The following is a 144,179-nucleotide window of genomic DNA, read 5'->3' on the forward strand; positions in this document are numbered from 1 at the left end:
ATGTCTTTTGAATAATCTCAGTTGAATCATCATATACTTACAGTTCGATTGAGTTGTGTGTATGGTATTACCCAGCAAGCAGCAAACAAGGTTAAAGTTTCAACAGAAACCAGAAATAGAAACTGTGAAATATAATAATCAGCCACAAGGTGACATAAATCTGTAAGTTATCATCATTAATATCTCTCTTTTCTTTGTTCAGTATATACATAACTATCTATTGTAAAATGTGCTGTAGATTAAGTCTCTTTGAAGGCTTTGAATGTCAACCACTGAGCAGCATGCATTTGTTGATTTCTGCTTAGCATTAGTGAGCTGTTGTTTCTCCTGGCTGTCATACTTGGCCCCAAACTTCCAACAAGTGTGCTTGCTTGCTCAAGGTTCCCATCAATACTGTTCCCCACAGATCTTCTACTCTCCAATGCTTGTGCATGTGCATGTACTTGAGCAGGAGGGATAGCTTGACCTTTCAACTAAGCTGGGTATGTGCAGTCCACACAGCAGCCTTGTGAAGCTGGCTGCGCATCCACTTGCAGATCCACATGATTATGGCACTAGAGTTCCTTCAACATTCACCAGATGTGAGCGGGGTGCGACCTTTTGAATGTAAGTACCCAGCCTCCCATGTTTCATCTCATCTCTCAGTAATGGTTTCATGCAGATTGGCTCACCAATATTCAACTGGTAGATCTCTTATCAGATACGTCATAGTTTGACTTAAAAGACTTGCTCTGATATCTTAGCCTTCCCAATACTTGTATCACAAAGGGCTCAAGTAGTTTACTAGCTGCTGGCAATGATGTCTTCGTACTTCTTAATATCAAGCACTGTGCTGGCTGCTATTTCATGCTTTCTGTTGGTGTTTTTCTCCAATGGAGTATAGCTTTCCACTGGTCTTTGCAGTCTTCATTTGCCTTCTTGCATTTCTTTTTCACTATTTTTACAGCGGATTCAGCTTAGCTATTAACAAGGCGATGCAATGAAATGCTTAAAGTCCCTATCAGTAGTAAACTGTTTAAATTGCATACATGAAAGAGTAGGGTGCAGCGATTTAGCTATTTTCTTACATTAGAGAAAGGAGGAAGGGCAAAGGATTTTTGTCTATTAGGGAGGTGGGAGGTACCTTTCCCCAAAGGGGGATGGGTCTTGGTGATATTACAAATACTATTTCATGACGAGGCAGAGGAGGATTTTTGAGTGGAGTGTGAAGGTAGAAGATTTGGAGGAGGGTAAGGGGATTCCTAACCCACAATTCTTATTAGGTAAAGAGTGAATAGTGCGTTTAATAACAGTTCAAACCTGCCTGAGCTACTTGCAGCCTCCCAGGTGTGAGGAGGTGGTGCAGTTGAGGATATGTTTTACAAGATTACTGAGAACCATATGGAGGGATTCAAGCTCTACAAAGAAAGGGTGTTGATCCTTGCTGGGGAAGCCCAAAGTGAAAGTAGTAGTAGGATTTATGGCTATGAGAATGCTACCCCAAAGACCTTGGGGGTTAGAGAATTAATTTTATCTTAACATCTGAAAATCTATCTGTTTTTGTGGATATTGAACCTTACTACCCTTGAAAGTGGTTAAGTTCTTGTTTCCACCTTCCTTTTTGTCAATAGTTTTGCTTAAATGTGTTATTATATCTGACTGTATCTTGATAAACTGAGGATGGTTGGCTATTATTCTTTACTATTTTTTGGATACTTTAATAAATTCAATATTTTGGAGCTACATCCTACAGTGTGGATCCTTGCTTTATGTAAGTCTCTTCTTGGACCTCCCAGATGGTTTCTAGTCCCCAGTTGGAGAACTCTGGATAGACTTTACCCCATACTAGGGCTGCAGCAGTGCTACTTACCACCTTTGCAGCCGTCAAAGATGACCCCCGTGAAACAGGGAGGGTTTACAAATTAAGACCCATTATCCATAATCACTTATTCTGGTTGATCATTCAGGACCACAGCCTTCAAAGCCTGTAAGGTCTCATCTCCTGAAGTGTGCTGTATGATCTAATGCAGTTGCTGGTCCATGATATTCAGATAATCTGTGGCATATGCCCTGTAGGCTTTCACTGACAGTTGGCGAAGCTACACAGGAGAGAGACTGAATAGGAGCTTCATCTTGGGTTCCAGGGTTCTTGGGTTCCGGGGCATGGCAGGTCTTAGGCGAGAGTCTCTGTGGCAATGATATAGGCATTCATCCAGGTACCAGGCTAGGGTCAGAGGCAGACAGCAAGAATGATCAATGTCCAGGCAAGAGTGAAAGGCAGGTGGCAAATAGAATGATCAGGCAAGAGTAGGATCCAGAAGTCAAACTGAGGGAAGGCAGGGAGATGAGGCAAGCGGGACTGAGGAGACAAGGCAGGCTTAGCTGGAGAGATGAGCCAAGGCTGGATTGGAGAGACGAGGCAGAAAACAGAAACAGGAACGCAGGAACCAAGAGCAGCAACACACACTACACATAAAGATTCAGGAGACTCATTTCTGAGGCGAAGAGAAAATGTTCAGGGATCCCTTACATAGGACAATCGATGGTGATGTCATCCAAGGGCACAGTAGCCTTTTCCTTCCCTGGGCCCTTTAAGTGCTGTGAAGTGCCTAGGGAGGAGCGCATGTGCCTAGGGAGGAGCGGCAGAGGGACCAGGCCCAGCAGTGACCTGCTGAGCACGCAAGCTCTGGCAGATCCCGCTGGCAAGGGAAGGCCCAGCTGTGTGTGGTGTCAGAAGGTGAGTGCGGTGGCATGTGGGACATCCCGCAAGCCATCAAACATAATAGTACCCCCCTCTGAAACTCCTTCCTCAAGGTCCTGGGCTTTGGCTTCTGGGGAAACTGACAATAGAACTCTTTTATTAACAAATGTGCATGGAGTTTGGTCGTTGGCTCCCAGGAGTTTACTTCTGGTTCGTACCCTTTCCATACAATAAGCTATTCCAATCTTATAGCATCATCTATGAGAGTCCAGGATTTCCTGTACTTAGTAGTGGGAGTTTTCTTATAAGGAGGTCTACGCAGGTTTGGTAGGCTGTTGAAAGGGCTGGGAAAGGACCAGTGATTTCAACAAGGAAATGTGGTCGGAAGTTTGAGTTGATAAGTCACAGATGCCATTTGATGCAAAACCATGAAAGGACCTATAAATCTGGGTGCTAAAAGAAGAGAAGGGACTCAGAAGTGCAGATTCTGTGTGCTTAACCACACCAAGCCTCCCACTCTAGAATTGCGGAGCCGATCTGCACTCTTATCCAAGTGCTTCTTAGCCTCATCTGCTGCCTTGGTGATCAAGCAGTTGGTTTGCAACCAAAGATCCTGGAGTTCTTGAGCTGTGAGGCAGACTGCCGGACAGGGCACAGAGAGAGACAATGGTAGAGGAACCCATGGGTGTTTGCTGTAAACAGCATGGAATGGAGAAAAGATAGTGGAACTTCTGACATGATTGTTGCGTGAAAACTCAGCCCAGTGTGGAAGAATGGACTAATCATCTTGTCTCTCATTGACATATAGGTGAAGGAAGGTCTTAAGGACCTGATTATTTCTCTCTATTTGGCCATGCCCTTGTAGATGTTATGTTGCATTTCCCAGGCATGGCAGGCCTGTGACCATCTCTACTCACCCCCGACACCCAGGTCCTGTACCTGGCTCTTCCTCTTTGGCATTAGTAGACAGTCGCCTATACGCTTGCACTCCTGCTACTCTCCCAGGTTCCTCCGGCAGCTCCGCAGCCTCCTCCGGTCCCAGTTGTGTTTCCCCATGTGCGTCAAGGGGAGACGCAACCATCACCTAGTTTCAGTCTGTCCGCCTTAGGCGCACATGCACGCACCTTCACTGACTTTAAAGGGGCCGTGGCGGGAAACCTTCCCGCAGCCCCAGATGATGACATCTCCAGGCCTTTCTATTTAAGGCAGACTTCGCCATTCGGTCTTTGCCTTGGCAACAGGTCTCCACGCTTCCTGTCGTGTGCTTAATTGCTGCTCGTTTGCATTCCTGTTCCTGTACCTGACCTAGTTCATCTTGTTTTCCTGTTACAGTCCTTGTGCTCTAATTCCAGCTTCTTATTTCCTGACTACCCTTTGGACGGATTCCTTGGCTTTGACCCTCGCTTGTTTCTGACCACACTTTGGACGTATTTCTTGACTTTGACCCTCGCTTGTTCCTGACCACTCTCTGGACGGATTCCCTGGCTTTGACCCTTGCTTGGACCAGACCTTGTCTCCAGCCACCTGCCCTGACTTCAGCTTGAACCTGACCTTGTCTCCAGCCGCTTGCCTTGACTTTAGCTTGAACCTGGCCTTGTCTCCAGCCACCTACCCTGACTTCAGCTTGAACCCGACCTTGTCTCTAGCTGACTACTGTGGTCTTGGCTTTTCTTAGGCTCTTGCCTACTTACAAGCCCGGACTTAACGTGTTCCTGATTCCTAGCCTGCTTTAGCCTGTCCGGGCTTCTGGAACCTGGCCCTGTCTTTAGCCCAGCTCTGTTGGACACTGCATCTCCGCTGCTTCCTGGCTCCTTGCCTTGGACACTCTCTTTGGGATCAACCATGAGGAGGCCCACCTAAGACCATCCATTGTTCCTACCATGTGACAGGTAGCCCCTGTGACATAGGCTATCGGCGCCATTTTGAATACCAGCAGCCAACAGCCTGAGTGCAGGAGATTGCTCCAGGACCCCCGCTGGACCACCAGGGACTTTTGGCAAGTCTTGGGGGGGGGGGGTCAGGAGGGTAGGGGGGGTCAGGAGGGTGGGGGGTTTATTCGTTAGATACATTGTATTTGTGGGGGTTCACCATACTTTTCGTGACCCCACGAATACAACGAATAGGGACATATACATTGCGGATTGCCAATATGTCGAAAATGAATGTACACCCCTATTAGGCAGTAGTGAGGTCCATGGTAATGCCAATTTTTTTTACAAAGACCCTTCCAATAGTAGGCAGGGGATTGGATACCTCTATCAGAGAGGAAGTGAGAGGTTAATTCATATAGTCAGAAGATGTGCTGGATGAAGAGGTGGGCTAGCTCAGCAAAAGAAGGCAAACCTGGGAGAGGGACAAAATTTGTCATCTTGGAGAATCTATCTATCACGACTCATATCATGGTGTAGCCATGTAAGAGAGGGAAGTCTGTGATAAAATCAGCTTCCAATGGCTATAACAACCCCCAAGGTCAGGCACAAATAGATTTATACTATGCACAAACAGGGAGGGATTCCACATAGTTATTCACATCCATCTTTTTGTGGGCCATCCATTGCTCCTACCATGTGATAGAGGCTGGCCAATGGCACCGATAGCCCCTGTCATAAGGTAAGGGCAAAGGGCCACCGGAGCCATTTTGTTTACTGGCAGCTGACGGTCCAAGAGCGGGAGATCGCTCCTGGGACCCCCGCTGGACTAGCAGTGACTTTAGGCAGGTTTTGGGGGGTCAAGAGGGTGAGGGATTGTATTTAATTAAATTTTATGGTTTGGGGCAGTTGTTTTTTTTGGTTCGGGACAGCCGAAAAAAAAAAATGGCCCAAACCACAAGAAATGAAATTTCCCGCAGCGGACCAATAATGAAGGCCAAACCAAAAGGTTCGGCCGAATCACATCTCTACTATCTGCTGCACCATTCAGATTACCTCCATGTATCTGTCAGTGCTGCTTGATGTGTTTTGCTTATAGATTTGGTCATATAAGCAGTCTTGTGGTTTTTTTCCTTAATGTCTATGCATCAGTACTTGGTTGTCCTCTTTCCCTCCATCCCCCACACCCCTACTTTGAATCAGAGAATAATGTTACAGTTACATCAAAAGCATCCAGGCTTATTCATTAAGGGTAGTAATCCATGCTCTGTGCAGGTTACCCCATGCTTATCAATTCTACAGACCGTAAGAATCGGGGCCCTCGTTGGTTGCTGTCAAAATCCAACTCCCCTTTCCCCCTGCCATTGAAGAGCAATGTTGAAGTTGCATCAAAAGCATAAAGGCTTATTGGTTAAGGGTAGTAACTGCTGCACCAGCAAGTTACCCCCATGCACTCTTTTCTTCGTTTCCTTTAGGTCTTGGCTATATAAAGCCCCTTGCCAAGTTCTCCTTGATATACTGACTCATAGCCTTGATTTCTGGGATTGATAACAGGTAGATCTTTCCCAAAATGGCAACCTTATCCAAAAATCTTCTCAAGAGCTCACATACCTCTAACAGATGTGGCACGAATTTTGCTAGGTTGGTCACAAACTTTATGAAGCACTGCACAGATTTTAAATCTACAGACTGTGGTATTTCATGTACAGCTCTAACCTTAATCTGGGTTTGCTTTTAGTCTCTGTGATGAGGACAGATGTGCCTATCAAAGCAGACGTATTTATTTATTTAGTTGTGCTTATAATCACCAAATTCCAAACATAGATCAATGTGAAGAATATGAAACATTCATAATAAAATACATTAATGCTTCCTTCACTTTGAATTGCAATTTCTTCACATGCAGTCTTACCATCAACTCCTTGCAACAATCCACTGGAGCCAAGAGCTTGTCATCATAGCTATGATCTGCTTCCACATCAGAGTCACTGAGGCCCCCAGAGGATGTCCTCTGCTATTGACTCGATACCTCTGTCCTGCCTACAGTTTGTGCTGTTTCTGCGCATATGCCTCTAGTGTTATTGAGATTACAAATGGTAGTTTAAGCCATCTTTATCTAAATAGTGGGTCCTGAACATTGTCATGAGACTGTTTTTCTCACCTAACTTACACTGCATGAATGCATCCCATGCAGGGGTTCTTCCCCCCATGCCTCCACCCCCCCCCCCCCCACCACCACCACCACCCAAGGCATGGCACAGGTCAAATCATTGAGACTGCCAAGAGGGAGAGGCTCCTCTTGGAGTTTGGCCCTTTTGGTGATTTCAAATGCTACAGAAGAGAGAAAATAGGAGCAACCCCTGCTTAGGGTGATAACTATTTGCTACAGAGGCCATAAAAATGTGTACTTCTGGGGCTGGATCCAGAGCCGTAGTTAGCCTATGGCCAATATGGCCAATGCCATAGGTGCCATCCACCAGGGAGCGCCACTGTGTTCCCACAATGTGGCTGAAAAGACGTTTCCCTTCTTCTTGATGTAGCTCTTGGTCCTCAAGACTAGAGCTCTGCCTCCCGAGAGAGGAATTGCTGCATCAGCTCCTGGTGTCCCCCCCTTTCCCTCAGGGCTATTCTTGAAGGTAGTGAGGGGGAGGGTGGGTGAAAGCTAAATCAGGACAGCACTGCTGCTCAGCTCAGAGGCTGCCTGCGCAAGTGCTTGTCTCTCGCCAGTGAGGAGCAGTGTGGCCTATGGGGCCACAGGAATCATCATCAGTTTCCTCTCATCCAATTGAAGCAGAAAGAGCAGTGCAATGCTCGGGCTGCAAAAAGAAGAACTGGCTCCCCCCTCCCCCTGGCAGTCAAGTGTAGGAGGATTAGTGCAGCTAGCACTGCCGTAAAAACGATGCATTGTAGGGGCTGTGAGTGACTAGTTTTCAAGACAAAACTATTAATTCTGTTTTTGACACATTCAGCACCAGCTTGTGGGTCATCTATGATTTAATTGTGTTAATACAGACTGATGTGGATTCAACAGATTTGGCCCAAAGTAGAAACAATGAAAAATTGGATGTCATCTGTATAAATTCTATATCTGTCACAGATATCCGAGAGTAATTTACAGACTGGTACCATGTAAAGGTTGAACAGCGAAGCTGAAAGGGCCAAGCATTGAGGCATTCCAGCTGAAATAGGATGCCGGCATGTATAAATAATGCAAATGCATGCAAAGAAAGTCATTACTAGTCAATTCTATGTAAATATTTTATTGCGACCGACCAAGAAAGTAGTCAGCAATGATAAAATAACACCAGCTCATTAAAAAGCATTAGATGTGTGGCAGGAGCCCTGGGACCATATCAAGGGTCCCGAGGCTCCCGAGGCTTCCCCCAGACATTTAAAGTGGCAGAAACAAAATGGCTGCAAACGGGGAGGTTCAGTGGGGGTCAGTGTTGTCCCCTGTCTCAACATAGGGCTGCTGGTTGAGGTGGCCCTGCCAACCCCAAATGTTGAAAACAGTAAAAAAAGAACCATGTAGTAATAGCCCTATGCCCTTCTTCCCCCATCCCCAAAGCACACACTAAAATGTGGCCCTGGCCCCGGTCCCTGACACCAATACTTCCCTGAAGTCCCAACATTCCATCTCACGCTGCCCCTGACATCCCAACAATCCTTCCCTACACCCCCCAGTCCCACCAACGTTCCAACAATCTATCCCCAACCCCCCAAACCCTCCAAAGTCAAAACATTCCATCCACCACCCTCCCGGCCCTCCGACATCCTAATGCACTCATGATTTTTTTAAGCCCAGCACCCTCCACAATACCCCCCTGCACCATCCTTCCTGCCCCAACTCTCTTTCAGAACCCACACCTTAAAATGGATCTCAACTGACGCCAACCTGACCTAGCCCCAGCCATGTGACTGAGGTAAAATCTGGGGATCAGGCTCAGGCCACGTAGGGTGGGGAGAAGGATTGTTGGGATGTTGGGGAGGCTGGAGTGGGTGGGAGGATAGAATGTTTTGACTTTGGGGGCCAGAGGGTGGGGACTGTATTGTTGGAACATTGAGGGGGCTGGGGTGTTGGGGATGGGATTTTTTGATGTTGGTTGCTGGGGTGGATTTATTCTTGAAAAGGGGGAAGCCTTTTGTTAGGACAGGACCTCCTCTCTTGTGTTAAATAGTAGAATGCCAGCCCTTCTAATTTTTAAATTAAACTATTAATGACTAGCCCGCTATTTGGTATGCAACTGAAGGGCTTTAGCATACATTCTGATAACCAGCATTAGTGACCCAGATCTATAGTCTGTTAGTTGCAATCAGAGCAATCATTCAACCTGGTAAAGTAATCGCTGTCCCAGTTGGGCATATGTGGCAGGTTAGTACTATTGTTCTTAAAAATACAGAGACAATGACATGGGGGGGGCACTAAATATACAAGCACAAGGAAATTTGGAATGTTAGCCTGTGAAGTAAACATGTATCCTTCCCTAAATTCTACCTCAAAAACTAAGACAAACTGTGACAAAACAGCAAAAAAAGACTCCCTTCTATCACTTGACTACTGGAACTTGAGCATGAAACTGTATCATCGACCATCACTTGGCTTCCCTACTTATTGGCTCTTACTTCCTCTGCACTAAGTGCCTGCCTTATTCCAATGCACCTGCACTATTGTACCCTTTGCTATCCTGGTTCTCCAACACATCTAGTAGACCCATATTGTTGCCATATCTTCTGCTACTCCCTAGATGACCACTAAAATGCTTCTCATACCTTAAATCATATCTTAAGTGCCCCTCTTTAACATGCCTCTCAGTCATATTCCCCCATGCTTCTTGTAAGCTGAGATACGAATGTAACAGAGATTTAACTATAAAAACTGATTGAAATCTATCTTGAGACTAGCTTGTTTTGTTTTTTTATTTTTCCTTTATTAATTTTTCATCAATTTACATCAAATGAAATTAGGAAAAGCACAATAAACTAAATAATAATAGGAATCTAACAAAGCAGGACATAATTATACAAAAGCTTTCATAATAGAGGGAACTCAAGGAAACAGACCAGCTTGGCAAAGGTGGAATATCAAATATTTATAAATAAATACAGAAATAAATAACTCAAAGGAGTCCATTGGGGGAGTGGTGGAGATCCAAGGCCATATTGGTGGACCATGGTACTACAAGCTCTGCATACAAATCAGGACACCACACTGCTCTATATTCTCAAGCACTCCTCTATTCCAAGATTAACACAACAGTTATCTTGCAGTAATATATAGAAGCACTGTATCATCCATTCTTTATCACTAAGCACATGATCTTCCAACAAAATCCAGTTTGCAGAAGAAGAGCCAACGAGAATAGTTCTTGTCAATATAACTTTCTAATGGATTAGTCTTAGCCCTGGAGGGTAATTCTTAATTAAAGCACCAATAACAGTGGTTAAATAGACAATTGACTCTCTTCCTTCCATGTCATCCATGATTCAAATCAAACAAGATACTTGGATGCATTCCATGATATACTCTGCAGTCTGCTCAGAGGTTCTGGAATCTGGTAGGAAATGTCCCTTGTGTACCATATCCTGGCAATCCCCTCTAACACAAGGGCCTACTCTGCTAACTGATAGGTACATTTCCATAGTTGTTCTGATGAAAGTAACGAGAAAGTCTTGAGGTGCTTATTCACAGAGTTTCTCTCGACAGAAGCTGATTTTAGGTTTTTGCTGTTTCATGCCCACAAGACAACTCCTAGAAACACTCTTTCTCTTCTGCCCCAGTAAAGGCAACCCTATATTCTTCTAGAACTTGCTATCTCTCAGTATTTCATTTATCTTAGTCTGTAGGAAGATCGGACCCTGACTAATAAGGTTGACTGCAGTCTGTTTAATGCACTATTATGTAGCCCCCATGCTTGGGATCTCTACTAGAGTATTTGCCCTAATGGTTGGGACCAAGCAGTGTAGGGCAGAGGAATGTACCATCTTACCACACAGCACTACAATGGTAGTTTCCTGCCTGCATAAAAGCAAGGGACCTCCACTTTGCTTTGGAATTTGAAGAAGGTACTGATTTTTATACCTTTATTCTTATTCAGTATTGGCACAACACATTTGTTGAGTAGTTTAAGAACCACACACATCAATTTGCTGACCTACACCCAGAAATTGTAATGATTGGCCAGCCACACTCACCCTGAACGCTGCTAATACAGCATCACATCACTAGGCTGCCTCCCTCTCAGCCCTCCCCTAGGCATGTCATTTCTTGAGAAATCCATGGTGGGAAACAGGCCACCAGTGCCCAGTGACAATATCACATGGCTGGGGTATTTAATCTCAGCTGCACTCCATACGTTGCTTCAGCAACAGGTCCTCCTGCCTTGCAGTGCATGTTGCTTCCTTTCTGTCGTCCTGCTTTGCCTCGTTGTCCTGTCTAGTCCTGCTGGCCTGCCTTGCCTCATTGTCCTGTCTTGTCCTGCTGTCCTGCCTTGCCTTGTTGCCCTGCTGTGCCTCTTTGCCTTGTTCCTGTCTTGCCCCTCCTTTTTGTTGCCTTGTCCTGTCTGTCCTTAGTATCGTGTCTTGCCTTGTCTTGTCTGTCTTGGCCTAATTGACTGTTCTGACCTCTGCTATGGATTCTGACTACTCTCTTGCCTGCCACCTGGGTCTGATCTTTGCTATGGACTCCAACTATTCCTCTGGAATTTTGCCTGCCCTGACCTTGAACTGGACTCAGATACTGATTTTTGCTGTCTCCCCCGACCTTGGCCCGGCCCCGTACCCTGCCTACTTGCTGCCAGACCTGACCTTTGCCTGTATTCTGACTTTGTCTGACTGCTCCTGATGGAACACTCACCTAAGCTCTGCTCTGTGGTATAGGTGAAGTGATAGCTTCAGTCCCAGTAAGGGCATGTCCGCCAACTGTTGGTGTGGGCCGAGTAAGTTCACCTAGTAGGCTGCATCAACCACACCACAGCCCAAGGACTCACATTCATGACAGTAGTGGATATCAACTGGAATTCAGAAGTGGTAGGAGGCAGGAGGATCCCATAACAAAGTTTCAACCAGAGCAGGAAAGCCATATTGGGCTGCAGCCTACACTCGAGCATGAACCCGAGGCCTTAGCCTAGGCCCTGGCTCGACATCATAGCCTCAGCAGAAACTGAGCAAAGATTGGCCTCGCAAAAAAGGTTTTGTAGGGTCAGTAAATTTCCTAAGATAGTTACCTGATCTGTTGTGGATCTGATGCCGCAGCCAGGCTGGGTCCGATGCCTAGGCCTCGGCCTAAACCAAGGCCCAAGCTCAGGCTTGAGGTCAGGCCTGGCATTATTTGAAAAAGAAAGAAGAAAGAAGACTTCTACGAGGCCTGGGCTCTGACCTCCAGGCCTGGGCCTGACCCTGAACCAAGGCCCAGGCTTGGGACCTGATCTCCAGGCCAGGCCCTGGTATCAGACCATGGGCCCATATTCTGGCCCAGGCTGAGGCCCAGAAGACAGGAACCGGTCTCCAGACAGGCCCCAGCATTAGGATTGAGCCCCAGGTTCTGGTTTAGGCTGAGGCCCCGGAGTTGCTTCCCAGCTGAGGCCAAGGCCCCGGAATCTGTCCCAGGCCCTGGCATCAGGCTTACGCCAAGGCATTGGGACCAGACCTCTAAGCCCCAGCCGTGTGTAGAGCCTAAGCCAAGGTTGCGGTGACCTACAGCGACCCAGGCCTATGCAAGGCCAAGACTTCAGCCTGGGCCTAGGGATCACCAGTGGATCTCCACTAGACCGGGTAATTAGGGGCCAGGGAGATCCTACCCCCAGCATTTTTCTGGGTGGGAGGGATCGGTGGTGGTGATGGGAGGCCTTGAGAGGCCCTGTTTCCTTTTTTTTTTTGTTTTTAGAGGGGTTTTTTAAATGTTTGATTCAATTTTTTAAACAAAAGAAACAAACTAAACATTAAATGAAATGAAATTTGCGAGGGGTAACCCACAAAAATGAAATGAAAAATGAAACAAAATTTTTACTCCTGCACACCCCTAGATTATAAAGAAATAAGAGAATCCTTTCCAGTGTATCCAAGGAAGCCTACATTCTATCCAAGTGAAAACAAGGGATCCTGTGAAAAGATTAAGGGACCAAAGTTACAGATTATTTAAATTTGATCTTGATTTATTGCTGTGAATATGGATATGAAAAGGAGCAAATAAACTTGGTGCCAAGCCATACAGAGGGAGGATAACTTTGAAACATACATGCATGCACCAATATATATGTGTATATGGATGCATGAAAATCTACTCCTGCATTTTATAACCTTTGAAATATGATATACACAGGGGTAGATTTTATAAATGTATGCGTGGGCATACTTTTGTTCGAGCACCAGGCGCGAACAAAAGTACGCTGGATTTTATAAGATACGCGCGTAGCCGCGTGTATCTTATAAAATCCGGGGTCGGCACACACAAGGGGGTGCACATTTGTGCAACTTGCGCGTGCCGAGCCCAGCACGCGCTGCCTGTTCCCTCCGAGGCCGCTCCGAAATCGGAGCGGCCTCGGAGGGAACTTTCCTTCCACCTCCTCTCACCTTCCCCTCCCTTCCCCTACCTAACCCACCCCCCTGGCCCTATCTAAAAACCCCCCTACCTTTGTTGGCAGATTTACGCCTGCGGAAAGCAGGCGTAAATCTGCGCGCGCCAGCGGGCTGCTGGTGCGCCATCACCCGACCCGGGGGCTGATCCGGAGGCCTCGACCAAGCCCCCGGGCCGGTGCCACGCCCCGGGCTCGCCCCCGAAACGCCACGTCACTCGCGGCACGCCCCCTCCGACACGCCCCTCCATGCAAGCCCCAGGACTTACGCGCGTCCCGGGGCTTGCGCGAGCCGCCAAGCCTATGCAAAATAGGCTCGGCACGCGCAGGGGGGGTTTGGGGTAGGTTTTCGGGGGGTACGCGCGTATCGTACGCGCGTACCCCTTTGAAAATCTACCCCACAATTTGTAAAATATGCATAAATGTACCCTGCAATATGTAAATAAAAAATGTGAATATGTACTGAGGTCCATATTCAAAAACCATTTAGACGGATAATGTAATAGTTATCCATCTAAATGGCTTACTCAGCTATATTTAGTAGGGATGTGCATTCGTTTTGGACAAATTAGGAAATTTCAATGAAATTGCCTAATTCTTCCTGTTTCAGGGAACCTGAAACAGGAAGAATTAGGCGCGCGTTAATTCCCCATTAGTGCACACTAACATTTAAATGTTAGTGCGAACTAACGGGGAGTTAGCACGTGCTAACCGGAAATTTCGGGTTCCCCAAAAAAAAAAAGCCTGAACCGTGGGAAAAATGAAATTTCTCACGGCGGGCCGAAACCGAAGCCCAAACCAATAGGTTTAGCTTCGGAAATCTCTAATATTTAGCCCTTACCCATCTAAATTCTAGCCGAGTAACTAATTACTGAGCTAGAATTTAGCTTGATAAGATGGGGGTGTTTCATGGATGGCTAGTAGGCATTCTGGGGAGGAGCAGAGTTAGCCAGTTAAGTTAACCGGCTACCTGATATTAAGTGACTGAAAATGGCCCTCATAGTACTTATCCAGATAAATTCCAAATTATCTGGCTAAGATATGTCTTAAAATGCCACATATATGGCTAAGTCAGATAGCCGGATAAGTGGTGCTTTTTAAACTTATCCGGCTATCTGACTTAACTGGATAAGTGGAATTTTAAGACTTTGCTACTAGCTAGCCAGATAAGTTGGACCTTGTCTGGATAAGTGCCGCTTTCAAGATTTATCCAGATAAGTAGCATGTAACCAGTATACTCGCATATTTTTCCATCCAACTTAAAAAATATACATGTGGAGAATTTACCTGCATAATTTAAACGCATTTAACCCTACCCCCACCCCCTGTAAGGAGATTTCCTTTCAGGTGCACAATAATGAAATTATCAATTAGTCTAGCAATTTGCCCAGTTCATCTGCGGGTCATGACTTTCCTGGCTTTTCAGCTTGAACCCCCCTTCCCCCCCCCCCCCCCATTTCTCCCACACCTCCTACCCAGTCCTTATTTCACTTTTAAAAATGCACAATCATCAAACTTTTTCCATTGGAAAAAAATCAATAGAACTAGAGGTCATGAAATGAAACTCCAGGGAGGACGACTCATATCCAACGTCAGGAAATATTTCTTCACCGAGAGGATGGAGAATGCCTGGAATGCCCTTCCAGAGGAGGTGGTGAAGATGAAAACAATGAAGGAATTCAAAGGGGCATGGGATAAACACTGTGGATCCCTGAAGGCTAGAGGATGGAAATAAAGAAAAGAGTGCATGGGGTAACTGGGGGTAACTTGCTGGTGTGGCCGTTGCTACCCTTAACAAATAAGCCTTGATATTGTTAAAGCAACGCCATCATTGCTCTCTGCTTCAACAGCGGTGGGAAAAGGGGAATTGGCAGCAACTAATGAGGGCCCCAACTTTTACAGTTTGGTAAACAAATAAACATGGGGGTAACTTGATGATGCAGATTTTACTACCCTTAATCACTAAGCCTGATACTTTTGATACAGCTCCAACATTGCTCTCTGTTTCCATGGCAAGGGTTAAGGGAAATTGGATTCAAACAGCATCCAAAGGCCCTGACTTTTACAGTCTGGGAAACTGATAAGCATGGGTGGATAACCTGCACAGTGCAGCAGATGCTGGCATAAGCTTGCTGGGCAGACTGGGTGGATCATTTGGTCCTTTTCTGCCATCATTTCTATGTTTCTATGTTTAAGAAGTTTATGATCATTTTACTTCAGATATAGAGCAGGTGTAAATATGGGCAAGTGTGCTACCAAATTTACATGTATAAATTGCTTATAAAATAGCAACTTGCTTGCATAAATGTTGGCCCCGCCCTGGAACACCCCTGGCCCACCCCTTTGTAACACATGCAAATATACTCACAGGACCCTTACTTACAGATATATTTTGAAGTTTATAAAACAGCATATATGCAAGTTTTATGCTATTTTCACTTGTATGTGCTGATTCTTCTTATATGTGCAACTCTTTGAACATTCACCTATACATTTTTATTTTTTGAAACACCCTACCTGTGTCTTCAGCCTGTTTATTGGCATTGGGGAATTACGAGAACGTTTGAGTTCACGCCCACAGAAAAAAAGATCCTTACACTATACTTTGGGTCTTGGAGAATCCCCACCAGGGTTCGATAAAGCAGTGCCTGGACTAAACCTGGTACTGAGTATACCTGCTGCCTTCACAGCTACACCAAGAAAAGGGGTTGCAATTATTATCCACAAAAAAAATCTTCAATAAAAAACATTTAAAGATAATATTACAGTTGTATGGCCTAGAGAAGTGCAATTGGAGTCCTGTCAGATTTCTTGGTGACAATGTTTATATACATGTTTAGCAATGTAAAAGAGGAACATCAAGAGACGTATGGATTTAAGTGGGGCAAGAAAAGTTCCCTTATTGCTTTAAATGTAAAATATCGCTGCATGCCCCTTCTGAATAGAACAGGAAAGATGGCACAGGAAGCATGTCTGTCCCAGATTGCAGAATTTAGGATCTGACAGTATCTTGAGACTCCAGAGACTTGAGTAAAGTACTTGGTCTGCTGCCACTTGCATATTGAGGAACATGTGTAAAGGTATTACAATGACAATAACATTTACTAATATAAAATCTAAAAGAGAGAAATTCTAGTCATTTTCTGCCTCTGGAAAACTCAAAGAAGGAGAAATTACTACTTACCTGATTGTTTCCTTTTGTTAATGAAGACAGGTTAAGCCATATCAGTGTGTTATGCACCTCTACCAGAAGATGGAGATGGAGATGGACCAAAGCTGATGTCACCAATATCAGCCCACCAATATTCTCTGCAAAAGCCATCTATGGACAACTAAACAATACATGATCATAACTATTAACAGACAAATATTTGAACACTCAGTTAACAGGAAAACAATGAGTTCAGACAAGGCATGTAATATCACTAATCTAGAGACTGGCTCTGACACAAGTAATCCACGGAGGTGCATCCACTCAAAAGGACAATAGCACCACCATCTGGCAGCCAAGAGCAGGAATGTGGATTAACCTGTCTTCATTAAAGAAAAGTAAATTATCAGGTAAGTAGTAATTTCTCCTTTCTTAGCATTCAGACAGGTTAATCCACACCAGTGGAATGTACCAAAGCTACTCCCGAACAGAGCGGAAGGCTGTGTCCTTCCAGGCCTGCATATCCAGGCAGTAATGCCCAAAAAAGATATGTATGGAGAACCACATCACAGCTCGGCAATCTCCGCCCATGACACTGGCTGAGCCCTAGTGGAGTGAGCCCTAACTTGACTAGGCAACGCTGCTCAGCATCCGCATACATGGCCATGATAATCAAGTGGGCCAGGCTCACACTGTTTACTCCCACTGTTGAGTATAAACAACCGGTCCATCTTCCTAAGAGGTTTAAAAACCTCCAAATACCTCATGATGTGCTATTTGACATCCAAGGTCCATAACAGGTGATATTCATCCACATCTCTCTCCCTATCACCAGGAGCCTCTGCAGATCTGCATACCACATCCTCCTGGGCTAATCTGGTGCCACAAGAAGCACCATTCCCGGGTGTCTCTTGATCCTCTGAATCCATCTGCCCAACATGGGCCATGGAGGAAAGGCATATAGAAGCTTGCCTTCTAGCCACTCCTGCACAAGGGCATTGATGCCCAAAGTCTTCAGATCTCTCCTGTGACTGAAGAAGTGAAGAACCTTCACATTGTGGATGTAACCTGCAAGTCTAGAAATGGGAGGCCCCAATAGCTCACTATGAGCTGGAATGCTTCATTTGACAAGTCCTATTCTCCTGGATCCAGAATCTGTCTGCTGAGAAAGTCGGCTCTTACATTCTTTTCCTAAAATGTGTGAGACTGAGATTTCCTGAAGATGTACTTTCGCCCATTCCATGAGTTGGGCTATTTCTGCAACACTTGCTGGCTCTTGGTTCCTCCCTGGCAATTGAAGTAAGCCATCATCATTGCATTGTCGAACATTATTCGGACTGCTCAACCCTGCAAGTGGTCAACGAATTGTAAGCATGCCAACTGAATGAAACGGGCTTCCAGCCGATTGATGCTCCAGAGATACTTCTCTATACTCCAGCACCCCTGCGCTGTCAACTTCTGATGGTGAGCCTTGCCCCCCCCCCCCAACCCTGGAGGCTCACACATCCGTCATGAGTACTAGCCAGTCCAGTATTCGTAGGGGAATGCCCCTCGTTAGATGAACTGCTTGCAACCTCCACTGCAGATGGATGCTGATCTCCACCGGAAACTGAAGCTGAACTGAGATTCCTGAGACTGTGGACTTCAACATGCAAGCAGTGTGCACTGAAGAGGATGCATAGGCACCCTTGTTCACAGAACCACCACTAGGGTGGCTGCCATCAACCCAAGACCACACCATCAGGTGTATTGTTTCTGTCAATAGTCACACGTGCACCATTTGTTTCTGAATGTGGATCTCTGGCAGGAACACCCTGCCTTGCTTTGTTTCAAAAATGAACACCAAGATACTCCAGTGTCTGGAATGGCTGCAGACTGCACTTGGCTAGTTCACCACCCAACCTAGATCCTGTAGCCAGGAGATCACCTTGGGCGAGGTCTGAATACTCGCTTTCATGCTCTTGGCCCAAATTAGCCAGTCATCTAAGTATGGGTGAACCAGAATGCCGTTTTTTCTCAACACTGCCACTACCACCACCATGACCTTGGAGAAGGTTCTGGGGATGGTGGCCAAACTGAAGGGTAGCACTTGAAACTGATAATGTCTCCCAAAACAGCGAAATGCAGAAAATTGTTGAAGCTCCAGCTGGAAGAGAATATGCAGGTATGCCTCTGACAATCCTATGCCTAAGACATAAGAAACTCCCCTGACTGGACTGCCATTATCAGCAAGCGTAAGGTTTCCATGCGGGAATGAGTTACTTGCAAAAGATGGTTGACTCCCTTGAGATGGGGATGGGGCAAAAGGAATCCTCCTTCTCGGGTACAATGAAATAAATGGAATGTCAGCCTATATTTTCTTGTACATGGGCACTGGGATCATGGTCTACAGGCTGAAGAATCTAGACAACTTACACTCCACTGCCTGTCTCTTCTGTGGAGAGCTGCAGGAGACACAATGAAAACATTCTGAGAAATGATAAGAAACTGCAGAGCATAGCCATCTCTTATCACCTCCAGAACCCTCTGGTCTTATGTGATCTTGACCCACCTCTGATAAAAAGGTGAGACAGGTGTCCCCCTGTCTGCTGTTCCTGGGGCTGGGTCGGCACTCCCTTATTGAGGGGGATGGGGGGCAGCACTGCTCGAACCTGCACCCCATCTGGGCTGCCTGGGATGAAGGACTGAGACCTACACAAGGTTGAGCCCTCTGAGAAGTTTCTCCTCTGTAGGGTTGAAAACGTTTGAAACCCCTCATCTGATCTCTCATGCCAAATGAGCACAGTGCCTATCTTTAATCCTCTGGTAACTGAGGAACCTGGTACTCACCTCACTTATTGGCCTTTTTTTTTAACTCACTCCCAAACAAGAGTGATCCTTTAAAAGGCAATTTCATAAGATTAGACTTCGAAATTGTATCGGCTGACCAATTCCTCAGCCATAGCTGATGCCTGGCCTCTATCAACGAAGCCACCCCTCTGGCAGAAGTGTGGACCAGGTCATAGCCCACAACTGCCAAAAGGGCAGCTGCCGGTTCCATCACTGCCCTGTAATTCAAACCAGACTCATCGACTTCCTGAGAGAGTAGCAAGCAAGAGCGAGCCACCAGGCAGCAGCATGAGGCTGTCTGCAAATTCATTCACCTCAAGGCTTGTTTAAGGATAGCCTTAATTCTCCTATCCTGCACCTCCTTCAATGTCGCTGCCCCTTCTATAGGGATTGGCATCCGCTTGGTGATGGCACACACCAGCGCATCCACTTTCAGAACGTGTACTGCTCTATCTCGCCACCGGATCCAAGGGGTACAGTGCTTCCAAGGCTCATTCCCTTTTAAAATTAACTTCCAGGGCACCCCATTGAAGATCAGTCAATTACTGAACAATATCCATAATGTAAAAAAAAACTAAAATGGGATTCTTCTTTGGTTGAGACATGGAATCAGCACCCTGGACCCTAGCATTTTCAGTGTCTGGGAGATCATTGTTCTATACGGTTCCAACCCTGGAGAAATTTCCCCATCCTCCAGGGAGTAAGGATTGCCTTCATCATCTGTACCATCTGGGTCCCTATCAGTGTGACCTGCAGCAGGTCTAGATGTACACTGTCACTTACCTGCAGCACCAGACATGTGAGGATCCAATCCTGAAGTCTTAGGTTTGGCTAACTGTGCCTGAAGAAAGGACTGCAGCCCTTGAAAGAATTCCACCCAAGAAAGGGTAGAAGAATCCATTTCAAAACCAGGGGGGGGGGTCAGTCCTGTGCCCACTGAATTGCCTTCCACTGCTGACAAACCAGTTAGGGGAGCCCCCAAACCAGGTGAAACCTCCACCAGGTCTCCTTCTGGTCCCATTCCCGCATCTGCTGTGAAGGGTCAGACTCAGCCAACTTCAGATGGAGATAATTCTCCTTGAGCCTCCAAGCAGCACTGCCACAAGTCATCGGGGATGCTGGCTGAGATACCCGATATGGCAACAGCACAAAGGGTAAGGTGCTTAGGCTTCTTTGCTATTGGCGTCATGAATAAATACCCACTGGCAGCACGCGGCCAAAGGCATCTGACAATTGTGCACCCAACTGCGTATCTGCACATGCAAGCCTGGACAAGGTACCCAAAAACAAGCTCTGTCCAATAAGCGCACATGACAGGTGCCCAAAATTTAGGTGCCCAATATGCAATCCAGGTAGGCCTCCACTTGAGCGCCCACCTGAGCACCCACCTGGCTTGCAAGCACGAACCGACTCAGACACTGTTTCGCGGCAGACTTGCATGTAGAAAAGTGTGCAAATGCCACCACGTCCTGCAATGTGACATCTGAGCAAAGCCTGAGAGTGGGGCCTAGCCAAAAGACTGCTCAACCCACCAAGCTGCCACAAATCCCCAAGCTCCCTCAGAGGTGGGAAAGGAAGTCAGATTGGATTGCCGAGGCTTGGAGACCAGAATGGGAAAGGAAGCCTTCACTTCTTTTATTTATTTATTTAATATTTACTTTTTACCTCAGCTCAGCCCATCCTGGCTGAGTATAGAGTCGGTCTATGGCTGCGGGGGGAGAGGGCAAAGGCCTTCACCGCTGCATTCGGCTTCCTGCAGCCACTAGCCCCTAGGCTGTTTCTCACTCTATAGCTACGTCCACGCTGGAAAACCAGCTATCGGACTGAGGCAATCTACTGAGGGAAGGATTCCGCAGATATCACCTCAGGAAAACTCGCTGAGGGTGGGACCATAAGGTATCACCACAGGAGAGCGGGGCAAATGCATTTCCTTCTTCTTTTCTCCTTTGAAAATTTTTTTAAGCAATCCCCAGTAGGGAAATGCACGTCCACCATCTGCTGGAGACAGAGAATGCTGGCGGGCTGATGTCAGTGCAGGGGTATGTATATGGTGGCATCAGCTTTGCTCCATCTCCATCTGCTGGTAGAGGTGCATAACCCACTAGTGTGGATTAACCTGTCTGAATGCTAAGAAATGCCAATAGAAACTGAGAAAACTATTTAAAAATATTTTTAAAGAATTGAAAAGGACTTAGAAAAAAAATTGAGTGAACTGGCTTGAATGTTAGGACATTTTGTGCTTTTCAAAAAGTAGTGTGCGTGAAAGAAAACAGCAAATTCATCTAAAGTGATGAGAGCTCAAGGCCAAAGTAAACATCAGGTAAGAGCTAATTTTCAAGAGCCCTGGAATGAAGATTAGGTAGTTTCACTTTATTCACACCTGACTCAAAAAAATCTTGACATAAATATCACTCAGAATATTTTAACATCAGGCTCTACCCTGTATATTTGACGGAGAGGTTATAAACACCCTTCATGGTCTTAAGCACCAGTTGAACATGTTTAAACAGCTGAAAAATAGATTTGCTCAATTTTATGAGCCCATACATTAATGTGATATAGAACAGCAGTGAATTCCACTGATGATCCAAATTGCCTACAGAACAGGACTCAACTGTTGTGCATGGCGGCCTTTTTAGAGACTTATGCAGTTCCCCCCACCCTACCTCAGTCATATATTTCTACTTTCCTCTCCCCTCCCCAGTAATGCGGCTATTCCTGTTAGATTACAGAATGCTGGCTGCATCCCTGCAACTTGTCAATCAAGGCTTTTATGCTGGAAGTGTCACTTTGTTGACAAGACAATGGGCACTTAGGTTGAATGGAGCCCCATAAAAGTGGACATGGTTGAAACCTGTCATTCCTGCATGTGCAAAGCAGGCTATCCTGTGAGTTAATGGCTAGATGAGTGCTGGCTCATCTGGTTTCCAAGCTCCTTTGAAATAGGTGCTTGGGCCTCTCATTGTCCTTTCGGATGCTAAATCTGACCTGAAAAGCCATTCTTTTCCTCCTCTGTATCGGAGACAGACAATGGTGCCCGTTTTTTTGTTGCTTGGTCCTGACAGCTCTTTAAAGTTATTGTAATACAGCTGCTCATTAGCCCCCCTTTCCTAGACCATTTTGCACAGCAGTTTTGAAAGCCTGGAACTGTATATAGAAGCTACCGTGTTGCCAAGTATTTGCTGTGTGGGAAAGGAACCCCTCATTCTGGATATGAATAATATCTCTTCTGAAAGAGCTAATCTGCTGCAATATACTTCCATTCCAGCCTAGCAAGGTGGCTCAAAATAAAAATACTGGCACTAAGGTAGCAATTTTGACTAGTTCATGTTCTTTACAATGTACACAGGCATTAGTAGCCCACATACATTGCATCCAGCTCGCAAAGTAAAGCCATTTGCATTGTTTTCCTTTGAAAAAATCAGCAGCCCCAAGATGTGCAAGCTAAAAGTCACCGCGTACTGCGTATCCACTGTTTGCGTGGGCAGCTAAGGTGATTAAAATAGCATGCGCATATTTGAAATGTGCACGTGCTCCTTTCCTCCCTGAGCCTCAACACACCCTCGGAAATACCCTTTTTATTAATCCAGCTAAAAGTATGCACTATGGAAGCCCCCCATATACGTTTAGCTGGGCAGAGGGCAATTTTCAGCCTAGTTAATTTAGCAGGTTAATTAGCTTTGAAAATTCTCCTCTCTGTGTATAATTTAACTGTTGGTGTTACCAGAAGGTTACCACAGAATCAGCTCTAGGGGTGGGCACATACTATAACTGAATATTTTTACAGATAATGCTTCGTATTCCTCAATACAAAGTAGTGACCAAGTGTTTCTTTCATTCAAGGACCTTTTTGTTTACTTACCAGCCCTAAGTAGGCTGCTGGACACCTATGACATTATTCTGTTGGATCTGCACCAAGTGGAAAGGGAATCCAAAGAGGAAAGGCATGGCCAATGGGCAAGGGAGGCTCCAAGGGACTGTGGGAGAACAGATGTGGTCCCACTTCAGTGCCAAAATGGGGACGAGGAGAAGCTGGACAGAGACAGTAGTAGACAAAACCATGGAAATGATAGTAAAAGATATAGATAGTGCAAGATCTTGAAAAAAATAGAAGATCCTGTCAGACAAACTTGACTGAGTTCTTCAATGAGGTAACAAAAGTGGTGGATGAGGAATGTGCAGAAATAGTTGCCTATCTGGACCTCAGTAAGGCTTTTGACACCGTTCCTCGTAGAAGACTTGTAAGCAAGATGGACAGTGAGAAAATCGGCCAGAAATGTGTAAAGTGAATGAGGAACTGGTTGGGTGGCAGATGGCAGAGTGATAGTAAACAAAGTCCCATGGGGAAGGTAAAGTGACCAGTGAAGTATTGCAGGGCTCGATATGGGAACCAATTCTTTTCAATAACTTCATTAATGACATTGCTGAGGAACTTATGAGAGAGTTATGGTTGTTAGCAGATGATACAAAAATCTGGAACAGAGCAGACACACAGGAGTGAAAAAAAATTGAAAAAGGGACTTAAACACTGGAAGAGAGAAGGGTTTGAAAATGAGTTTCAGTGCTATTAAGGGTAAATTCATGCATCTGGAACCTATAAATCCAATAGCCGCATATCAATTAGAAGAGGAAGAACTGGAAACTGTCAAAAAAGAAAGAACTCTAGGAGTAATCATTTCAGATGACCTGAAAGTAGCCAGTCTGAGTAGTAGAGCAACTGGGAAAGCTAACAATTTGCTTGTTAGCAGGAAAAAGGAAGTAATATTGCCTTTGTACAGGTCACTAGTGAGACCCCCCACCTTGAGTAGGGTCAGGGGCGGATTGGCCTATCGGGGGATCGGGCATCCCCCAGTGGGCTGGTCGCACTAGTCACGTGGTCTGCCGAGCACGGCCATGACAAAGCCGCGTTTGGCAGACCACGAGGCATCTCCTGGGCGGCGAATTCCCGGGCTGGTCTTCATCGGGAATCAGCCACTGAGTAGGATGTTCATTTCTGAAGGCCACAGCTTTGGAAGGACATTGAGATAGGAAACAGTTCCGAAAATCACTTCTAAAATGATACAAGGCATGCAAAACAAACCCTACAAAAAAAAAAAAAGATAACATTTTCAAAGCAGTTACACATGTAAATGTAACATACTATCGCAGCAATTTTCAAAACCTGCGTTTAGTACACTTAATGCTGGTAAACCCTATTTACAATTCAACAGCATAGGCTTACTTAGGCTCGGCGCGCGCACGGGGAGGCAGGGGTAGGTTTTCAGGTGTTGCGTGCAGGATGGAGAGCCGGCGCGAGCAAGTTACACCTGCCCAGAGGCAGGCGTAACTTCTTCAATAAAGGTTGGAGGGGTTTAGTTAGGACTGGGGGGGGCGGGTTAGATAGGGGAAGGGAGGGGAAGATGCGGGGGGGGGGGGGGGGCGGAAGGAAAGTTCCCTCCGAGGCTGCTCCGATTTCGGAGCGGCCTTGGAGGAATGGAGGCAGGCTGCTCGGCTCGGCGCGCGCAGGTTGCACAATTGTGCCCCCCCCCTGCGCGCGCCAACCTTGGATGTTATAAAATCGGGTGTAGATTTGTTTGCGCCGGGTTGAGCGAACAAATCTATGCCCGCGCGCATGTTATAAAATCTGGCCCAGTATGTATGTATGTAGTATGTAGTATGTAGTATGTATGTATGTAGTAGGCCCAGACCTACGCCTTGAACCCAGTCTGCCAGAGTTCAAAAAAAAGTTAAAAACCTGGCTCTTCAGACAAGCGTTCCAATTTACAGAATCCAACTAAGCACCTTATCCTGATTGAACCTTTAATTTATTGTTTTATACAGTTAACAATATTCAACATATATATATATGCAATATTTAACTTTTTAATTATTTTAATTTAATTTAATTTAGGTCACGAAAACATTCAATGTTTAATGTTTAATTGTTAATTGTTATTTTTATTTTTATTTTTCATTGTTATTTTTCAATGTTCAATGTTCGATGTAATCAACCCAGGTCTGACCTCCCAGACTGGGGCAATTTCTTCGTTTACTGTAAACCGGACTGATTTGTATTGTATACAGGAATTCCGGTATATAAAAATTAAAAATAAATAAATAAATAAATGTAGCAATCTTCAAAAGTCCACTTGCATTGGAAAAGTATATTTGCACATGCAAAACCCAGTTTTAAGGGTGTAAATGCTTTTGAAAATCAGACCCAAAGGTTTGAGACATTCAACATGTGCACGCCAGAGGAAAGAAGGAATGGGGAAAACATTGAAATATTTGAGAGGCTTCAATAAATTCCAAGAAGGTGAAATTTTACAATAAAAAGGGAACTTCAAAAACAAGGAGGTCAAAATAGGAAGATTGGAAAGAGGAAGGTTCAAAGAAAATATGAGAAAATACTTCTTTACTGAAAGGCTAGTAGATACCTGAAAAGACTTGCTGCCAGAAGTGGTGGAAAGCAGTACGGTGACTGAATTCAAGCAGGCTTGGGACAGATATAAAGGACAGCGGTAGGGACTGGCTCAAAGAGACCAGGAATGAATGGCCCAATGCTTTTTAGTCAGATATCAGTTTTGCTTGGTAGCATAATATCTTCTTCTAAATTGATGACAATGAGAAGAGACTATTTGCAAACCCATCTCATTTCTTTTACTGTAGGATGAATTAGACAATCCTACTGCTTGGCAGTGACTTGAAGAATTCCTTTAGTCTTTTTGGCACATACTCTGGATGCTGAAGCCTTGATTTTTTTGACATCAGTGCTGGCTACAACTATTTCCTATATTATTAATTTTTTTTTCCCTTTCTACAGTATTCCTCATGGAAAGAGACATTCTATATTTGAATTTTGTGTTGGAGTGTAGCGCAATCAACCACATCCCTAGGCAGATACCATATTACATTATAAAAGATTTTATGTGATATAAATGCATTGTTGAAAAGGGGAGAGCAGAAAATGAGTTAATGCCAGACAATTCTAGACATGTATGAGTAAAATAAAACAAGCATGTATATTTTAATAGACCTTCTCCCACTCATCACTTATTACTTTACAGAAAGCTATAAACGTTATATACTGTGCTGTATTCCAAAACTACGCACTGCAAATACTAATATGCAATCTTTACCAGTTTAAAGCATTTCTATTCAATTATTATTTTCTAGACTTTTTCTGAAATTCTCCCACAAGTCACCTGCATCCCTGGGTGCAGCCATGTTAGCAAGAACTGCAAAATATCTCATACTTTCTGGGGCCAATCATTCCATATTCAGTGTTATGTATCAGATGGCATCACATACAGTATAGCAATTCAATACTCAAATCAATGTGGTTGTAAAGCACCAAAAAGAAATATTAATTCTCCATAAGAGTGTCAGCAAGCCAGACACAGTGGTTCAAAGGTTATCACTGCAGGTCTGCTCTATCATCCACCCAGCTAAAATTTTCAAAATCTTTTTTTCTGTTTAAATGCACATAAAATACCATTGTCTATGGAAATGATAACTTCATAAACCACAAACGGCATAATGCTGCAAGACAAAATTTCTTAAACAAAGAAACATAGAAACATAGAAACGACGGCAGAAAAAGACCAAACGGCCCATCCAGTCTGCCCAGCAAGCTTCACACATTTTTTCTCTCATACTTATCTGTCTCTCTTAGCTCTTGGTTCTATTTCCCTTCCACCCCCACCATTAACGTAGAGAGCAGTGATGGAGCTGCATCCAAGTGAAATATCTAGCTTGATTAGTTAGGGGTAGTAGGGGTAGTAACCACCGCAATAAGCAAGCTACACCCATGCTTGTTTTACCCAGACTATGTTATACAGCCCTTATTGGTTGTTTTTCTTCTCCCCTGCCGTTGAAGCAGGGAGCTATGCTGGATATGCATGAAGTATCAGGTTTTTTTTTCTCCCCTGCCATTGAAGCAGAGAGCTATGCTGGATATGCGTGAAGAATCAGTTTTTCTTCTCCCATGCCGTTGAAGCAGAGAGCCATGCTGGATATGCATCGGAAGTGAAGTATCAGGCACATTTGGTTTGGGGTAGTAACCGCCGTAACAAGCCAGCTACTCCCCGCTTTGTGAGTGCAAATCCTTTTTTCTTCTCCCCTGCCGTTGAAGCTATGCTGGATATGCGTGAAGCATCAGTTTTTCTTTTCCCCTGCTGTTGAAGCAGAGAGCTATGCTGGAAATGCGTGATGTATCAGCCTTTCTCCCATGCCGTTGAAGCAGAGAGCCATGCTGGATATGCATCGAAAGTTGAAGCAGAGAGCCATGCTGGATATGCATCGAAAGTGAAGTATCAGGCACATTTGGTTTGGGGTAGTAACCGCCGTAACAAGCCAGCTACTCCCCGCTTTGTGAGTGCGAACCCTTTTTTCTTCTCCCCTGCCGTTGAAGCAGAGAGCTCTGCTGGATGTGTGAAGTATCAGTTTTTTCTTCTCCCCTGCCGTTGAAGCAGAGAACTATGCTGTATATGCATTGAAAGTGAAGTATCAGGCTTATTTGGTTTGGGGTAGTAACCGCCGTAACAAGCCAGCTACTCCCCTCTTTGTGGGTGCAAATCCTTTTTTCCACGTTTCCTCTTGCTGTTGAAGCTTAGAGCGATATTGGAGTCACAGTAAGCATGTATATGTTTATTGAATAAGGGTATTGTCTCCAGGCAGTAGCCATCATTCTGGCGAGTCACCCACTCTTCATTGGCTTCTTAGCTAGAGCAGTAGCAGCCAGAAATTCAGCGTTCAGCAGAGGTCGCATGGATACATTTCTATAATTTTACAAAGGAGAAGAATTACAGGAGCTGCAATTGTCTCCTTACCTGATCATTAAGCCACCGATAAAGGTGGTTGTGCGTGTTGTACTAATGGATTGGGCCCAATATGAAATGGAGATTATATTGTCAGTTATCTATCTCTAAATATTATCTGCCTCTTACAGGTGACCCTCTTCCGTCACTACAAGACAAGATAGAGCAAGTGGTTAATACAGACGTTGCCACTGTTTTGTTAACAACTTCAGAAAAATTTGTTCCTTAAAAATAATCATCCTAAAGTGCCCGTTTTTTATGTACTACCAAAAGTCCATAAAAGTTTTGTCAGCCCTCCAGGTCAGCTTATAGTCTCCAACCAGGACCATTTAGAACCATTGTCTCAATTAACCAAATATTTTTTAGCATGTTTGTCCCTTTACTTGGGTCTTATGTTCGTGATTCACAGGACATGATTCAACAGCTAGAGAATATACATGGTGATTTATCTGATGTCCTACTGGCCACTCAAATTAGAAACAATAGGGGCAGATTTTCAAAGGGTTACGTGCATAAGATATGCGCGTAACCCCCGAAAAGCTGCCCCTTCCACCCCTTGCACGCGCCGAGCTTATCTTGCATAGGCTCGGCGGCGTGCGTAAGTCCCGGGGCTTTCCTGGGGGGTGTGTCGCGGCCGGCGCGTCATCAGGGGCATGGCTTCAGCCTCCGGACCAGCCGCTGGACTGGAGCATGGCGCGCCGGCACCTGGCAGGCGCGCGCAAGTTACACCTGCCTCGGGCAGGTGTAACTTGTAAAATAAAGGTGGGGGGAATTAGTTAGGGCTGGGGGGTGGGTTAGATAGGGGAAGGTGGGGGGGGGACCGGAAGGAAAGTTCCGGAGCAGCCTCGGAGGGAACGGAGGATGGCTGCGTGGCTCAGCACGCGCAGGCTGCCGATTTTGCGCAGCCTTGCGCGCGCCAACCCTGTATTTCATAACATGCGCGCACATGTTATAAAATTGGGAGTAATTGTGTTCGCGCCGGGTTGCGCGCACAAATCTACTCCCGCGCGCACCTTTTAAAATCTACCCCTTAGTGTATTAACATACCACAGTCATGGGCCTTAGAGGTAACCTGTATATATTTTGAGCAATGTCCAAGACCACATTGAATCCCTTCTGCATTATTGATGGATTTATTAGAGATTGCACTGATACAAAGTGGGGCTTGCGCGTGCTGCCGAGCCTATGCACAGGGTATGGAAGGGGCAGCTTTTCGGGGGTTACACGCGTATCTTATACGCGTAACCCTTTGAAAATCTGCCCCAGTGTGTTTGCTTTAATAAAATATTTTCAATAGATTCATGGCACTGCTATGAGGCCACTATGGCCTCCAACCTTGCAAATCTTTATATGAGACAATTTGAGCAATCATAGATGCATTCTCACCCTTAAGGTTATTTATTGACCTGCAGATGATATATTGATGATGTGTTCATTCTTTGGAAAGGTACCCAATCCATGTTTGAGGATTTTGTGATCTTATCTTGAAATTTACAGCAGTGATGGATGCAAGTAGGATAAATGTTTTGGACTTGACCATTATTAAGACCACTGATAGACTGCAGTCGACACTTTTCTGCAATACTATGCTACATTATGATAGTGCATATCCCCGGTTTGTGAAGTAAAGCCTCCTCACTAGCCAATTTCTTAAACTCCAATGGATCTGTACCACAAAATCAGAATTGTATATGCAAGCATGCACCATGAAGGAGCTCTTTGATTCTAGAGGATATCCAGATGCCTGCATGCAAAAAGCTTTTTTGAAGGCCAAATACTGACAAAGGGAATGATTATTTATTACTAAGAAAGCCAAAACAGAATCTAAATTGACATATGTGATTCCTTTCATGCCACATGCTGGTTTAATTAAACAGGCAAGTCTTCTTCATTGGTTCATTGTACAATTACATCTGATTTTTCAAGACCTACCAAGGATTACCTTTACTCGCAGTAAAAAAAAGTACATGACCTGTTAATAAACTTATTTTGCTAGACAAGCTTGCAATGGGTCTATCCAATTTGTTGCATTTCCATCAACCTTGCGGATCTGGGTCTGTCTTCAGTATATTTATGCAGACAGACGTTATTACAGGTCCAGCTTCAAATTATACTGTTCAATTGCGATCTCACACCAATTGCAAAATGCAGATGTCATTTATCTCATTAAATACCACTGGGATTTATTTTATGTAGGAAAAACTAAGTGCTCAATTTTCACTCGGATCATGGAACATCAAAGCTGTATAAAAATTCAGAAACTTTCAGCTCCTCTGGTTTCCCATTTTGTAGCGTTTGGATTCTCTACAATTTTGTGCCATTGAATCTTTTGTTCTGAATGGCGAGTAGAAAAGTTTCAATTATACAATGGGAACAAAGGTAGATGCATCACTTTAAAACTGTTCTCCCTTTGGGTTTAAACATGGACCTTGATATTTTTCGTGCTTTGTGTAATTTGAACACTGATTAAACACAATCCTATTCTGCAATGATTTCTTTACTGACTTGATGCATTAGCTAGTATTTTTCCTTTTCCTTTCTTGTTGTAGATCAATGGATTCTGATTGTGAATGTCATGTTATGGATTACGTCATCAGTAACAGGCATGCTTTTAAATCATGGCATCTTCCAACAGTTGGTGAAATGGAAAGACATTATCTGACCCAGTGAAACAGACATTTGTTTGATTTTGAGCACTACAGAAATAGATAAGTTTGTCATAATTGTTATCAAATTTTTGATCCCCTGAAACAGTCCCAGGACTAAACATTGGCTGGTATCAGGATATATTTATCTTTGGACTGCGGTTTGGGCACATTCATAAACACGTATTTGTTTCTAGATGTCTGATTGCTGCTGCTCTAGATAAGAAGCTTTGTTTTAAGAAATTTTGTCTTGCTGCTTTATGCCCTCTTTGGTTTATGAAGTTATCATTTCCATAGAGAATGGTGTTTTATGTGCATATAAACAGAAAAAAGATTTTGAAAAATTATACAAATGGGTGGATGATAGAGAAGACCGACAGTGATAACCTTTGAATTACTGTGTCTTGCTTACTGATACCCTTATGGAGAATTAACCTTTCTTTTTGGTGCTTTACAACAACGTTGATTGAGTATTGAACGTCTATGCTTTTGTCTCTTTCTTTATTTCTTGTTTGTTTTTTAGATTATTTTTTGTCTCTTTAATATCTGCTATCACATGCAGTATAACAGCCAATTAGATCTTGTTCTATATGAGGTGATCTATGACACAGTTCCAAGCATGGCTATCCCCAAAGTCTTGGGTAAATTGAAAGGAAGCAGCTTAAAAAAGTTAAAAAATAGATTTAACTATAATCTGTAACATTTATACATGGCACATATTACTGCTTCAATAGCGCAAGTTTGTTGTAATAGAGGTGTTCAAATGGTCCCAAAAAACGAATTTTAACAACACATAATTTGTTACAACCGATTTCTATAACACAAAATGTTTATAAAACACCACATAGTTCAACACCATATTTATTGTGAACAATTCCTTAGTATTATATTATTAACAAGAAATCAGTCCCCTGACATGGAACCGTGTTTTGCGAAGGCTGCATCGGGAGGGACGAACCGACATGTAAACAAAGTAGATGTCTGTGGCTGATAAAAAAAAGAATTTACAATGTTAATAATAGTAATAGGTCCATAGAAACAATGTGGCAAATGAGCAGAGAGAAATACCTACCCAATCGGTTATACAAATGTCATAATAATTTTAGATGAGCATCGAAGAATCTGAAAGAAAAAGGAAGAAAAATGCTCAAAAAGGAAAATTTGTATGAATAAAATAAAGACACAAATAGGGAAGTGTTTTGAAAATAGAGATGTTTATTTCTAATTGTATTTCAATTGTTTTCATCACATTTTCAATTTTATCAGTGGTGTTGAAATCTTTGTAATTTTTGGTTTACCTCTAATTTGCCCTCATTGGAGTGACTGAAATGCGGGCATTCATCTTTCCAATTGTAAACTCCTTTTGCCTTTGCTCACCCACTTGGAATACCATTTGTTTACAATTCACCTTATTCGGGCATCTACGGACCCTTCCACTGTTCCCAATTCTTCTGCTTTTTGATCTATTTTTATCCCTGACCATTCTCTATTTGATCACAATTTCTTCCCCCTTTTTTAGCTTATGTTATCATATAGCCTACTTCATCATTCTCTTTCCGGTTGGACACTCTTTTATGAACTGTAATTAGGATATTCTGGTATTTATTTTATTCATACAATTTTTTCCTTCTAAGCATGTCTCTTCCTATTTCAGTGACATTTGAAGTACTAGCCTTGAGAGGAACTTGATTTCTCATACTTCCATTGTGAGTACTATGATTTGTTGGACTTAGTACTTCATTCAGATATTACTATTATTATTTTATTTTATTTTGCTGCATTAATACTGAACTCACAGCCATGAGCTATACATTTCCCTCTTCCACAACCATCTCCCATTGTGAATGATTTTCTCCAATAATGGTAAGTTCTGCTTGTGTGGCCTCATTATCTAAATCTACAGTTGTTTTCAATGGTGACATTTATTTATCTTTTTATATACTTTTTCAGACTCTTCGATGCTCATCTAAAATTATTATGACATTTGTATAACCGGTTGGGTAGGAGTTCTCTCTGCTCATTTGCCACATTGCTTCTAAGGTCCTATTACTATTATTAACATTGTAAATTCTTGGATTTTTTTTTTCAGCCACAGACATCTACTTTGTTTACATGTGGGTTTATCCCTCCTGATGCAGCCTACACGAAACACGGTTCTGTGTCAGGGGACCGATTTCTTGTTAATAATATAATAACTCTTCTGTTGTACTAACTAGGGAATTGTGCACAAAGGAGCCTGCCCCTTTTTCCTCCCCTTTGTGCACACCTGGAGTACACTATTTTTTTCTTATAACCTTCTTTTTCACCTACTTTTCTGGGCCATGGCTCTATATACTTTGAATCCCATCAGAGTTATTATCGGACAGGGACGCTTTGGTGATCTTTCAACCATTCAAAGACCTCAAGATCTGCTTTAATTCCCATATCATTGAAACCATCCCATGGTAATGACACTAGCTACTGCTCTCTTTATTTGCCTAGTCTACATTCACTTGCTTTCCAAAAACACTCCTTTAATGATTTTATTTCACACCAACTTGACGTTATGCATTTCTGAAATTTGTGTCTCTGATTCTGATATTACTTTACTAAAACAATGTTGTCCCCCCAGGTACTCATTTATATCATAGCCTTATATCCTTAGACGGGGTGGTGGTCTGTTAATCATCTACAAAAGTTCTCCGTCTATGACCCACCTTCAAATTTCTAACAGTGATACATATGAAATCATGCTGCTTACAGCCAGGGACTTTAATGCATGTTTAACTTATTGTCCTCCTGGTCTTCTTGCACATAGGGGCAGATTTTAAAAGATTTACGTGCGTAGGGGGGGTTACGTGCACCAAGCCTATTTTCAAAAATCCCAGCAATGTGCGTAAAGCCCCAGGACGTGTGTAAGTCCCAGGGCTTGCAAAATCGGGTGGGGGAGGGGCGGGGGCGTGGCCAAAGGCCTCCACATGGCAGCTGTGCCGGCCAAATGCCGGCACGCGCAAGTTACGCCTACCTCTGGCAGGCGTAACTTGTAAGATAAAGGTAGGGGGGGTTTCGAGCTGGGGGGAGGGACAGGTAGGGGAAGGGAGGGGAAGGTGGGGGGAAACGGTGAAAGCCAGCTGGTCTCCCCGAGGGTTCAGCGCACACAAGATGCACTAGTGTGCACCCCCTTGCATGCACCGACCCCGGATTTTATAACATGCGCACATGTGCGCCCGCCAGGTAGCACGCGCACATGTAGGCCACGCGCGTATCTTTTAAAATCCAGCCCATAATGGGGCAGATTTTCAAAGACCTACGCGCTTAAATCCAGGAGGATTTATGTGCCTAGGGGGGTTACGCGCACCCGGCCTATTTTCAAAAGGCCCGGCGGCACGCATAAAGCCCCGAGACGTGTGTAAGTCCCGGGGCTTGAAAAAAGGGGTGGGGAGTGGGCGGGGAGTGGGCAGTCCGGGGCAGTCCAGGGGCAGGGTGGGGGTGGGGTCAGTGGCTCCTGGCACAGTGGCCATTTGCCACTGTGTTAGAGATCGTGTGCTGGCAGGCGCAAAAGGTATGCGCACGCATGTTATAAAATCGGGCGTATATGTGCGCATGCGCTCCTTTTAAAATCTACCACAATATTTCACCTTTGAATTTGAATTTATTTTCACTCTATATGTAGACCTTACTAAAACCATAATCATTGGCGATTTTAATCTCCAACATGGATACCATTCCTCTTTCCACTACTGGAGAACTATTATTAAATTCAATGCAAACTGGTGGCTGGGAGCAGATTGTCTCTTCTCCCAGCTACCAGGCTAGCCACATACTTGATTTGATTTTTCTCAATCCCACTTTTTTTTTTCTTTTTCCCCTGCAAGTCCTCAGGTCTCACCAGTTCCCTGGTCAGACTACTTTTTGATCAATGTTACATTATTTTTTCACAACTCCTCCACTATTGGAAAGAAATAATATACAAATTATCACTAGACGTGGTCATATCGATTGAGATGTATTTAAAGAAAAGTTAATTTCAAACGTAATCCTACTGCTAGTGATTTGGATCATCTTATCAATTATTGGCATGATTCAGTCACACAAGTAGCCAATGACTTAGCCTGTTTAAGAACATGGTTCCCTAAGCATACTAAATTCACCCCTTGGTTTATTCCCATTCTGATGTAACATAAATGTATTCTACATAGATCTGAAAGCCAACGGTGCAAGTCCCCTTCATCAGAGAATCTTGCAATTTATAAATCATTGGTCAACAACTATTGCTCAGCTGTCATTTCCACTAAACGTCTACACTTGAATGACCAAATCATGAAATCTGGTAACAATTCTCCTGATATATTTATATTGTTTTTTACATAATCCTCTTACACTTGCTCTTCCTGCCTTGAGTTGGGTACCTCCATTAATGCAGCAGCAACCTTTGTTTCCTTCTTTGAAACCAAAATGCAATCAATTTGTAATTCTTTCCCTGTAGCTTGTCCAACCCCTACATCTGTGAATCCAGTTGTACCCTGATGGTACAACTTTGCAGCTATACATTCAGATGATTTTATTCATATTATTCAGTCTGCCAACAGTTCCACATGCCCCCTTGACTCATGTGCCACTGCTCTTTCGAAATGTTGCTGCAATGAAATAGCTTTTATTTTAGCTACCATCACTAATCTCTCTCTACTGGTGTACTCTCATTTTCTCTAAAGCATGCTTCTGTTACCCCCATACTCAAGAACAGTTCACGTGCCCCGACTAATTTGGCAGCTATCTTCCTAGCTCATCACTCCCTTTTCTCTCTAAACTAATTGATCTGCCATTTTGAAACAGCTAATTCGGATTTTTTATGAACATTCCATTTTAGATCAGAATCTGTTTGGCTTCTTTCAATTTCAAAGTACTGAATCACTCTTGCTTTCTAGTCTCAACACCATGCACTATGGTTTTGATTTCGGTACTTGTTACATTCTTTTCTTTCTAGATATTTCCTCAGCTTTGGACACCCTGGAAAACACTATTCTATTATCTCACCTCTCTGAAGTTGGTATGATAGCTTCTGTTCTTGCTTGGTTTTCTTCCTATCTCACAGATCACTCCCAACAGGTCACATTTAATGGTTCCATTTCATCTTGGGTTCCTATCAATTTGGGTGTTCGCCAGGATTATGCACTATCCGCTGCTCTTTTCAAAGTCTATCTAAATCCTTTTTGTCGTCTCCTTGGGCATTTGGTGTTTCTTTCAAACTGTATGCTGATGACATCGAGTTTTTCTTTCCACTACACTCATTTTTGCCTGCAAGTTTTAATCTGCTCTCTGCCAATTGGCTTTCTTTAAACCTTTGCAAGACGAATATTCTTATTTTGAGTCATCATCCTCTGTATTATATTCCTAATCAGTTCAGCTTTTGGGTGTCACCATTCCAATCTCTTCATCTCTCTGTGATTTGGATGTAATTCTAGATTCCGATCCCTCCAAGATTCCTCAGATTAAATCCATTGCCAAAAACTGTTTTTTCAAATTGAGAATGCTTAGGCACTTAAAACCCATTTAACAACCTGATAACTTCCGTACTGTACTTCAAGCTCTTCTTTTCCCATCTATTAATTATTGTAACTCCCTCTATGCTGGGCTTCCACAAAATTCTCTCTGTGCACTTGAAATAATTCGGAACTCTGCTGCTCGCCAGCACTCCTATTTGAAATCAAATTACACCAATTTTGCAACAACTCCACTGGCTACATATTTGTTCACATATTAAATACAAAATCACTACTTCCACACATAACTTTGCAACCTTAATTCCCCCTGGATTTGCTCTATTCTATGTATTTACACTCCTGCACGGATTCTGCGTTCCTTCAGTCAGTTTCTTCTTGATGTGTCCCCCCCCCTTCCCAAGTTGCTCGTCTGGCATCCACATGTGAACGCTCATTTTCCATTCATGGCCCTATCCTCTGAAACTCCCTCCCTGTTTCATTGCGACTGTACAGGACTCTAACTTGTTTTTAAAAAATCACTAAAAAATGCACCTTTTCCATGAAGCCTTCCAGTAGTAATGTCCTCATCTCTCCCTCCAGTCTTTAAGTGATTTGCGCGTATTTTATTTTCCCTCCAGCCATTCAGGAATGTACTACTGACTTTCCCTCCAGTTTCTACTATTTGGCTCATGGTACTTGTATTTTTGTGTGTGGGGGGGGGGGAGTCTGTTTTAATATGTTAAATGCAGATAAATGTATTGTTTGTTTAATCTACTTGTTATGATCATTTCTTTGTACCCTGCCCCAAACTTTAGAGGGGTGGGTAATAAATCCTTTAAAATTAAATAAATAAATAAATAAACAATCAACACAACTTCACACTAGTCTTCTAGGATCCAGCAATCCAGTTTTTCTGTTCTTGTGAATCTCATACTTCAGTTTCCATAGGATCTTTCTTTAACCAAAACAAAAAATGCCATATAAATGTTGTGGAGCATGCAGAACTCCACGATCACTTTGCATGCTTTGGCAGGAACGAAGGGAAGAAAACCTCCAGCATTGTCCAGGGAAAGAAAGCCATGGTGAATCAATTAGCACTCCTGAAGCACTCTGGAGAGCTGCAGATGGGTATAGGAACTGAGTTAGCAGCCAGGGAAAGAGAGGCTATGGTTTAGAGCTCTGAAAGCACACGAAGAATGCAATATCACTTATAAAAATCACTTTATCCTTGCCTCACAACACTACATACAAGGGCTTTTTACTACCTCACTGACCCAGGAGAATTCTATCTTGAGGATTATGACCAGATTTTTACTCATACAGGAATCTCTGCCTTAGTATATTGGCATTATGGAAGGACTCCATGAATTTGGCTGCCACATCTGAGATTGTTACCAGGAAGCAATGGTCACAATTCCCCTAATTATTCAGGTTTTGTTAATACTTATGGTTCCAGAAAATGGCTTCCTGGACTCTAGAAGGAGCCAAACCCATATTATTATTATAATTATTATTAGCATCATTAGTAATTCTAATTGCATTGGGAAAATAAACTATCCCATAAATCCCTTTGTATTATTCATATTTCAATCTGAATATTATTTATTTATTTATCAGTCTTTGATATTCTGCCTTTTCTCAAAGTTGGTCTCAAAGCAGATACAATAATTAAAATGAACAGAGTAATAGGCAAAACCAGGACTTCACTTCACCTCTCTCGCACCCTTTTACAATAATTCCTCACAATAAAGACAAGCACACTCAGAAAATGGGAATCAACAGGCTGCAGCTTTATTTAAACAGAATGGTCATCTGCCACAAGCCAGCAAGATAACCCATCAGCAGGCCAACCGGCCTACCCTTCATTAGGCAGCATCCCGCCACCTAACCGCTAGCCCCTGCCACCAACCAACAAGGAGCTAAGCCCAGAATAATCATCCGCCAGATGGGTATTACCTCGACCAGTTAATGCCCAAACTGGCTATTCCATCAGGCCACCATATTGCATTAATGAGGCTCAGGCAACCCAACTCAAGCACCGGAAGGAGAATCTATCCCATGCCCCCCCAAAGATGCGGCCGAAGATCCCCACAACAGTACATATTAAGAACATAAGAACATAAGAAATTGCCATGCTGGGTCAGACCAAGGGTCCATCAAGCCCACATCCTGTTTCCAACAGAGGCCAAACCAGGCCACAAGAACCTGGCAAGTACCCAAACATCAAGAAGAATCATGCTACAGATAACCGATTCACATCTACTCATTCAAGACCTCTCATGATTTTAAAGACCGCCATATCCCCCCTCAGCCGTCTCTTCTCCAAGCTGAACAGCTCTAACCTCATCAGCCTTTCCTCATAGGGGAGCTGTTCCCTTCTCTGTACCTTCTCCATTGCAACTATATCTTTTTTGAGATGCGGTGACCAGAATTATACACAGTAGTCAAGGTACGGTCTCACCATGGAGCGATACAGAGGCATTATGACATTTTCGATTTATTAACCATTCCATTTCTAATAACTCCTAACATTCTGTTAGCTTTTTTGACTGCTGCAGCACACTGAGATGACGATTTCAAAGTATTATCCACTAGAGATATGAATCGGAACCGGAATCAGTTCTGATTCCGGTTCCGATTCACATCGTGTTTTTTTTTTCATCCGGCCCAATCGTGGTTTTGTTTATCGGCTGTGCCCGAGCCGATAAACAAAAAACCCACCCGACCCTTTAAAACTAATCCCTTAGCTTCCCCCACCCTCCCGACCCCCCAAAAAAACTTTTTACAGGTACCTGGTGGTCCAGTGGGGGTCCCGGGAGCGATCTCCCGCTCTCGGGCCGTCAGCTGCCACTAATAAAAATGGCGCCGATGGCCTTTGCCCTTACCATGTTACAGGGTATCCGTGCCATTGGCTGGCCCCTGTCACATGGTAGGAGCACTGGATGGCCCTTTCAATTTTTTTCTATTTTCCTCATTTTATCAAAGTTTCCCTTTTGAAAATTTAGTGTTAGAACTGTAGATTTACTTATTGTCCCCCTTCCAGTTATTAGTTTAAATTTGATTATGTTATGATCACTATTGCCAAGTGGCCCCACCACCATTCCCTCTCTTACCAAATCCTGTGTTCCACTAAGAATTAAATCTAAAATAGCTCCCTCTCTCTTTGGTTCCTGAACCATTGCTCCATGAAGCAGTCGTTTATTACATCCAGGATCTTTATGTCGCTAGCAAGTCCTGAAATCTCCCATTATTATTGTACTGCCAAATTGGTTAGCTTCCCTGATTTCTCTTAGCATTTCATCATCTGTCTGACCATTTTGTCCAGTTGGATGTTAGTATACTCCTGTCATTATAGTCTTACCAAACACACATGGGATTTCTACCCATATAGATTCTATTAGGTATTTAGCCTCTTGTATGATCTTTATCCTGTTGGACTCTATACCCTCCCAGACATAAAGGGGCAGATTTTCAAAGACCTACGCGTGTAAATCCAGGAGAATTTATGCGTGTAGGGGGGTTACACGCACCATGCCTGTTTTCAAAAGGCCCGGTGGCACGCGTAAAGCCCCGAGACACACATATGTCCCGGGGCTTTTCTGAATGGGAGGGCAGGGGGCGGGATGGGGGTGGGACAGGGCAGGGCAGATTGTCCGGGGGTGTGGTGGGGCAGTCCATGGGTGTGGCTGGGTGGTCCGGGAGGCGTGGCTGAGGACTCCGGCACAGGGGCAAGTTATGCCTGCCTCTGCCGTAACTTCCAAAACAAAGGTATGGGGGGTTTCTTTAGGGCTGGGGGGCAGGACAGGGAGGGAAAGGTGGTGGGGGAGGGAACGGGGAAAGCCAACGGGGTTCCCCAAGGGCTCGGCGCGCGCAATTTGCACTAGTGTGCACCCCCTTTCGAGCGCCAACCCCTGATTTTATAACATGTGCGCGGCTGCACACTCATGTTATAAAATTGGGCATACATTTGTGTGCGCCGGGTTGCACGCACAAATGTATACCGGCGCGTATGTTTTAAAATCTGCACCAAAGTGCCACACCCCCACCAAGTTGATCCTCCCTTTCATTGCAATATAATTTATACCTTGATATAGCACTGTTCTATTGGTTATCCTCCTTCCACCGGGTCTCTGTGATGCAAATTATGTCAATCTCATCATTTACTGCTAATCACTCTAACTCTCCCATCTTACTTTTTAGGCTTCTGGCATTGGCACATAGACACTTCAAAGTGTGTTTTTGTTTGTATTAACAACCTGCTTTTCAGTTGATAGGGATAATTTGGAAATCTTTAGCTCAGGTGATTTTTTACATAAATGCACACGCACTGCATTTGCTTTTATTGGAACCTCTCTGTTGGGATGCCCTAACTCTCCTGTTTCTTTAGTGTCCTTTAGTGCATTCCTCCGAACCATGCACTGCTGAGTGACTGTCAGCTTTCCCCTTTGTTCTAGTTTAAAAGCTGCTCTATCTCCTTTTAAAAAGTTAGTGCCAGCAGCTTGATTTCATTCTGGTTAAGGTGGAGCCCATCCTTTCGGAAAAGTCTCCCCCTTCCCCAAATGTTTCCCCAATTCCTTACAAAACGGAATTCCTCTTCCCTACAGCATCATCTCATCCACGCATTGAAATTCTACAGCTCTCTCTTCCTCTGAGGACCTGCATGTGGAACAGAGAGCATTTCAGAGAATGCCATCCTGGAGGTTCTGGATTTCAGCTTTCTACCTAAAATCCTAAATTTGGCTTCCAGAACTTCTCTCCCACATTTTCCAGTGTCGTTGGTGCCCACACTTACCACGACAGCTGGTTCCTCTCCAGCACTGTCTATAATCCTATCTAGGTGAAGTGTGAGGTCTGCCACCTTCGCACCAGGCAGGCAAGTTACCAGGCCGTCCTCACATCCACCAGCCACCCTTCTATCTACATTTCTAATAATTGAATCACCATCTATGAGGCCGGCCTAACCCTTCCCTCCTGGGCAGTAGTCCTGGGAGACTTGTTCTCAGTGCAAGAGGACAATACATCAAATGGAGAGCATGTCCTTGCTACAAGATCACTTCCTGCTACTCCAGGGTGATGTTCTCCAACTGGGATACCTTTCTGATCCAAGGTAGCACTTGGTTGCCAGACTGGATTTGAGACTTGGCTACTATGTCTCATCCAATGTACCTCCCTGTCTGCCTCAGCTCCTCCAAGTCTGCCACTCTAGCCTCCAGAGATCAGACTCATTCCCTGAGAGCTAGGAGCTCATTGCACTGAGTTCACACATACAATCTCTCACCGGTGGGTAAAAAATCATACATGTGACACTCAATACAAAAGACTGGAAAGCCCCCCTCTTGCTGCTGGACTGCTGCCTTCATCTTAATTTTGTTGAGTTCCTAGTTAACTTTAGGATTTATTTTATTTATTTATTTAATAATTTTTCTATACCAGCGTTCAAAACAGACATCACATCAGTTTACAAAGTATCGTCAAATGCACTTAAAACGTTTGCCTTCCAAAAAGCTAAAAAATACTACGGAATACTACGGGAGTTGGAATTAGAGTACTTTAAATGTACAGGTGTATTTACTAATTATTCCAAAACCTCCTGTAGAGATTGTTAAATAATTCCCTACCAACAAATGACAAATGAACCCCTTCGGGCTGAAAAAGGCCAGCATGAACATCCCAGGACCCTCCCATCACACGCAGCCAAGATTCAATCTGTTGATTGGCCTTGGCTCTACAACATCCCCAAATGCATTTTTCCATCTCCACAGGCCTTGAAATATTGTCTGCCAGCATATCACTGACTCCAGCAACCAAATCATCAGCATGGCGAGGTCCTTCCTCACCATGCTAATAAATTGATGACCAAACAACTTCCCCCAATCATTACCCCCCCCCCCCCAATGTACCACCATAACATCTGGATGGAACCTGCAGCTCTCCAATGATGCATGTATGGTAACAGTTTGGTCTATCGCATCCGTCCCAACCAGTGGACGGTCACACCATGTGCTGCCAATCCTAGATGAGGACCGTAAGGCTGCTGACAAGCATGCTTGTGTGCCCATACAACAAAGGAGTGCCCCACAATCCACACTTGTCAACCATAGAGCCTGATATCTAAGGAAAAACAGAAAACGGTACCACTCACAAATATCCCCAGCCCCAAGCCTTATATACACCTGAAATGCATCGGACCTCTATTTCCCAATCCACAGGATCACCTCTTCTGATAACCCAGACACCGCGGCAGATGTGGCCACCCCAATTCAAAATAAATGAGTCCCGAACTTGGCCGCCTCCAAACCCACCCTGGAGAGAATAGCCCTAAAAATGGTCAGCGGCCGCAGGTCCCTAAATACCAAAAAATGACCACCCCCAATGGGATGCTGGGACAGATAATGGAGCACATTGGCAACTGAACAGGTGCAAAGCCCCTTAACCACCCTCAAAATCAGCTCAACTCCCTTTCCTGCCTGATCAGTTTTAGATCTTGTAATCACCAGCCTGACTACATCCCTTCCAACCTGTACATGATGGAAGTGCAAGCCCATGTTCTCTGCCCCCTGGCTAGCCCCAGCCATTAACTCCCCGATGCAAAATGCCCCAAAAAAGGCCAAAACAAATGCTGTACGAAATAAACTGGCTTCATAAGAGGACGAGCACACAACAGCAGCCGTATCCCACAATGCCAGCAATATGGCATGGGTGACAAGCTACCTGCCATCCTGCATCACCTCCAATCCCCTAGCCCATCCCATCAATAGTTTCTGCACCAGGTCAGGTGACCCCAACCATGAGACCTCATAAAAAATGAGAACCCAGTCAGCTGCTGTATAACACTAGCCTTGGAACTGCCCCACTTACGGGTTTCTCAATGATGTCAACATCATAAGGAGTAAATCCACCACTTTTGAAGCTCCATTTAAAGAGCCAGCCCAAGTAGAAGGGGCTAACGATGCCTGCAACAACAGCCAGGCTTCCAGGAACCAAACTTCCAAAGGACGGTTGTCCCACAGAGATCCGCAACGGGGGCGGGCGTCCAGAAAAGTGCCCACTTGAAATGAGAAAGAGAATTGGCAATATTGTTAAAGACACCTGGACATGTCACGACCAAGCAGTAACATTTAACCTCATACAGCACAATACGAATTCTCACATCAGCTCGGACACTAAAAGGTACTTTGCTGCCATCTGTTAATTACTTCAACCACCCCAAGGTTATTGCACCAAAAGACTATCCTACGATCCTGCAACCGAGATCCCCACAAATGCAACGCGACTACAATAGGGAACAATTCCAGGAAGGCTTTGTTCTGAGAGACCCCGAGTTGCACCCATTGTACTGGCCAAGAAGACGTGCACCAAGATCCTTGCAATTAAACCCTGAACCCCTTTTCCCTGGACGCATCTGAAAATAGTTCCAAATCCTGACTGGACATCAAGTCCTTTTGCCACAGACAAACCCCATTGAATTCAGATCCTTCCTCATGCCCCTGGATATTCTAATATGGTGATTAGGCCATTGCCACCGAGAGCCTCCTCAAAAACACCCTTCCCATGGTTACATCTCGACATGCACAGTTTAAACTACCCATCAGTGACTGCAGATGCTGCAAGGCTAACTTTTTGCAAACCCTAGCCCCCTAAACCATTTCCTTCAGCTTTAGGCAATCTGGCACCATGCTGATCAAGTCCAGCTCAATACTCCAAAATACCAAGGAGCTGCAAGGCCCTTCCATCTTCTTCGCAGCAATAGAAATGCAGAAGTCATCCACCACCCTCAGAAAACATTGCATGAGTTCCCCACAAGCACAAAAGCTCTTAGGGCCAATTAATTAAAAAATATTCGAGATAATGCACTATATTGGGAACCTCAGACAACTGTCCACCATCCAGTGTACAAAAGAACTAAACATTTCAAAATATGCACAAGAGATGGAACATTCCATGGGCAGGCAAGTATCAAAATAAAACTTTCCAAGAAACTGAAAACCCAATAAAGGAAAACTGTCCGGATGAATTGGCAACAGGCAGAAAGCGGACTCGATATCCACTTTTGCCATCAACGCCCCTTCCCCACATCGCACAACCATCTGTACTGCTGAATCAAAAGAGGCATAAGACACCGTGCATAGGTCCTTAGTCACAAAATCATTAACTGAACTACCTGAGGGAAAGGAGAGATTATGAATAAGTCAGAGCTTACCCAGCTCCTTTTTCGGGATACATCGCCAAAGGAGATAAAATCATTCTCTCAAAGGGCAGCTTATCAAAGTGCCAACTCAGCCTGCAACTTACTGTCAACAATATCCCACCACTGAACCACCGACATATAATTCCCGAATTTGCCCACAGAAAACCCCTCAAATGAAACCCTGGCCACCTCTACTCTGGGATAAACCTGAAGCCATGGCTCCATATCCTCCAGCAGTATATATATAGAAACATATAGAAACATAGAAACATAGAAATGACGGCAGAAGAAGACCAAACGGCCCATCCAGTCTGCCCAGCAAGCTTCACATTTTTTTCTCATACTTATCTGTTTCTCTTAGCTCTTTGGTTCTATTTCCCTTCCACCCCCACCATTAATGTAGAGAGCAGTGATGGAGCTGCAACCAAGTGAAATATCAAGCTTGATTAGTTATGGGTAGTAGGGGAAGTAACCGCCGCAATAAGCAAGCTACACCCATGCTTATTTGTTTTACCCAGACTGTGTTATTCAGCCCTTATTGGTTGTTTTTCTTCTCCCCTGCCATTGAAGCAGGGAGCTATGCTGGATATGCGTGTAGTATCAGTTTTTCTTCTCCCCTGCCGTTGAAGCAGAGAGCTATGCTGGATATGCGTGAAGTATCAGTTTTTCTTCTCCCCTGCCGTTGAAGCAGAGAGCTATGCTGGATATGCGTGAAGTATCAGTTTTTCTTCTCCCCTGCCGTTGAAGCAGGATATGCATTGAAAGTGAAGTATCAGGCTTATTTGGTTTGGGGTAGTAACTGCCGTAACAAGCCAGCTACTCCCCGCTTTGTGAGTGCGAATCCTTTTTTCTTCTCCCCTGCTGTTGAAGCAGAGAGCTATGCTGGATATGCGTGAAGTATCAGTTTTTCTTCTCCCCTGCTGTTGAAGCAGAGAGCTATGCTGGATATGCGTATAGGAGACGGAGCCCTCAGGAACCCCTCACTTTCCTGCATTCCCCAAAACTGAGTTACCCCCACTTCCCGAAGTTCCTCACCGAACATTTACTGGCCTGGTGGCCAGCTCCACAACTGGAGCACAAATGTTTAAACTTGTAGTCTGTAAAATTACAGATGGATCTGTTGAATCGCCTTCATAAGTCTAGTACTCTGGACCCAGACTTAACTGCACTGCCAGGTGCGGACCCCGCCCGAAAGGGCCGACTACCTACCCCCCACTGGCCACTCCTGCCAGCCCACTGCCCTGCCCTGCTGGCACTGCCTTATCATTTGAGTGAGCCACAGACCTACATCTTGAGTGTCCCAGGTCATAAATCTATTTTCCTCCATGTTGTCACGAAAGCACTCATCATAGTTGAGTCAGGCCCAACTCTCATAATCCTTGTGGGCAGCCAAAATAGCATCAGTATAAGCCAGCATCGGACCATACTGCAATCTATCCTGATGCCCGATCACACTAGCCATCTGCAAAAAACATCAAATCTAATTTTAAATGGTCCTAGGGATCTTCTTCTACACTCCCTGTAATTGCTCGCTATCCTTTTTCTTCCTTCCTTCCTTCCTTCCTGCAACCCCAATGACCCTCCTGGAGCTTAACTATGTGAATGTACTTATGCTTCTGTATTTTGCAACGCATAGAATGTGATATGTCCTCCCAAAGCTCTGACAAGGTCACTAAAGTAGGCGCACCCTTATCCAGAGACTTGGACCCAGCATCCTTCCCCACAGCTGCTCTTTCCGATGACGAGGAAGAAGAGGAGCTAGACGACAGCTATAATGAGGACGAGGAACTGAAGGAACTAGAATGGTACTGCCTCCGTCTTTGCTTCAACCTACATGCTTCCGCACCTCCAACCTCCCCCTTATGTGTAGCCCTGCCTGTTTCCTGGCACCACTGCCACCTGCCACAATATCAGGGGTGATTGCTCCTCCACTGTGCCCCCACAAACAGCTACCCACCCACAGCATTGTCCACATCCCAAGGGCACTGAGGCTGTTCCCACAGTGCCAGCTGCCACCAGATCAGTTGCACCTCTGTACCCTCCATCAGGTCCATCTCATGCTCTTCAGCCGCTGGACCACCAGGACCACCAGGCGCTGCTCCCCCCTGCTGCTGTCCAAATTGGCTAACCTGTGAAGCAGAAAAAGAAGCCACAGACACAGGAACAGAACAAATGTCTCCCCAGTAAAGGTAACCCCATGCCTGGACACCTTCCTGGACTGCCCCGCCCCCAGAAATCTGACCAAAAGTGGCAAATCAAAAACCCCCACCACTGGACGGGATATACCCTATGACGCCCTCTAGCCCCCAAATACCCATGCCTGTGGTGGACATCCCAAAAACCCTGCATCCCCATCGCTGTGAAAAATGCATGGGGTCCCAACCATGGGGGAACACCCCACCTCCCAGATCCTGGAATCATACTTGACGAAGGGGCCCCCTGGCAGCCCCTGAATCCAACTTGGTGTCTGACTGGTCCCTTCACCAAGGAAACGCAGATCCTCCCACGGTCCCATCCAATATCCCCTCCCCCCCCCCCCCCAGGACATCGCCGCTTCATGCCCCAGTGACTCCCCCTGGGCCCTGACCCAGGCCTCCATGGGAGATCAAAATCCCCACCATGCCCTATGCTTCCTGCACCAGCAGCACTCTGAGCCCTGCCCCGATGAGCCCCATGCTCCAAATCCCCCTCTGAAGATACTGTATCAAGCTGAGGAACTCCACTCCACGGAGTGCCCCCCCTCAAAGGGAGTGACCAGGATCCCGTCGCTTTAGAGACCCCACCTCCCCCTCCTGGGCACAGCCCCCCTCACAATCAGGCAGCCTCCCTTCTATTCAGAGCAGGCGCCACAGCCATGCACTCCGGAGACTCCCTCAACCCGGCCACACCAGCGCAGGCCGAAGTATAGTCCCTCCTGTGATTCTTACTCTGCCCTCCCCAGGAAAGCGCATACCCAGATGTCCTGGCAACATTCACACAGACCATTTGCCATGAGCTTGAAAAATATGCACCTATCTATGTTGATATCTAAAACAAAAACAAAAATGTCCCTCCTGTGTCAGATGAATATATGTGATGGTATTATACTCCTGAAAAGTTAATGAAGCCTTTCCTCAGGTAAACTAACTTTACAGGGGTATAATATAAGCACATTAATATTTTGAATGGAAATACCACAAATGTACATGATGATGGGCCTTTGCATGCTTTGATCCACACCTCACTCTTCTCATCATCATTAATGGGGATGGGAGAGAATGCAGAAAAAAAAAAGAGGAGTCCTGCAGCCTGTTATTTTCTGAGTGCCTGACTATAACATCCTTTTAGTATGCAATGCACATTTTGGTTATGGACATAATTTAACAATCTTAAAAGCCAGTGTATGAGGGTTAAAGCATGTGTATGGTTCCATAAGGCATGCACTTCTACCCAAGGGTGTGCACTGCATACATTGGGGCAGGGCAGGGCATGGGTGTTTGTTGCATACAGCACTCTGCTACAGCTCCCTGTTGGGGAGAGGGAGGGAGGGAGGTAGAAGGGTAGAAAGGCTCTTTGGTGGGCTCTGTCTGATACTCTATATATGGACCATTGTAAGGGGGCACTTTCATTCGGGGTAAGTTTTTAGGAGGTGGGTTGGGGTTGGGAGGTTGCTGCCATAGACACATTCAGAGGTATCCATTGTAAAATTGACATCAGTAAAGAATTTTTAACCTCATAAGTGATAAAAGGAGTTGATTTATTTTGTACAATGCAGCTAGCAGAGACTACAGTGTAGAAATCAACTCCTCTTTTTAAAATTTTATCACTTATAAGGTCAAAAATTCTTTAATGATGTAAATTTTACAGTGGATACCTCTGAATGTGTCTGTAACACCACCCTCTAAACCCTACCCACTTCCCAAAAACTTACCCCGAATGAAAGTGCCCCCTTACAATGGTCCATATATAGAGTATCAGACTGACCCCCCCATAAAGAGGTTCTCTCTCCCCCTCCCCCCCTTCCTACTTTTTCTGGGTACACACGCCCTTCCCAGCTATTTAGCTCCCACGTAAGTGGCCATTTTTACACACGCAAGGCTTTTAAAATCTACCTTTATATGTAGGTTTTGATTTTCAAAGCTACATGTTAAGGACCTGATTTAAAAAAAAAAAATTTACATGTTTAAAATTGGGTTTTGCACATTCAAATGCATTTTACCCAAGTAAATGGCTTTTGGAAATTGCTATATTGTTACTTTTATGCACGTAATTCCTTTGAAAATTAACCCCTTAGGTTTGGCCAGTGAAAGGTATCCACACAAAAAAGCAGGTGCACATCTCTGCGGGTGCTTTTCCCTGGGACAGTTTTCCAGGTAAAAGTACACGTGTACTTTTACTTTGAAAACCAGTACAAAATCCACAAGTAAGAAAGTACCTATGTCCCTTGTAGCTACACGGGTAATATAAAAATTGTGCCTATAAGGTTTTCCAATGCCATAAAAATAGATTTGGATGCCTCAGTGATTGATTATTCTACAAATGCAAAATAACAGGCTTCTGAGAATGCAGCCAAAATAAACCAAAAATAGCTATCAATCGATCTATCTATATCTATATATATATATGTGTGTGTGTGTGTGTGTGTGTGTGTGTGTGTGCGTACACCCGACATAATGCTCCCATTTTATTCGATATTAAAATACACATCCTGTCATTTCATGATTTTTTTTACATTGATAATGATAGAGTGCAGATGTTTTGTTCTCAGCATTTTCCTTCTTTATTTCCATGAAATCTTTATTTCCAGCATCCCAAAAATTGTACAGCAAAAGATTACCACGCCTTTCTTATCTATTACAGCAAAATATGGGCACACAATACAACGCAAGCTCACTTGCAATGCGAACCAAATTTTTGGGCCTCACCGCCCACATTATATCAGGTCTACAGTCTATCTATACACACATGCACATATTACATGAATGATTTTTTTTAAACCTTGACAGGAATTCAAATGGATTCTAATTTGGTTTCACTTGGGGGGAGGCTAATGTGACTAATGTGCAAGGAAGAGTCATTCAGACTTCTCAGCTACTGCCACATGCCCCTTAAGATCAGGTTTAACGTACAGTAGATTAACTATTATTCATCTTCCATGGGGAGCGAGAAATAAATCATCTCACTCTGCATGCAACTGTTATTGATTTCTGCCATCAAACAGAAAAGAGATTGGCAAGTTTTGATAGTTGTTACAGCTGCTGGAAGCTCTGGTAACCCTAGAAATTAAGGCAAAACAAACGTGGAAATGCCAAAGAACCAGAAGGGTATCCCGTGAAACCCATAAAAAGTTAAGCTTCCCTCCAGCCCAGACTAAATTCACAATGTGGCTTTCTACAGGATGCAGGGTAAGCTAGGCAGTGGTAGGCAGTAGCAACCAAGAAAGAAACATCTATTGTTCACCAACAATTCAGAGGCGGGAAGGCTGAATTCCCTCCAAAGCCACTTGATTTATGGCTTGTGATAATATGTGCTGGAACACCCCAACCCAGAGTGCAGTGCGGCGTGACCTGTAAAAATAAGTCTATTAACCCTAATCAATCTCCCATTATCCACTCTGGCCCACAATTTAGCTAGCAAAGAACTGGCAGGGCCTCACAACTCAGTTTGAACTAATCCCATTGTCTTTCTTAATCAGTGTGCCTGAAAGCCAAGCAGCTTCTTCACAGGAGTGAAATTATCGCTGGTGTTAAAAAAAAAAAAAAGCAAAAGGCTTTCATCTTTTAATGAGAAAATGGTGAATTGTTTTCATTCTGAATTGCAAGAGCTAATTGAGGCCCCGGGGCTCTTGTAGAGATACAGGCCCCAGTAGTTCCCAGGGACCTCTGATAGTAATTGTCCCAGCAGTAGGTAACTGGCCTGACAAAACTTCCTGTTGTAATTAATAAGGACTTTTATTCTGATTAAGTATTTTATTACAGAAGCTAATTATGAAGTTTATCACAGATTTGATTCCTGAGACTTTTCCCTTTGTTGTTTTGATTTTGAAAAGGGAGAGTTAGTTCGACCTCTGAAGGTCAAAAGTAATTAGCACTTGCATGTTCTAATGTTTACAAATGTATTCCACATAAAATGTCACTTGACTCCATAGCAGGAAAAGCAGAGTACAAAGCCTCTTTATAGAGGGAAGGCCTCTTTTCTTGATGTAATAGCCCTTGCTAACACTTATAATGTGCAAGGATCTGGTTCATTAAACAAGCAAAGGGATGCATGTGGTAATTTACTCCTCCCCTTTCCTTCTCCCCTCTCCCCTCTCTCAGAAATAGACTTCTTAAAGCAACTAATCCTAACACAGTAGATAATGGCAGAAAAGGACAGAGCGGCCCATCCAGTCTGCCCAGTCGTCTTCCTCTCCAGTTCTCTCTGGTTGTGCATTTGGAGGACAAGTTTCAAAGGGACTTGCACGTGTACATTGGCTGTCCAAAATCTGTCTGCCCTCAATGCGACTGAAAGTCCTCGAGTCCTTCCACACAATGGGTACAATTTTAGCCGCACTGAGAGAAAGAGTTCCTGAGTGCGTTCTAGTCGGTGGAAGGAAAAGCACACGCGTCGATGACATTTTCCTTTCTATGTGCATGCTATTCCAGCAGATTGTGACGTTCAGAAAAGCAGGTTACAAATGACCACAAATACTTTGTATCCTTAGCAAGTTTAAACGTGAAAGGGTGCGCAAACATTCTCTTTGAAACCTTGTGCTAAGCCCACAGGTAAAAATTGCACACAGTCTTTGTCCCAGTGCAGTCTTTCTTATGCCTGGGTTTTCATTTAGCCTAAATTTGGCTTCTTTCTTTAACCCAGCCCACAGTATAATCACTGGTCTTGTCCTCGTCAAAATGTTCTTTAGATTTTTTTAATGGAAATAAAGCATGCCCCTTATAGTCCTATAACATAACTTATATTTTAGTGCTTCCCTGACACAGGTCTGTGTTTCGAAACTAATCCTCTTTCTGCATGGGGGGAGGGGGGGGAGGATTGCTTCCATAAATATTCAAACATCTCTTCTCTGAGGACAATGTTCCTACAACAGAGGGACAGCACAGTCTTTCAAAACTTGCACTCTGACATACTTGACCAATCCAGTACTTCCACGTATCTGCTTCTCATTGGCGCTTCACCTAGTTGTTCTTATTGGTTAGCCTTGCATCCATCACTTACACATATTTAAGTCAGAGAAAACCAGCGATTATATTGCGGGCCGAGTGAAAGAAAGAAACCAAAGATAGGCTACGTGAATCTGATTAAAAGCCCGGTCTATGAAGGTCCTTTTTTTATTATTATTATTTTTTTAACATGATAAATTAGATTGTGAAAATTGGATATGGGGGTGAAAGGATAAGGAGTGTATTTTCTCATTCCATGCTGTAATAGCACTTGGCACTTGGCTATCAAATAATTGTCCTTACCTTATTGTTAGATACTCTTGTGTTTGGCTTGGCAAATCTATTTACCATCATGATCCATTACCTCATGGTAATGTCCACTACCATGGTTACTGTCACTTAATTTTGAAAAGTCCAAAGATACAGTGGAATGTGGATTAAAATAACCAAGACAGGTTTATCTCTGGATGGAATTTACATTCTAACATCAGACGCACTTTTATCTATTCCAACTTGTAAGATTATGAGGAAAACTAGGCTACCAGCTAGGGCTTTTTCTGTAGCAGCTCCAATATTGTGGAATCAATTACCACTTGAGATTAAATCAGAGTTGAATTACCTGAGCTTTCCTAAGAAAATAAACACCTACAGTACCTGAATGTAATCCACTTTGAAGTGACTGAAAGGCAGAATTTAAAGCAAATAAAATAAAATTGTGGTTATTCCCTGAAACAGCTAACCCTCACCGTTGATTATGACTAATGGGATCTTGTTTTTCAGTTAATTTCTGTTCTTAGTTTGTTATGTTGGTCTGAATTGTAGCGATATTATTTTGAATATTGTTCTTATATGTTTAATTGGGGGGGGGGGGAGTTAGTACTGTTCACTGCCCTTTTGTCGGCTTTTAGCTGGGAAAGTGGTCTAGAAATCTCTAAAATAAATAGAAAACTTTCCATGGATATTTGGGTCACTGAGTGACACCAGAGGAAGAAAATCAAGCTAAAATATGTGTCCTATGTACAGTCTATTCACCAGGCCCAGATAGCCTTTATTCTTCCATAGCTAGGGTTTTCCCAAGTTTGGGAACTTGTTGACTTGTTACTAGATTGAAATTTCCTGAGACAGTAATGGCAGAATGGCCTTCAAGATGCTGACCTGCAATCACAGATCACATGATAAAAAAAGAAGCCAGGAAACCGCTGACTGAGGGGAACGTTTTCCAAGCCATTCATGCACATAAAACCCAGCTTTACGGAATATCAGTAAATTGCTGTTCTAACACTGACCTGAGCTCTGTGTGTGTGTAAACGAACACATGTAACTTGGTTTCACATGTACTTTTACGTGCCCTGAGGGGGAGGGGGGGGTGGAGTTAGGGCAGGATTGGAGCCTAGGCACATACTTATTTTAAAAAGTATGAGGGTAAGCGTGCACGTGTAAGTTGTGCACTCCAAAGAGAAGCTGTGTCTGCATGTGAGTGAATGTATGCGTGTACTTACCCAATTACACGTGTTAAGTCTGCTTTTAAAATAATTCTCAGTAAGGTAGAGTGTTACAATGTGCACACAGACTTTGCTGCTGTGCAGGCTGCTCCAATATTAGCCTCCCCGTGACCAAGTCTTCTCCAACAGTTCTATCATATGCCAGGGCCTCAATATTCAAAATGATTCATTTATGTAAATTAGCTGAGTAAGATTTATCCAAATAATTTTCATAGGAAAGTCAGCAGCAGGGCTATGATGCCGAATATCTGTGTAGAAATCGCTACTTGGCCGGATAAGTTATATCTTTCATCAAATCCAACTCTGGATGGAATCAGGAATTTTTTTTTTCTTTTAATCGAACCCAGCTCTTGAATGTTAAGTTGAAAATACAGATAGCACTAACAGCCATGCCGTATTTTATGCAACATTAAAAAACTGATGCTATATCAGGCTAAGTTAGATCTGCTCTATGGCAGGTCTGACTTATCCACTTAACCAGATAAATCCAAATATCGATTAATTTAACCAGATAAGTAGCCCTGCCCTGATCTGCCCATTGCCTGTCCCCATAATATCCGGCTAACTACTTAAGCCACATAAATACTTATCTGGCTAAGTGGCAACTGCTGAGTATAGCTGGATATTCAGCGGCTACCAATTAACTGGATAAGTTACTACATATCTGGCTAAGTAACGCTAAATTTTGGCCCCCTCCCCATTTGTAAAGTGACTTCCACAGATGTCTGCAATGAGCATTTACTGGCACATTGGATGCTCTACCTGGGAGACATGAAAGGGCAATAACTGACGGTGAGTAGTTGTACCTAATCCAGATGGAACTCTTTTTTTCTTACATTTATTTGCTCTGGGGTTCTTTGTATTGGGGAGGGAGCAGGTGGTATGACATAGATTTATGCAAGATTAAGAAAAGTTACGTGGAATGGTTTTTCTTGTACTAAACAATCAGATTACTCAGAATCAAGCTGAACAATCCATCTTAGAGCACAAAATATAAAAGCGGGATAGATGATACTATTATGCACAGCCCTGCTGATCATGCCCTTGGTTATGATACTATTCTCTCCGTTAGAGGTCTGTGCTGATGTTTGCTGCTGTTGTGTATGCTGGTGAACTGCTTGTGTCAATAAAAAGATATTGAAAAAACCGTGGGTGTGATTCCAGCAGAGACTGAGAATTGGAAAATAACTTAGGAGATTATGAAAATAAAATAAAACAATTGGTTTAAGGACCTGATGCGATAGGAAGCTAAATGCTAATAAGATGAGAGGCTTGGGGAGCTGGAAGGCGATAAGACCAGATGCAATTTTAAACGGCAAAGCCAAGGAAACGGAACCTGGGGGAGGAGAGCGTCCATAAGATTCCTTTAAGAGCAGATGCATTTTGAAATAGGAGCTGTTCAGGAGGAGGCAGCTGTGGGCTGCAATAAGATTGATTTAAGACCAGATGCAATTTAAGGAACAGAAAAGAATAAGGAGATGGACGCATTGGGCGAAATCAGATCAATTTTAGATCTCAATGCAATTGAAGCTGATGAGGCAGAGATGTGAAAGCTATGTGTGTGTGGCATGGGAAGGAAGACAGAAACTACAGAACAGAATACATTGCCACTTAAGCTGACATTCTTGGAGGTTCAATAGACATTTGTATGTTCTGTTTCTAAATGACAAAAAAAAACAAAAAACAAAACAAAACATTTCCACATTCCTGAAAATTGCTTTGTGGGGACAGCTCTATGGCTTATTGGAAGTGCTGGTGTGAGGTGCAGTGGAGGGGCATGGCAGTGCTGGTGTGAGGTGCAGTGGAGGGGCATGGCAGTGCTGGTGTGAGGTGCAGTGGAGGGGCATGGCAGTGCTGGTGTGAGGTGCAGTGCAGGTGAGTGGCTCTATCGCTCAGTGCAGTGTTGGGATGAGATGCAGTACAGGTAAGCGATAGTGCATGTAAGAGGCGCTATGCAGGTGAGCAGCACTATGGTTAAGTGGCAGTGTTGATGTGAGGTAGGGACTGCAGGGCAAAAATTGTCATTTTGTTTCAGGATGTGTTTTTTTTGAGACATGTGGTTCCTTTAATATTTATTTCAGTTCAGTTTGTTTGCTGAACCACAAAACAATTAGGTTTTTTTTTAGAAAGTGCCCCTCTACCCTGCTCCAACACAGCCCTCTGTCCGCCACCTCTCCAGGTGGCTTCCCACTGCCTTATCCTCTTTGCGGGATCTCCAAGGATGAAAGGGGTAGGAATGATCCCCAGTTGGTCTCGAGGATGGCCAGCACAAAGATATTTTACAGCCATAAAGCAACTTGATACTGGCCAGCCCTGAGACTGGCACCAATTTGAAACTGGAACCAGTGGGGCAGGAGCGACTGGAGATTGTGTCTTCCCCTTTCAACCTCAGAAAGCCGATAGAAGGGATATGTGGGTGACAAGGGAGGCATTTTTGGGGGGTTTTTTACATTTCTTGGTAAATAGTGTGTGCTATTTTCTTTTTAACAAAACAAAAAATTCCTAAATTTTGGGGGGTTTTCAGAGTCATCAGTTATTCATCTTGTTTGAAACTAAGCAAACCAAAAAAAAAAGGGCCTTTTTAGTTCAGATTCCCCATTCATTTCAAATGAATGAATATTCCTAGTGTGAGGTGCAGTGCAAGTGAGCAGCTTAGCAGCGGTGTTGTTGTGAGGTGTAGTGCTGTAGAATTGGTTGGTATGAGGTGCAGTGGAGATTAGCAGGATTTTAAAATACTGCTTGTTGGAAAAGGCACATTTTCTGGAAGCATTACGGAAGTAAGGTTACTTGGATGTTGAAGAGACAGGGAAAATCCTGACAGCTGGAAAATCCTGACAGCTGGAATGATCCTTGCCATATGGCAAGGCATTATTGACTGACATTCTAAGGTTCAATTAGCTTTTTATTAATAATTTTGACCAGCCAATGACATTTTTCTTCAGATACCACTACAGAGTGACTCCAGGATCTAGTATTTCATTGCAGGTGAATTGGATAGTTCTGGCTTCTGTCATATGACTCAGGAATAGATTAAAAAGATATTTTGCTACTTGAACAAAACAGAACCTAAAGCAAAATTCCAAGATCATGCTACCAGCTTTTTGCAGAAACCTGATGAAACTCAGCTAGATCTCCTTTGCACCTATACTCTGGGCATTCAGATGTCATATATGATATAGTTTGAACTTGGCCACACATACAAAGTGAGGATTCTTTAATCTTCCAGTAACACGTTATAGGCACGTCTTCCTTGTCCTCCTATGTGGATTTCATTAAGCACTAGGGATGTGAATCGTTTTAGGACGATTAAAATTATCGTCCGATAATTTTAATATCGTCTTAAACCGTTATGGAACACAATACAATACAGATTCTAACGATTTATCGTTATAAATCGTTAGAATCGTGAGCCGGCACACTAAAACCTCCTAAAACCCACCCCCGACCCTTTAAATTAAATCCCCCACCCTCCCGAACCCCCCCCAAATAACTTAAATAACCTGCGGGTCCAGCGGCGGTCCGGAACGGCAGCGGTCCGGAACGGGCTCCTGCTCTGAATCTTGTCGTCTTCAGCCGGCGCCATTTTCCAAAATGGCGCCGAAAAATGGCGGCGGCCATAGACGAAAAAGATTGGACGGCAGGAGGTCCTTCCGGACCCCCGCTGGACTTTTGGCAAGTCTCGTGGGGGTCAGGAGGCCCCCCACAAGCTGGCCAAAAGTTCCTGGAGGTCCAGCGGGGGTCAGGGAGCGATTTCCCGCCGCGAATCGTTTTCGTACGGAAAATGGCGCCGGCAGGAGATCGACTGCAGGAGGTCGTTCAGCGAGGGTTCCGGCGCCTCACTGAACGACCTCCTGCAGTCGATCTCCTGCCGGCGCCATTTTCCGTACGGAAACGATTCGCGGCGGGAAATCGCTCCCTGACCCCCGCTGGACCTCCAGGAACTTTTGGCCAGCTTGTGGGGGGCCTCCTGACCCCCACGAGACTTGCCAAAAGTCCAGCGGGGGTCCGGAAGGACCTCCTGCCGTCCAATCTTTTTCGTCTATGGCCGCCGCCATTTTTCGGCGCCATTTTGGAAAATGGCGCCGGCTGAAGACGACAAGATTCAGAGCAGGAGCCCGTTCCGGACCGCTGCCGTTCCGGACCGCCGCTGGACCCGCAGGTTATTTAAGTTATTTGGGGGGGGTTCGGGAGGGTGGGGGATTTAATTTAAAGGGTCGGGGGTGGGTTTTAGGGGGTTTTAATGTGCCGGTTTTTCGATTTTTCGATTTTTAACGATTTTTCACGATTTTTCACGATATTTTACCCCCCCCAAACGGCAACAATACGATTCCCTCCCCCTCCCAGCCGAAATCGATCGTTAAGACGATCGAGGACACGATTCACATCCCTATTAAGCACTGCTCATTCCATCCTGGATGAGTTGAGACTAGCAGATTGAATTGTTTGATCTGTAATGAGATATTTGTTTGGTATAGCAACTCCATTCCAATTTCTTTGTCATGAATCAGTCATGGATTCATGAAATTAGAAGAGCGATACAGAGTCTTACAGTGCTAGAACTAGATGGCTGCTTGTATTGACAACAGAGAGATTCTACCTTTCGAATATAGGACTAGATGGTGCAAAATTTGGCGCCAATGTAGTTTGTCATCTCTAAGATGTTTGTTTAAATGTAGCTGAGGTCAGTTGCAACTGCATGAGATCTTCCATCTGAAAGCAGCCCAGTTTTCAGTCAGCAAACAGGGCACCCATAGCCCTAAAACTACCATCAAAATTGGTGCTATTGATTAGCATCAGCAGTGGAGTAAATGTCTGAAATGGCATGAAAATTGAATGACTATACCTTATCACCCCTAAAGATGGTCCTTGCAGAGCTAATATGAGGACTACAAACAGGGTAATAATGTATGTAGAAGCCTGTGCTGACGATGCCCACACTGTGCCTATTAAGTGGATTACTTGAAAGGATTATGTTTTCTATGTGCTTAACATATTTATTAAAATAACATTTTTAAACCATGAGCTACGTTACAGTTTTAAACAGCAGTGTATAACTGAACTGGGCTTCCAGGAATGCTGGGAGACCTGCACAGAGGGACCATGGATAAATCCAAACATCAATGGGCATGGAGAAACCAGATTTTAACATGCAAGGAGCCTAATTGCATAGCTGGTGGAGTTCGTCATTGAGATGGATTTTGGGTGGGCTTGGGAGGGTATGGAGTGGTAGAAAAAAAAGCGGAGAGGTCAGTCAAAAGATGAGGGGAGAAGAAACTGGTGTTGGTTTGCATAGGAGAACTCATATGTGCATCTTCCCAAGTGCATGGAAATCAAATAGGCAGCCCAGAAGGGCCATTTTGCGTTTTTTGTGCTATCATTCACTATATATAAATATATCCCTGGAGGGAGGGAGTCTTGGTCATTGTTTAATGGCTACACATGGATTAGAGTTGTGGTGCACGCATGCCAGGTTCTAGAGGGAGCCGCGGTCTGTGGCCTCTAGTCAAGGACTATCAATTCAATGGGCAATAAACGGGGGGGGGGGGGGGGGTGAAGCTGGGTAGTTGGAAATGAAAGCTCATGGTGCTGTAATCCATGAGCGAGTAGTTCCAATTGAGTTGGAAACCTAAAGGAGCAGAAGGAAACTGCCAGCCAAAAGAAAAAGAGAGAGAGAGAGAGAAAGAGAAACTGAGAGATAAAAATGTCTTGGCTTTTAGAGGTAGCTATAATAGCTAGCTAGACATCAGCTAGCAAAAAAAAACAATTGAGCTGTGAATTCTAAGGCTTTCAAGGGAGGAAGTGCTATCCAAGATCACACGTGCAGCAGTCTTCTAGTGTGGGCTGCTGAAGCCAAAAACAGTAACAGAATTCAAGAATAAAGCAGTGAGGTAGCCATGCTAGTCCACTTGAATGCACAAAAATAAAGGTTAAAAACTAAAAACTAAAACGAGATGTATCAGGTGATACCTTTTTATTGGACAAGCTAGTCCGGAAATGTATTTAGGTAGTCCAATAAAAATATATATACCGTATATTTTGTTATTATTTGTTAACCTTTATTTCTGAAAAGTTTAAGAAGGAAGGAGATCGGCACAAAGGATCTCTGGCAGTGATGGAGTAAAGAGGAAGGCAGAGATCAGCTGAGGCCCATGGCATTGCAACATGAATTCAACCGGGCAAACTTAATGGACTTAATTTATGGGCCTTATCTGCCACCATATGCAATGTTTCAAAAGAATGCCAGTGGAAGAGCTTGGATTAGAATTTCAGCACAGGGAGATAAAGTGATTTTTGCAGGAGAGACAGTGGCAGAGTCAGGATTAGAGTTAAGGAGGCTGTGATTTTCAGACCTAAACTCTGCCCACTGTTCCAGTGGTTCGGTATTGAGATGCTCCATGACAACAGTCCACTGTGGCATATTGATGTCCCATATATCTAATGCCAGGAAGCTAGAAGCAATATATACAAGCAAAAACAAAAAAAAACAAAACTAAATACTGTTTGCTAACTGTTCTGTGTGTTCTGTTTTGCTTATATCATGTTGCAGGTAAACACTTAAGAGGGAGGCAGTTCTGCATGAGTGAGTTAATTATGTCCAACTAGAGGACCTTCTAGAGTGTGTTTTTCTTAGCTGGCAGGATAGCTCAAGACCGTGAGTTACAGTGGAGGCCTTATGTACGATTTAAGTTTGGGAAAACAGGTAACAAAACTTTCCAGTGTGAACTGGAAGAGCTGCGGTTATGGAACAGGAACCTGCCTGGATTGCTATCATAAGAAATTAGCAGCCAGATGCAAACCGTGAGAGAGACAGGAAGGCTTAAAGTAGGACAGAAATATTTGCACTGGTAAACTAAGTTAAGTGAAGTTTATGTAAACCGAGGATAAACTCTAATTGAAACATTTTGAGCTTTGGGAAGAAGAGGTACAGGAAGTGAGTTAGTGCCTTGCTATCTATGGAAGACCAAAGCTTTAGTTAACCTCAGTCTTTCAACATCTCAGAAATGCCATTGCATTGTGTTGTATTCCTAGACTGCCTTTCCAATTTTAGCTCAAGGCAGTTTACAACATTTTTGTCAAGTACAATAAGATCCTTCCCCAATGAGCTTACAGTCTAAGCGAGTTCACGAAGTGCCCCAGATCACAAGGAAAGTCAGTGGGAGAAACCCCAATTCATGCATGGAGGACAATTTTTGAAAGATTTTACTGGGTAACTAAGCAGTTACCCAGATGAAATCAGGGCTGAAAATTCCCCTCCCCCTCTGGGAATAGAAGTACCCATGCCACAAATAGGGGCTGCGGAGGGGGCGGAGCCGGCAAACAACACACAGGGATTTCTTTATTTTATTTTATTTTTTTAAATCCCTGCACATGTTTTATGCCTGGGATGGAATATGAAGCTGTAGTAAAGCAACCCGGGTACTGAAGTACCTGCAGAATCAGCCGCCCCCCACATTTTCAAAAGGAAATTCTGTGGGGAGTTTCCCTTTGAAAATGTGCTTTCAGGCCTGTGGCGAAAAGGCCTGAAGTTCCCAGCAGAGTTTAAAAATCTCTCCCATCTCGTCTATGTTGATGATTTCTGTATTGGTGACTCCTTCAAACAAAAAGGCTAGACTTCTAAAATCATCTCCAAGAAATCCTGCTGCAGTACGAAAGGAATGAAACCACAGGGAAGGTAGTAACACACATCCCAGAACTAGAAAATCTAATGTAATTGCTGTTTAGGGACACATGAAATACAAACACGGATGGTCACTTTGAAACTACCGTGCGGGTGCACATGTACTCACGTATGCCAGCTTGCTTCCAGAGTCACGGCCATATTATAACATATGCGCTTATATGTGCACATGGTATAAAGTAGGCTGAATGTGCATACATGTGTGCACAATTTTGTATGGACGCGCACATGTGCGTGCAAATGCTGCCTCTACCGCGTAAGTGGGGGGGGGACTTTAATAGAAACGCACGCCGACACAATTACTAGTTAAACCACTTCATTCCCAGTTCTCCCAGGTAAAGGATAGGACTTCCTAACTCTCACTAGTTAATTAGTCTCCCTTTTACCCTGTTAGCCCCTATCCTTAAAACCCACTGACTAGCCTCGGGTTTTTTTTTGTTTTAGGTCTTACACGCCATCCATAGCAGAAGAAAAGTTATGCGGTAGGGGACCCTGGTGCGCACTTGTGCATGTAAGTATTTACGTATTGGTGTCATTCATAAATCCTGGAATGCCCATGCCCCTCCCAGATTACACCCACGCCCCGCCCCTTTTTCATAAAAAATTATTTGTGCGCACATAGGGTTGAATTTTAAAAGCCTGGCGCGCGCCAATGCTGGGAGATACACGCGTATGTGGATGCCGTTTAAAATACAAGTGGCACACGCCGGCCCAACGTCTGCGCCTATCTACCGGCCTTGGCGCGCGCCAGGATTTTAAAATCCAACCCTATGTGCGGAGAGGTTCTGATCTGCAGGTTCAAAAACATGATTGAGAAGATGGTGTAGTGGACCAGGCTTCTTTCAATGATCCTGCTTACTCTACAGAGAAACTTCTCCCCTCTGTGGGTGAACAGACCAGCTCCTCAATTGTTTGGCTTCTTCTAGCTCACAACAGGTCACAGTCACTGTCACCTCTAGCGAATCCAAACCCACAACTTGGTTGGTGGTTCCAATATTGCTAAATTTATTAAAACATAACAAAAAAACAGGGTGTCTTCGCAAGTTCCACTTCCACAGGATTTCAACAGTAAAGCAGGCTGTCAGTAGCGAAATTAACAGCACCACAAAAAATTCCTCATCATAGGAAATTCATTTATGACAATCCAGTACAATTCATCTGAGAAAATCAATTACATAGAGGTCCATAATATTCAGAAGCATTTAGCCAGATAACGCAGACGTTATCTAGCTAAATGAATATTTGGGCTCTTATCTCACTAAATTCTAGCAGATAACTTTTTATCTGGCTACAATTTGGCTGGATAAGTTAGGGGTGCTCCAGGGGCATAACTTGGAGGAGCTGAGGTAGCCAGATAAGTTATCAGGTGCAGCCACACCCCTGAATAATATATAGGCAAAGTTATCCAGCACATCGATACAAAGTTTCTCACAGGACAAGCAGGATGGTTGTCCTCACAAATGGGTGACATCGAGGATGGAGCCCACCACGGAAAACTTCTGTCAAAGTTTAACAGAACTTTGACTGGCCCTACTGGGCATGCCCAGCATGGCACTGACCCTGCAGCCAGCAGGGGTCTCCCTTTAGTCTTCTTTTTTCCGCGCAGCAGTTGCCACGCGGTGAAAGGAGCTCTTAACCACGTTCCTGACAGGAAATCGGAATTTTATATTCTGAAGAAAAATTTGCCCCTCAGGGGTCTCCCTTCGACAAATTTTACATCTCGCGGAACTTCGGTAAGTTTTTCGCCGTTTTTGGTCGACTTACGTCGAGTTTGGCCCTTGAGGCCTGTTGACAGTCACCAATCCCGCGACTAAATTTTTGGCCCAGGGCCATGGCGTCGGGGTTCCGTCGATGTCCTGATTGTACCCGGACTATGTCAATCACAGACCCCCATAGGGTCTTTGTTTTGTGTTTAGGCAGCGAGCATGATGTCCTGACTTGCACCAAATGTGCCTTAATGACACCCAAAGGTCGCAAAGCCAGGATGGAGAAGATGGGGCTCCTCTTCCATGCTCGCACCCCTACGCCATCGATAGCATCGACGTCATCGGAACCGGCACCGTCGAAGTTGCATCATCATCGTCAACCCTCAGGTGACCGTCCGCCATCGATGACTTCCCGGCCGTCGACTCCCGTCCCTTCCCCGGATGGGCGAGGGGATCGGAAGGAAAAGCATCGCCATCGACGGCACAAGTCTCGGCCCGTCGAGGATCCAGAACCATCGACCTCTGTACAGACCGAGCCACCGACCAAAAAGCCTCGATCAGACCTGGCACCATCCACGTCTCTTTCGCAGGCACCGAGGAAACCCTCACCCCCTCGGGGTGTGGGAGCCGTGATCCCACCGGTTATGGTGGTCCCTCCGGCTCAGCCTCAGCCTCCCTCTCCCGTCGAGCCGGGTCTCGTTACCCCTGGTCTCCGGGCAGAACTGGACCGGCTGGTCCAGGAGGCCATCGAAAATGCGATGCAGAAGTTCCAACCTCCACCGGCACCGTCTCCGGCACCGTCTCCGGCACCGGCTCCGGCACCGACTCCGGCACCGACTCCGGCACCGACTCTGGCACCAACTCCGGCACCGAGGAGGGAACCGACCTCCGAGCCACTGGTGGAAGCACTGGCACCGCTACTACACCGCATGGAAGCACTTTTAACAGCCCTTCCATCGGTGATTCCAGTAGCACCGACAACACCACCGTCTCTGACAGGATTGTCATCGGGGGGAGAAACACAGTTCGTAATTCCCCCTTCAGGGGTGGTTCCATCGGTGCCTTCTCATCCCTCGCCATTGATATATCCTTCGGCTCCACCGATTCCAAGGCCGGCACCGATTCCATCGAGACCAGCACCGATGCCCTCGATGCCATTTCCAGCTCCGCCTTCAGCACCGATACCATCGAGGTTATACTCGATGCCCTCGGTGGTTCCTCTTATTGTCTCGGACCCTCAACCAGGACCGTCAGGGATTCAAGCCCCGCATGATCCCTACGATACCTGGGGTGATGATTCCTCTTCTGACACGGATTTACCTTCACCACCGTCTCCTGCAGAGAGCAGAAAGCGTTCTCCTCCTGAGGATCTCTCTTTCATCAATTTTGTGAAGGAGATGTCAGAGTTAGTCCCTTTTCAGCTACAATCTGAACAAGATGACAGGCACCAGATGATGGAACTACTCCAATTTCTGGATGCTCCCAAAATCATCGCTTCCATCCCTATTCACCAGGTATTTCTGGACCTTCTAAAGAAAAACTGGGAATCTCCTTCATCTGTCTCCCCAGTCAATAAGAAAGCTGACTCCACATATTTTGTCCAGTCAGCACCGGGGTTTCAAAAGCCTCAATTGGATCATCGCTCTGTCGTTGTTGAGTCAGCTCAAAAGAAAGCTAAGCGTCTAAAGCCACACTCTTCAACTCCACCTACCAAGGACAACAAATTCCTAGATAGTTTAGGAAGGAAGGTGTATCACGGAGCTATGTTAATTTCACGCATAGCTTCGTATCAGCTGTATATGACTCAATATAACAGAGACATCCTAAAACAGATGCAGGAATATGCGGACACCTTGCCAGAGCAACATCAGCCACAGCTTCAAGCCCTCCTTAACAAAGGGTTTGAGGCCGGGAAGCATGAAATTAGAACTGCATATGACATCTTCGATGCTTCCACAAAAGTTTCAGCCACAGCCATCTCAGCCAGACGTTGGGCTTGGCTAAAATCATCAGACCTTCGCCCAGAGGTCCAGGACCGGCTATCTGATTTACCCTGCCTAGGTGACAACTTGTTTGGAGAACAAATTCAGCAAATAGTAGCTGAATTGAAAGATCACCATGAGACGTTAAAACAACTCTCATCCACTCCTTCTGATGTAACCTCCAAACAACCATCTAAGAAAGACTCTAAAAAGTCGTTCTTTAGGCCACGTCGGTATTACCCTCCATCGGCTAAGCCTCGACCTGCACGGTCTTCCCATAGAGCTCAGCCACGCCAACCTCGAAAGCAAAGGCCTACAGTAGCCCCACCCCCTGGACCTACGGCGGGCCTTTGACTTCCCTGTAGAGAGCACTTGCCAAACCCCTCTTCCAGCCATCCCTGTGGGAGGTCGACTGTGCCAATTTCTAGACCACTGGCTTCAGATCACCTCAGATCAGTGGGTACTAGCAATCATAGCACATGGTTACCACCTCAACTTTACTACTCTTCCTGCAGACTCCCCGCCTCTACAAGCATGGAGTCTGACCAACCACTTGGCTCAGTTACAACAAGAAGTATTTCTTCTTCTGCAATCAAACGCTATAGAACCCGTCCCTCCCTCTCAACAAGGAAAGGGATTCTACTCCAGGTACTTCCTGATACCAAAGAAATCAGGGGGGCTTCGTCCCATCTTAGACCTTCGAGCCCTCAACAAGTACCTTCAAAAAGAAAAGTTCAAGATGGTAACCCTGGGCTCGCTTCTTCCTCTGCTGCAAAGAGGGGATTGGCTATGCTCTCTAGACCTCAAAGACGCTTATACCCACATTGCGATTACACAATCCCATCGCAAGTACTTGCGTTTTCTGGTGGGCCGAAACCATTACCAATATCGAGTACTACCTTTCGGCCTGGCATCTGCTCCACGGGTCTTTACCAAATGCCTCGTCGTGGTAGCAGCTTTCCTCAAGAAGGAAGGTGTCCACGTCTACCCCTACCTGGACGATTGGCTAATCAGGGCCTCCACACAACAGATTGCTCAATCCTCCCTAAAATTGACAATTCAAACACTCCTTTCATTAGGGTTTCTTGTCAATTACGAGAAATCTTGCTTAGTCCCATCTCAAACCTTATCCTTCATTGGGGCAGACTTGGACACCTTACAGGCAAAGGCTTACCTTCCTCATCAAAGGGTCCAGACCCTGATATCCCTAGCTCGCCAGCTCCAGTCTCAAAACACTGCCACGGCTCGCCAATTCCTCGTTCTCCTAGGGCACATGGCATCCTCGGTTCAAGTCACTCCCATGACCCGACTAGCCATGAGAGTTACCCAATGGACGCTGCGACACCAATGGATTCAAGCTCTTCAGCCTCTGTCCTCCATTGTCACAATTACAGAAGCGCTACGCCTGTCTTTAAACTGGTGGACAAATCGAGTCAACCTCCTTCAGGGCTTACCTTTTCTCCTACCAGACCCCCAAGTAATCCTAACCACCGACGCTTCCCACATCGGTTGGGGGGCCCATGTGGACGATTTATAAACTCAAGGACTCTGGTCTCGAGTGGAAGCCAAACACCAGATAAACTTCTTGGAACTGCGAGCAATCCGCTACGCGCTCAGAACTTTCCAAGCTCACCTATCGAATCAGATAATCTTGATCCAGACAGACAACCAGGTGGCCATGTGGTACATAAACAAGCAGGGAGGCACAGGCTCCTTCCTTCTGTGTCAGGAAGCTGCGCAGATTTGGGCAGAAGCCCTCTCCCACTCCATGTACCTCAGGGCCACCTACCTGCCGGGAGTAGACAATGTTTTGGCAGACCAGCTAAGCCGTGTCTTCCAACCACACGAGTGGTCACTCGATCCTCTGGTAGCGACCTCTCTGTTTCACAAGTGGGGTTCTCCCCACATAGACCTCTTTGTGTCCCCTCAGAACCACAAAGTGGACAATTACTGCTCTCTCATTCGGAGCCAGCACTCTCGGCCGAGGGATGCCTTCTCCCTCAAGTGGGCAACCGGTCTGCTCTATGCATTCCCTCCACTTCCTCTTCTGTCGAGGACTCTCGTGAAGCTACGCCAGGACAGAGGAACTATGATCCTGAAAGCACCGCACTGGCCACGCCAAGTGTGGTTCCCCATACTGCAGGATCTCTCCATCTGCAGGCACATTCTCTTGGGAAAGGACCCGTATCTACTCACTCAAAACGACGGATGCCTCCTCCATCCCAACCTCCAGGCCTTGTCCCTGACGGCATGGATGTTGAAAGGTTAGTCCTTCAGCCTTTTAACCTTTCGGATTCCGTTTCTCGCGTCCTGATAGCTTCGCGAAAGCCCTCCACCAGAAGATCCTATTCATATAAATGGAAAAGGTACACATCATGGTGCACTTCTCAGTCCCTTGATCCCCTTTCCTGTCCACTCTCTAAATTCTTGGACTATTTATGGCATCTATCAGAATCAGGTCTTAAAACCTCTTCTATAAGGATGCATGTCAGTGCGGTAGCCGCCTTCCACAAGGGTATCGGGGGTATCCCTATCTCAGTACAACCCCTGGTAACACGCTTTCTTAAAGGCTTGCTCCATCTGAAGCCACCCTTACGTCCTCCGGCCCCATCTTGGGACCTTAATCTGGTTCTTGGTCGTCTAATGAAACCACCTTTCGAACCTCTGCACTCCTGTGACTTGAAATATCTCACTTGGAAAGTGTTATTCCTTTTGGCTATCACTTCAGCTCGCAGGATTAGTGAATTACAGGCCCTAGTTGCCTAGCCGCCTTACACTAAGCTCCTGCAGGACCGGGCGGTACTCCGCACTCACCCTAAATTTTTACCTAAGGTAGTTTCGGAGTTTCATATCAAGCAATCCATCATACTACCTATCTTTTTTCCCAGGCCCCACTCCAACTCCGGGGAACAGACTCTGCATACCTTAGACTGTAAACGAGCTCTAGCTTTTTATCTAGACCGTACAGCTTCTCACAGAAAGAGCACTCAATTATTCGTCTCTTTCCATCCTAACAAGTTAGGACAACCTGTGGGTAAGCAGGCTCTTTCCTCATGGTTGGCGGACTGCATTTCTTTTTGCTATCAGCAAGCTGGCATTCCTTTCCAAGACCGTGTTAAAGCACACTCTGTGAGGGCCATGTCGACTTCAGTAGCACACCTTCGATCGGTGCCGCTTCCTGATATCTGTAAAGCTGCAACCTGGAGTTCTCTCCATACCTTTGCAGCCCACTATTGTTTGGACAAAGCTGGAAGGCAGGACTCCATCTTCGGCCAATCTGTCTTGCGTAACCTTTTTCCAACATGATGTACCAACACCCTTCCACCTTCCCGATAGGGTGCGGATGCCCGTTCCCAAATAACACCCCAGTTGTTGTGCCTGTTGCACGCCGTTGGGTACATTTGATGCAAGTCAGGACATCCTCAGCTCGGTACTCACCCATTTGTGAGGACAACCATCCTGCTTGTCCTGTGAGAAAGCAAATGTTGCTTACCTGATGTAACAGGTGTTCTCACAGGACAACAGGATGTTAGTCCTCACGAAACCTGCCCGCCACCCCGCGGTGTTGGGTTCGTTTTATTTTTTACTTTTTCGGCACTGCCTGTAGCTTTGAAATTCAGACTGAAGGGAGACCCCTGCTGGCTGCAGGGTCAGTGCCGTGCTGGGCATGCCCAGTAGGGGCCAGTCAAAGTTCTGTTAAACTTTGACAGAAGTTTTCCGTGGTGGGCTCCATCCTCGATGTCACCCATTTGTGAGGACTAACATCCTGCTGTCCTGTGAGAACACCTGTTACATCAGGTAAGCAACATTTGCTATCCTCTTTCCCCTGCTGACCTGAATTTTAACAATGAAACTCCTTTGAAAATTAGCTTACAGGCCCGTGGATATAATGTACTTGCCCTACCAGTAGTCTCAAAATGACCCCAATTATTTCTATAGTGCTACTAGATATATGCAGTGCTGTGCAGATACATATAAGAGAAGCTTACAATCTAGTCAAGACACATAGGCAAGACAAATAAGAGATTTCAGGAAATTTTTATTACAGTGACTTGGCAGCCAGGATTGAAGCGTTAACAATTAACACTATTGCTCACAAGTTTCAAGCTTGTGCTAATTCAACCTTGTGTCTATTACCATGTGCCTAATAAATGTGCACGGATTTTTCTGTATAATTACAGTTGAGCATATTTTTGCATATAAACCAAGGGTACTCTTTACAAATCCAAGGACTTGGATCCCCTGTGTGGCTGAGATTGTCACTTGGCTGTGAGTGTACCAGGAGTACTTTTAATTAATTTGGGCACAGTCTAAAAGCCTAAAATGAATTAAACAAGCTTTGAAATTTATATAGGATGAGGAGGAGGATCATGGCAGGATGAGTGGCAATGTACAATTCTCACTATATTTTTTTAGATTTTAGCCACAGTCCCTAGGACAGTATCCCAACTACTTAAAAAATGCTAGCTCCGCTTTCAGCCCCCCCCCCCCCCCCCCTCCCCCTTTCTTGGACAATTGCATCCACCTACAAATCTCTTCTATTGATATTTAAATTTCCCAATGAAACCTCTTATGAATTTGCAGCCTGACTGATCAGCTATTTCTGATCCAAACATGAGGTAGGTAAATGTGAGATATACTCTGCATTTTAGATCATTTTTTAAAGATGTTTGAATTATGAATGTATATGAAAGATTTGCAAATGGACAGTAGCTAGCTAGAACTGAAGCTTTGACAATGGGTGATGCTGCTCACAAGTTTCAAACCTGTACTTATTCAACTCCTTGTTTTTTGTGTCAATGAGCATAGCTGCAATCAAGAAGACTAAGATCTGAGGAAAAACAGTGTTTGGGATTTAAAAGCAACCTCAAAAGGACAAGAAAAAACACAGTGCACAAACTCAGGAAGGCTGTTCCAGGCATATGGTGCAGCAGGGTGGAAAGCATGGAGTTGGGATTTGGCAACAGAGAAGAACACAGGTAAGGCCAACTTACCCGACAAACAAAGTTATGAGGCGGGGTTTAGGGAAGAAAAGAGAGGAGGTAGGTACCTATAGGTGAGCAGAAGCTTAAAATGTATGTGGGAGCACATGTGGAGCCAATGTAGTGACTTCAGAAGAGGGTGGGTCACATGATCGGAATGGCATTGGAGGACAAGTCACTCAGCTGAGTTTTGAATAGACTGTAATAGAGATAAATAGTTCAGTGGAAGATCTGTGAGGAAGAAGCTGACCCAGTTTAAGTAGGAGGTGATGAGAGAGTGAATAAGGATCTGGTAGTGTGTTCAGAAAGAACGGACATATTTTGGTGATGCAATAGAGAATATTTTAGCAATGTTTTGGATGTGTGCAGAGAAGGAGTGAGAAGAATGAAAGATAATCCCAAAGCTGCCAGCTGAGGAAACTAGGAAGATTAGCCACATAAAGGGAAAAATGGGAAGGGATGTGAGTTTTGAAGAAAGATGATATGTTCTATCTTGGCCACGTTTAGTTTAAGATGGTGGTGGGACATCCAGGCAGCAATGTCAAACAAGCAAACAGATTTAAGAGTGAATTCTAGATGAAAGTTCTGATATAAAGAGATATTTAAATTGGAATAAATGTAATATTGAAAACCATAAGAGAAAATCAGAGCACCAAGGAAATGAATATACCCGCCTAGAGAGAGAACAGAAAAGGCCCCAGGACAGAACTATGTGGCATAACAATTGCTAAGGGGAAAGCAGTGGAGAAGGCTAGGAATGCGCATGGGACAAATTTTCATTTTGTTTTTTTCATTTTGGATGGGTGTGGATTGTTCAGATTTTCAGTTTGTTAAATATTTATTTTAGTTTTATTCATTTGCTGAATCAAAATATGCATTAATTTTTTGTTTAAATCCTAAACAAAACAAAACAAAAAAAAAGACGAGAAACACCCCCCCCCCCCCCCCCCCCCAATGGTCCATACTTATTCTGTCCACAGAGGTCTCCATAGCAGAAAGGGGCAGGAGCAGTGCCCAGTAGCTCCTATCTCATGGTTCCCAATTAAAAATAGCACTGGCCTCCTCTAGCCCGGCACCAATATGTTTTATAGCTGTAAAGTATATGCACATAAAGTATACGGTGGTTTACAGCCATAAAACAAAATGGTGCTGTCTCAGAGCTGACTGACACCATTTTTTAACCAGGGCAGGAGAGCCTGGGGATTGCTTCTGCCCCTGTTTGCCTCACAGCCCTCTGCAGAAGGCGCAGGAGGGCTGGGAAAGCTGTTGGGAGAGGCAATTTTTTAAAATCTTTTGGCAAATAAGGCATGCAGTAATAACATGCACTATTTGCAGAAACACTAATATCCCAAAATTTTCTGATATTTTGGAATGCCTTGATTTTCAGTTCAGTTGTAACAAACCAAACCAAAAATCAAGTCATTGGTTGAGTTTAAAACATTCATTTCAAACAAATGCACATCCCTAAAGGAAAATTTACCAAAGAATACAACAAAATGATGGAAAAAGTATGAAGTGAAACAAAAAAGAATCAGTCCTGGAATTAAGTGAGTACAGAAGGTCAGTAAGTAGATGGCGATCAACAGTGTTAAGAGTAGCAATAGGTCAAGTAAGATGAGTGTGTAAAGGCCATTGACCACGGCCATAGAGAAGACACTGGAGATTTTGGCAGGGAGAGGGTAGAAGCCAGACTGAAGTGGATCAAAATGGCTTGAGTCACAAGAAATTCAAGGCATTGGGTAATTTGCATACTCAAGTAGTTTGGATGTGGAAGGAAAGAGGGAGCCGGGTTGATAGTTAACACAGTGAAGGATTCTTGAGAAATGGTTTGACTAAAGCAGAGTAAACTAAGAACATCTTCAATATGCTTTTCACGGAGGCAAATTGGCCTTTCGGAGGATCAGACATCCCCCAGTAGGCCAGTATCTCTAATCACATGATTCATCAGCTTCCTGGACACAGCCAAAGAAGAGGGGTTGCCACAGCACAGAAGAAAGATTCAAGAGGACCGCAGCCAGCTCCCCATGGCCAGAAGAGAGGCCTGTTGAGCCATGATGGAGCCCACCCTTCGCCACCTGAAGAATGGCTCATTAAGGCCGCAGTGGAACCCATCTCACCATGGCTGGAAGAGAGGCCTGCGAGGACGTGAAGGAGCCCACCCGTTGCGGTCCGAAGAATTTCTCAGCAAGGTCATGGTAGAGCCCATCTCATCGCAGCCAGAAGAGAGGCGTGTGGGGACACGATGGAGCCAATTCGTCATGGCCTGAAGACTGGCTCAGTGAGGCTGCAGGAGAGCCCATCCTATTGCGGCCCATAGAGAGGCCTGCAGGGCATGTGCCCCCCCCCCCCCCCCCCCACAGTTCAAAACGGTGCTGCTATTGTGGTCTCCTCCCATCTCTCCTCTAGCAGTGTGAAGCAGCTGGTCATCTGGTAGGGCTTTAGACAAGGCCCAGAAGAAAGGGGGAGAAAGAGAATGTGTGTTTGTGTGTATGAGAGATTGGGTATGTGTATTTCAGAGAGAGAATCTGCATGTGTATGAGAGAGAGAGAGTGTGTCTGCGTGTGTATGAGAGAGCTTGCATGTGTATGAATGTGAGAGAGAGAGAGAGAGCCTGCATATGTTTGTGAGTGAGAACGAGAGAGAGAACCTGAGTGTGTATGTGAGAGAGAGAGAGCGCCTGCCTGTGTGTGTGTGTGAGAGCCTGCATATTTATGTGTGAGAGAGCCTGTATGTGCATGAAAGCCTGTATGAGAGAAAGAGAGATTGTGTATGTGACAGTGACAGCATATATATGAGTGAGAGCAAGAGCCTGTATATGACAGCATATATATGAGTGTGAGAGAGAGCCTGTGTGTGTAACAACATGTGTGTGTGTCCGAGTGAGAGCGAGAGAGGATAAAGTTTGTGTGGCTCCCCCTTCTGCCAATCCACAACAATCTCTGGATGACTGTAAATCAAAAGATTCCAGGTATGGAGAGCTGGAGATTATTTAATCCTATTATTTTATATTTTTAGATGTTATTTCCTGTTTTGAAATATTTGATATTTGTGAAATATTAGAAAAAATGCATGTGAATTTTTTTCATTATTGGATGTTTGTCAGATGTTTTTTCATATTACTGCTTGATGTTTTGTGAAGAATGATAATTCTGTTTTTCCATTGTTGCACTACATAACATAGTTGGACTTGTTGTAGTTTCCAAAGCATGTGTGTCAGCGACTGAGCCAGTGAGCATGGGTGTGAGGAAAAAAGAACAAGCAAGCCAATGAGCATATATGTGAGAAAGAGGACTATTTAAGCCAGTGGGCATATGTATGAATGTAAGAGAGAGTGAGTGAGCATGTGTATGTGAGCAAGAGCTGTCATTGAACATTTGGGTGAGCCATAGTGTGAGCATGTATGTGAGTGAGAGCATGAGAGAGAGTGTGTGACACAGTGAGTGTGTGTGAGAATAAGCATGTGAACTAGTGAGCACATGTGTGAGAGAATATAATGTAGTTTGTTTGAGAATGAACGTGTGTATATATGAGAGAGAGGAGAAAGTTTATGCATTCCTCCCATCCCTGACTAATCTATGACAATCTCAGGGTGATTGAAATCCATAAAGTTCCCAGGTATGGAGAACAGGGGATTTTCTTTAGCCTTAGTTTTAATTATTGGGTGTTATTTGATATGTCTGCTGTTTTGAAATATTTCATTGATGTTTTGGAAATTAAAAAAACAATGTTATATATTTTTATGTTTAAATATGTTTATTAAATTTTCCAGCAAATCAGGTATACCATACATGGACATATTCAAAGAAGAACAAGAACATAACGGGGAAGCACTGGCTGACTCTTCCCACAGCCCCCAAATAAGTACATGCACTATGACATTCTACCCCATACTGGTTGTCCACCCCTCCCACACACACCCCCCATCCTCTCAACATGTCCCAGTCAAACAAGTTACAAACTGTCAGGTCGATACAGTAAAGCGCGGCCGTGATTACCCCGTTTCTAACCCGCTTTGTACCTGCAATTTGGCCGCGTAAGTCCAACCCGCGATTCACTATCCCTTTTAACCCATCCTTACCACTTCTTTAAATCAACTAGTAACCCTTTCCGCCGGGGCATGTATATGTATGTAAATGCTCCGATTAGCTATTCCCTCCCATACAGTAACGTGCGCCCCCAACTATCGCCTTTTTAACCTGCAGTTTAGCCGCGTCTTTAACCTGCTAAATTAACACCTACCCTTACCCCTGCGTTAGAGGGTAGGTGGTAAAGTTTGCCCGTGAAATTTCACGGGCAAACTTTCCCCCAGCCCCCCCCCCCCCCCCGCTCACCTGCCCTGGCCGTGTCCATGGGTGCCGGTCTCCCGTACGGGCCCGCGCTGACAGGGACAGGGACATTGACTCACAAATGTCCCTTCACTTTCTCTTTCAGCATTCCTTCTCCCGCTTCAGCAGCCCGGGGCGGATCGGGTTCTCTCCGCGAGGTGGCTTCCAGCAGCCCACGCCAGCGAAGATGCATGAACGCACGCCTGCACTTCCAATTTGGGCGCTCAATCTATAATTTTTTCAAAAATGGATTACTGTAACGCTCTCCTATTTGGACTCCCTGCTACCCACATCAAACCTCTACAACTCCTTCAAAACGCTACTGCACGCATCCTCACTAATATCAATAAGAAAGACCACATTACCCCCACCCTCATTGATTTCCACTGGCTTCCCATTCACTCACGAATTATTTACAAGACCCTTACCCTCATCCACAAAAGTATTACTAACGAACATTACAACTGGCTAAACCCACCTTTCCTCCCTCGTACCTCCACAAGACCCACCCGTTCCTCTCTCCGTGGAACTCTTAGTCCCCCTTCCATAAAATCCACTAGATTCATCTCCACCACCAATAGAGCCCTTTCCCTCGCTGGCCCCTCCCTTTGGAACTCTATGCCTCTTGACCTACGCACCAAAACCTCCACACCCACCTTCAAAAAGAAACTCAAAACCTGGCTCTTCCTCCAAGCATACCCCCAATCATCATCATCACCTACTAACACCCTAACCCTACCATCATCTCTCACTAACACCCCCCCTTCAGGACTTACACCCAATACCCTCCCCCTCTAAGGAATTACAAACCTCTCACTTAACCCCCTGCATTTAAAAAAAAAAAATGTTACTTAGTACAACCCCACATATAACTTCTCCTCAACGACTGTTGTTTTCGCGCTTACACAATTTTGTATATAACCAGTGTACATATTAATTGTTCCTCAAATCCCTGTACATATCATATCCTTATGTATCTGTCTTCACCCTCCCCCCACCCTCTCCTTTGTCTCGCCTACCCCCATCCATCCCTCCCCCAGTTATTTAGTTACTTGCTCTGTTACACCGTTTATGTTACATACTGTTTTCTGTAAAGGCTTTGCCTATATATCTGTTGGTTGTAAGTTACTTGTAAACCGGCACGATGTGCAAACGGTTGCCGGTATATAAAATTAAATAAATAAATAAAATAAATAAAATAAAATCATGGTCACACATACAGAGCAGAGACAGACCTCTAATCAAATACAGAATAAAGCCACATAAAGTATAAACAGAAATGTGCAGACAAAAACTGAACTGTAAAACGCATCATGCCAGACTCTATACAGTGTAACAATGGAAAAACAAAAATGTCACCATTCCTTGTGAAACAAATCAATAATATAAAGATATATAAATCATTAATCATAATTATAAAACCATACAAATAAGATAATTTCAAAACAGCTGATGAATAGAATATCCAATAATTAAAGATTAATGCAAATTTTGAAAGCTTTACCAAACACCAATAAATTATTTCAAACAGCAGACACATCACATACTACCCAATAATTAAAATGGTAGTCAATCAAGAAAAATGAACTTAAAAAGCTACCTTTACTTACCCTCTCCAGCAGTTCTCCTACTCCTTTCCCTTGCAGGCCATACCAGAAGCAGCAGTAGCTGCTGAAGCTGTCCTCACAGTCCTCTTCCTTAGGGACCACAACCAGTCTCTTCTCTCTCTCTCTCACACACACACACGTCTCACCCTCAGAACCAGTTTCTGTCTCTCACACATCACTCATCTCCCCAACCAGTCTCTCTCTCTCACACACACACACATACCAGTCACCTCTCTGGCCAGTCTCTCTCAATCACACAATGCTCTCGCTCTCTCTTACTAACACACAGGCTTTCAATCACACACATGCTCTCTCTATTTCACTTACACACAAGCTCTCAATCACACACGTTCTATCTCACTTACAAACAGGCTCAATCACACACATGCCCTCTCTCACAGGCACAAGCCAGCCAAAAACATGTTCCATCTCTCTCGCACACACACACTGACACACACAAGCACCCTCCCTGACTCACATATACACCACACACATACAGAAGCACCCTCCCTGACTCACATACACATTACACTCACAGAAGCACCTTGCTTTCAGACTTACAGCATTTTTCACTTTTACTAAAAGTGAAAGTGATGCTCCCAACCATTAAATAAGAAAACCACATTCCTATCAGAAGGCGAAATGACACCCTTCCTTCAGGTTCTGTCCTCCCAAGGGACAGCCACCTACATCTTCTCTTGTTTTATGCTTTCAGGCAATAAAGCAAGTGTGTTTCTTCAAACTATCAGTCATATGATTATTCATGTGGGAGATATGGAACAGAAAGACATCCTTAGTCAGCTTCCCTTTTAAATGGGAAGACTCCAGTCTTAGTCATTTAAAAATATACATTTTCTAAAGGCTTAATAAAAAAAAAAAAAAAGCAAAACTGTTTCAGATTGGAACTATTCTAGTCTTCATGCTTAAATTATGCTTTAAAAAAAAACAAACCACCTGGCATCAGTATCTTAAATTTGTGATTTTGCTGAGATGAACATTTTAAATATTAATTTTTTTTTTACTTTAGTATTTGTTTCTACCCACTTTGTTAAATTTTATTTTCCAGCAGAGGGATTCTTAAAATTCAGTAATTTCATCTTTCATCCAACTTTTCAACAAAATCAGCACAAAAGTTGAGGTATATGTATTATCACACTTCATTTTTTTTAAACTGGCAGATTCCTTTCTCACATAGACATCACACACACACACACACACACACAGAAGCTCCATTCCTTTCTTACATATACATCACATCACATACACACACAGAAAGAAGATCGGCGCAGCCGGTCTAGCTGATCACGTGGCTGAAGAAAGGAAGATCGGTGCAGCCGGAGACCAGCTGCTGAGACTTAAGGGGTGCCGCGGCAGGCAGCCAGCCCCCAACTCTCCCTGCCTCCCCCAGTGCCACCCTCCCGACGCCCCCCCTGGTGGTCCAGCGGACGGCCCGGGAGCAATCTGCCACTCCCGGGGCCTCGGCTGCCACTAAGCAAAATGGCGCCAGTGGCCCTCAGCCCCTGTCACATGGTAGGGGCTAAAGGTGACCGGCGCCATTTTTCTTAGTGGCAGCGGAGGCCCCGGGAGCGGCAGATCACTCCCGGGACCTCCGCTGGACCACTAGGGGGGTGTTGGGAGGGTGACACTGACGGGGCGGCAGGGCGAGTCGGGAGCTGGCTGCCTGCCGCGGCGCCCCCTAAATCTCCATCTAGGCGAGTCGAAGGCTGGGAGAATTTTGAAAGGGCACTTTTTGCCCTTTCAAAATTCTGCTGCCTGCCGCGGCGCCCCCTAAGTCTCGGCGCCCTAGGCACAGGCCTAGCTCGCCTAGTGGTTCCGCCGGCCCTGCGTCTTTTTTTCTCCCGCTATTGGCATAGACACACATAAGATACACGGCCTGGACCATGTATTTAGTGAGTGTACTGGGCATCAGAATTTTTTTTTTTACTTTTTTTGTTTTAACTAAATACTGCTTTATTTGGTTCTTCCTACTTAGTATCACTGCGATACTATTAGGAGGAATCACAGAAAGCAGGATTTTTCTTTTTTTTTTTCAATGCACCCTTGAACATTGCATACCTTTACACCAGCCCTGGGCTGGCTTAAAATTTGCCGCGTTGCAAGGGTGCATTGGCTGCATGGAAAATGTATTGGATCGTGGAGATGAGCTAATTCTCCTCTACACGAATTTACATGATTTGGATGTGCATTTTGGACGTCCAAAATACATGTGCGCAGTGGCTAGCACACCGTATTGCATCGGCCCCATTATCAGGATAACTTTCAAAGAACTGCACATGGCAACATATACTCATGTATGTGGCTGCATGGAATTTTGCTATATTTTTTAGAACATTCACGTTATCACACATGCGCATATTATAAAATACGCGTATGTTTACCCCACAGCATACGCATTTATGTAGGCCAGCACAAGATTTCAATGTACTTTACCCACCTATTTTAAACATATACTCGCATATATTTTACGTGCAAAAATAAAGTATGACTTACTTGCCTGCGTCAGGATTTACACATGCAAATCGGTATCATTTAATCCACAAAATAAGGGGGTGTGTAGTCCTATACAGAAATTCATGAATCGTAGATCAATCACAAGTGTTTCATTGAAAACGTCTCATACAGTGAAAATTCATAAAAGAGCAAACTTAACTGTATGAGACGTTTTCAATAAAACACTTGTGATTGATCTACGATTCATGAATTTCTGTGAAAGACAGTTCTACACTTTAGGATTACACACCCCTTATTTTGTGGATTTTCATTTGAGTGTGTGTTTACTTACTCCACTCTATCAACTCTGCAATAGTGTATTTTAAAATCTATGGGGTAGATTTTATAAAAGTGCGCCCTCGCATACTTTTGTTCGCGCACAAGGCGCAAACAAAAGTACGCCGGATTTTATAAGATACGCGCGTAGCCATGCGTATCTTAGAAAATCCGGGGTCGGTGTGTGCAAGGGGGTGCACATTTGTGCATCTTGCGCACGCCGAGCCTTGCGCGCGCTGCCCGTTCCCTCTGAGGCCGCTCCGAAATTGGAGTGGCCTCGGAAGGAACTTTCCTTTGGCCACCCCCCAATTTCCCCTCCCTTCCCCTACCTAACCCACCCCACCCCCAGCCCTATCTACACCCCCCTACCTTTGTCGACAAAGTTACGCCTGCTCGGGCCGGTTGCCCCCTCGCCAGGTTCCGGTCCAGGGGCTGGTCTGGAGGCCATGGCCATGCCCCTCGGAGTGCCCCCGACACGCCCTCCCAGGAAAGCCTCGGGACTTGCGCGCGCCGCCGAGCCTATGCAAAATAGGCACGGCGCGCGCAGGGGGGCTTTTAAAGGGTTTCGTGCATAACTTATGCGCGTAACCCTTGTAAAATCTACCCCTATGCGCTTGAGTGAAATTATCAATTCAACTAATTAGTCCACCAGTTTGTCCAGTCTTTCTCCAGGTCATTGAGATCCTCCTGGTTCTTCAGCCTGAACTCACCCCAGTTCACCCAGACTTCCCACCCAACCAATACTATACTATAAACACGTTTATTATCGCTTAGGCAGATAATTAGCAGGTGAAAAAATATGAGTGTATGCACATAAGTGTCTTTTAAAATAGCAACTTTCACACAGAGCTGTTACCCCTCATCCAGGAATGCCCTTAGACTGCCCCTTTTTTACACGCGCATATGTGCCTGTGAAAGTGAAAATATGTGCATATTTTGGATATTTATAAAATAAGGAATACATGAGTAGTGGCTACTTACGCATGTATATGCTAATTTGTATATGCATTGCATTGCATTATGCTTTGAATTCACCTTTAAGCCTGTACTATGAGCACAACATTGACTGCAAATATCAGAGGGAAAATGATTTTATGGGAATAGGTTCCCATACAGGGGGAAGATTTTCTGGTGGTCTCTCTTGTGTTCTAATCAATTCCAGTCACCCCCTTTAAAAATGTGTATGCACCAGTCAGTGCGGTACAGAGCTTCTCTGTCCCCATCCCTGGACCCCAAATAGTTGTTGCATCATCTCAAGATTGTGACTCTTGTTTCCAATGTAATTAATGCTAGGTAATTACTTCCAGTCTGCCCCAGAGACTGCATCTAACATGGATCATCTCTGAAAATTGCTTCCAGGCTAACTGCAAGCAACCAAGTCAAAGGACTATGGTTATCAACAGAGTAAATACTTAATCAAGAAATATATTGTGTCTGTATCTTTGGAAAGAATCATGACTACGGTATTTTAAATGTTTTTAACTTATTAAAGCCCCTGTTGTTGGAATTACACCCTTTTTGTTTTGCATGGATTTATAGAAACTGAAGACATCATCCTGAATTAACTATCCTTGTACCAACTGATATTCCTATGAATAGCCTCTACATCTTTAGTCTATATTTTTTATATAAGACCCTTGATTCTCCTCTTATGTGAACTATTATAGAAAGTAACAAAATTGTAGAGATTGCAAGCCATCTGAAAGTGCTCTTTGTATTCTCTACACCATACATATTGCAGTCATGTTGAGATCTTTTTTTTAGAAAAACAGTGAGTGACATTAAACTATATCATCCCACTACTGATTTATGGCAACATGTATTGCTCTGTTAAACTGAAAGTTTTGCGCACACAATATTCAAATGTATTTCTCGACAGAGATAGGTAAAAAAAAAAAAAATCATTTTTCGAACCAAGGAAAGGCCACAATGAGGAGAAGAGATGGGAAAGAGGGAATTTAACAATCAGGTTCTTTTTCTGTCATGTCTTTATCATTGTGAGGATGACATTGATGCTGATGAGAACAATCAGGGAGAATGAGAACAATCAGAGAGCCTGAGTATTTCTCTTCAGTCTATGACAAAGTATGGAGGGGAGGCTTGAATTTTCAAAACTCTTATTTTAGACTCTGAATGAAAGAAAACCTCTTCATAAACTGGGCCCATTGTGTGAAAAAAGTAAATTGTAAGGAATCTCAATGCAAGAGAAACTCCAATGGTTAGCTATTGTTTTAAGTCCAACTGGCTTTACTTTTTCAAGTATGTTAATTCTCATACATGTCCAAAAAAGTATTTTGTGAATTATGAATCACATATTTTTCAGTTTAAAGGTAAAAAATATTTGATTGTAGCTTTTTGAGTCTTAACTTCTTGAAATAGTTTACTTAGAGAAAAATATTCAAATACATGTTGAGTAGTATATTCCTTAATTACTGCACATGCTGTAGTATCATTCCTCTTATATGGATATTACAAACCAATCACCTTTTGTCTTATCTTTTCCCACATTAACAATTCTTGGTATGAATTCTTTATTCATGATGGGGAACTTTTATAACCTCTGATGCCAGAAAGTGAAAAATATCTAGAACTTCCAGTGCTGAGGACCAGCTTTTCCTTTCCAATTAAGTTGTGATTGTTGAATGCCTGTAGAACCGGTCATGCTTGACACGTTGGTCACTCATGCCACATATTCACCTTTATTGCCCTACAGAAAGCATTAGATGTCAGACTGTTGCATTTTTGTATTCCTGCTATTTCTATGCTTGGTAGGCAGTCTCAGGCCACTGGAACATATAGAGGCTTTACAACTATCATCCTATGGCTGTTCATGGAAAAAATTTGATTTCAACAGATATCCTTTCATAGTAGAAACCAAAATATATTTTACTTGGTCAGATGTGTTAAGGGATTTCTCCTACTCAGCACTAGGCCAGAACAGATAAATTCTGGATTGAAAGAGAGAAAGTTGAGGACCAAATCAAAAATTGTTAAGCTTTTATTCTGTTATCATAGGCCATAGCACATACCAAACATGATAGCAGAAGAAGCTTTCTTTCATGCTCCATTACCATATTTGGTACTAGCATGCAGAGCTATGGACATATATTTGTTAACCATATACATGTATATATTTTAACAAATGAGGACAATTGTGATGATTTAGGTGGGTTGGTAGTGGTCTCTACATGAAAAGACAGCCTTTAAGCAAAAGGTAGCAACAGCTTGAAGCTGGAGTTAAGGGGGCTACTCTAGCAGGACTACAAATCCCAGGATTCCAATCACCTAGTTTGAGAAAGGTGGAGCAAAAAAGGGGCTGAGTCAGAGGGAGACTCCCTCAGCTCACCAACAGGCTGCTAATTCCCATAAAAGGAACCAGAGGGGACCTGCAAGGGGGAGAAAAGATGTAGGAGATGAAGACAAAGGACACCTGGTTAACAATGGAGTACAGTGCTGATGAGGACAAGACAGAACCATTTCGTCCTCCCCAGTGGAGGGTGCAATTTTCCAGTGGAAGAAACAGAAAAATGAACCAACCGTCTAGTGGAGAAAAAAACAGAGGTTTTTAATTGGACATGGAGAAACATTGCAATTTTCTTTGGTCTCCTATCTCTGGTAGAACAGGCCTCATACCTACCATTTCTAGGGCAGAAAGGAGGCAGTACACCTTCTCAGTCCGCAACCTGGCTGGAGAGGTCACCTCACGGTTTTTGCAATTTTTTTGAAAAATGCTGGATTTAACTTTTTTTTTTGCTTTTTTTTTTCTGGTTCTCCTAGCTCTTGCTCAAAGCGGAAAAATTACCCTGCCTCTGGGAAGGACTAGGATGAAAAAGCTTTGCTGTTCCCTCTCACATCCAACAGCTGGACAGTGGTGACTCTGTTCTGAATGGCTACGCGTGTTTATAAAAAAATATTTTTTTTTTTGGGGGGGGGGGGAAGAAGTTTGCTGTCACCCTTCCTGCCCAAGAGTGGGGAAAAAGGGAAGGGTTATTTTTTCTTGCTGCCTGGATTTTTTATTCAGAAAGATCCCAAGTTACTGCCTGAAGAGGAGAAATAAGAGTAAGAAATTGTGTTCATCTGCAGACCCTCATCAGTCTCTTCTCCAGGAGAAGAGAGGGGATTTCCAAATGTGAAGAATATGAAATATATCTGAACCTCAAGTGTTATTTGGGAAGGGAATTCCACAGCATATAGGAAAACCTCTTGCCCATCTGGGATACTTACCATTTCAAGCCTTGGAAGGTGAGAACCCCTGTGGACCACAGTACTGAAGGACACTTTTACAAATAGAGGCGCAGTTTGAGAATAACTTTGGGACCTGGATATAACCAGAACCAAATGTGTATGGTGCCAGTTAATTACTATGGGAGATCTGTAGTAAAGTTCAGTTTTGGAACACCCTTCCAGAGTATCCTGTTTGTTAGGCACCTACACTCCTCCACGACCTACATCTAATGAGATAGCACCCACAAGAAAGTTACCCCCCACACCTTGGGCTCTGGAGGTCTAGCCCTGATCCCTTCCCCCCCCATTTGTATAACCCATGGCCAGGAGCTGCTGAGCTGCGCAAGGACTTGGCCCTGGTACCCTCAAGGATAAAATCAGAAGAGAGCCTACGATTTTTCACTGCAAACATTTTCACACATTTCTACTGAGTATCACTGTTGGTTGGGGGCCTGTTATTGGTAGTCTGAGAAAACAGATGTTTCTTCTCCCCTTTTTTCTTCAGTCCTAAAGTATTATAATGAAGTACATATGAGCTCAACACATTAGAGGTTTTTATTATGTCTTATATATATGCCCTGCTTTCATTTTGAAATCCTAATTTTACTTGCAGATATATGTACAAATAAGGCCCACAAACAAGTTGTAGATTACATTTTTATTGAACTAATTAATATATATGTGGATAGCTTCCATCTAAGTAAAGGAATGGGTTCACAGAGGTAACAGAGACAGCAAATAACAAGACAAACCTAACAGAAACACAGAAATACTTTGCTCAATACCATAAACCTCCAAAGAACTAACATGGCAGTCACAGTACTTGCAGAATAGATACAGAAATCAAGGTCAACAAACAAGCTGTAGATGATATGTACACTTGTGACTAGCTCTTGAGAACTCGGCGCTGCTCTGACCTGATGAAGGAAGCATAGCTCTCAAGAATTAGTCTCAATACATTGTTAGTCTAATACAAAGGCAGCACCTACAACTTGTTTGTTGACTGTGATTTCTAAACATATCTATGTGGACTAACTTAACAACCACATTTGCAGACAGGCATAACATCATGTCTTACTAAGGCGCTTGAATTGAATGTCACTCTATTTCAAACATGACCACTTCAGAGACGACCGTAATTTGGTTCCTTCACCGATTACGCCTTTCTCTAGATTTTGCTATTGAATTTATTAAGCATGGTAGCCTTTGCCTTAGAAAGCCTTTGTAGAAGTCTGGTTTGTTGCCAAAAAAAAATGGTGGAAAGAAATTTCTATTTACTAGCTAAAGAAATGGTCATCTGGCCAAATTTGCAAGTCTGTTGTATAACATAAGAGGTCGGTTTACCTTTTCAAGTCCAACCATATTATATATGTATAAAAAATGTTCCATATCTTGTGAAAGCTCTCCAGAGAGCCTGTCAATGACACACGCTAATTATCTCCTCATTAACAGCAGCATTAGCATTGTTTGATGTATACCAGTTAATTTGTTAATTGCACTTTAATTACTAAGTTATTATGGGCCCTGGGGCACTCAGCAGAAGATAGCAATTAACAGGCTCTGCAAATTGCTTTAAGCAATCTGGAGATATTATCTAAACCCAGACCACTGCTTTAAGGAAGAAGGCAAAAAAGCAGCTTAGAGGATGGGTCAAAAAATGCCCTCTTTCTCATAATGCCCCTAGGTTGAAACTTTGATGTGAACTGCATCTTGACTTTAAAGCTGAGTTTTATTGGTTGCAATGTGGCCCTAGCATGTTCAGCTCAATAGAAAGCTTCACCCATAATGAAGACTGTTTGAGAGTATATCAGGTTTATGCTTTATCTTTACTGTTGTGGATATTGGGGAGCAATGTTGTATTGTAATTGTTGGCAGATAAGGTTTCTTGGCACACTCAGGCTTCCCAGTGGCCTGTATCACCCTAGATACGTCTCCATTTCTGTCTCATACATACTTGAAGTCTGCTTTCAGTCTGAATGGTCAAAAATTAATGTGGAAGGATGAAATCATTAATCCCATATAGTTCATAAAGCATTCATAACAATTTTTTTAATTTATTCAAGGAGATTGAACCTTCCACCTTTGCTTAAAAATCTTTGGCTTGATGTTGACACCTTCTCAATTTCCTTGAATAAATGAATAAAACTGTTATCCTTCCACATTATTTGTTGATTATCCTTTGATGGTTGGATACTACGCCTTCTGTGGTTGATCAGTTTGAATTGTACCATCTCTGCTAGTTGTGTTCTAGGCATTTATTCATAGTAATGAAATATTTCTTCTGGGCTTGCTTTTGCTGCTAACAAAAAGTATTTTAATTTTCACCTAGATTTAGTTTAGAAAACGTTCTCTTCCCTTTCCAAAATATTTATAACACAGAAATCAAAAGATCTCATATTATACATCCAAATAAACAGTTATGTTGGAATTTCATTAATAAACTTAGCCATAATTAGGAAAATCTTTGCTATTTAAGCATGATGAAATTTCGCGTCATTTGTATTTTAGGAAACATACTGTTAGCAGTGTCGGCCGCGGCGGGCCACGACCGGGACTGGGTGTCATGGCCGCCGGCCGTGGTCGGCCGCGACGGAGGCAACACCAGGGGGAGCAAGGACAGTAAGAATAGACTACCCGGATCGCCGGGTTTTACTTGCGGATGTCTGCGGGGGCAGGCTGCTCCCTCTCGTCATCTTCAGCCGCCGCCATCGCTGACTCTGCAGCATGGCTCCGCGGCGATCCAGCTCCTCCCCCTCTGTTCTTAGGGCCGCGCGCACGGCTAAGAAGATTTTCTTAAAGGGGCCATGACAGGAAGTGTCATGGCTCCCTCTGAAACTCCTCCTTCTGCTTCCGGTACTTAAGGCAAGGGCTGAGCAGTCAGTCCTTGCCTTGGTATTAAGGTTCCTGCCTCGAGTGTGTTCCTGGCTCCTGGTTTGTGCTTCTTCATTCCTTCTTCTCCCCAGATCCGTGGACTGATTCTTGGCTGCCGACCTTGGACTGGTGTTCGTGACTTCTCCTGGCTGATTCCTGGTTCGGCTCTGGATTCTTCTCTGGCGTGACCCCGGTACGGATTTGGACCCTTCTCCTGTCTCGACCCTGGTACGGATTTGGACCCTTCTCCTGTCTTGACCCTGGTACGGCTTCGGACCCTTCTTCTGCTTCAACCCTGGACTGGATTCGGACCCCGCTGGTAAACTGAACATTGGACTGGACTTGGATTTGTCTTCGACTTCTTCATCAGACTGTCACAACCTGCTGGGGGCGCCAGCCGTCTGGAACCCACGACCTGCAGGAGGCGCCTGCATCCAGACCTCTTACAGTCTTTAGAGGAGTCGCCTAAGTCCCAGCAGCCGGACCCCTACGGGCTTCTCCTGGGGGGGTTGCGTGCTTCCAGGGTGGTCTTCTAGCAAGTCTACGGTCCAACAGGCCTCGCCCTTCGACGGTAGTTACTACCTCGAAACAAGGGTCCACAATCATAACACATACTCCATTAACCTTCCACTCAACTATGTATTAACTAATTTAGAGGTAATATAATACCCAATAATTAAAACAAATAAGGTTAAACAATCCCTATCCATATCAGGGAAATGTTGATTTCCAGATGCTTTGAGGTTGTCATGAAATAGTAGGGAGAAAGGGAGGGGGAGGGGTTGTGGCACACAAACTTTCTACTCTCTCTCTCTCTCTCTCTCTCTCTCTCTCAAATATACCATACACCCTCACACATGTTCTCACTCACACACCTGCACAGTCTCACTCTCACACATGTTCAGACACATGCTCAATCTCACAGATTTACTTAGATTCACATGCTTACTCACACATGCCAAGGCACATGTGATCAATCTCTCACTCACACACACATGCTCAGTCACACATACACACAGGGGCAGTTCTATAATGAGGCAGGGTGAGGCAGCAGGCAGTAAGATTTTGAGCCAGCAAAATTGCCCCCTAAAACCTTCCTGCCACAGCTGTCTCACTCTTCATTCAGGCAAATGTTTAGTCCTGGGGGAATTCTGCGCTACTGTGGCGTGCAGAATTCCCCCCCCCCCTTCACAAAAATTCTAGTTTCTGCAAAAGAATTAGGAGCAGACACCACTATGCCATGAGCAGACCCTATCCCATTCGCAGCGAAGAGGAAGGAGGCCCTGGAGTGCCGTGTCATAGTGAAGACAAATGAGGCCCTGGCTTGCCACGCAGCGGAAAAGAGGAAGGAAGTCCAGTATGCTATGTGGTGGCAAACAGGAAGGAGGTCCCAGCATACCATGTCACGGTGAAGATGGAGGTGCAAGTCCAGGCATGCCACAAGTGGAGCAGGCCCCAGTGATTCTGAGTGTAGTGGTTGTGTGAGAGCCTAAAAGGCTGTGTATAGATGTATGAGTTTAAGACTGCAAGCCAGTGTGTGTGTGTGTGTGTGTATGGGAGAACATGAATGAGGGTGTGTGTGTGTATGTGTGTGTCAGAGAGACGGAGTCTTTGTGAGGAGATTGTGAAGGAATGTGTATGTGTGAGAGAGAGACTGGGAGCTGATGTGCTTGAAAAAGGGGATGTGTGTATGTGAGGGAGTTAGGGTATTTGTGAGAGAAGGAGCCTGTGTGAAGGGATGTGTGTGTGTTTGTGTGTGAGAGAGAGAGATAGGTAGCCTGTGTGAGGGTGTATGAATGAGAGAGAAATAGAACCTGGGTGAGGGTGTGTGTGTGTGAAAGAGAGAGAGAGAGGGAGTCTGTGTGAGGAGGCATGTATGTGCACAAGAGAGAAGGAGCCTGTGGTAGGGGTGTGTGTTTCTGAGAGAGAGGAGCCAATGGGCAGGGGTGAGTGTTTGCAAGAGAGAGATAAGTAGCCTGTGTGAGGGTGTATGCATGAGAGAAAGGGAGCCTGTGTGAGCGGCAGTGTGCAAGAGAGAGAGAAGAAACCTGTATGAGGGGGTGTGTATGTGCCTGTGAGTATGAAAGAGTGAGACAGAGGGCAGTGTGATGGGCAGTACTGAGAGAGGGGTCAAACTCTGGAAGTGGAGACAGAGTGGAAGGGTTGAGCCTAGCAGGGAAGGGGAGAGATAGTGGACAGTGAAGGAGTTTGGGGGCCTGAGAAGGCAATGTGAAAGGAAACTGGCTAGCATTTTCCCCTCAACCGGCAGCAGGAAAGGGTCTGAGATACCGCCAACATTTTCCCCACAGCCGGCGGCAGAAGAGATTTTGCTGTGTAACCAGAGAAAAGGTCCAGACTGTGTGTGTGAAAGAGACTTGCCCTGTGAGAGTGACTTTGTGAATGTTTATGAGAGGGTGTGTGAAAGAAAAGCATGTGGGGGGCCAGAAACATTTTAGAACTGGAAAGGGGTCCACACTACCAAAAAGGTTGGAAACCCATGGTGTAGAAGTTGTTTTAGGCCAGAGAGTACACACAGTTTATAGAAGCCAGATTTAATAATGGACTTAATGTGAATTAAATGAAAGATTAGAGTTGAGCCAAACATCCAAATGTTTGATACTGTCTTTGATGGAAAAGGACATACTAAATGATAATTGTAATCTCTGATTCAGAGAGCTCATGGAATGAGCTCTCTGAATCAGAAAAATTTGGTCTTGGTAATTTTCAAAGCTAGCTTATTATGGTGAAGCCATTGTCTGACTGTTGAAAAACAAATTTGCAAATGCTCAATAATATCCTGCCATGTAGTATGGATATGAATGAAAAATTGAATGTCATCTGCATATATGTTGTACCCATTGCAAAGACTCACTAAGACCTTGCAGATGGAAGCTAAGTAGATATTAACTAGAATTGATAACAAGGCAGATTCTGCCTGCATGTCATCACAGCCTCATGGGAGCCAAGGTGGGATAAGTTGGCAAGGAGACCAGATGGAAGACAAATTGCAGTGAAGCATCTTTTTAACTAGCCTGTAGCTGCCATCTAGATCAAGTGATGCTGATATCCTCCCACTGAAGAACTGATCATGTACAAGAAACCCTAATTCATCTCTTGTATTTTGAATAGACGGATGTCTATTGTGAAGTTTTCTGAGAGTTTAGTAAAAGTTTTAAAAAGGTAGGCTTTGACACTGGTAAAGGGCCTTTTCTGAACTTCTCTGCTGCAATCAGTGATCTCTCACTCACTGTGACAAGAGGCAGTGGTATTACTTTCTGTGCTAACTGGGAGCAGGGCATGAGTAAAGTAGAGATTGAAGCAGTGCCAGTGATTTTTCTCTTTTTGAAGCAGCAGTACTATGTATGAGTCTGTGTATGTGTGTGTGTATGTGTGTGTGTGTGTGTGTGTGTGTGTGTGTGTGTATGTGTGCGTGTATGTGTGTGTTTATGCAAAAATCTCATTTTTGCATAAACTAGAGTGGTGCTGTGAGTGGTAGCACAGTATCAATAAATTCTTTTGTGATATCAAACCACCTAGTAGGCACTTTAAATTCCATCAAACCACTGTGAAGAAAGGTCAGAGGAGAGAATGGCAAGGGTAAAGGATTTGCTGCAGAGCTAGCCCAACCTGTGTGAGTTGCAAGCTGTACTAGCAGCAGAGAGAAAAAAAGAAATATGACCTAAATTTAAAAGAGACTTTTTAGTTGCAGAATGCCAGCAGTGAAAACCAGCTCAAGCCAGAAGAAATTGAAATTTGGGGCAAAAGGTGGGAGAGACATCTGAGGCTGGAATTAGCAGCCCAGGGTCATGGACAAGAGCAGCAGAATTGCAACACCCCAAACCAGCAGCATGTTCCTTTATGGTTCTTGCTTCTGAGGTAATGGGGGCACTATATTCAACAACTGATTCTGAGGAAGAATATTGTCTAGGATTCCCTGAAACAGAAACTGAAGAGCTAAAGAAAATTTTGGAGTTTTTGTCCGTAGTATCTTAGACTTATTAAGATGATGGAGGAGATAGATGATACTGAGAGTGTTGAGAACAATCCCCAGGAAGAACAGGCAGTGCAGCTTCTGAGTATGAGATGCTCTTGTCCCTTTTCCTCATGATCCACCATCAAACTTAACTCTAGTGCCAGCAGAAGTCCCCAAGGTTGCAGAGAAATGATAGCACAAGATATCATTGTTGTGGAATCACTTTAAAGTGAAAGAGGACCCACATTTTGCTTAGTGTATTCACTGTCAAGGGAAGGTACTGGGAAATCTGACAAATACTGATATGTAGTATCACCTGCAGAAGCAACACCTGCTAGCATTGACATCAGGGAATGGTGGCAATACCTCTGCTACTCAAAACAAAAGCCAAAGGAAAGGGGTTGAAAAGTCTTAAGAACATAAGAAATTACCATACTGGGTCAGACCAAGGGTCCATCAAGCCCAGCATCCTGTTTCCAACAGAGGCCAAACCAGGCCACAAGAACCTGGCAATTACCCAAACACTAAGAAGATTCCATGCTACTGATGCTAGTAATAGCAGTGGCTATTCTCTAAGACAACTTGATTAATAGCAATTAATGCACTGATGGAAGGGGCCATGGGATCAACTTTTCTCCAAGTTGATACCATGGCCCCTTCTATCAGTCTGGTGGCAGGCCATCAGCCTCCTGTCATGTGTCTGCAGCAGCAACCCACCATAGCAGAAATGGGGTGGTGCTCCTTACATTTACATTTATTAAAATTTGTTAATCGCTTAACACTACAATAGGTCTAAGCAATGTACAACAAAAACATACATAAAAGATAAAAGTGAAAATAGAAAATAAAATAAGCAATGTATACATTAAATAGTCCAATGAACAGACAATAAAATTTATTCATAAAATAAAATAAAAACAAGTCACATATATGCTAGCTTAAATAAGAAGGTTTTTAAAAGACCTTTGAATGTTTTTATAGAGTTGTATAGTTGCAGCTCTATAGAAAGGGAGTTCCAAAGGTCTGGACCTACAACTGAAAAGGCACATTCTCAAGTGATGTGAAGGCATGCTAATTTTGGTGATGGAATATCTAAAAGGCTTCTTTGTGAGGATTGCAGACTTCTGGACGGTTGATATATCTCTAGAATGGCATTGGACCATGAACAATAGTGACTATTAATCAGTTTGAATATTGTCATGCCTATTTTGTACTTAATTCACTTGTTGATTGAAAGCCAGTGTATATCAATCAGGATAGGGGTGATGTGGTCATATCACTTTTATGCCTGAGATTATGCGGGCAAAAGAATTTATGAGCATTTGTAAAGGTTGTAACACGGTACATGGAAAGGCCATTACATAATCAACAATTGGAAAAATGGATGCTTGTACAATAGTATGGAATTCGGAAGCATGCAAAAGCTTTTTAAGACCAGCTAAGACACCATTTTGATATGAGGGCGAAAAGATAATGTATTGTCTAACAGGACTCCAAGACTTTAAAACTGATTTTTTATTGGAGAAGACATATTTTCCAAGTGAATGGTATTATCAGAAAAGGTGGTATACGGACTATTGACAGAAAGAAACTCAGTTTTGGATATGCTTAAAGAGAGTTTGTTGTGATGTAACCAAGTTTTAATAGAAGAGAAACAAATGTTCAACAGTGTTTTGCCAAGAATAATTGAGTCTTAGCACTGTCCTGGGGCAAGAGGCAGGGAGCATTGAAAGATGTATAAGGGAAATGATTACCCTGAATGATTAGCCACTGTAGGTAGTGGAGAACCTGAACATTAAGCATCTGCTGCATGTTTTAGCATTCAATTACAAAGTGCCCTCCAGTACTACATTTTCTAGGCAGGTTATCCCCACTCTGTATCAACAGTAGAGATGTGATTTGGCCAAACCTTTTGGTTTAGCCTTTGTTATCGGCCCGCCGCGGGAAATCTTATTTCCTGTGGTTCGGGACAATTTTTTTTCTGCTGTCCCAAATAAAAAAAAAAACAACCCATCCCAACCCTTGATTTAATTAATTACAATCCCCCACCCTCCCACCCCCCCAAAAACTTGCCTAAAGTCCCTGGTGGTCCAGCGGGGGTCCTGGGAGCGATCTCCCTCTCTCGGGCCGTCAGCTGGCAGTAAACAAATGGCGCCGGTGGCCATTTGCCCTTACCATGTGACAGGGGCTGATAGGAGCAATGGACGGCTGGTGACATCTTAAAAAAATGGCACGGGCCATCCATTGCTCCTACCATGTGACAGGGGCCAGCCAATGGCACCGATAGCCCCCATCACATGGTAAGGGCAAAGGGCATCGGTGCCATTTTGATTAGTGGCAGCCGATGGCCCAAGAGGTGGAGATTCCTCCAGGGACCCTGCTGGACCACCAGGGGCTTTCGGTAAGTCTTGGTGGGAGAGGGGTCGGGCAAGTCATGGGGGGTCGGGAGGGTGGGGGGTTGCAATTAATGAAATTTGAAGGGTTGGGGTGGGTTTGGGGTTTTTTTATGTGCCCTTCCCCCCCAAAAAAAAAAACCAATATAAAACCACACAAAATTTCATGGGTTTTCCTATCGTTTCGGTGACCCCTCGAAACGCGACGAAATAGGAAATGTCATCTATATTTCCTATTTGTCGCAAACTAATGCACTTCCCTAACCAACAGTGCCATAGTTAGGGATGTGCAGCAGGGAAGGATTCGTCCCATTCGGTATTCGTATGCGTGGGGAGCCAAATCCGTTGCATCCATTCTTGGGGGACCCCGATCTGTTCATTAGTTATGCATGTATTCGTTTCCCAAAAAAAACCCCATCCCAACCCTTTAAATTTAATTAACTATAACCCCCTACCCTCCTGACCCCACCAAGACTTACCAAGAGTCCCTGGTGGTCTAGCGGGGGTCCTGGCATGATCTCCTGCATTCGGACTGTCGGCTGCCAGTATTCAAAATGGCGTCGATAGCCTTTGCCCTTACTATGTCACAGGGGCTACTGGTGCCATTGGTCAGCCCCTGTCACGTGGTAGGAGCACAAGATGGCGCCGGCCGTCCATTGCTCCTACCGTGTGACAGGGGCTGACCAATGGCACCAGTAGCCCCTGTGACATAGTAAGGGCAAAGGCTATCGGCGCCATTTTGAATACTGGCAGCCGATGGCCCGAGTGCAAGAGATCACTCCAGGACCCCCGCTGGACCACCAGGGACTTTTGGCAAGTCTTGAGGGGGACTCCTGACCCCCCCAAGACTTGCCAAAAGTCCCTGGTTGGCCCCTGTGACATAGTAAGTCCCATTGGAAAGCTAATTGCAAGCCTTGCTGCCACTCTGCCTTGCTGCCATGCCCCAGATGTGCCCACCTTTGGGGGGTGGGGTCTTACTACCACTCTGCCTAACTGCCATGCCCCAGATGTACTACCTTGGGGATCTTGCTGCCTAGATGTCATATCTTTGTGTTGTTTGCTGCTTGGATCTTGGCCTAGGTCTTTCACCTTTCTTCTTTCTAGGTTATACTGGGGTGTTTTGTCCCCAAACTAAAATGTAAAATAATGAAAATATACAATTTATTTTCTCCTCCCACACCATCTTTTTTATGGTTCTCTGTCGTATTCTTTTTGTTTTATACCTACAGGATCCCAGCCTAGCTCTCTCACACTGTTTCTCTGTTGTGTATACTGAGGTGTTTTGTCCGTCCCCCCCCCCCCCCTAAAAAAATACAAGTTTCTCCTCCCACCCAATCTCTTTTCTGGCTCTAACATGCAGTAACACAATAAATGATGGCAGAAAAATACCCAAGTGGTCCAAGCATGCAGTTTGCCCAGCAAGTTTATTTGTATTTTATTTTATTGTGTACAGTTTTTAATTCCTTAGTGTAGAACTACTGCCATGTGCAGGTTAACCCAATTAACATGGGTTACACATTTTCTTCTTCTCCATCCTTTAGCCACTAGGGATCCCCTGTATCTATCCCATGGCACTCTCCAATCTTCAGAAAAAATGATCCTAGAAACTGTAATACAGGGACACATCACTGGGAGCTTAGTAGAATGGAACAAGATATTACCAGAAAGATACAGAGAAGATACTTCCTCCTATTTGGACTGGGGAATAAAATGCAGGAATAAATGTATCTCAGATAAGAAGCAAAGAAATTCAGTAAAAAATTCAGCTGAGAATTCTCGTGTGTCTGAGCAACATGCCAGTGATTAGGGATGTGCAGAGCAAAATTTTATGTTCATATTTTTTATGTCCGAAAGGGGGTCCCACTTGCGGCCAATATGGACATAAAAAAAATCCAATGAGTTGGGTATATGTACATATGTGCAAAAAAAAAATTTAAACCCCCTCACCCTCCTTAATCCCCCCCCCAGACTTACCACAACTCCCTGGTGATCGAGCGAGGATCGAGCGAGGCCAGCTTGGGGGGGCCTGCTGACCCCCCCAAGCTGGCCAAAAGTTCTTTTTGGGCCGAACGAGCCGTCCGGCGCGAACGAGCCGGGAATCACGTGACGCCGCGTCACTCGACGTGCCACCGACGTCACATGCTTCTCGCCAAGGATTGCAGAAATGACGTCCTCACTCCTCGCTCGATCACCAGGGAGTTGTGGTAAGTCTGGGGGGGGATTAAGGAGGGTGAGGGGGTTTATATTTTTATTTTGGCTCAACAATCGCGATTTCCCACATATCGAACATATCTATGTTCGATATGTGGGAAATCCGATCGTTTATGTCGAATCAATTTTTTAAGTAAAAAAAAAATATGAGTTGCGTTTTACTAATGCGGTCAATCCGAATGCACACCCCTACCAGTGATATCGCACATAGAGGCGAAGAGCAGAAATCATAAAACAGAAGAAAGATGGGTATGCAATGTATGTGTAATATTCCTCAAGGATTCTGTAACTCTGAAATCACAGCAGAGATATGATACTGAAGACAGACAATATACATATACAAACAATATCGGTCAGAAGGAAAAAATGCAGGAAGAAAGCAAAAAAGAGATAATTTACATGTTCTGAATGTAGAAAGGCTTCAGTAGAAAGAGAGAGAACTAATGCAACATCAGAAAATCAACAGAAGGAAGAGACCGTATTCATCTACAGAATATGGGAAAAGCTTTCTTAATAAAGCAAGCCTCACAAATTATCAGGAAAGCCACAATGATGAGAGAACATTGTCATGTTCTGATTGAGACAAACATTTCAATCATAGAGCAAGTTTTGCAAGAAACCCAAAATTCTATCCAGTAGCAAGATCAATTTCTGGTAAGGAATGTAATAAAAGCTTATGTCACAAAAATGATACTGCTCACAGATCATTCTCTTGTACTAAATCTAACAAGAGTCAAGTGCCTCAACAGGAAGGCATACATCTCTCATACAACTCTGCCTTGTTGCTATATCCCTTATCCTACATCTTAAGAGTCTTTCTTCCATTCAGCATTGCTGCCATACCCATACTTTGCACCTTGAGGATCTTGCTGTCATTCTGCTTTGCTGTCATATCCCAGACTCTATACCTTGGGCTGTTCTTGCTACTGTGGGGGCCTGCTTTGCACCTCTCATGGTGCCTTGGTATATTGATGCCATTCTTTATGATGTTTTGTTCCTTTATCAGTGCCTTGGGGTTTTTCTTGTCATCTTTTCTGCTTTGTTCCCCCTTCATGGGGCTGTAGAATATTGATTCCACTCTTGATGCCACTTTGCCTTCATGCTACCATTGAGGGATCATGCTCTCTTTTGAAGCCTTGGGGTGTTCTCTTTGGAGAACTCCTGACACTGCTGGTACCCCTTTGCCCCTTTACGGTGATTTAGGATATTCATGCCACTTTTGTGCCACTTTGCAACAGTCTTGGTGCCCTGGAGTTTCTTCCCCCTTCTGATTTCCCACAAGTTTCATTAGAATTGATGAGAAAACCCCCAAATCTGGAGCACAAAATAGGCTATAGTGCTTCCCCCATTGACTTTAATGGTATGGAAATGAACAAATAAAACAAATAAGCAATATGGTTGCATATGATTGGTCTAGGAACTAACTTAATTGCATATTTTGATCATCCTGAAAGTTTGACCTGTGTGGCTGTCAAGAACATACATTTTTTCCCAAGCTAGGATGGCCAATTACTAGTAGGAAGAGAGTAGAAACGTTTGAGGACAGAGGAAAAGAACAGTTCTTTCCATCATTTCAGTACATCAGATGGGTTATTTTCATGCTCCAAAATGATACTTCAGAAGTAGAGTTCTGAGGCCTTAGTGAAATATTTGAAAAGAGAAACAAGAATATGGTGCATTCCAATACTAATATTCATGGTTCATGACATCAACTATTAATATTAAAGTACCATTTCTAGCTAAATTCCTCACATATCAACAAATCTTTTTCTTGGCTCTAGGACTTCTTACTAGGTCTTTTACTATTAAGTCCTAATGTATTTTGTTTTATTTTTTATGTTTTTTAATTTTGTAAATAAAAGGTGCACATCTTTTTATAGCCTCACCCGATTTTTAAAAATCTCAACCCCTGCCCTCCCTCTTTAGCTGTTCGTAGGATTTTCATACCTTAATACCAGTGTGAAAAGTTTCAGAATTTCAGTGTTCTGATCAGTATGTATTCATAGGCAGGAACTCTAGGTGACCTATCTGAAAGCACTAATAATATGGCACTGGCCTCATTCTCCCCCAAAACACCTCCTCTCTGGAGGACACTTTATCAGTAAAAAAAATTCCTTCCAGAAAACTTAATGGGGTTGGACCAAAGGGGTTGAGTAGCTAAGTAGGTGTATGGAAAAAAAGGGATGAGCCAGGTTGGGTGTCCTCATTGCACTGGAAGTGGGGTTCTAGAATAGCAGCCTCTGGCTGCCATTATTAGCACGGGGTTGACAAAACAACCGTTCTCAAAAGCAATAAATACCAATATGTTTTCAGAACTCAGCAATGAATCAGAACAAGAAAAGTTGGATCTTAATGACTGTGTTTGTAACTTCAGACTGAACTATCTACATTGTTTTGCCAAATTTGTAAATTTAAGCAGTGGATTGAATGATCTGCACCAACATGGTTTTAACAAAGGAAGATCATGTCAGACAAATCTGATTGACTTGTTGATTGGATGAGTAGAGGATTAAATCAAGGAAAAGCTTGTGATGTGATTTAACTGGATTTCAGCAAAGCTTTTGATACTATCCTGCACAGGAAGCACATGAACAAATTGAATAGCCTGGAAATGGGTCCTAAGGTGGTGGAATACATCAGAAACTGGTTAACTGACAGATGATAGCAAATCATCATAAATGGAACATATTCTGAGGAGGGAAGAGTAATTAGTGGTATGCTTCCGAGATTGGTTTTGGTATCAGTTTTGTTCAAAATCTTTGTGAGTGATATTGTAGAAGGCTAGAAGGAAAAGTTTGTCTTTTTGCGGATGACACTAAGATTTGCAACAGAGTGGACACACCTGAAGGAGCAAAGAGAATGAAAAGCAATCTAAGAAAATTTGAGAAGTGATCAAAGGTTTGGCAGTTTAGACTCAATGCCAAGAAGCACAGAGTCATGAATTTGGGGTGCAGAAATTGAAAGGAGTTGTATGTGATGGGGAGGTCAAAATCTGATGTGCACAGACTGGTAGAGAGACCTCTAGGTAATAGTGTTTGATGATCTGTAGGCTGCAAAGCAATGTGACAAGGTGGTGGCTAAGGCCAGAGGGATGCTGGGCTGCATAGAGAGAAACATAACTAGAAGGAGAAAAGGACATGATAGAGTCCCTGTACAAGTTTTTGGTGAGGCCTCATCTGGACTACTGTGTTCAAGTTCTGGGACCATATCTCAAAAAGAATAGAGACAAGATGGAAGCAGTCCAGAGAAAGCCAACCAAAATTGTGTGGGGTCTGCACCAAAAGAGTTATGTGATGAGAATGAAGGCCTTAAACATGTATACACTGGAGGAGAGGAGGGAAAGAGGTGATATGATACAGACTTTTAAATGCCTGAAAGATCAAACTAGAAGGTGAATGTTGAACACTCAGTATATATGACCATTGACTATGAATATATGTATGAGGATTTTGCAAACCATTGTGATCATCTCTTGGAACGACAGTATATAAAACGACTAAATAAATAAGCAAATAAATAAATAAATAATGTGCAGAATTCAAAGCTTTTTTGATGGAAAGAAAACTGAAGAACAAGGGTCATTTATTTATTTATTTATTTAAAATATTTCTATTCCACCCTTCTTACATTCAGGGCGGATTACAAAAATGCACTCACAGGGGCAGATTTTCAGAGCCCTGCTCGCCTAAATCCGCCCAAAACTGGGCGGATTTAGGCGAGCAGGGCCCTGCGCGCCGGTGAGCCTATTTTACATAGGCCTACCAGCGCGCGCAGAGCCCCGGGACTCGCGTAAGTCCCGGGGTTCTCCGAGGGGGGCGTGTCGTGGGGCGTGTCGGGGGCGGGCCCGGTCGTCGCGGCGTTTAGGGGGCGTGTCGGCAGCGTTTTGGGGCGGGTACGGGGGGCGTGGCTACGGCCCGGGGCGGTCCGGGGGCGTGGCCGCGCCCTCCGTACCCGCCCCCAGGTTGCGTCCCGGCGCGCAACAGGCCCGCTGGCGCGCGGGGATTTACTTCTTCCTCCGGGAGGCGTAAATCCCCGGAGAAAGGTAAGGGGGGGTGTAGACAGGGTCGGGCGGGTGGGTTAGGTAGAGGAAGGGAGGGGAAGGTGAGGGGAGGGCGTTAGAGGATTCCCTCCGAGGCCGCTCCGATTTCGGAGCGGCCTCAGAGGGAACGGGGGTAGGCTGCGCGGCTCGGCGCGCGCCGGCTATACAGAATTCATAGCCTTGCGCGCGCCGATCCAGGATTTTAGCGGATACGCGCGACTCCGCGCGTATCTACTAAAATCCAGCGTACTTTTGCTTGCGTCTGATGCGCCAGCAAAAGTACGCCTATTCGCGTTTTTGAAAATCTACCCCACAGTGTGTTGCGATTCTGCTTGTGAGACTAACTCACAAGCAGCCTCTTACCTTTCATGTAGCACAGTCAGGAGGCCGTCCCTGCCACCGCTTCTGCCAGCCTTCTGATGCCGAAGTTCCCGTGCGGCCTGGAGGCCGCCGACACCTGCCTTCTCGCGACCTGGAGGCCGCTGCCAGTTTTGCCACTTCCCGCAGCAGGAGACCGCTGTCGAGCATCGCCCCGTTTCCTCTTCACGGACACGAGGCCACCGCTTAAGTTGTCTCTCTTCGCGGCCTGGGAGCCACCGCCGTCCAGGCCTTCCATGCAGCCTGGGAGTCACGGTTGTCCTTCTCTTCGCAGCCTCGAAGCTGCCACTGAACCCCACAGTTTCTTCGTGGCTAGGACGCAGCCGAAGCCTTCCTCTTCAGCAGCCTGGATGCCACTCTGAAGTTCCTCTTCCGCAGCCTGGAGGCCGTCATCGATTGGGTCCTCTTCCGTGGCCTGGAAGCCGCTCTGGTGCTCCACTTCATGCGGCAGGGAGCCGCCATCACTCTTCGTTCTTCACGGCAGGGAGTTGCTCTCGTCAGAGTCTGCTTCCTCCTTCACTGCAGGACATCGCTATCCAAGGTCCTGCCCTCTTCCTAGGCACGCGGCTGCGCCTCCTTTTTTCTTTTAAAGGGCCAGTCCTCCTGGCTCCTCCTTGTGATGTCATCAAGGCGTGTCCTCTTCAGCTCTACAAAAGGGCTCAGCCTTCAGTTCCTCTTTACCTTCGGAAGGAGTTGGTCATGGAGTCGGACCTCTCCTGGAGCTTCAGTTCCAACTCTTCATTCCAGGAGTCCTCCATGATCACTCTTCACTTCTTCAAGGCACTCTGTTCTTCGTTGGTCCTCTTTGTCTTCATCTTTGGTTCCTGAACCTCCGTCATCGTCTTCATTCCATGTTCTGGTCTCTTGTCGGATCCCGTCCTCTTGTCTTCAGATGTCCCGATATCTCCGTGTCTCCAGATGTCTTCTCGTCTTCAGATGTCCTGATGTCTCTATGTCTCCATGTCCAGAAGTCTCACTATCTCCAGATGTCCTGACGTCCCTTGTCTTCGGATGTCTAGATGTCTCAGCCTTCTGATGTCTTCGCCGTCATGTTCCAGTCATCCCCATGGTCCTCTTCTCTAGAAGTTCCCTGATGTCAAGATGCCATAGATGTCCTGATGTCCCAAGGTACCGGTGTCCATTCATATCCGATGTCCTACATTCCAACCCTGATGCTCCAAGTCTCGCTTCTGATGCCCTCTGTCAGGTTCCGATCCAGAAGTACCATCAGTCCTTAGGTTACGGGTTCAGCCCGCTTGCCCTGGTCCTCGTCTTCAGCTGACTTTCCTGGAAGTAAATCCATTTCTATCCAGTGTCTGAGTTTGGTGGCTGGAGCCCTCTTCTGGCAGGATCTGTCTTCGAGCACTGCCTGGATTCCTTCTGGTTCCTAAGCCTCTGTCTTCATCTGAGTATCCCGAGTCCTTATCCTCTTCTGAGTCTTCCCAAGTTCAAAATCTCTACTGGTGTGTGCAGGTTTGGCAAAGGTTAGGGCAGGGTTCAGCCTGCTCCTCCCATGCTGGAATATGTCTTGCCAACCGCAGCGCTTCCACGGAACTCCTCTCTGCAGTTGCATCGTGGTCCATGGGCACACATCTCCCCAGATTCGGGAGCACTCCCTAGTGCTCCCTCCCACAGATTCCAACACAGTGTCTTACAAAAGAGGCAAATATTCATAAAGTAAAATTTAAAATAAAATAAAATGAAAAATAAAATAAATTTTAAATTCAGAATTAGACAATAAAAAGCTGAGAGTAAATTAAAATTAGATTGTTCATTAAAAGCAATCCTGAAAAGGTAGCTTTTAAGATATTTTTTAAATATCCTAGAATCTTTACAGTTTCTAAGTTCAAGAGGGAAAGTATTCCAAAATATTGGACCTGCTGCCGAGAGTGCTCTTTCATGTGTTTCATCGAGGTTGTATTAGTTTTGGTGAAGAAATATCAAGGAGGTGCTTTGTTGCCGAGCGAAGCAATCTAGACGGGGAGTAGAATTTCATAATTGCATTTGTCCAGGGAGAGTGTAAATTAAACGATAGGAAATGAACAATTAAACCAAGTTTGTATTGGATTCGGAATGATATGGGTAACCAATGTAATTGTTTTAATATTGGTGTAATATGTTCTAGGGATGTGCAATCGTTTTTCCTGAATTAGGCAATTTCAACGAAATTGACTAATTTGGAATGGTTCAAGAGAACTGAAAAACAATTGAATTTTTTCCGAAATTTCAGAAAAAATTCATTTTCGTGTTAGTGCACGCTAACTCCTCATTAGTGCATGCTAACTCTGCCACATTAGTGCACACTATTGGGAGTTAGCGTGCACTAACCCAAAAATCGGGGCCCCCCCCAAAAAAACAAAACACGATCCACGGAAAAAACAAAATTCCTGCAGGAGGGCCCCGAAACAAAGCCCAACACGAAATTCTAACCAGAAGCACATCTCTAATATGTTCACCGCTATGTTTTGAATGATTTGTAGTGGATGTATGATGTATTTGGAAATACTGATCAATAACAAATTACAATAGTCTATACTTGAAATTAGTAATGATTGCAATACAGCTCGGAAATTGTAATATGAGGCTCCACTGTGGTCAAGACCAACATCAGGAAATATTTCTTCATTGAAAGGTTGATGGATGCATGGAATGCCTACCTGAAAGAGGTAGTGAGGACAAAGATGGTAATGGAGTTCAAAAAGGCATAGGATAAACCCAGAATTCTTAGTGGCTAAATGATGGACACAAAGAAAGGGTAACCCCTGTTGACTGGGTAACATACACAGAGCAACAATTACCCTAAGAATAAACAAACAAAAAAATTGCTGGACAGACTCAATAGACCACTTGGGTCTTTATCTGCCAAAGCTTACTATGTAACCATGTTACTATGCAGGGCCAAGCTGGCCCAGTCCAGTGCTAATTGTATGCATACATTTATGGAATTGAGAATCATACATTTAGTAATACTTTATTTGTCCTGATTTTGTTAATTGTGCCCGCTATACTTAATTGTACTAAAGAGCTGCATACAACTACATGAAGGATCTGGATTCAGTTTTCCTCTCAAGTCTTGTGCTCCCCAGGTCAGTCAGGGGGGAGTCCCAGTCATTGTGCAGTGCTGATACCTACTGGCCAGACCCAGAGCCCCAAATTTGCAAAGATCCAGGAGTCCTGGTGTATGCCCCTTCATCCCCTTCCCTGGCTGGGGATTCTTGCTGTAATGACTGGACCCAAAAAAGAAAATGCAAATTTACAAGTCAATCCCAAAAAGAAATTTAGCTTTCCATTGAAATAAATATGAAATCTTGTGTAGATTAAGTTCACCTGGAAAGACTCAAGAAAGCAAAATGCTGGTCCGCTGTTTGACCTGTTCAATAGATCCCTAGAAACGAAAGTGGTGCCGAGTGATTGGAGAAGAGCGGTGGTGGTCCCGCTTCACAAGAGTGGGAACAGAGAAGAGGCTGGTAACTACAGACCAGTTAGCCTCACTTCGGTGGTGGGAAAAGTAATGGAGTCACTGTTGAAAGAGAGAATAGTGAACTATCTACAGTCGGGAGAATTGATGGACCAGAGGCAGCATGGATTCACCAGGTGAAGATCCTGTCAGACAAATCTGATTGACTTTTTTGACTGGGTAAACAAGGAATTGGATCAAGGAATAGCACTCGATGTCATCTACTTGGATTTCAGCAAAGCTTTTGATACAGTCCTGCACAGGAGACTGGTGAATAAAATGAGAAGCTTAGGAGTGAGTGCCGAGGTGGTGGCCTAGATTGAAAACTGGTTGACGGACAGAAGACAATGTGTGATGGTAAATGGAACTCTCTCTGAAGAGAGAATGGTTTTAAGTGGTGTTCGGACCGATCCTGTCAATATCTTCGTGAGCAACATTGCAGATGGGATAGAAGGTAAGGTTTGTCTTTTTGCGGATGACACTAAGATCTGCAACAGAGTGGACACGCCGGAAGGATTGGAGAGAATGAGACAGGATTTAAGGAAGCTGGAAGAGTGATCGAAGATATGACAGTTGAGATTCAATGCCAAGAAGTGCAGAGTCATGCATATGGGGAGTGGAAATCTGAATGAACTGTATTCGATGGGGGAGAAAAAAGCTGATGTGCACGGAGCAGGAGCGAGACTTTGGGGTGATAGTGTCTAATGATCTGAAGTCAGCAAAACAATGTGACAAGGCGATAGCTAAAGCCAGAAGAATGCTGGGCTGCATAGAGAGAGGAATATCGAGTAAGAAAAGGGAAGTGATTATCCCCTTGTACAGGTCCTTGGTGAGGCCTAACCTGGAGTACTGTGTTCAGTTCTGGAGACCGTATCTCCAAAGAAACAGAGACAAGATGGAGGCGGTCCAGAGAAGGGCGACCAAAAAGGTGGAGGGTCTTCATCAAATGACTTATGAGGAGAGATTGAAGAATCTAAATGTGTACACCCTGGAGGAAAGGAGGAGCAGAGGTGATATGATACAGACTTTCAGATACTTGAAAGGTTTTAATGATCCAAAGACAACGACAAACCTTTTCCGTTGGAAAAAAATCAACAGAACCAGGGGTCACGATTTGAAGCTCCAGGGAGGAAGACTCAGAACCAATGTCAGGAAGTATTTCTTCACGGAGAGGGTGGTGGATACCTGGAATGCCCTTCCGGAGTTGGTGGTGAAGACCAGAACTGTGAAGGACTTCAAAGGGGCATGGGATAAACACTGTGGATCCATAAAGTCTACAGGACATGAATGAAGAGTGGGTGGCTCGCGGGAATGACTGCTACTACTTGGAGATAATACCCTTATTCAATAAACATACACACGGTTAATGCGACTCCAACATTGCTCTAAGCTTCAACGGCAAGAGGAAATGTGGAAAAAAGGATTTGCATTCACAAAAAAGCAGGGAGTAGCTTGCTGTTACGGCGGTTACTACCCCAAACCAAATAAGCCTGATACTTCACTTTCAATGCATATCCAGCATAGCTCTCTGCTTCAACGGCAGGGGAGAAAGACTGATACTTCACGCATATCCAGCATAGCTCTCTGCTTCAATGGCAGGGGAGAAAGACTGATACTTCACGCATATCCAGCATAGCTCTCTGCTTCAATGGCAGGGGAGAAAGACTGATACTTCATGCATATCCAGCATAGCTCTCTGCTTCAACGGCAGGGGAGAAAGTCTGATACTTCACTTTCAATGCATATCCAGCATAACTCTCTGCTTAAATGGCAGGGGGAATGAAGAAAAGTGGATCTATATACAGACAACAACCAACAAGGACTGAATTACATAGTCTGGGTAAACAAATAAGCATGGGTGTAGCTTGCTTATTGCGGCAGTTACTACCCCTAACTAATTAAGCTAGATATTTCACTTAGATGCAGTTCCAACACTGCTCTCTACATTAATGGTGGGTGTGGAAGGGAAATAGAACCAAAAAGTTACTAAGAGCCAAGAGAAACAGATAAGTATGAGAAAAAAAAAGTATGAAACTTGCTGGGCAGACTGGCTGGGCCGTTTGGTCTTCTTCTGCTGTCATTTCTATGTTTCTATGTTTCTATGTATATTGGGAACCTAAAAAAGCATAACAGGCTAAAATGCTCAATGCCCCTGGGAAAAGCACTGTAATTTAACAGTAAAAAGTCAAAGGAGATCAGAAACCAGGACATGCCTGGCAGAACAAATCAAATGAGCACAAGTAGGAAATATATTTTCTATCAGCTTTAAAATGTGCAGGTCATTTCTTATTTCACATTCTTATTAAGGGGGTACTCTAAGCGCTTGTTAACTTTCTGGTCTTCAGTCATTTCAGCACATCAGAAATGACCATGCTGAGCTGCCTGGTTTTCACTGCCTTTCATTTTGTGCTGCAAACCTTGCACGGCTTTTTACCTTTTCACCTGCTGGGAGAATTTGGGAGGCTGGCAGGGCTCTTCAGCCTGGTATCCACAGGCTTTCTTTCAGGTACAGTAAAGAATCTCAAAGATAAAAAGATCCACAACCAGGTTATGGCTTTAAAAGTTGCCATCTTTAGCCCTGTTGCAGATCTTTAATCCTGTGTATTGAAGTGAACTTAACTTGAAGACCATATTATTTTATTCACACAGAGAATCAGACATAGATTTCCAGTTATCACTCAGGCTATCTTCTATAGTTCTGTCCTGTCAGGTAAACCGTGTATGACCCAGGTCTGAACTAACTATCATATACTCTGGCATGCATGGGTGGCCGTCCCTTTCACAGCAAGTGCTGGATCATATCTGTTGTGGTTCTGGCCGCGAGCACTGCGGCCAGGCCCTTACCTCCGGGCTCCCGGACCTGATCCCGCTTCCAGAGGCCTGGTTTGTGGCCTGTTTGGCAGCGTCCCCGCTGGGGCTGCGCCGCTGCGAGGTCTCCCATGGACGCGCGCGCGCCACTTGGGCACTTTTCTAGGCTGTTTCCCGCCAGTTGTTACTCCGCCCAACTCCTGACGTCAGACGCTGTGGCCTTGATAAGCCGGCCGCGGCCATCCAGTCTTTGCCTTGCAATGGGTTAGCCTCCCGGTTTCCTGTTACGCTGTGCCCCGGAGTGACTCGCCTTACTTCGTCGCTCCGTTCCTGCTACAGTACCTGCTTGGTTCCTGCCTGCCTGCTACAGTACCTGCCTGGTTCCTACCTGCCTGTTACAGTACTTCCTTGGTTCCTGCTTGCCAGCTACAGTGCCTGCCTGGTTCCAGTACCCGAATCCTGCTACAGTGCCTGCCTGGTTCCAGTACCCGAATCCTGCTACAGTTCCTGCCTGGTTCCAGTACCCAAATCCTGCTACAGTTCTTGCCTGGTTCCAGTACCTGATTCTTGCTACAGTTCCTGCCTGGTTCCAGAACCCGAGCCCAGTTACAGTATTGCTACTGTCCTAGTCTGGTTCCAGTTACCTGTCCTGATCCACAACCCGCCTAAGTCCCAACGGCCAGGCCCCTACGGGCTCCTCCCAGGGGGGCTTTGGCTTCCAAGGGTGAAGCCACCTAAGTCCCAGCGGCTGGGCTCCTACGGGCTTCTCCCGGGGGAGTACCAGCTTCCAGGGTGAAGAGCATCTACGTCCTGCCTGAACATCTGCCTCCCAGCCTGCTATTCCTTAGAGACATTGACCACCTTTTCCAGTCTCCAGCAGGTCGGCCCAAGGGTCCACTAAAAAGAGACTCCCATATCAGATTGCAAGGCCATGGACTCGGCGGATGCACCTGTTCCCTTGGACCTGCCGGGGTTGGCCCAGCAGCTGCAGTATCAACAACAGTACCTCGAGGTCCTTACCGGTTCTGTAGGAGAGTTGTCGGCCCGGTTGGATGCCAGGGCCGCATCTGCCCAGAACCAGCACTTGAGGTCCAAGACTCGTCAGTGACCCAGCTGCCTGCACCCTCTCGTTATGCTGGGGATTTAAGGACCTGCCGTGGCTTTTTGAACCAATGTTTTATACGGTTCTCCCTGTTGCCCCACCAGTTTCCCTCGGATGCGGTGAAAGTGGCATATATCTTGTCCCTGCTTGATGGGAAAGCCTTAATCTGGGCTTCTCCCCTCTGGGAAAACAATGATTCTTCGCTAACGGACTTACAACAGTTCATCACGAACTTCCGCCAGGCCTTTGATGAGCGCGCCCGAGTAGCCACAGCTATGTCTGACCTGCTGCAACTTCGTCAGGGGGCTCGCTCCTTGGCAGATTATGCAATGGAGTTTCGGACTTTAGCCCTAGAAGTAGGTTGGCAAGATGGTAGTCTTAAGGCCATTTTCTTGGAAGGCCTCTCCGGACGCATAAAGGATGAAATTGCTGCTCGAGATCTGCCGGAGGACCTCAACGCCTTGATTGAGATGGCTGCCCGCATTGACCGCCGCCTACAACAATGGGCCAAGGAGCAACGCTCCTCTCGCCATAGTCCGGCTCTTGGGCCGAGACCTGTGCCCTCGCCCAAGATTTCTCGTCCAGACGCTCCCACCTGTGAACCTATGCAGCTGGGATGGGCCCCGCTTTCTGCGGAAGAAAGACACCGTCGCCGTTCATTGAAGTTGTGCTTGTATTGTGGCCAGAAGGGCCACTTCTTGGCACACTGCCAGGAGCATGCGGAAAACGCCAAAGCCTAGGAGGTCGGGAGGAGCTCCTCTTAGGCTGTGCTATAGCTCCTCAGTGTACTGTCCCCGTTACCTTGGAATATCCTGGAGGCTCCTTTGAGACGATGGCGTTCCTGCATTCCGGAGCCGGAGGTAATTTCATCCTGCAGGACTTAGTCTCCCAGTTGTGAATCCCTACGCATAGACGGGAGGTCCCATTACGAATTACCTCTATCCAGGGGACGCTTCTTCCAAGACCTGTCCAGATGTCCACAGCACCCATTACGGTCCGCACTGGGGCGATCCATTCGGAGGAGATAGCCTTCCTAGTGTTGGAGAAGGCTGTCCACCCTGTGGTGCTAGGGTTGCCATGGTTACAGAAACACTCGCCCACGATTCAGTGGGATACGCTACAGATTGTCAAATGGAGTCCTTTTTGCCTAGCTAATTGTATGAAAGTGCCTAAGACTCCCGCACTTCCCTTGATGCACTCTGCCGTGGGTCCTCCTCCAACTTATGAGGACTTTACGGATGTATTCTCCAAGACCAAGGCGGAGATCCTTCTGCAGCATCGTCCGTATGACTGTGCTATAGACTTGCTACCTGGTACTATGCCCCCCCGGGGAAGGGTTTATCGCTTATCCATACCTGAGACCCGGGCCATGTCCGAGTACATTGCGGATAATCTGGCCAAGGGCTTTATCCGCCCGTCCAAGTCGCCTGCAGGGGCAGGTTTCTTTTTTGTCAGCAAGAAAGACGGCTCACTGAGGCCGTGCATAGACTATCGAGGCCTAAATTCTATTACCAAGCGAGACCGCTACCCGCTCCCATTAATCCCGGAGCTCCTTGATCGGCTTCAAGGAGTGAAGATTTTCACAAAGTTGGACTTGTAAGGGGCGTACAATTTAGTCAGAATCCATCCCGGAGATGAGTGGAAAACCGCGTTTAATACCCGAGATGGGCATTACGAGTACCTTGTGATGCCTTTCGGCTTATGTAATGCCCTGGCGGTGTTCCAGCACCTGATGAATGAGGTGTTGCGGGACCTTCTGAACACCAGCGTAATTGTTTACCTCAACAATGTGTTAATCTATAGAGATGTGAATCGTGTCCTCGATCGTCTTAACAATCGATTTCGGCTGGGAGGGGGAGGGAATCATATTGTTGCCGTTTGGGTGTTTAAAATATCGTGAAAATCGTTAAAATCGTGAGCCGGCACACTAAAACCCCCTAAAACCCACCCCCGACCCTTTAAATTAAATCCCCCACCCCAAATGCCTTAATACTTCATCAACTTTGGGAGGGAAGTACTTACTTGCCCTAAACCAATGGCAGGAAAAACCGGCACACTAAAACCCCCTAAAACCCACCCCCGACCCTTTAAATTAAATCCCCCACCCTCCCAAACCCCCCCCCCCAAATGCCTTAAATTACCTGGGGGTCCAGCGGCGGTCCGGAACGGGCTCCTGCAATTGAATTGTGTTGTCTTCAGCTGGCGCCATTTTGCAAAATGGCGTCCGCAAAATGGCGGCGGCCATAGACCAACACGATTCGACTGCAGGAGGTCGTTCCGGACCCCCGCTGGACTTTTGGCAAGTCTTGTGGGGGTCAGGAGGCCCCCCCAAGCTGGCCAAAAGTCCCTGGGGGTCCAGCGGGGGTCCGGGAGCGATCTCCTGCCGCGAATCGTTTTTGATTCGCGGCAGGAGATCGCGATTTCCGTACGGAAAATGGCGCCGGCAGGAGATCGACTGCAGGAGGTCGTTCAGCGGGGGTTCCGGACCGCCGCTGAACGACCTCCTGCAGTCGATCTCCTGCCGGCGCCATTTTCCATACGGAAAACGATTCACGGCAGGAGATCGCTCCCGGACCCCCGCTGGACCCCCAGGGACTTTTGGCCAGCTTGGGGAGGCCTCCTGACCCCCACAAGACTTGCCAAAAGTCCAGCGGGGGTCCGGAACAACCTCCTGCAGTCGAATCGTGTTGGTCTATGGCCGCCGCCATTTTGCGGCCGCCATTTTGCAAAATGGCGCCGGCTGAAGACAACACAATTCAATTGCAGGAGCCCGTTCCGGACCGCCGCTGGACCCCCAGGTAATTTAAGGCATTTGTGGGGGGTTCGGGAGGGTGGAGGATTTAATTTAAAGGGTCGGGGTGGGTTTTAGGGGGTTTTAGTGTGCCGGTTTTCCTGCCATTGGTTTAGGGCAAGTAAGTAAGTTCCTGCCCTCCCCCTTCCCCCGATTTACGATTTTTTAACGATAAATCGGGGGAATTGGTATTGTATCGTGGCCCTAATGATTTTTGACGATTTAAAATATATCGGACGATATTTTAAATCGTCAAAAAACGATTCACATCCCTATTAATCTACTCCCAGGATCTGTCGTCACACCGTTAGCATGTCCGTCAAGTGCTCCAGATACTTAGGGAGCATGGTCTGTACGCGAAGCTGGAAAAATGTAGCTTTGAGAAGACGTCCCTGCCGTTCCTAGGCTACATAGTGTCTGCAGCTGGCTTTCGAATGGATCCTGAGAAAGTGGCGGCTATTAAGAATTGGCCCCAGCCAAGGGGTCTTAAAGCGTTGCAACGCTTCCTCGGCTTTTCCAATTTCTACCGTCACTTTATTCCCAATTACTCTCGTATTGTGGCAGCTTTAACTGCCCTCACCCAAAAGTGGGCTAACGTGGTGGATTGGCCTGCTTCTGCCTGTCAAGCTTTTTTTTGAGGCCCTTAAAGAAGCCTTCCTGTTAGACACCTGCCTTCGCCATCCGGATCCCAGCCCGCCCTTCATGGTGGAAGTTGATGCCTCCAATGTGGCCGTGGGGGCCATACTGAGTCAGTACTACGATTCTGGACAGCTGTTGCCCTGTGTATACTTCTCAAGGAAATTCTCCCTGGCAGAGAGCAACTACTGTGTTGTTGAGAAAGAATTGCTAGCCGTGAAACTTGCCCTGGAGGAATGGAGACAGTGGTTGGAAAGAGCCAACCATCCGGTTACGATTTACACCGATCACAAAAACCTAGCATTCTTGAAGCAAGCCCAATGTCTGAATCCCAGACAAGCCCGTTGGTCGCTGTTTTTTGACCGGTTTGACTTTACGTTACGCTATCGACCCGGCTCGAAGAATGTTCGAGCTGATGCGCTCTTGCGCTCCCCTGAGGTCAAAGAGTCTCCTGATACATCCCAATATATCTTGGACCCTGAGAAAGTAAGTCTTGCTGCAACCTCAGTGGCCTCCCAAGAGAAGACCGTCGTTCCGCGTCGCTCCTGGAGAGCAGTTCTCGCTTGGGCCCATGACTCCCTCACTGGGGGCCATGCTGGTTGGAAAGGGACTTTAGACTTGTTAAACCGTTTCTACTGGTGGCCAACAGTGAGACAGGATGTCCAAGCTTTTGTGGGCTCATGCCCTACCTGTGCTGTTCAAAAGCCCCTCATCGGGAAGCCCAGGGGCTTGTTGCAACCACTGCCCATCCCGGTGGAGCCTTGGACTCACATCTCCACCGATTTTGTCATGGACCTTCCTGCCTCAGGAGGTAATTTGGTCATTTAGGTAACCGTGGACCGATTTTCCAAGATGGCGCACTTTGTCCCTTTGCCTAAGCTACCTTCTGCACCTGACCTGGCCAGCCTGTTCGCCCAGCATATCTAGACTTCATGGTCTCCCGCATGATATAGTCTCCGATCAAGGACCACAGTTTACAGCTCATTATTGGAAAGCCCTATGCAAACGCTTCAATATGCAACTTAGTCTTTCGTCAGCATTCCATCCTCAAAGTAATGGGAAAACGGAACGAACCAATCGAACCTTGAAGTCTTTTCTTCGTGCCTTCGTGTACAAACGACAATATAATTGGGCTAAGCTACTCCCGTGGGCTGAGTTCTCGTATAATAATCACACGCATACTGCTACTGGAAGTTCGCCGTTCCTCGTTGTTTATGGGAAGCAACTTCGTCCGCCCTTTCCTTCACCTGAACCTAGTGCACTCCTGGCAGTGCAACTCTCAGCTCGCCAGCTTCATTCCTTATGGATCTCTACCCAGGAAAAGATCCATAAAGCCGCCCTGTCCACCAAGAAGTGGACAGATAAGCATCATCAGCCAGCACCCATCTTCCTCCCAGGAGACCATGTCTGGCTTAGCACCAGAAATCTACACCTACGTATTCCATCTAGAAGGCTAGCGCCGAAATTCTGTGGGCCTTTTCGAGTCGCCGAACTAGTGGGAGCAGTCTCATACCGTCTGCGCCTACCCTCCTCCATGCGCATACATGAGGTGTTCCATGTGTCATTCCTGAAGCCTCTTGTGCTATCCAGGTACCACTCCCGGGCTCCTGAACCCTCAGATCCTTCAGTACCGGACGAGGTCACGTATCAAGTGTGTGAAGTTTTGGATGTCCAGTTTCATCAACGCCGATGGGAATACTTGCTTGCCTGGGAGGGTTGCAGACCCGAGGATAATTCTTGGGAACCGGCCCGTAACATCCTCGACAAGGACTTATTATGGCAGTTCCATCTGGACCACCCAAGTAAACCCGGACCGGCTAAGAGGGGGCGTAAGAGGGGAGGTACTGTTCAGGTCCTGGCCGCGAGCACCGCGGCCAGGCCCTTACCTCAGGGCTCCCAGACCTGCTCCCGCTTCTAGAGGCCTGGTTTGCGGCCTGTTTGGCGGCGTCCCCGCTGGGACTGCGCTGCTGCGAGGTCTCCCATGGACGCCTGGCTCCTAGGCGCACGCGCGCCACTTGGGCACTTTTCTAGGCCATTTCCCACCAGTGGTGACTCCGCCCAACTCCTGACGTCAGACGCCGCAGCCTTGATAAGCCAGCCACGGCCATCCAGTCTTTGCCTTGCAATGGGTTAGCCTCCTGGTTTCCTGTTGCGCTGTGCCCCGGAGTGACTCGCTTTTCTTCGTCGCTCCATTCCTGCTACAGTACCTGCTTGGTTCCTGCCTGCCTGCTACAGTACCTGCTTGGTTCCTGCTTGCTTGCTACAGTACCTGCTTGGTTCCCACCTGCCTGCTACAGTACCTGGTTGGTTCCTGCTTGCCTGCTACAGTACCTGCCTGGTTCCAGTACCCGAATCTTGCTACAGTTCCTGCCTGGTTCCAGAACCCGAGCCCAGTTACAGTATTGCTACTGTCCTAGTCTGGTTCCAGTTACCTGTCCTGATCCACAACCCGCCTAAGTCCCAACGGCCAGGCCCCTACGGGCTCCTCCCAGGGGGGCTTTGGCTTCCAAGGGTGAAGCCACCTAAGTCCCAGCGGCTGGGCTCCTACGGGCTTCTCCCGGGGGAGTACCAGCTTCCAGGGTGAAGAGCATCTACGTCCTGCCTGAACATCTGCCTCCCGGCCTGCTATTCCTTAGAGACATTGACCACCTTTCCCAGTCTCCAGCAGGTCGGCCCAAGGGTCCACTAAACAGAGACTCCCATAACACATATCCATTGCCCTGGGTGTGTATTTCCCCCTAAGCTAGAGATGGTGTGTATTTCCCCCTAAACTAAAGATGGAAAAGATATAATTGTGATGGAGAAGGTACAGAAAAGGGCTACCAAAATGATAAGGGGAATGGAACAGCTCCCCTATGAGGAAAGACTAAAGAGGTTAGGACTTTTCAGCTTGGAGAAGAGACGGCTGAGGGGGGATATGATAGAGGTGTTTAAAATCATGAGAGTTCTAGAATGGGTAGATGTGAATTGGTTATTTACTCTTTCGGATAATAGAAAGACTAGGGGGCACTCCATGAAGTTAGCATGTGGCACATTTAAAACTAATCGGAGAAAGTTCTTTTTTACTCAACGCACAATTAAACTCTGGAATTTGTTGCCAGAGGATGTGATTAGTGCAATTAATATAGCTGTGTTTAAAAAAGGTTTGGAGAAGTTCTTGGAGGAGAAGTCCATTACCTGCTATTAATTAAGTTGACTTAGAAATTAGCCACTGCTATTACTAGCAATGGTAACATGGAATAGACTTAGTTTTTGGGTACTTGCCAGGTTCTTATGGCCTGGACTGGCCACTGTTGGAAACAGGATGCTGGGCTTGATGGACCCTTGGTCTGACCCAATATGGCATGTTTTTATGTTCTTATGAACTGTTCTCAGCTCTTTCAACCTTGAAGGTGAGCCAAACTCCTAGAAAAGGATGTGCGAAAAGTTAAATTTTTGTTTCATGGATACATTCTGCAAATTTACATATTTGCAAAACTATTCATCATATAAGAATTTCCATGCAGAAGACAGAAGTTGGAGGAAATCTGCCAGATTTTCTGAATTTCACCTTTTTTTCCCCCTCATGCTATAGTCTTCAAGACATAGTAGTATTCAGTCAGGTTCCTTGAAGTAAAACCTTTCTGAGGTGGTAACAGTCATACCTCAAGGAGTTTCTCTAGCTGCCTTCAAATCCCAGTTGATACTCAACTATCTCTTCTGAGAATCCTATGGCCCATCATAAGATTGGATCCCTGATCTATGTCCTACATCCTCCTAAGCCCTAGTGGGCATCACGTTCCACCCGCATTACTCAAAAGATGAAGTTCTATAAAACAGAGCAACCTGTGAACTGAGAGAGTAACGTGAGGTAATTCTAGCAGGTTATATGTACAGTCACAGTGACTCAAGGACCTCTTGTTTTCTTGTAAATGGATAAATGGGTCATCAACTTTAACCAGCATTTTATAGGGAAAAAACCCTCAAAACTTCCAATCCTGATTGGAACGATTTTATTTAATGCTAAACAATAAGTATTTCTCTTTTTTCATTCACATAATATCAAATGACCATATCTAGCCCCATTTCTTACACATCTTTCTCCCTTTCTGAGGTCAAATAATGGACCACAGTTCTCAGTTTATGACGAGTACATGTCTTCCAATGAAAACTATCTAGCCTGGTCCATCTTACCCAGTGGGAATCCAAGCCACAAGGCATTTCCCAGGGGAGAGGAATAAAAACCCAGACTCAGCTAAGAATAGGGAGGTGTGGAATGGGAGGAAGAAGCTCCAGGGTCTATGCCAAAACCTTGTACATTTGAATGCCTCACTTTTCATGTAGCACTGATGAAGTAAGCAGGCTTTTGCTGTTTTTCTGTTTGTGTGACAACAATAAAAATGCTCTTTTGCTGAAAGCCAGGGGCCAGGTGGTTTTCGGTCCTCTGGCACCACTCCCTGAAGTCAAGAGCTGACTCACGCTATCACCGTCACATATAGCACCACACAGACACAAGGTACAAAGCAATCGGATCCCTTTTCCAGATGAACTAGTTTGCGATACTCTTTCAAAGGTGGCGTGCCCCTTCCCCCCCCCCCCCCCAATGGAGCTCAGCGAGACTGCAGAGGAAGGGTAGGTAGCTCAAAGTGTTTCAGAGCTAATGAGCTCGTCATACAGTTTTTAATTGCTATAGAGTGTGTTACTGCTTACTGCAAGCACTTCTGAAATACTGCAACGTGTGCAAAGGGAAGAGCCTCTCTCGTGAAGAGAAAATGGAAAGGAACAGATTTAGAGCACTGGTATTTTACCGACTCATAGTAATTAAGGTACAGCAGAAGCACTGCCAAAGTTGAAAGGTGATACTTCACTGCAGGCAGTAGTCACTAAAGACACCAGCATAAAAGTAATATTGGGGAAAGCAGGCATGGGGAGGGAAGGAGGGGTGGTAGAAGAAAAATAATTGGTTTCGGAAATGAAAATACCATAAAATTTATAGGGGATATTACAGTAATAATGATACATTGGTAGATTTATTATAGTATAAAAAGCCTATAACCTAGAAATGGCATAGCAGTCATAACACACCACTATCAATGTAATTGTCTTTTATATTCAACTTGTTATGATGTGCCCATGGCTGCAAAGCCCCACTGCATAACAGGAGCCTCTTAAGAGACTCATTTTCAAAGTACTTAATTTCCAATTACTTCAGACACCCTGTTCAGGGAATGCTAGAAACCTAATGGAACCCATAATCTACCTTCAGGCTTCTAGATAAACTAAAAGCATTCATTCTGCTGTGCTATAAAGTCGAAACTTCCTGCAGTATTTCTAAGTTTTAAATGCTTTCGAGAACAAAGAATTCCACAAATCAATTCTATTTCTCCAAAGTCAAACTCTAGGGGCTACCATCATGGGATCTGCTGTTGCTCAACTCATGACATGACCGACATATGCAATGATGTTATTAGTGTAGGATGGTTTTCCCTTTGGGGAAGGGGCTGGTGTCTGGTGATAGAGTTTTAGGATGGCAATTAACAGCAGCTTTTCTTAAGAAGCTGGAACTACAAGTCCAAAGATGCACTGGGAATAAAACTAGGACTGGATCAGCTGGGTGTTTTTGACATGGAGCTTTGCTTCTTAGACTTCTTTCCATAATCTTACTCTTTTATCCTAAACAAAACCTCACGCATATAATTTTATGTTATAGAATTTTACTACATTTTATCATGGCTATTTTACTGTTTAATTGTGTTTTATGTTTTATTTCTATTAATAAATATTGATGATTTGATTATTTATGGTTTCTGAATCTGTGTTTTATTATGTACTGCTATACTATGCCTTGAGCACATTGTAGAAAGGTGTGTATCAAAGAAACTATGTCATATTATTAAGGCGAAAGGAGATAACTTATTTTGTTTGGACCTGAGAAAGGGAGTGTTAACTACCGAAAGCTAGTCAAGCTAGTTTGATAAAAAGATACTGTCTTATATTGTTTAGTTTTTTGACCTTTCAAGTGGATTAGCATGGCTACTACACTATCATATCTCACCTAATAATAACCAAAATTGGTCAGATAGGAGGAGACTGTATTAAATGGTTCCCTTCAGATGCAAATATAGCATTTTTATTGTGTGCTTTGAATATACAGCACTAGCTTTAGCACTAGTGGTACCCTGTGCTAGCTCTGCAAATGGCATCCTCCATTACCAGAGAGAGGGGCAATCCAACCTGAAATCCTGCAAACTGCAGTGCCCCTTCAAACCAGCTGACATGCCTCTGAAACATGTGCTTCAGAGGTTGCTAATCCCTAAAGCCATCCCTATGAATACGCATTAGCTTTGGATCAGTACTACTCAAAAGTTGCCTATCGTAATCTAGCTTGAGTGACATGTAAAAACGCGGAGATACCAGAAGCAAGCCCTATCTGAAAAAAGTTGGCAGTACTATGTGTTAGGATTCACAGGATTTAAAATCTGAAGACTATTCATTATCGGATGCAAATTAGGGTTGGGCATACAAATTCAGATTAAATCCAGAAGTACTAATGCACTGCACTGCTCCTCCTTCTGACTATAAAGGAAGTTATGGTTCAACCAGGATTAACCAAATCATTTATGGAAAGGGTGGCCAAATCCGGTCTTTAAGAGCCACAAACAGGCCTGGTTTTCAGGATATCCACAATAAGAATGCAAAATACAAATTTACATGCATTGCCTCCGTTGTACTTAAATCTATTGTATATATTCATTAAGGATATCCTTTAACCAAATCTGTTTGTGGCTCTTGAGGACCAAAGTTGGCCACCCCTGATTTATGGTTTTAGTCATTGGTTCAGTCACTATCTCCATAGCAGCAAACTGTGCTGAGGTTTGCAAATTTTGATAATGCTTCCAGAACGAAAACATGAAAAGGAGGGACTAGTGAAGACAAATCCATGGTAAAGCAATTCCTCTTCTCTTCCTGCCTACCTGAGGATTTTGGTCCACAGAGGATTCTTTTTGTATATGAAAAGGCAAAATCCACCAATCAAATTGGCTGACTTGGGATATTCATTTGCATAAAACCTCCTGTGATGATTTATGTACAGATCTGGGTAGAGATGTGTAAACTGTGAAATAATAAAAACAAAAAAGTGAGGGTTTTGCATTAGCAAGTTATTTGCAAAATGTATATTTTACTTCATAAAGACCTGTAGAATTATGTTTCTTTAATTCACTGATTGCACTTTATTCTTCTGTTTAATTACCATCACCTTCTCAAGAATTCATTACTTTTCACCTTGAATACTTTGCATTAAATCTTTGGGGGAAAATGTTCATGAAACAGGGTTGATTTCTCACTCCCTTCTTTGTGAAACAATACACTGACGTTTTGTGCATCCTTGATAAGGGCCATGATTCACCTTCTAACCCCCATCATGCTATGCTGACCTTGCTCTAACAAAGGCCATGATCTCTGGGTCCTAACTGCAGGACATTTAGAAGGGTCTCTCTTGACATGTCCCCTTTGCCAACAGTAACACCCACGCAACCGACAGTAAATGAAACCTGTCAACAGGGAGGTTGTGAAAAGCCACTCATGTTACCGACTTTTCCTGCCTAACAATACAGAAAGGTTGGCATTGCCATCCCAGAACCACAGAGAGGTGTTCTTAGAAAGCTGTTGCCTTCAGGGTGTGCTGGCAGGTTTTTGTTTTGTTTTGTGTTTTTTTTTTTTTGGGGGAGGGGTTCGTATTTTACATGATTCTATACAAAGAAACTGGACATTTGACTTCCTTGCTGAGAAACGAACTCCCATCCTATCTGCTGCATTAGGAATAAGGTCTGTAATAGCTACCAATTTGCTTAGTAAGGGGTTTGTGATATCTCTAGTTGGCTATTGAACTCTGAACCTCTGGTTCAGAGCTGCTTGGTTGTCACTGAACAGGTCATCCTGCATTATTGCCATTTATCAGGGTTATATCACCACACTTGCATTACACTTTCCCACTAAAAGTCACAGTTAGAACTTAAATTACTATTATTGTATAGAAAACGTAATTGTGATCAACAGATTGTTTGCAGTAGGAGCTGGGTTAGGGGAGGGTAGGAAAAATTGAGGGGTGCAAGGGATAGTAGAATAGAATGCTAAAAGGGATAACATATAAGATAAAAGACATAAAGCAATGCAAGGAAGGAAGTCTATGTATTATATTATGTTTCTGCTTTCAATTAGGGAAGAATTATGTTTTGTATTTACTGGTATGTAACAGGAGCAACCACACACCTAGCTGTTTGTCTTCTTTCCTGTTGTTAATAAAAAGATTTAGATATATAAATTACTATTATTGCAAATGTCTGGGCTCAGTTCCTGGAAACCTAGCCTTTAAGCATCTACCTCCTCTGTCTACTGTTGAGTAAAGGTTAGAGCTTAAAAGGAAGGAAAAATGAACCAGGGGTAGCTAGTTAACCAATATATTGAAAATCCTGTGGAAATGGGAGGCTTACTTAAAGGAGACTATATACTTTTAATTGCAAAAAAAGTCTATAATTAACAAAATGGGTGAAGCTGAAAAGGAAAGGAAAGGTATGAATAAGATGGGAAGAGAGCAAAGCTGGATATAGGTACTAATTGCCATTTTAAGAACAATGTAATCAAGAGAGAGAGAGAGAGGAGGGTCAGCTAGTAACTCGAGGTGAGGTTTTGGCGGTGGTCTAGGGTTTGGGGGGCAGTTTTACAAGCACAGTGATAGGTACGAACAACACAGTACACATCAGTGAAGATATGATGTGATTTGGCGTGAGGAAAGGTACACAAAGATGAGATTTGTACATTGTACTCTTGACCTAGTTTGATGCAATCTCTACCTAGATGCTATCAAGCTTGGATGAGAGTGCAATATACAAATCTCATCTTTGTGTACTTTTCCTCACGCCAAATCACATCAAATCTTCACGGATGTGTACTGTGCTGTTTGAACTTCTGATTGTGCATGTTAAACTGCCCCCAAACCCTAGACCACCGCCAAAACCTCAACTCGAGTTACTAGCTGACCCTCCTACGCTGGTATAAATAGTTGACTAATATGTGTGCCACCCCAGAGGCTCTCTCTCTTTCTTAGAAAAATATGTGTAGTTGTATCACGCAATAGCATATATAGTGCATGCGTAGTGCTATCACACACAGCATTAGCATTTCCATTTACTCATCCCCAAATCTGCCCACTTGAATACATTTGCATACTTAGCTCACGATGCAATAACTAACACCTGCATTATGGCATTGTCGCAGGCATTAAGGCCCTAACGCGTTTTGATGAATGACCCTGTTAGTTACTTCCTCTAATTGATTGATTCCTACCCTGTGACATCAGCACAGTTGCTGACAGACAGGACTGCACTAGCTTGATTCATTTATTTAAGAGGCAATTTTGAAACAGCCAACATCAATTTTAAACCAAGTACAGACATAAGTTACACCAGTTTTCAAAGGGAAAGTATGTGCATACTTTCCCATTTATAGTTACCTCACCAACATTACCAGCATGCATTTACAGCTGGAATTTTCAGAAGAAATTAACATATATACTTTTAAAAATGCAAAACATGTAAATGGAAACCCCCTTCCAAACTCTGACCCTGGGAACGCATATGCTCACTGCAAGTAAGTTTACTTGCGTACAGGCTATGCACACGCAAGTTTACCCGCATACAAGGCAGGGCAATCTTATAACAAGCCATTTCCACTGTTTCACCCATGGAAATACCTTTGAAAATTACCCTCCCTACATCCAGTCTCTCACGAGCTCTTCCTGTGGTTTCAGATCTACTACCAATTACCAGTAACTTGTGATGTGTCACTAACCAAACATGATCCTACCTGTTTGGCTTTATCATTTATACAGTGGCACACCAAACTATCCCTATCCATCTTCCCTAACAACAACCTTTTCATTGCTCAAGTTCTGCCCAAGTTGAAACAACATTTCAACAAAGAAGAAAGAGCATTTGTGAATATCCAGGTCCTGCTCCCGCCTCCCCCCAGCAGCATTTCTTCTGGTACCATGTAAGGGTTCTTAACTGGAGCAATTGCATGACAGAACCCTTGAACTTTATTCACTATGTATGAATGTAATATGAGCCAGTGTTTCCCAGCTTCTCCTGGAAGCGCACCTAACCAGTCGGGTTTTCAGGATTGCCACAATGAATATGCATGCGACAGATCAGCATGCAATGGAGACCCCGTGTATGCAAATCTCTCTCATGCATATTCATTATGGATATCGTGAAAACCCGACTGGTTAGGTGTGCCTCCAAGAGAAGCTGGGAAACAATGGTATCAGCGGTTTGAGACAAGAGGCACTGTAACCACTATAGCCTGCCCCATACTATCTATACCAATGGCACTATGGAGCCATGCAGGCATAAAACCTTTCTACAATCTACTGCATTCCATACAAGTCCCAGATGTTATCATGCCAAACCCTCACAAATGCACAGAATGGATGCAGCCTGCCAGAAGTTTAGAAGCACTGTAGAAAATGTATTAAAGTGTACAAGTAGTATTGGTGTTTGCTAAATGTTGTGGCATGACCTATCAGATTCTATATTTGGTAAAAGTTGGAGTCTTGGGAAGAGATGACTGTAGCTGCCTGTGCTATTGCTGGTGACAAGAATGACTGCTGCTACCTCACCTGCCCTGAAACAATGCTCTGAACCAATATAAATTCCTCATGCACAATGACATCATCAAAGGTAGTCAAGTACTACCAATCCTTGTGAAGAACAGAAAGTCTCTTTTTTTGGTGCTGCCCAACAAATGCAAACTAGTGGTGGTAGTTGTGTAAGGCCTTCTTTCTAAGAGATGTTTGCTATCTCACTATGTTAAAATGTTACCTGCAGAAAGTGAGGTAGCAGCCCAGTTTCCCAGTGTGTGAAGGTGTAGGTAGTTTTATAAAGGATGAAGCAGAAGCCAAATGCCTGCCTATCACGCTCCCTCCCACTGCAGGGTTGCCAGAAGGTCTATAAAAATGTCATTGTCTCTTGGCGGCTGGTGATTATGTTCCCTTCTAGACTGGCTGTTGGTAATATAAAAGAAAGTGAATATCATTCCTGCTCCACTCGGGCCTTCCCCTGGCATTTCTCAAGCCATAATAGACTAAATAGAAAGAGACAGAAGCTGTTACTTTCCTCTTTAAGCAGTGCCAAGTAAAATGAATAATTAAGTACATTTAACTTGCAAAGAATTTACACTGATGCTTTTAAGTAAGACCCAGCTATAGACATTTCTTCTTAGAATTCCTCTGTGCCTCTATTCTGTGACAGCTTCTGTAAAAATGACATTGTCTCTGAATCCGATCTGGGTCACCAGGATAAGAGTTTATTTTTGTTGCCTCACATTTGCTTCCGTATGCCAACTATTCTACTACAAGGCATCAAATGGACACGATACTGGGTGAACTGGTTTACATAAGGTCCAGATCCCCTAAGGCAGGGGACTCGTGAAGCGGGAAGATTGCTGAAAGGAAGGGTTTGGCTCTCCCTGGCGAGACATTGCCCTTTTGTATTGTAGCGTGGGGGGGTTCAGCTCAGCAGAAGCAGCTTGCACCATTTCACATATTTTGACCTCATGTAATAACATAGCTGCCATGCTGGATCAAAACAAAAAAGGTCTGTCAAGCTCAGCACACAGGGAGTGGGTGGAAGGGAGGAGGAGAATTTTGGAGCACGTGTGTGAGTATGGAGGGTAGAGAATGAAAGTACAAGGTAATGCAGATGAGAATGAATTTACTCAATCCTACTTTTAAGAAGTAATATTTCAAAGCGATAGTAACTCAATAATATACCTGGACTTGACCAACATTACTCAAATAATGATTTTATTTATGAAATTGTAACCGAACTTTATTGGCACCTGTTAGAATGTAAGATATCCTACATTTACTTACCTTAGTCTATGTGCCTATTTGTAAACCGTTGCGATGGTATATAACTTAGCGACGGTATAGAAAAGTTTTTAAATAAATAAAGATATCCTGCAGCCTCCTCTAACTGCATCTCATGAGAACCACAATCTTAACTGACACCCCCCCCCCCCCCCCAATACATACCCATCTCTACCCTCTCCCTTCTTAACCCATGGTACCAATAAGTAGAAAAATCATACTAAAGCATTGCATGTATGCAATGCTTTAGTATGATTTAGTAGTAAAGTATTCATGTATTACATACATTATGTAATGTAAGAAGCCCATCACCCCCTTCTACAATTCTGTTTTGGAAAGCATTCCCAAAGCCATGCTGCTGCATGTTTCCCCCACTTGCTGTCTTCTATAGCTGGCTGATTGCTTGTAGTGGCATTGCCGTGATCCCCCCTATGCCCTGCCCTGGAATACTTATATTTTCTGTTTTCAGTGCTTTACTAAATATATAAATCAGCCGTGGCAAAATGAATAAAATTAGCATGCATGATGGCTTCTATGGCACTGTGCATCCCAGGCTAGTCTAAGAGGAAAAAGAAAAGTAGAGAAAATCATATAGCCCAGTTGCTTTGATTACAATTAGATGGGCTTTCACCTCTAGGCCACTGGTTAAAATCCAACCTAAGGTGTTTATGTGCTGAATTATTTTTTTTTTTTTATTAGTTTTATACTTATAGAAATGTGACAGCAGAAGAAGACCTTACAGCCTATCTAGTCTTCCCACCCACACCATCTCCTCAGCTCTGCCATCCTAATCACGCCCTCAAACATTCCCAGAGCTTGCTCCATGCTTTCTTGAACTGAGATACTGTCCTTGTCTCCACTCGGGATGTGCATTCATTTGAAATGAAATAAGAAATGAACCTGAGACCGGTGCCATAGTATAATGTCAAAAAACAGTGCATTCTTAGGGCCGGCCAGTTTCTTTTTCTGGAAGAACCACAAGTTTGCATGGTCGTGCAAAAACATTTACATCACGTTTGGTACTGGCCTCAGGGAAGACAAGCACCATGGCATTTCAGACGACCTAGGAGGAGGATGGGAGTGGGCAACCCTCCTGCCTCTCTGGATCCCCATAGTAAGTGGGGGCCAGGATGGTTTCTGGGGAAGGTGAGGGGGTGCACGGGGGCTTGGGGATGACCCATTTTATTGTTTATCTTTGGGGGGTTGGGTGGGAGGATTATGTTTATTTTGTTTATGTAAGGGATAGAAAGAAAATAAACATTAAAACGAAATGATACTTGTGGGGGGAAAAAACCCCATTAAGAATAGAAACGAAAATACATTTTGGCTGGCTGTTCCATTCATCCACAATTCTTTCTGTGACTGAAGAAAGCATGGGACAAGCAGGGGGGGGGGGGGGGGAATCTCTGAGGTATTTGTAGAAAGGGGTGGTGAGGTTAGTAAGGTAATATTTGATTGTGCCCCTGCCCCCCACCCCTAGGCACCACTGACATAAGAGTGAGTTACCAAATGGAAAACAGTAAGTAATAAATGTGTCGGTGTTCCAGAGGCCACAGCAAAAACCTTCACACCGCAGCTGCTGTCAGATTCCTATGAATCTGTCAGTTCTGCCGCACACCTCAGCACTGACTTTTGACAAGGACACGATGAAAGGGAGGGAGCTGTCTTAAGGTCTTTTGCCTGAATATTCTGACAGATCAAAGTGTTCAAATCCTAGATGCAATCAATACACCAGTATTGCTCCAGGTGACTTTTAATTTCTCTAAAAACATTTGTTCCGGTTTGCCTGGTTTGCCAAACGTGCAAAACCATCATGTTACACAGTTCAGCCGGGATTAGTACTGGACATTTCTTCAAAGCTAACATTCCTCCAGCAGATAAATTAACAGATAAATATGCTAAAAAAAAAAGCAAACCAGAAACCCACATTTATACAGCAAATCAAAGCCACTATATATATAAAAGTAATATACCAGAATATCCATTGTAGTCATATAGGAGATTATTCTCAAACATCGTTTTGTATACGTAAACAGGCTTTTTGAAAATTACCCTGGGCTGCACCCGTAAAAGTAGATGCAGAGGTGCTATTGTGTGTCCTTTTACGCGTTCAGCAGGGGGAGGCAGCGTCGGGGCAGGAAAGCCACTTATGCTCACACTTTCAGCTTTCAAAGGAGGGCGCGATAACGTACGCAATACGCGCTTACAGCTGCTCCCAAGAGAGTGCAACTAATGCGTGCGTATACCACACGTGGGGGTGCGCGTATACGGGTGCAAGGCTGCTTTGATGATTAGGGCCGAAGTCCACGTGCACTTTCTCCTTGCTGACCTTCAGTTCTGCGCAGGCTGTGATGGACTCACCCTCATAAAGCTGCAACCGATAGGAGATATCTGGTTAACTTATTTGGGCCCCAGTCGCTTGTAATGGTTTTAAAGTTGCACCTATTTATCTTGATAAAACAGGCAGGGTCTCTGGGCAATAAATTCCCTGGATGTGCTTAGACCTGCATTATTATAAGCAAAGGAGGAAACAGAGGGCAAGAAGATATAGCATTGTATTTCTTTCAAGTCCGTTTTTTTTTTCCATTTTTCCCAAGCCACAGATATTTATTGGCATAAATTTACAAGGCAGTTGGTGCAATATTTCTCTTCACCTTTACAAGATCTCCAGCAATAAACTATTTTATTGGATGTATTTTTATTGTAAACTGCCTTTAATTTTATGTTGGAAATGCGATATAAGAAGGAAATAAGCTAAAACTAAACTAGTTTTTATTTTTCATGTTGAAGATCCCACAAGGGTGAAGGAGTGCAACATCATAGCAATGCTATAGAGAAATTACATTTCCATTTTACTGTATGCATCGTCTTTGATGCAAATACATTCCCAAAACACTTAGCAATCATGGATAACACAAAGCATTGATATAGTTGCACAGACAAGACTAAATTAACTGTCATACTACTGGTGAGAGAGGAGAGTGCTATTGAATTACTACTGAATTACTATAGCTTATCCTTAGACAGTGCAGAAGTACAGAAAAATCACTGCACCCAGCTATGGTCAAATTATAAGATGGGCCACCCATGACCCATAAAACTGAAGGTATACTATGTGTGGTACATGTGTCTCTGCAAGTGACCCCCTTACCCATCATGTGACACTTCCATGATCAGGGCTATTCTTGGTGGATTGGAGACTTAATTGAATCCAGGTACCCCACTAGGGTTACCACAATCATTCTCAGCACCATCCTTGAGGCCTATCCCCCACTAACAGGCCTGGTGTTCTGGCTCTCTATAATGAAAATGCATACCTGGGAACTCTCCGGATTTGATCTGAAGGCTCTAGAATTCTAATGCAAGTGCCAGGTCTCTGGGCCAGCAGCTGAAAACTCTGGGCACTCTGTTCCTGCTGCTAGTGAAGCAGCCTGTGTGACCCGCACAAACTGGAAGGTGTCCGATTGACCTGCATGCGTCAATTGGATGCTTTCCTTCCTTTTTCTTGTTCATGCAGACCAATGGGAGATCTCCCCCCTTTTTCCTGCCTGCATGGGAGGAAGACTCTGATTAACCCATGCTGCCAGGAAGAAGGGAGGAGGTCTCCAATTGACCTGTGGGGGCAGGAAGAAGGGGGTGTCCCATTGGCCCATGGCAGAAGCATTATATGGCATGGCTGGAAGAAGACAAAGAAATCCCATCAGCTGCAGGGACCCTACGAAGGAGGTTGCTTGCTCTGGTGGGTTCGGGGGTGGGGAGAGATAGTATTTGAGTATAGGGGGAAGGAGTGTGAATGTGCATATGTGTGGGGGGAAGGGAGTGTATGTGAGTGGGCATGTGTGCATGTGGGGAGAGGGAGTGTATGTGGTGGGACCGTGGGCATGTATATGTGAAGGGGGAAGGAATGTATGTGAGCATACAGCATATGTATGGGGGAGGGAGTATATGTGAAGGGGCATGCATATTGGGAGGAGAGATAATGTATGTAAGGGGAATGTGTGTATGGGGGCGAATAAATGTGATTGAGCACATGTGTGAAAATGAACATGTATGTTGTACGAGACAGCGTTAGAATAAACATGTGAGTGTGTTAGAATGTGTGTGTATGAAAGAAGAGAAATCTTGGCCCCTCACTCCCCCCCCCCCCCCCACACACAAACACACACACACTAATTGATGAAAAGTTCAAGGTAACTGTAAATTGAAAGCTCCCAGGTATGTGAATATGTAGTTTGTAAGTTTGTATAGATTGAGCATAAGAAACAGGTTAATTTGCATATTCTGGCTATCCTGAAAATGAGGCCTGTTGTGGAGGTTTTAAGGTTTTAAGTTGAGAACCACTGAGTTAGCAGATGGTTCCAGACTATAAAGCCATACTGTGCCAATCATCATACCACCTAGGTAGCTCAAATCTGCAGCTACATTTTAAATTCCAAGTATATCTCTGCATTCAGAAAAATAGAATCTGGTAGTTCCATCATTTAAGAAAGTACATTTTGTAGAGCTTTTATCCAATTGATTAGGATGGTAAGGGCCAGTTTTATACAATGCCTTCATATTTTATGTACAAGTAGAGGTGAATTATATGACTTTCTGAAAAAAGGTGAAGGCTTTCTATTTTTCGCAGTCTGAGGTGGATGCTGGAAACAGTTTAGTTTGGTACCCTAAGAAGGTTTGATTCTATTTTTATTGATTGTTATTTTGTATTTTGAGTTGTTGATTATGTGTGTGTATTTGTTTTGATGTGTTACTTTTTTGTTTTTGTTGTAATCGACTGAGGATATGTTTATAGGATCAGCAGAATATAAATGTTTTAAAATAAACTTTTGATTTCTGATTACTTTGAAATTTGTGTGGTGGGGGGAGACTTTTCTTTCTGTTGGTAAAATGCTGAATTAGTCATGATATGTGGGTGACGCATTCCGGAAGCACCAAATGGATTCATCTCTTCAAGCTAGTAGAGCTTTCAGCTGTATTGAGTATATGTGGGAACTCCCACATGGGTGTTACCTTGAAAGCCTCCTCAGTTTTCTTTAGTCTGAGCACAAGCAGAAATGTGTACTCTATTTCTCCTCATTCATTTTCCAAGTTCAGTATTTTTACTTATTTTTCTGTTGCCTTGCTGCCTCAGCAACACCCCCAACAGCACTTTTCAATGCTACTATTAAAAAAAAAAAGGTGAAACTTTATGAAGACTGTTTCCTCAGAGACAGAACCTTCGAGAACATCTCTTTTAGCCATGTCAGGAAAGAAAAATCCTACGTCGATGGTTTCAAAAATTGTGTCTGCAGCCAGATAATATCCATTATGGATGGGCATGATCTCTGCTACCGCTGTTGAGCACAATGCCGCTCCCCCGACTTCCCCTAGGTGCGTGTGTGTCCGACAGCTCCACTCAAAGTGTCCACAGAGAGAACTCAGCTGCAGCACCCTCTGATGACATCACTGGCTCCTCGCTACTTAAAGCCCCAACCAAAGAAAAGCAGACACTTCAGCAACGGTTCTCCTGCCTAGAGCAGTGTGTGTTGCTCCTGCTTTTCTGGTTGTTCTGCATTCCTGATTGTTCCTGTGTTCTTGTGCGCCAGTCTTGCCTTGCCCAGCCTGCCTCATACAGCCTTGCCTTGCCCAGCTCATCTCATCCAACCTTGCCCTGCCCAGCTGTCTCATCCAGTGTCTCTTATGTGTCTTTGTCCATCCTTGGCTTGATTTCCTGGTTCTGACCTCTTGCTTTGGACCTGACTATGATTGCCTGTCACCTGGACCTGACCTCTTACATTGAACCTGACTACACTTGCCTGCCACCTAGATCTGACCTCTTGCATTGTATCCTGATTATGCTTGTCTGCTGCCTGCCCTGACCCTTGGCCTGTTTCCGGTATTTCCAGCCTGCTACCTGTCCTGACCCCAGTGTATCTTTGGACTCTTGCTCTCTCTACCCACCTTGGGACCCAGCTAAGTCCTGCCAGCTGCCACAATCCAAGGGCTCAACCTGCGAAGAAGGCGGCTGGTATAGGTGACCCTCCAGTCTGTCCCACTTCAGGGCACATTTACCAGCTGTTGGTGTAGGTCTCGTGGGTTCGCTTACGAGGCTGCATCAATTAACTACAGCAATAAGGGCTCACTCTCATGGCACTCATCACACCCATCAGCTAAAACCATGGGGTCGAACACCATGGGCCAACATGCATCAAACATTCGGAAGAGCTTCCCCCTGCATCAAAGAAACAGAAGCATTGGCATCATCAGCAAATAAGAATGCCAGCTACTCAGCATGCAATGCATCAAAGAAAACATTGGTGCACAGTGTACCATAGCACAATGCATCGAGATGTGGTGCATCAATACATGGCATACCAAAGCACAGTACACCAATGCACCAAAGCATGGTCCATCAACACACCTCATGCATGACGAACCGAGGCAAGGTACATTGACATATTCGATGCACAATGCATCAAGACACAGTACGTCAAAACTACCCATGCACAATACATCCAAGCGCCCAGCGACACATGGTGCATCAAAGCACCCAATGCAAATCTCCTTGAGGAAGCATGGTGCATTGAAATGTCATTGTGCATCAATGCACCCATCATAAATCCCTTCAATGCAATATAATGCATTGGTGCAACTTCTTGACATATCATTGCACCATGATCAGAGCAGTTTACCATTCCATTCCATTCCATACTTCTTTATTCGGTGCCAAGGACACATGAGGTCTTTCCCTACCACTTAGAGTGAATTTCCTCAATGCATTCTGCCTCTTCTCAAGGGAGTACCAAACCACTCCAAACCAGCTTGTCCCTCCACTTCTGATCAAACATTGGAAGATTATTTGACTGAATCATCCTATGCTTCCACAGATTCTGGAGTCTCACTTTTTTACATATGGCCTTCCCCACCCAGCTCTATGCTGCAAGGCCAGTTCCATGATATACAGTCAGTTTATCTACCTACCACCTCCTATCACCGCAATGCTTCTGGTCTCACAGTTGCTGTCACAAGGTTTGCACATGGAAATTCCAGATCCATTGTTCCATTCTCTTCTAACAGACCCCCCATTGTGGAACAAGAGCACATTTTGATATCAGAGGAAGATGCCCCTCCTCCTAAAGCAGCTCAGAGAACTATGCATGTGATTGGCCAAGTAACAGAGATAGTCAAGACTTTGCATCATTTTCTGAGGACTCATCTCGTCTTTTCCCTTGCCTTCCATTCTTCCGGCAAATCTCATTCATACTGCCATTTCTACATCACTGCCAGCACTGGATCTTCTGGTTCATGGTTTTTCATCATCTGTTGCAGTGGATTCTTCACATTCTTCACATTGAGAGTTGCTCAACCACTTCTCCCTTCACAAAGTCATCCAATGATCCTGTCTCTATCATCTCAATCTTCAGGGCCATTGTGGCCAAGTGATCCATCTCCAGTGGATTCACCTAGAAGTTCCATGGCCATTCTCTCTGATATATCTCTGAAGCTGCCTGACTATTCATCAATTCCCAAAGACCTATCTTATTCCAAATTTGAAGAGAAATTTGGCACGATCCTCAATGTTAAGGTTCAAAAGGATAAGATCATCAATCAGAGGTTTGGGGTTTTTTCAATATTTTGGATATTCCATCAGAACCAGTGGCTCTACCAACACTTATCCTCTTGGATAAACTGCAGATGAAAATGCAAGAGATGCCCATATCCTACATTATCACTGATAGAAAACTGGATCTCAAATATAGAATGCACAAATCACTAGGTTATGGAATGGTACAACTGCAATACCAATCAGTAGTTGTTGAATCAGAGCTTAAGAAAGCCAAGAAGACTAGACTGTATTCCAGGTCTCCACAAGAAAAAGAATACAAGCTCGTGAACAACATTGGTAAAAAGCTTTTCTAGGGTACAATGTTTTACTTTGATGTTGCTATTTTAGTCTGATGTTATTATTTTATGGTGATGTTTTATTCTAATTAGGTATGTTACATTTGTATTCCATCCCAAACTTTGTAGGGCTGCAGATAATAAATACTTTTAAATAAATAAAAATAAATAAATACAGTCTTGACAACCCATATAGCTGTGTGCCTTGTATCTGGAACCAGTATCTGAGATCATATCACTCCTGTACTCACACATCTTCACTGGCTGCCAATAACTTGGTAAATCAAATTCAAAACTATTTTATTCATATATAAGGCTATTTATAATTTAGCCCCTTCTTGTTTTAATTCCCTCTTAAAAGTTTATTGTCCTACCTGCACACTGCGATCCTCATCTTAAAATTTGTTGAGTATCCTGTCTGTGCGACAAATATGCCTCAGAGAATCAAGAAAGAGGACTTTTTATGTTCTTTGCCTATGGAATTTGCTGCTCGAACTAGTCAAAAATGAATCATCTTTGGTAACATTTTGCAAAATGTTAAAATCATATCTGTTTCAATAAGTGTTTTAAGAAGATTTCTGTCTTCTAAACATTATCGTTGGCACAGATTACTGCATTTGTCTTTGAGTCAAGCGTTGGCATTTTAACTTCCCCGGCTTTAAGGTTTTGAGTCACAGTATTATTATTACATCTCATAGGTAAGTAGCCATGAGCCAGTTTTTCTACAGCTATACATAATTTCTCTTTGAGCATTGTAAGACACTATTGTTTGAGACAGTCATTTGTGTTTTAATTTATATCTTGTTTGCCATTTGATCTTAGGTTTGATTTTAACATTTGGTTTTATTGATTTTATGGATTTTATTTTTTTGATTGGAATTATTGTCTGATGTTATTGTTTTTTATTGCTCTTATTTCCTTTGAAATTGGTTATGTGTAGTAACTTCCTACTTTGCTCTGTAGGTTCTGACAAAAAAGGAAAGTCAAAGTTCTTCACTGCTGCTGACCCACTCAGTGTAGATGCTCTAACCATCATGTGGCTGCACCCTGTTTTAGAAGACGATTTTATGAACCAATAAGAAAGGGGAGTCTTTTGAAAGTGACCTGCTGGGGAGGGGGGGGGGGGGTTCAAGAGAGATTGAGGAGAAAATAGGCCGCTCTGACTGGGGAACGGTTTGCTAATCTATGCAGAGATCTGGACAGTGAACTCCCTGCTTGGTTTGAGCAGCTAAACAGAGAAAAAACAGACGGCATATTAGTGAGTCTGCAGGGTCTTGCTGGAAGCTGCTTTAGCTGCCCCATGAGCACAAGAGTTGTATCAAGACACAGATCAAATAAGCAGTGTAAGGCATCTGCAGAGAAGTTAGTGGATCACTGAGAGCTGTACAGAAAGTTATTTCTGTTGTCTCTCCAGCCGTGCATATAAGATTTCCAGATTGGCTGGGGTGAACTGTGAGTAATTCTATGATCCAGGAATAGGGAGGAGATATTGAGCACAGGGATCTGGGTTAATCTTTGTTTTTGAGCTGCTGTTTCCCTATTCTGACTTTACTCATATTAAAGAAAGTTAACTATCTGCAGCATCTATAAACCCTGGGATTACAAGCCAACCCAAGTCAGAGTTGATTAACCATTAATCCTTCATTCCTCAGCCCCATCACTGTACCCCAGGGGTATAAGGACTCCTCCTTTTGCTCATCCTGTTTGCAACAGCAAACATCCAGAAGGTCCTTCATGTGACTGCAAATTCTCCTGGAGCCAAGGATCTTTACATACTGAGTGCACTCCTGTGGGAAGAGTGAGGAGAAGTAATTGTCTCTGCTTATGCATGAACAATACTGGGCTCAGCAGTTAGTGGAGTGTTATATCCCTGGGGAAATATAGTGAGCTCACTGATAATTCAAAGGTTTACCAGGCCCTGGGTACCAGCAAATACAAAAGTTTTACTACTTTAATGTTTACTTTTTTTTTTTTTAGTTCAGAATGTTATATAAAGCTGTTCATACTCATTATGGAAGTGTGTATTGGCATGTGTGATAGATTACTCTAAAGCTGCTTACACTGTTTATAGATTTTAGCATTGGTATATGTACTTCACCTTTTGTTTATGCACAGCTTTTGAAGCAGAATTCTCTTGCAATAATAAAACAGCATTGTTCTATTCCAGTGTATTTTGGTTGGTTAATAGGGACAGTACCACTCCAAAGTCTATTTAAAGAGGGGGTGGAGGGTGGGGGGCGAACGGACCTTTTACCACACAGGCCACACCCTGGGTGGGGTTGCATATGTTATTTGTAACCCACCTAGTATTATAGATAGGTGGGCTATACATTTTTTGGTTACTCTTGTTTTTTTTTTCCCCTAAGTTCCATGTAAACCGGCCTGATGTGAATTCTATTCGTGAAGTCCGGTATAGAAATATATACTAAATAAATAAATAAATACATTTATAAATAAATCAGCAATTCTATGTAGTCCACTGTGTATAAAACCTGAAGCCTTTCATATGATCTGTAGCTGGGGGAGAATATCTCACCGCAGCTTATTTGATGTCTCTTACATGCAGTTTATGAGTCTTTCAACTCTGTTGCAAGAACATCAGTGGCTTCCACTGGAGTTAGGCGCATGACTATGGCTCCGAGCCAGTAGCAAATGGGAAGATGTTCACGAAAAGCTAGCAGATCTTCCTTGTTTAGGGGACAACCTCTTCAGAAAAAAGCTTCAAGAGACAGTGACTCAAATAAAGGAGCAAAATTTTATTTATTTATTTATTTAACAGTTTTTTATACCGACCTTCATAGTAAATAACCATATCGGATCGGTTTACAGTTTAACAAAGGGAAAAAACTAGAGTAAACAAATTCAAGTAAACGAAAGATAACAATAGGTAGGAATAAGTCAAAGTTACAAATCAACAGGGGGAGAGAACTTGGAAGCTTACTACAAGCTGGAAAGAAGAAAGAAGAAAATGTAGCTGTCCAGTCCTTGTCTACAGCACTGTACCCTCTATCTGCACCACGACAACCTGCTTTCTCATACAGAAGGCCTTACTACCATAAATGTCCTTATTGCGTCTTTCATCGTTATCATCTGCCTCCTCTGCAGCCGTAAAGACAACATCAGCAGCAACCTGGTCGACCCCACCAGGGGGAACATCAACAGATGAAATCTCAACCAAAACTGGGGCTCAACCAAAACTGGGGCTGAGTTTTTGATTCTGGTTCCCCTACACCTTCCCATTCCTGTCAGGGGAGAATCCAATCCTTCTTGGGAGCGTGGTGTCAAATCACAACAAAAAATGGGTCCTCAGAATTGTGCAATATGGTTACCACTTACATTTTTCCCAAATTCCTTCTCTTCTGTGTCTCACACCTTCACTCCCAGATCAGTCACAACTCCCTCGGCTTCACATGGAAATTCATATTTTTCTTCAGCAGAGAGCCATAGAGCAAATCCTGACTTTGCAAGTAGGCCAGGGATTCTATTTCCGATACTTCCTCAGGCACATGAAATCAGGTGGATTGCAGTCCATTCTGAACTTGAGATACCTAAATAGCTATCTCCACTGAGAGAAGTTCAAAATGAAATCCCTCAGCATCATACTGGCCTGTGGCACTGGAAAGAGATGAGTACTCAGTGTAGCAAGAAGTTCAGGTTGATGTGAACTGAGGCTGTGATCCAGGTAATATTGGTTGTCGGAGGACTCACAGGCTAACTGGGACTGGTGTTGGACATTTGCAACTGTACTGTTTTAGGTGGTAAGGGTGGGGCTTTGAGGTGATGAGAAGAGTCAAGCCAGGGGAAAGTTTGATTGGTTGGGACCATGGGGTAGGGCTTTTTAGGGCTAGGTTGATTACAGGCGAAGCATACAGTTTTCCCTTTTCGGGAGTGGCTTTCTCTATTTAGGGTAAGAGGGATGATAGATGATTTTGTGACTAGCAGATATGTAGATGATTTTAGTTATTTGCCTGTTATTTGCTGTTCTTTGTTATGGTTGAAAGGGAGGGAGCAGACTGTTTCAGGGGAGGGAAACATTTCTTGAAGGTTTTGTTTTTCTGGTTAAAGTGCAGAAAATCCCAAATGCACAGCAAAACCCGCTACATGTTTTTGTACTCCAGGTTACTGAGAGAATATACCCAACAATAAGAAGTTCATTATTCATTATCTGGTAATTGTTTAAGAACATAAGAAATTGCCATACTGGGTCAAACTGAAGGTCCATCAAGCCCAGCATCCTATTCTCAACAGTGGCTAATCCAAGATACAAGTACCAGGCAAATACCCAAACAGTAAATAAATCACATGCTACTAATGCCAGAAATAAGCAGTGGCTATTTCCCCTAAATCAATTTGATTAATAGCAGTTTATGGATTTCCCCAGGAACTTGTTCAAATCTTTTTTAAACCCAGCTATGCTAACTACTTTAACCAGATCCTCCAATGAATTCCAGAGTTTAATTATATGTTGAATGAAAAATAATTTTCTCCAATTTGTTTTAAATTGCTACTTGCTAACTTCATGGAGTTATCCCTACTTCTTGTATTAATTGAAAGGGTAAATAACTGATTCACATTTACCCATTCTAGTCCTCTCATGATTTTATAGACCTCTATCATATCACCCTCAGCCATCGTTTCTCCATGCTGACAGGCCTTACCTCTTTAGCCTTTCCTCATAGGGGAGCCATTCCATCCTCTTATCATTTTGGTTGCCCTTCTCTGTACTTTCTCCAGTGCAACTGTATCTTTTTTGAGATGTGGCAACCAGAATTGTGCACAGTACTCAAGGTGAGGTCTCACCATGGAGCAATACAGACGTATTATGACATTCTCTGTTTTAGTCACCATTCCTTTCCTAATAATTCCTAATATACTATTTGCTTTTTTGACTGCTGCAACACACTGAGCCAATGATTTCAATGTATTGTCCACTATAACACCCAGAACTTTTTCCTGGGTGGTAACTCCAAATATTTATTTATTTATTTATTCATTCACTTTTTTTTTTTTTAATTTTTATATTCCACTTTTCGGCACTTCAAAGCGGGTTACATTCAGGTACTGTAGTTATTTCTCTGCCCCCAGAGGGCTCACAATCTAAGTTTGAACTGTTGCGCTGGAGGTGGATTCTTGGGCTGAGGAGAGGTTGACGCAGCCCACAGGCAAGGGCCTACGGGTCCCCACCATCAGCAGGTGGAGTGAACTGAATTTAGAGGTCACTGGAGCTTCACCTATACCAGCCCACGTTGCCCTCGGGTTGAGCCTTTGGGTGCCGGGGCCAGCAGGACTTAGGCAGGCCTCGAGATAGACCAACAAAGGCAAACAGTTCAGCTCAGAGACAGCAGCCTGGTGTAGTGTTATCCTGGACTGGTCCCCATACAGGAACCCAAGCACCAAGGAACGAGGCTTGACTGAAGGTACTTGAGCAGAGAAAGGCCGAAGCCTTATGGGTCCAAGTCCAGAGAATAGGAACAGAGGCGTCACTGTCAAACTCGGATGAGAGCTGGTGGCAATGGGATGGTGTAGCAAGCAACGTAGAGCTCTGGACACAAAGGAGTCTATAGCATAGTCATTCGTAGCAATGGTCAGGGCACGGAGAAGGCAGGCGTGGCCAGACATAGTGTCAAGGCATGGAGAAGGCAGGCATGGTCAGATGTAGCAGTGGTCAAGGCACGGAGAAGGCAGGCGTGGTCAGACATACTAGAGGTCAGGCTTGGAGAAGGCAGGCAAGGTCGGCTGTAGCAGAGGTCAGCACTAGGAGGTCAGTCGAAGTACAAGCAAGACGAACGAAGACATGGTAACTGGAAGACACTCAGGAACTCGGAACTCGGAAACACGGAGGCAACTAGTACTCAGAACCAAACAGGGAACCGAGGAGACCTGTTGCAAAGGCAAAGCTTCTGTGCAAGGCTTGAGCTTTTATACGCTGAAGGATCTGACGTCAGCATCTGGGTCCGCGGCCAGGATCCCATCGCGGGCCCTTTAAAGGTTCTACTGATGCGCGCGCGTGCGCCTAGGGAGGTGCCTGGCACTACTGGCGGTGTCTCTCCGCGAACCCCGCAGAGAGGCCTAATGGCTGGAGGCATCCTTGCTGGAAGTCCCGGGAAGTGGAGCAAGGCCGGAGGTGTTAGCAGGGGCTCAAGGTTGGAGCGGGTGGCCCGCTGCCATGAGCAACGGGGAGCTGGAGCCTAGAATTTGCTTGGAAAGGTGAGAGGACCGCACTGTGGGGCAGCTGCGGGCGGCAAGTGTAACATGTACTTGAGGTAATGGAGGGTAAAGTTATGTGCCCAAGGTCACAATATGGAACCTGACGTCGTGCAACTACAATGTGGATTACTTTTCTCTATCTGCATCACGTTGCACTTGTCCACATTAAATTTCATGTGCCATTTGGATGTCCAGTCTTCCAGCCTTGCAAGGTCCTCCTGCAATTTATCACAATACGCTTGTGATTTAACAACTCTAAATAATATTGTGTCTTCTGCAAATTTGATCACCTCACTGGTTGTTCACCTTTCCAGATCATTTATAAATATATTAAAAAGCACCGGTCTTAGTACAGATCCCTGAGGCACTCCACTGTTTGTTTGCTGTCATAGTTCACAAAAAGGACATCGCCTCCTATCCTATGAGTTTTTAATTTTCATAGGCATCTATTTTGGAGGACTTTGTCAAACGCCTTATGATGGCTAACCTCCCTATAAATGTCATCTCTATTACTGTGAGAAGAATTGGTGCACTGGTTAAAAGAAGTAGAATTCTGGCCTATCTTAAGAGGAAGGGTGCTCAGGTAGCATTTATCCAAGATACCCACCTCACAGTTGCTAAATATGCTAAATTGGGAAGGGATTGGGTCGGTAGAATAGAATTTGCATCTCATACCTCTAAGAGCAGGAGGGTCTGTATTTTTATTCATAAATCCTTCAAACTGGGGGTAGAGAGGGTATGAAGAATCTAAATGGGAGATGTTTAATTGGAATGTGCTCTCCCTTTAAGAGATTTGCTTTGGCATGTGTGTATGGACCCAATGAGGGGCAAAAGGAATTCTATGCCCATTTGCTGGATGTCGTGGAATCTTTCTCCTCTCTGCCTCTGGTTATGGGAGGGGACTGGAATACATGTCTACACCCTTTTAGAGACTGATCCTCATATCTACAACCAATGGCATAGGCAGAGACCCTTAAGCTGATGCTCAACAGATTGGGGCTGGTAGATGTGTGGCAGGAACAGAATCCCTCTGGGATACTTGTTTCTTTCAAAGGCACAAAACATACGGTCGCATAGACTTTTTTCAATGTGCTAAGCCATTAATGTCCTTGGATGGTCAGGCTGACATATTGATTAGTTTTAGTTCACAATGGTGCAACAATGGTGTGACCCTCCCTCTCTCAAAGATACCCAGGAGTCAGTAGAGCTTTCATCTGATGGTCTCCATCACATCTCGCTTGGCCATCATAGCACTAAGCCTTATGGATCAATCAGACTAGTGAAATCAATGCAGGCCTGTGCAGTGTGGGTCAGCCTCCCCTACTTGTATCTTTTCAACAGCTGCCGCCATGGCTCTCCTCCTCCACATCAAGTGCTGTTACTGCCAGTGCAGGTAGGGTTATCGTGGGCATCTCAAAACCTCACTCACTGTCAACCGCCAGACTTCTCTGGGGACTTGGACCTCCACTTCCTGTCACTTGGTGCTCCCAGCCATGGCTAGACACCCCATTGCCATCTCCATTAATCTCCATCTCCACACTCTGTGCTTGACCAGCTCTTGCTTCTGACCATTCCTTTGGGATTGCACACTCACAGAAGCAGTCTCCATGTTCACTTCTCCTACTACTCCCACACTCATGTCAGCCTTCAGGAACATCATTGCACAGCATATGCAACATTGCTATGGGCTGGGGTAGATGAAATGTGTGGCATTCTGCATATTCAGCTGCAGCCATCATGGTACACCCCATGGGCAATAACTGCAGGCCCTTCACACTGAGTTGAAGCCCTACTGGTCAGGCTGTTCAGGGCTTCTCTAAGCAGCATGATACGATCTTCCTCCAGACAAGAAGACTGAAATATCTCCCACTCGGGATGCTGGATTGTCCACCATAGTTGTCCAGTTCAGCACTGACCAAAGATCTGGGTGCAGTTCACCATCGACATCCCCATACCCTGGCTCCTTGACCTCTCTTGTAAGGGTAGGGCATGCATTCGTAATATCCTCTTCTCCTTTTGCAAACACCACCTGGTCCCACTGCCCAGGAGAAGTGACAATCTCTCACTAGCTGGTGGGTGATGATGTGTCCTAGGCGACTCAGATACTGCACAGAGCTGCCTTCTTGTGGTGCTGGTGCAAACCTGCCATCTGGTAGGGAAGCAGCCATCTTGTCCAAAATAGAAAGCTCCTTGAAAAATCTGCTAAATCTTCACAAATATCCAAAATCCACAGGGTTTTCTTCATAGTAGTCATCCACTCTGACATCAGCAAGTTCCTGTTGGAGCATCATCTGTATCTACCCTCTAGTTCACTGGTGGGCTGAATCCAGAGAGAGTGCTACACAGTTCCCAGAGCTAATCTTTCTCTCTCCAAGAGGGCGGGTCTGGGGGGGCATGGCAGCAGTCCGGGGGTCAGGGGGCGGTCCGGGGGCATGGCGGAGGTTCTGGGGCGGTCTGGGGGGCAGTCCCGAGTCCTCCGGCACAGTGGCCTGTGCCGGGGGATGGCAAGCTGGCGCGCGCTGTAACTTTGGAAATAAAAGGTAGGGGGGATTTAGTTAGGGCTGGGGGGTGGGCTAGATAGGGGAAGGGAGGGGAAGGTGGGGGGATCGCAAAAAAAGTTCCCTCCAAGGCCGCTCCGAAATCGGAGCGGCCTTGGAGGGAATGGGGAAGCCATCGGGGCTCTCCTTGGGCTCGACACGCACAAGGTGCACAAGTGTGCAACCCCTTGCATGCGCCGATCCCGGATTTTATAACATGCGCGTGGCTGTGTGCGCATGTTATAAAATTGGGCGTAGATTTGTTCGCGCCGGGTTGCGTGAACAAATCTACGCCCGCACATAAGTTTAAAAATCTGGCCCTATTTTACTTCCAGAAGTTCCTTTGAAAATCACCCTGTTATACACTAACACCGCTCCAGGGATGAAATAAAAATCAGAACATATGAGAATTTTACTTTTATCCTCTTTTCCCCCTCTTGATATCAACACCCCAACCTTGATGTCATATCCCGGTAGCACAGGTATTGTGGTATCAGGGGTGGGACGGAGAGAGGGAAGTCTCCTACAAGACAAATCTTTAGTGCTGCTTTTCTGTCTGCCAAGGGTTGCGATAGCAGCAGGCCTGACGCCACCGGGTCTGCAAACTGTGCAATTGTACAGGGTGGCACACCCGGTGGGGCTGCGTCAGGAGCAGGGAGAGACACATGCTGCCACCAGTGGACCTGATCCTATCGGCGGCAGAAGAAGCAGGAGACCCTTGGTACTGCCAGTGGACCCGATCCCATCGGTGGCGGAGGAAGCAGGAGGCCACAGCAAAAGAGGAAGCTCATCTGGCAGCTCCTCCTCATGTGCTGACCCTGCAGTATCAACATTGGCGGTGCTAGCACTTCCTGTATTGTCATTTCGCAAGTGTAGAATTACCTCAGGGCCAGCACATGCAGAACAGCAGCTCTTCACAAAAAGGAAGGAACAGGCTGGCAGCAGCAGCAGAGAATGAAAGACTCATGGACCTTGATTACCTGGTATGCATGTGTGTGTGTGTGAATGGGAGCCTGCCTGGGATGGGTGTGTGTTTGTGCCTGTGTGTTTATGTACAAGTATGCATGGGAGCCTTCCTGGGATGGACAGGGGTTATATGTGTGAGAATGGGAGCCTGTCTGGGATTTGGGTGGATGTGAATGGGAGCGTGCCTGGGGGGTGTGGGTGTAAATGGGAGCTTGTCTGGGTGGTGTATATGTGTGTGTGTGTGTGTGTGTGTGTGTGTGTGTGTGTGTGTGTGAGATAGAAAGAGAGAATGGGAGCCTCCCTGTGTTGTGTGTGTGAGAGAGAATGGGAGCTGCATGGGTTGTGTATGTATATGTGTATATATGTGTGTGTGTGTGTGTGTGTGTGTGTGTGTGAAAGAGAGAGTGGGGACTACAGGTGGATTCCAACCTGCCAGCAGCTGAAATGAAGATGAGGGCCTGGGGCTCTTGGTAGATCCCAAGCAAAGAAGAGCCTGTGGGTTTGCCTGAGAGGAAGAGTGTGTGAGTGTGTGAGTGTGTGTGTGTGTGAGAAAGAGAGAAAAAAATTGTGCATCCCACTCCCACTAATCCACGACAATCTCAGGGTGACTGGAAATCAAAAGTTTCTAGGTATGAATTTTTAAAATCCTTTATAGTTTTATTTTTCAGGTCTTATTTAATGTGTCTGCTGTTTTGAAATATGTTATTGGTCTTTGGGACATCTAAAAAAACTTGTACATGAGTTTTTAATTATTTGATCTTTTATTCATCAGTTTCTTTTAAATAATATTATTAATATGTTTTTAGTATTATGATTATGTATTTATTTTATTACTTGATTTTATTGTTTGATGAATGAGAAATGATGATGGTTCTGTTGTTTTCATTGCTGCACTGCAGAGAGTGTCTGGCTTCTTATGGTTTCCAGTTCAGTTTTTGTCTGTGCATTTGTATTTCTACTTTATGGCTGCTCTAGTCTGTATTTGGTGAGGGTCTGTTTATATTCTGCATGTGTGACTGAGGTGAGGCATGTTCCTAACAGGAAGTATAGTCAGGCTTTCAGAGAGTCAAGCCCACACCCAAGACACATCATAATAGGCCTAATATCATATGGGTTCCAAGTGACATTTTTGCAGGGATTTCTGGTTAGCATCACAGCAGTGCATGTAAATATAATATAAGTGATATTTTTACCTCAGAATACTGTGATATTTTTCATGTAAATATAAATGTATAACTCTTAACTGTGTCTGTGGAATGGGGTTGGGGGTGGGGGGCATTGTGCAAGGCTATAAGGTTCGACTAGTGCACTTAATACCCTTGCACCAGCCATGAGTTCAGGGGTGTGGGGGTATGGGGGTCAGTTTTTAAAGTTTGCATCACTGAAGGGATTATTTTTGGTGGGCCCGGGACAGAGAATGAATGAACAGGGGGTGGGGTGGGGGGGGGGGGGACGGGACAGCACAGTAATTGTTCGCATTAGACAGCAAAAAAGCTAGCACCGGCCCTGCATAGCAGCATCAGCTGTCTTACCTCCTCCCTCTGCAAGTCACCTAACTTAACCCCCTCTCCACCATCACCATTGCCCCCTCAGACTATGTCCTAAACCATGGGTTTTCTGTGCCACAGTACACAGAGCTACAGCCTGAGCCATAAGGCTGTGCCATGATTTGGAGAAGGGGGAAGAAAATGTAACTGCCAAATCCAAACAGAGTTATCTTCATTTTTTCTGCTTTCAGCTCACTTTATGTGCTATAGCTAATAACTAACAGTAGAAATCTGTAAAACTAAACCTGAAGCAATTATCAAGCACCAAAATCTAGTTCTGACCTTCTTACTCACCTTTTTGTGGAGCTTTAACAGCTTCTTTATAAGGCAGACACTCTCCTTCCTAGTTCTCTCCTATCCATAGGAGGGCAGCATTCTCACTGACAAGATGAGAAACTCATATTTACATAGTGTAGTGTCTTCCATCCAAGCAGAAAGCCCCAGCAAACTGTGAAATTCTTTGCTTGGGGAACATTCATATAGCCGCCTCGGGGTGCATGATCTGGCAGCACATTTCTAGGGCATGAAATGTAAGAAAACTTCCAGAGAGGTTCGGGAACAATGCTGTACTTATTAATCAATTGAATATAGGAAAAATAGAGCACATGGTTATAACTCACCGCAAGGGGACTTGCCCAAAGTCACACAGAAGGTCATTAGCAGAGAGAGCACTCGATAGATATTACGTCTTAGGGCTCTTGCAGGCTTCAGCTTTAGCTCAAAACCTTAAGGGATTCATAGTCAAAAGGTTTACCTGGCTAAAATGTGGTTTCAACTGGGTAAATCTACTCATTTAAAAATATGACTGCTTTAACTAGCTAAAATGTATGCAGTTAGAATCGCAAATCTGCACCAATTTAGCCAGAAAAAAAAGGGATCAGATTGGAGGCATTCCTGTTGTAGGCTTTCAAATTTTGACCTAGATTTATCATTTTGCTATAAATTTCATGAGAATTGTGCCTGTGAGAAAAGATACTGAATTACATTTTGGGCTGCTGGAAGAGAGAGGGAGAGAAAGAGAGAGACACTATCTACAAGCCCCTCATAGTAGTCAAGTATTTTTATCTCTACAGGGGGGGCCAGCTAATAGCTCGAGGTGAGGTGGTGGTAGTGGTTTAGAGTTTAGGGGCCAGTTTTACATGCAGAATGAGGAGATCCAAGATGGTGCACTGAAGACAGGACGCATGCCAACTCTCTCCCTTTGCCTCTAGAATTTTTACCTGATATGCCGCATTCTGGACGAAAACGGAGGGCCCGTGAGAGGCTGAATTTAGAAGCCTTGACGCTGAGTCCGCAAAGAGGGCTGATGGTCGCCCATGTCATCAGAGGGACAGGAGAGCCGAGAGAAGGGTCGCTGGAGGTGGATCGTGGAGACGCCATTACAACCGATAGCCTCCTGAACTCATTGACATCTCTATCCCCGGCAAAAAGGATGGCACCTGAAAATCCGGCACTCAGCAGAACAGCTAGTCTGGTCCCATCGGGGAGTCTCCCAGAAGGTGCCAGGGAGGAGTCTACACGAAATGCGGAGGGAACTCCGACTGATGTGGAGCTCCTGGGAGTGGTCGGGCTAGAAGGGAGAGAAGCCCCATGAGGAGAAGTTCAATCGCTGGAGATTTTGGACTCGCAGCCCAAAGAAGAAGCTCTTTTCCAGGAGAAGGAACCCGAGCCATTGCAGCTAGTAAGACCAGAACTTTCACACTTGAAACCATTTGGTTAGCTATAGAATGTTAACAAAAATGTAACAGCGCAATTAAACGCTGTTACTACTAAAATGGGCCAAATGAGTAACCAGATTAAGAAAATGAAGGAAAAACAAGTGGAAAGTGGAAACTAAAAAGGAAATTGATGTTATAAAAACAGATATGGGGCATTTAAAAAATCAATACCATGAGATGGTGAAAGACAATAGCTATCTCTTAAGAAAATTGGAAAACCTAGAAAACCAGCAGAGAAGTAAAAACCTTAAGTTAATTAATTTCCCAAAGAAATTGACGATATCACCATCTGATATGTGGAAAAAATATGCTGTGGATAATTTGAAGATAACTCAGGAAATATTGTCATCACTTTCAAAAATTTACTACTTGCCTGTGAGGAAAAATGTACCAACAGGAAATACAGAATTTCAACAGCTTTCTCCTATAAATTTTAACTTGACTGAGTTATTAGAAACTTCAGCAGAGGAAGAACCACAATCTGCAACTTTGATCATAACTTTTCTCCTAGACTCGGATAGAGAGTGGGTCCTTAAAACATACTTTAGGAGTCAACAGGAACATTTCTTGGGCTCAGAGTACAGGTTTTTCCAGACTTAGCCAAGGAAACACAACTTAAGAGAAAAGAATTTCTAGAGTTAAAACCTACTGTGTTGAAACTGGGTGCACAACTCTTTATTAAATTTCCGTGTAAATGTATTATAAAATATAGAGATTTGACATATTTTCTTCTTACCATCTCAATTAAGACAATTTCTAAATGATAAAACTTAGTCTGAACGATAACCTCATTGTAGGAGTTTACTGTCCTGCTTTAGTTATACTGTTCCTCATGTATCGCATTTATTTTTGATTAATGATTTCTATGAAAAATAAATTGTCTCCTTGAGAAGGATCTCCCACCTGTATAGAGGGCTAGTGATATGGTATAAGAATAGTATATATTTTATAAATATGCAGAATGAGATATATGAACAGCACAGTACACCTTTGTGGGAAATATGCGCTTGCCAGCAAGCCATGTCAGGGTTTTACACTATCTTCCCTTCTCCCTGGCCTTGCACTGAATAAAAGCATCACTTGTGCTTAAGCCTCTCTGCCTAGGAAAGGATACCTGACTGTCATGTATTTCTCTAGCTTATAATTAATCCTGATTGCCTGAAATAAGGGCTGGGTGTTCCCTAGTCAGAGGCAGGACAAAGTCAGGAGGTATAGATTTCAGCAGCCAATGAAATGATCCGTACACACACCCTGAGCCAAGCCAATAGTGTAGTGATACGTCTGTTGCTATGTGGAAAGGAACCAATCATGTGATGACACATCATCTGCCTTTGTATGAATGTACAATAAAAAGAGGAGCCTCGTGAGGGCTCAGTCCTCTTTTCCTGCCTGCCATGAAAGCTGCCTGATGCGTATTCATTGCCTCCATATTCTACAACCTTGGTGAAGATTTGACGTCATTTGCAGTGCGGAAATTCTCACAAAGATGAAATTTTGTACTATGTTATCTCGCCCTAGCTTGATCATACCCTGTTTTAGCGTCCATCAAGTTAGGGCAAGAGAATAGGGATGTGCCGCAGGGACGTATTCATCCCATTCGGTATTCGTATTCGTGGGGAGCCAAATCCGTTGTACCCATTCTCGGGAAACCCCGATCCGTTCATTAGTTATGTATTTATTCGTTTCCCCCCCAAAAAAACCCTTTAAATTTAATTAACTACAACCCCCCACCCTCCTGACCCCCCAAGACCCCCCTCCTGACCCTCCTGACCCCCCCAAGACTTACCAAAAGTCCTTGGTGGTCCAGCGGGGGTCGTGGCACGATCTCCTGCACTCGGGCTGTCGGCTGCGGTATTCAAAATGGCGCCAATAGCTTTTGCCCTCACTATGTCACAGGGGCTACCGGTGCCATTGGTCGGCCCCTGTCACATGGTAGGAGCAATGGACGGCCAGCACCATCCTGACCCCCCCAAGACTTGCCAAAAGTCCTTGGTGGTCCAGCAGGGGTCCTGGAGCCATATCCTGCACTTGGGCCATCGGCTGCCAGTATTCAAAATGGCGCCGATAGCCTTTGCCCTTACAATGTCACAGGGGCCAACCAATGGCACCGGTAGCCCCTGTGACATTTTGAATACTGGCAGCCGATGGCCCGAGTGCAGGAGATCACTCCGGGACGCCGCTGGACCACCACTGCACAGCCCTACAAGAGAACATAGTAGAAATGTCAACTTTGTGAGACTTTCTTCACTCCAAATGATGTCAAATCTTCACCAAAGTGTACTGTGCTGTTCATACATCTCACCCTTCATGTAAAACTGGCCCCTAAACCCCCACCAACACCTTACCTTGAGCTATTAGCTGGCCCCCCTATTGAGATATAGACTACTATGAAGGCCTTGTAGATAGTCTCTCTCTTGCTCTCTTCTAACAGAGGATTTTTCTTTCCTGATTTACAGCATAATTCAGGGCTTCCCAAACCTGTCCTGGGGACCCCACAGCCAGTCAGGTTTTCAGGATATCTACAATGAATATGCATGAGACACATTTGCCTAACATGGAGACTCAGGATATGCAAATTTATCCCCTGAATATTCATTGTGGATATCCTGAAAACCCGGCTGGCTGTAGGGTCCCCAGGA

This window comes from Rhinatrema bivittatum, chromosome 4 (genome assembly GCF_901001135.1).
Source record: "Rhinatrema bivittatum chromosome 4, aRhiBiv1.1, whole genome shotgun sequence".
Lineage (NCBI taxonomy): Eukaryota > Metazoa > Chordata > Amphibia > Gymnophiona > Rhinatrematidae > Rhinatrema > Rhinatrema bivittatum.